At 43.5% G+C, this 123,726-nt stretch overlaps 44 non-coding genes across 44 annotated transcripts; all 44 read right to left on the reverse strand.

Moving 5' to 3' along the window:
* Positions 1 to 8,333: 8,333 nt before the first annotated feature.
* trnas-gga lies at positions 8,334 to 8,415 on the reverse strand. Its single transcript has one exon. It is a non-coding gene; the product is annotated as a tRNA-Ser (tRNA).
* A 1,912-nt stretch (positions 8,416 to 10,327) lies between these two features.
* trnas-gga lies at positions 10,328 to 10,409 on the reverse strand. Its single transcript has one exon. It is a non-coding gene; the product is annotated as a tRNA-Ser (tRNA).
* Positions 10,410 to 12,306: 1,897 nt separating this feature from the next.
* On the reverse strand, positions 12,307 to 12,388 carry trnas-aga. The gene has a single exon. It is a non-coding gene; the product is annotated as a tRNA-Ser (tRNA).
* A 1,897-nt stretch (positions 12,389 to 14,285) lies between these two features.
* On the reverse strand, positions 14,286 to 14,367 carry trnas-aga. Its single transcript has one exon. It is a non-coding gene; the product is annotated as a tRNA-Ser (tRNA).
* Positions 14,368 to 15,512: 1,145 nt separating this feature from the next.
* On the reverse strand, positions 15,513 to 15,594 carry trnas-aga. Its single transcript has one exon. It is a non-coding gene; the product is annotated as a tRNA-Ser (tRNA).
* A 5,547-nt stretch (positions 15,595 to 21,141) lies between these two features.
* trnaf-aaa lies at positions 21,142 to 21,223 on the reverse strand. The gene has a single exon. It is a non-coding gene; the product is annotated as a tRNA-Phe (tRNA).
* A 1,903-nt stretch (positions 21,224 to 23,126) lies between these two features.
* Positions 23,127 to 23,208, reverse strand: trnas-aga. Its single transcript has one exon. It is a non-coding gene; the product is annotated as a tRNA-Ser (tRNA).
* Positions 23,209 to 26,798: 3,590 nt separating this feature from the next.
* trnaf-aaa lies at positions 26,799 to 26,880 on the reverse strand. The gene has a single exon. It is a non-coding gene; the product is annotated as a tRNA-Phe (tRNA).
* Positions 26,881 to 28,783: 1,903 nt separating this feature from the next.
* On the reverse strand, positions 28,784 to 28,865 carry trnas-aga. The gene has a single exon. It is a non-coding gene; the product is annotated as a tRNA-Ser (tRNA).
* Positions 28,866 to 30,767: 1,902 nt separating this feature from the next.
* trnas-aga lies at positions 30,768 to 30,849 on the reverse strand. The gene has a single exon. It is a non-coding gene; the product is annotated as a tRNA-Ser (tRNA).
* A 1,903-nt stretch (positions 30,850 to 32,752) lies between these two features.
* On the reverse strand, positions 32,753 to 32,834 carry trnas-aga. Its single transcript has one exon. It is a non-coding gene; the product is annotated as a tRNA-Ser (tRNA).
* A 1,903-nt stretch (positions 32,835 to 34,737) lies between these two features.
* Positions 34,738 to 34,819, reverse strand: trnas-aga. Its single transcript has one exon. It is a non-coding gene; the product is annotated as a tRNA-Ser (tRNA).
* Positions 34,820 to 36,722: 1,903 nt separating this feature from the next.
* On the reverse strand, positions 36,723 to 36,804 carry trnas-aga. The gene has a single exon. It is a non-coding gene; the product is annotated as a tRNA-Ser (tRNA).
* Positions 36,805 to 38,707: 1,903 nt separating this feature from the next.
* On the reverse strand, positions 38,708 to 38,777 carry trnas-aga. Its single transcript has one exon. It is a non-coding gene; the product is annotated as a tRNA-Ser (tRNA).
* Positions 38,778 to 44,146: 5,369 nt separating this feature from the next.
* On the reverse strand, positions 44,147 to 44,227 carry trnas-aga. The gene has a single exon. It is a non-coding gene; the product is annotated as a tRNA-Ser (tRNA).
* Positions 44,228 to 46,146: 1,919 nt separating this feature from the next.
* On the reverse strand, positions 46,147 to 46,228 carry trnas-aga. The gene has a single exon. It is a non-coding gene; the product is annotated as a tRNA-Ser (tRNA).
* Positions 46,229 to 51,769: 5,541 nt separating this feature from the next.
* Positions 51,770 to 51,850, reverse strand: trnas-aga. Its single transcript has one exon. It is a non-coding gene; the product is annotated as a tRNA-Ser (tRNA).
* A 1,903-nt stretch (positions 51,851 to 53,753) lies between these two features.
* Positions 53,754 to 53,835, reverse strand: trnas-aga. The gene has a single exon. It is a non-coding gene; the product is annotated as a tRNA-Ser (tRNA).
* A 1,903-nt stretch (positions 53,836 to 55,738) lies between these two features.
* On the reverse strand, positions 55,739 to 55,820 carry trnas-aga. The gene has a single exon. It is a non-coding gene; the product is annotated as a tRNA-Ser (tRNA).
* A 1,901-nt stretch (positions 55,821 to 57,721) lies between these two features.
* On the reverse strand, positions 57,722 to 57,803 carry trnas-aga. The gene has a single exon. It is a non-coding gene; the product is annotated as a tRNA-Ser (tRNA).
* Positions 57,804 to 59,707: 1,904 nt separating this feature from the next.
* Positions 59,708 to 59,789, reverse strand: trnas-aga. The gene has a single exon. It is a non-coding gene; the product is annotated as a tRNA-Ser (tRNA).
* Positions 59,790 to 61,693: 1,904 nt separating this feature from the next.
* On the reverse strand, positions 61,694 to 61,763 carry trnas-aga. Its single transcript has one exon. It is a non-coding gene; the product is annotated as a tRNA-Ser (tRNA).
* Positions 61,764 to 67,146: 5,383 nt separating this feature from the next.
* On the reverse strand, positions 67,147 to 67,227 carry trnas-aga. The gene has a single exon. It is a non-coding gene; the product is annotated as a tRNA-Ser (tRNA).
* Positions 67,228 to 69,151: 1,924 nt separating this feature from the next.
* trnas-aga lies at positions 69,152 to 69,233 on the reverse strand. The gene has a single exon. It is a non-coding gene; the product is annotated as a tRNA-Ser (tRNA).
* A 3,575-nt stretch (positions 69,234 to 72,808) lies between these two features.
* Positions 72,809 to 72,890, reverse strand: trnaf-aaa. Its single transcript has one exon. It is a non-coding gene; the product is annotated as a tRNA-Phe (tRNA).
* Positions 72,891 to 74,793: 1,903 nt separating this feature from the next.
* trnas-aga lies at positions 74,794 to 74,875 on the reverse strand. Its single transcript has one exon. It is a non-coding gene; the product is annotated as a tRNA-Ser (tRNA).
* Positions 74,876 to 76,777: 1,902 nt separating this feature from the next.
* trnas-aga lies at positions 76,778 to 76,859 on the reverse strand. Its single transcript has one exon. It is a non-coding gene; the product is annotated as a tRNA-Ser (tRNA).
* Positions 76,860 to 78,761: 1,902 nt separating this feature from the next.
* trnas-cga lies at positions 78,762 to 78,843 on the reverse strand. Its single transcript has one exon. It is a non-coding gene; the product is annotated as a tRNA-Ser (tRNA).
* Positions 78,844 to 80,747: 1,904 nt separating this feature from the next.
* On the reverse strand, positions 80,748 to 80,829 carry trnas-aga. Its single transcript has one exon. It is a non-coding gene; the product is annotated as a tRNA-Ser (tRNA).
* A 1,902-nt stretch (positions 80,830 to 82,731) lies between these two features.
* On the reverse strand, positions 82,732 to 82,813 carry trnas-aga. Its single transcript has one exon. It is a non-coding gene; the product is annotated as a tRNA-Ser (tRNA).
* A 1,900-nt stretch (positions 82,814 to 84,713) lies between these two features.
* trnas-aga lies at positions 84,714 to 84,795 on the reverse strand. The gene has a single exon. It is a non-coding gene; the product is annotated as a tRNA-Ser (tRNA).
* A 5,389-nt stretch (positions 84,796 to 90,184) lies between these two features.
* Positions 90,185 to 90,265, reverse strand: trnas-aga. Its single transcript has one exon. It is a non-coding gene; the product is annotated as a tRNA-Ser (tRNA).
* A 1,922-nt stretch (positions 90,266 to 92,187) lies between these two features.
* On the reverse strand, positions 92,188 to 92,269 carry trnas-aga. Its single transcript has one exon. It is a non-coding gene; the product is annotated as a tRNA-Ser (tRNA).
* A 3,600-nt stretch (positions 92,270 to 95,869) lies between these two features.
* trnaf-aaa lies at positions 95,870 to 95,951 on the reverse strand. The gene has a single exon. It is a non-coding gene; the product is annotated as a tRNA-Phe (tRNA).
* A 1,903-nt stretch (positions 95,952 to 97,854) lies between these two features.
* trnas-aga lies at positions 97,855 to 97,936 on the reverse strand. The gene has a single exon. It is a non-coding gene; the product is annotated as a tRNA-Ser (tRNA).
* Positions 97,937 to 99,839: 1,903 nt separating this feature from the next.
* Positions 99,840 to 99,921, reverse strand: trnaf-aaa. Its single transcript has one exon. It is a non-coding gene; the product is annotated as a tRNA-Phe (tRNA).
* A 1,902-nt stretch (positions 99,922 to 101,823) lies between these two features.
* Positions 101,824 to 101,905, reverse strand: trnas-aga. Its single transcript has one exon. It is a non-coding gene; the product is annotated as a tRNA-Ser (tRNA).
* Positions 101,906 to 103,809: 1,904 nt separating this feature from the next.
* Positions 103,810 to 103,891, reverse strand: trnas-aga. The gene has a single exon. It is a non-coding gene; the product is annotated as a tRNA-Ser (tRNA).
* Positions 103,892 to 105,791: 1,900 nt separating this feature from the next.
* trnas-aga lies at positions 105,792 to 105,873 on the reverse strand. Its single transcript has one exon. It is a non-coding gene; the product is annotated as a tRNA-Ser (tRNA).
* Positions 105,874 to 107,777: 1,904 nt separating this feature from the next.
* Positions 107,778 to 107,859, reverse strand: trnas-aga. Its single transcript has one exon. It is a non-coding gene; the product is annotated as a tRNA-Ser (tRNA).
* Positions 107,860 to 109,762: 1,903 nt separating this feature from the next.
* On the reverse strand, positions 109,763 to 109,844 carry trnas-aga. The gene has a single exon. It is a non-coding gene; the product is annotated as a tRNA-Ser (tRNA).
* Positions 109,845 to 111,746: 1,902 nt separating this feature from the next.
* trnas-aga lies at positions 111,747 to 111,828 on the reverse strand. The gene has a single exon. It is a non-coding gene; the product is annotated as a tRNA-Ser (tRNA).
* A 1,904-nt stretch (positions 111,829 to 113,732) lies between these two features.
* On the reverse strand, positions 113,733 to 113,814 carry trnas-aga. Its single transcript has one exon. It is a non-coding gene; the product is annotated as a tRNA-Ser (tRNA).
* Positions 113,815 to 115,717: 1,903 nt separating this feature from the next.
* Positions 115,718 to 115,799, reverse strand: trnas-aga. The gene has a single exon. It is a non-coding gene; the product is annotated as a tRNA-Ser (tRNA).
* Between the last annotated feature and the right edge of the window lie 7,927 nt (positions 115,800 to 123,726).

The following is a 123,726-nucleotide window of genomic DNA, read 5'->3' on the forward strand; positions in this document are numbered from 1 at the left end:
CAGCTCTGGTGATAATATCATTGAATATCTCATATGGTATTTGAGTGTAATTCCTGACTGCATGACCCTGCAGCGAAGAGTCAGATCTGCACCAGCTTATAAATTGTGTATTTACACCTCCTATATAATACCTCGGAAATAATGCAACTCGTTTCAGTAAGTAGCTCCACGTTCATTTCAATCAGACGATGATATATTATTTACCTTATCTCTCTCTCTTGCAGCAAACTTAATGACAATTTTGATCCTTTCTCGAGGAAACTGCGGCCTTTCCAAATGCATTACTACATACATGGTGGCTATGGCGATAGCAGACCTACTGCTCGTCATCATCAATGTAATGGTATATTACATTTTCAGCTATCACTTTCCACTTTCATTCTTGTCCCACACTCCTGTGTGCAGGACCATTCTCTATGTGACTGCTGTCACCCTTGATAGCTCTGTTTGGTTCACCGTCTCCTTCACATTTGATCGATTTGTAGCAATCTGTTGCCAGAAGTTAAAAACACGGCTATGTACCAAAAGAGTTGCAATCGCGATTATAACAACCGCCTCAATCGTGATCTTGTTAAGGGACATCCCGGTTTGGTTATCATACGAACCTCTGCACATCATTAATAAGGTGCACTGGGGCTGCCAGTCGAGTGTGGCTTTTTATTCTTCACCTCCAGGTATTGCATACGTCTGGTGTTACAGCGCCTGGGTGGTTTGGCTTCCTTTTACTCTAATATTCATGTTTAACATTTTAACTGTCCGGCGTATTTTAATCGCTAATAGAGCCCGCACAGGACTCCGGGGTCACAGGAGCGAGAATCACAGCGATTCGGAGTCGGAGAACCGAAGGAAATCCATCATTCTATTGTTCACGATATCGATCAGTTTTATATTGCTGTGGTTAACATATGCCGTGACTTTAGTAACGACCAGACTGACAAACAGCGTTTATTACAGAGCCGATCGCACAAACCCTGCATATATCGCCACTGAAACCGGGGCTTTTCTGAAGTTGTTGAGTTGCTTTCAAAACCCATGTATTTATACAGCGACCCAGAGCAAATTCAGACAGGAGTTGAAAGATGTGGTGAAATCTCCATGGAGACTAATGCTGAAATTAGTTGAAAAACCGCCTATATAACGAATCAAATTTATTAAAGCTTCCTTGTAAATTTCAACTTCGTCCCATTGTGGTCATGTGAAATGGGTGTGGGTTGCGCGTAAATATTTTCGATTTTCTACTGCTCGTATGATACACCCATCATGTTCCGCCATCCAGATATTATCTGTAATTTTGCTGAGTAAAAGTTATATATTACTGAAAATGTTGCACATGTCAAACTCATGTTTCAAAAATAACGTGACGTTGGCCAAACAGCACTTCACTTCCTGGGAGCAAACATGCCAGGTTAAAATCATGGGTAACGTTTAATCTGGTGATCAGTTGTTTTGTGGTCGCCGATCTTGGCTTTTGCAGGAGCAGCGCTCATTATAAAACAGCACTCTCCTGTACGATTAGATGGGACGCATGCCACCTGATTCGTGTTCAAGTTGAGGAAACAGTCCTTATTCTGTCCATCCACGCCATATTTCATTTCTGCCGTCCTAGCTATTTTGCATTTGTCGCGATTTGATATTTGCTCGTATCTCTCGCTCATTAATGGATGGAGTGCACTACCTACAGTGCTAACGTGGGTGATGTTGGTATTATTTTGTCTCAATACGTCGCCCATGAAAGGAATGCAAAGATTAATGGTTTTGCATAAACTTATTGAGTCGTACGTTTGTTATTTAAAGAAAACACGATCCGGAACTCTGTTGAAACCAAAACAGATCTTTAAAGTTTGTGTTCAACTGAATATGTGGATGCTGGAGGAGGGGGGGGGGGGGGGGGGGGAGATGGCATTGCAGCTATCATTTGCAGAAGTGCTTGACCATTCCACAAAATACTGAAAACACGTTTTTCTATCAATCATCTCTCATTAATCAGCCATGAACGTCCAAGAATGGGAACAATGAACAATGAACAACTCCACCGCACACTGCTCATAGAATTCTGGCGGAAAACTATCCGGGTCCTTTCTCAACTGCATTCCCCTGGTACTATCTATCACCTCCCTCAGACCCAGCCGCTCCTCCAATGCCCGTCTATTCCCCTCCTTCAGCTTTGGGAACTGCTACCCATTCAGAAAGTGTCCCAAATCCCCCACCTGTACCCCCGGTTCAGCCATATTCAACTTCTCATAGTACCCGCTGAATATCGCATTTATACTTTCTGGCTCCGTACCTACCTGCCCCTTCTCCTAACTTACCTTTCAAATTTCTCTAAACGCTGCGTGCCGCTGTAATTGCTTGGCCACCATGTGACTCGCCTCATCTCCATACTCATACTGCTGCCCCCTCGCCCTCTGCATCTGTCCCACCGCCTAGCTCGTTGTCAGCCTATCAAGTGCCCCTGCACCCTCTTCCTGTCTGCCAGCAACTCCTTCATGGGAGGCTAGTAGTTTAGTGGTATTGTCACTGGACCAGTAATCCTGAGACCCAGAGGCATGCTCTTAGGACACGGGTCCGAATCACGCCATTGAATTCAATAGAAATCTGGAATTTAAAGTTTAAACGTGATGAAGAAACCATTGTCGATCGTGCGGAAAACCCACCTCGTTCACTAATGTCCTTTAGGGAAGGAAATCAGTCGTCCTTAAATGTTTTGGCCGAGATGCGACTCCAGATTCATAGTCATGTGTTTGACTCTGAAATGCCCGAGGGTATGGGCAATAAATACAGGCACAGCTAGCGATGCCCACATCCCATGAACCAACAAATAAAAATTAGTATCTTCTATCCACCTCCACTATCATCTTCACATATGCCTGTGATCCTCCCTCCTCCTCCTCCTATGTCTATGAGCCTTAAACAAAATTATCTTACTTCAGACCACTACGTTAAAAGCTTCCCAAAACAAGGCCGCCGACACCTCCCCATTCTGATTAATTCCCACGTAATTCCCAGTCACCACTCTTACCTTCCCACAAAACGCCTTGTCCGCCAGAAGTCCCGAATCACCCCGGCCTCCACACCTACCCGGAACTAAACCTCACATTTAGCCAATGTGGCCTGTGGTCCTAAATTACAATTGCTGCATACTCCGCCTGTACCATCCCCATCAGTGGCACCCGTCTCACCACAAACTGAAGGAATACTCCCTCACCACCACCCTTTCACCCCCGCTCCCCATCCGCTTTCTAAACCTCCACAGATCCAACAACCCTATGCTCTCGATAAACCCTCCCAGCTCCTTCACCATCCTTGACCTTCCCATCGACTTGAGTTCGAACTGTCCACCCTCGGCTCCATTACACAGTTAAACACCCCTCCCATGATCAACTGGTGCGTGACTAAGTCCAGAGACGCCCCTAGTAGATTCTCTACAAACTCCGTATCGTCTCAGTTAGGTGCATATCCGTTGACTAACATTACAGGCGTCCCCTCTAACACCCTACTCGCTATCGCAAACCTCGCCCACACCCGCCGCCACCCGCCCGATCACACATCTCCCTGACCCTCACAAACCCCGTTTCCTTGCAGAACAAAATGGACATCCCCTCGACTTCGAATCAAACCCCAAGTGAAATAGTTTCCCCACTGTTCCCTTTCTCCGCCTAACCTGATCCCCTGCAAGAAAATCACCTCCACTCGCAAACCCCTCAGGTGTGCGAAAATACGGGATATTTTGACTGGTTCATTCAACCCAAGGCTGTGCCACGTCAGAGCACTCACCGGAGGCTTGCGCCTCCATCCCTCTCTAGAATCTGACATCATCCCACTTCGATTCTACCTTGCCCAATCTCACTCTGAACCGGCCCGATGCCCCCCGCCCCCCCCCCCCCCACTGCACCATGCTCAACTTCCAAAGTGCCACGTGACATTCCTCACTCCCCAGCCCCCCCCCCCCCCCCCCCCCGCCGCTCAGCAGAGCCTCTCCTGTACTCTCGGCTTCTGCCTCAAGGACCTATGTTCCTGCTCCACCTCTGGGGTCTTTTACAGCACCTTCTCCTCCACCATCCTGGCCAATATCCTCGAAACATACTTTGTGATGCTGGTTCCTCTCCACACTCTCCGGCAGACACACAGTCCACAAATTCTATCGTCTGGATCAGTTATCCTGCTCCTCCGCCTTCCGACAGCAGTGACTTTTCCCAGGATCCGGACCCCCAAAGACACAATCCAGTCGCTCTAGTCAGACACCACCTTAACCACCTCATAGAATGTCGTCCTCTGTGCTTCGAGGCACTTTTCCACCCGACCGGTTGATCCGGGAAGAGGTACCACTGTCCCCTCAATCAGCCCCGCCCAGTCACTGTGCATCTCCTTCCTCTGCTGTCGAAATTCATCCTTGATGAATTTCAGCAATTTCTCCATCTGAGTCTTTCCCACCGACGACGACCCTTGCCCGTCCGCCATTTTCACAATTGGTTCTGCGCCACAGAACTCGAAACTGTTAGCCAGACCTTTCACTGTCTTCTACCGCGTCTGATAGCCAGTAGACATACCAATCCAGGGAGAACTTCTTCTCGTCCACTTTCCGCTCTACTTTTCTGCTGAAACTAACGAAATAAAGGGTAAAACATGCCAAAACCAATGCCTTCCAGCCGGAACTGCACTGTGTGCGTCCACTCACTCCATGGCCACCACTGGAAGTCCCCTCAACCTACAAACCTGATTAATATAATGATTGTGCAGCCAAGGGCCAATGATTTCGGGAAATGTTATAAGAATTATTGGTCAATTCACTTGTGTTGTTACTCGGAGAAGAGTGGGGCTGGAATTGACCGCCACTTGCACAGAGTGTCGTAAGCACAGTCCATTAAAAGTATTCCCATTCTCATATTATGATGGAGAGAAGTTTATTTATGAAGACGTTGAAGATTTGTGGGTACGGAGCAAGACCTTGAGAAATTCAGAGCGATGTTCTTGTTTATGTTCTAATTTACCTCCACGAATCACAACTCTAATCAGCGTCGGGGTTTCCCCACTTGCTCACTGTTTTACCAGGGGCTCCATTATGCTAATCCCAGTGAAGTATTGCCTTGATGTCAAGTTCAATCACTCTCACTGCATCTTTGGAGTGAAGCATTTTGGTAATCTTTTGGAGTAAGGCTTTAGTGAGGCGGAAATCAAGGGGCCTCGGTGGAACCCACATTGAGCAACAGTTTGCATGTTGATGCACAGAAAGTACCACTTGATAGCACTTTCTGAGATACCTTATGTCACGCTGTTGACGATCGAGAGTAGTTTGCCTGGATAAATAATTTCCAGATTTGATTTTGTCCTGATGTTTCTGGACAGGATATATCTGTACAATTGTCCAGATTGCCCGTTAGATGACAGTGCTGAAATGGAACCATCAGGTGAATAGTGCAACTAATTATGGAGCACAAGCTGCAGCGGAAATGTTGTCAGGATGTTTAGACTTTGAATTATCTCGAGCTATAACGGCCGCTACGTGACATTCTTTAATGACTTTGGTTATCGATATCTGTCAATCTCAAATTTAAAATGAACTGTTTGCCGAACATTAAACACATCTGCGTGAGCTCCAAAACAGAAGCATCGTTTGTGCACAGAAATATTTCTTCACATCGCTGTTGTCCACTGCTGGTTCCCTTTTCCTTCTACGTTTAAAACTGACCTCAGTGCCGCACGGTCTGATGGTGGGGATAGTAATCTGCTCTCATTATGATTTCTTCATCCACTTTACGTCCTAATCTAGGCTACGTGAGCTATACATTGCTCTGGCATTGCCTTTCCTTATGATTCAGACTGCTGTTTTAATGTAAGATGTCACGGTCAAGTTATTTCTCAGTTTGTTGCAGGATTCTTATATGGTAGAGTATGAGGATTCACTCTTAGCCTGACTCTCTTCATTGTGGAAGTCATATTCATAATCTGATTACCCAGAGAAAGTACAGAATTATCAGCGGTCGAGAAATCTTTGCAGCCGCTATACAAATTCAAGCTACTGGCTAGAATTTTAAATAAAAAGTACCTGGAAAATAACAGAAATAAGATCATAAATTAATCAAGTTACTTTCTGTCTCAATTACTTTAATATTGATTGGTGCTTATTCATACATCTATATCCCGGGCGGGTGGAATTCATAGGATTGAGAGAGGCCACCGATGACCTAGACCCTTTCCTGCCATTGGCTAAGATAATTCCTGGTATATTTCATGACTCCAAATACAAACCTTTCCCCAATACCTTCAATTTTCTGCAGAAACATCTGATAATCTCAGTTTTAAAGTTAACATTTGATTTAACTCCAGCGGCTATTTGCAGAAGATAGTTTAGCACTTAAACTACCCGTTCTGCGTTCTGAGTATCCTTCAGAACATAAGAGGGGCCTCACGGTAGCATGGTGGTTAGCATCAATGCTTCACAGCTCCAGGGTCCCAGGTTCAATTCCCGGCTGGGTCACTGTCAGTGTGGAGTCTGCACGTCCTCCCCGTGTGTGCGTGGGTTTCCTCCGGGTGCTCCGGTTTCCTCCCACAGTCCAAAGATGTGCGGGTTAGGTGGGTTGGCCATGCTAAATTGCCCGTAGTGTAAGGTTAATGGGGGGATTGTTGGGTTACGGGTATACGGGTTACGTGGGTTTAAGTAGGGTGATCATTGCTCGGCACAACATTGAGGGCCGAAGGGCCTGTACTGTTCTATTCTATAAAAATTCTATAAGAAGATAAGAACTAGGCTCATGAGTAGGCCATCTGGCCCTTCGAGCCTGCTCCGCCATTCAATGAGATCATGGCTGATATTTTGTGGACTCAGCTCCAAATTGCGGCCCGAACACCACTTTCTGCACTCTGGCCCTCTCCCTCTCTGTCTGAAGAATTCTCTAACTAATTATGTCTCTCATTGGGGCCCCGGGATCTGCATCTCTCCACATAATTTTGAAACAACCTTCCTGCCGTTTCCTGCCAAATCTGGGCTCCCTGACCTGAAAGGTGTCCTGTGATATCTCTCCCTCTGCTGTGAACCGTTGGACACATTGCACTAATTTAGTTTGTCATGTGTGGAATAGAACGATATGTCACTGTAAGTCTATTTCTGTCAAAGTTAATAATCAATAGCATTGGTCACATGTGATCTAATTATGGTAATATTAACTTCCAGTTGTTTCTCCAATGTATATGAATTCATTTCGCTTACAGTGTCAGCTGCTACATCCGGTTCACGGCCGCAGTAACTGCAACTGGGGATAAAACTTAACTCCAGGTGACTTCACAAAGGGGTGATGTGGAGATGCCGACTTTGGACTGGGGTGGGCACAATAAGAAGAATTGCAACACCAGGTTAAAGTTCTGGTGTTAACGTCCAACAGGTTTGTTTCGAATCCCGATTATGTGGAAATTAACCAAAATGGGAGCTTCCCGCCGTCCGTGGTTTGGGAGGCATTGAGGGCGGTAGTGAGATGGGAGGTCATTTCATTCAGGAAAGAGGTGATGAGAGAGGAGCGGGAGGAAGGACAGCGGTTGGTCGGGGAGAGTTTGGCGGGCGATGGAATATATGTGGTACACCCGGAACCGGGACATTGAATGAGGTGGAAGGAGCTGAAGGTGAAGTTTGATCTTCTATCCAAAGGGAGGCTGGTTCAGCAATGCTCCGGAATCGAACAAGGACCCAGCGCCTGGGAAACAGCCAACATTCCTGACTGACGAATCAGTGAGGAACATTTCTCTAGATGCTGGTCTTGACATGTGCCGTCTTATGTTCTAGTATTTATTCAACCATCTGCAATAAATTAGCGATATACAATATCCGAAAAGCATTCACATTGTCTTTGTTTGAAGATGGCCATGATGTGGAGTTGCCGGTGTTGGACAGGGTGAGCACAGTAAGAAGTCTTGCAACATCAGTTAAAGTCTAACAGGTTTGTTTCGAATCACTAGCTTTCCTGCATTCACCATAGCCAATCCCTGGACAAAAGGGAAAGTTGGAATTGTTGCTCACAAGATTTAGACTTTTACGTATCCCCTCCCTGATCAATAACGCATGCCCCGTGATCTCACTCTTAATCAGAAAGTTGTCTGTACATCTCCGTTCACTAAATAATAGCATATGTTCCATTGTGAAATTCTTATTCAGAAAGCTCAGTGTACATCCCCAATCACTGAATAATAACATATGCAACAGTGTCCCGACGTTTTCAAATAGAGCGCACTCTGTTGGGGAAAAACAACTGGTCTTTTTGAAAAGTGTGGAATACCATTTCGCATCAGACTCGATTTGACCCAAAGGAAAGTGGTGAAACTGGAAACTGAATGAGAAAAATAATATTCGTAGTCGGCAGGATTCGAACCTGCGCGGGGAAACCCCAATGGATTTCCAGTCCATCACCTTAACCACTCGGCCACGACTACAAAAACACCGTGGCCGATACGGAATTAATTGACCGTTGGGTAATTTTTAATCAGTTAGTCGCAGACAGACACACAGAATCCAATTTTGAACATTATTGTGTTCATAATAAATATATTCTTTCATTCACAACCTGACGAAATCCAAACCCGCGATGCCACAATAGCTCCGTTAAGGTTGCTATAGGAAAGCTTCGATAGCATCCCTTTGTTGAATTAGGGAATGTCATTTGATTTGATTAATATTCACAATTTGCTGTTGGACTCGGTACATTATTCTTCTGTATTTGTTGACAGGGCGATATTGCACCGACACAAATCACAATATAAACTGTAGTCAGTGCTGGATTCTGAAAGTGCTGGAATAATGGTCAGGATCCAGAAACATCTTATATAAAACAATCCCATTAAGCTTCAGGACACAAAAACAGAAACTCAGGAGAAACGCAGCGGGTCTGGCAGCATCAATAGAGACAGAAACGGAATTAACGTTTCCGTTTCCATTCCGCATCAACTAAAGAGTATATTTTACATTTATTTTCGATTATCAGTCCGATACTCCCCTCCCATCAGAACAGAAATGCCCAAATATCCCCAAAATATTCTCAACATTCTTCCAAATCGACAAACCACTTCACATTCAGATGCAGAAATACCTGTTTCCACCTCCCACGCTGCTGCCTGCCGATGGAGCTCACCCGCGAGCAATCCAATGGCTTTCTCAACATAATTCAAGGCAACCACCCATGCTCGCCTCTATTGCTGATCCACCCTCCCTTTCGATAGAAGATCAAACTTCACGGGCAATTCCTCACTCAGTGCCTCGATTCCAGATGCACCACATCTCTTCCATCGTCCGCCATAATCTCCCCGATCAACCGACCCCCTTCCTCCCCTGCCTCTCTAATCACCTCTGTCTTGAATGAAATGTCCTCCCCCTCATTACCACCTTCAATGCCTCCCAAATCACGGACGGCGAGACGTTCCCATTTTGATTAATTTCCACATACTCACTCCTCAATCACTTTCCCCATCTTAACGCAAAAAATCGGGAGTGCCATCAAACCCACAATGGTCAGTCATTATTAACAATAAAGAAAAAATCTGAGTTCAATGGGAGATTGATGGAGTTTGAAAGTATGGTTATTTGAATTACATCCGTGGATGTCTTCAGATTCACAAAGCAACGTTCGTGACTTGCGAGTCCTCATTTGATCGCCAGAAGGTTAAATTGGCAATGCTCCGTAATGGAACCCAAACCCGTGCTTGGGAAACAGCCAACATTCCTGACTGACGAGTGAGTGAGGAACATTTCTCGAGATGCTGGTCTTGACATGTGCCGTCTTATTTTCTGGTATTTATTCAACCATCTACAATAAATTAGCGATATACAATATCCGAAAAGCATTCACATTGTCTTTGTTTGAAGATGGCCATGATGTGGAGATGCCGGTGTTGGACAGCGGTGAGCACAGTACGAAGTCTTGCAACATCAGTTAATGTCCAACAGGTTTGTTTCGAATCACTAGCTTTCCTGCATTCACTATAGCCAATCGCTGGACAAAAAGGAAAGTTGGATTTGTTGCTCACAAGATTCAGGCTTTTATGTATCCCCTCCCTGATCAATAACGCATGCCCCGTGATATGACTCTTAATCAGAAAGGTGTCTGTACATCTCCGTTCACTAAATAATAGCATATGTTCCATTGTGAAATTCTTCTTCAGAAAGCCCAGTGTATATCCCCAATCATTGAATAATAACATGTGCAACAGTGTCCCGACGTTTCAAATAGAGCGCACTCTGTTGGGAAAACAACTGGTCTCTTTGAAAAGTGTGGGATACCATTTCGCATCAGACACGATTCGATCCAAAGGAACGTGGTGAAACTGGAAACTGAATGAGAAAAATAATATTTGTAGTCGGCAGGATTCGAACCTGCGCTGGGAAACCCCAATGGATTTCCAGACCATCACCTTAACCACTCGGCCACGACTACACAAACGCAAGAGCCGATACGGAATTAATTGACCGTTGGGTAATTTTTCATCAGTTAGTCGCAGACAGACACACAGAATCCAATTCTGAACATTATTGTGTTCATAATAAATATTCTTTCATTCACAACCTGACGAAATCCAAACCCGCGATGCCACAATAGCTCCGTCAAGGTTGCTATAGGAAAGCTTCGATAGCATCCCTTTGTTGAATTAGAAAATGTCATTTGATTTGATTAATATTCGCAATTTGCTGTTGGACTCGGTACATTATTCTTCCGTATTTGTTGACAGGGCGATAATGCACCGACACAAATCACAATACAAACTGGAGTTAGTGCTGGATTCTGAAAGTGCTGGAATAATGGTCAGGATCCAGAAACATCTGGGTTAAAGCAAACCCATTAAGCTTCAGGACACAAAAACATAAACTTCAGGAGAAACTCAGCGGGTCTGGCAGCATCAATAGAGATAGAAACGGAATTAACGTTTCCATTCCGCATCAAATAAAGAGTATATTTTACATTTATTTTCGATTATCAGTCCGATACTCCCCTCCCATCAGAACAGAAATGCCCAAATATCCCCAAAATATTCTCAACATTCTTCCAAATCGACAAACACTTCACATTCAGATGCAGAAATACCTGTTTCCACCTCCCACGCTGCTGCCTGCCGATGGAGCTCACCCGCGAGCAATCCAATGGCTTTCTCACCATAATTCAAGGCAACCACCCATGCTCCCCTCCATTGCTGATCCACCCTCCCTTTCTATAGAAGATTAAACTTCACGGGCAACTCCTCACTCAATGCCTCGGTTCCAGATGCACCACATCTCTTCCATCGTCCGCCATAATCTCCCCGATCAACCGACCCCCTTCCTCCCCTGCCTCTCTAATCACCTCTGTCTTGAATGAAATGTCCTCCCCCTCATTACCACCTTCAATGCCTCCCAAACCACGGACGGCGAGACGTTCCCATTTTGATTAATTTCCACGTTCTCCTCAATCACTTTCCCCAGCTTAACGCAAAAATCGGGTGTACCATCAAACCCACAATGGTCAGTCATTATTAACAATAAAGAAGAAATCTGAGTTCAATGGGAGATTGATGGAGTTTGAAAGTATGGTTATTTGAATTACGCCCGTAGATGTCTTCAGAGTCACAAAGCAACGTTCGTGACTTGCGAGTCCTCATTTGATCGCCATAAGGTTAGATTGGCTATGCTCCGTAATCGAACCCAAACCCGTGCTTGGGAAACAGCCAACATTCCTGACTGACGAGTGAGTAACATTTCTCTAGATGCTGGTCTTGACATGTGCCGTCTTATTTTCTAGTATTTATTCAACCATCTACAATAAATTAGCGATATACAAGAACCGAAAAGCATTCACATTGTCTTTGTTTGAAGATGGCCATGATGTGGAGATGCCGGTGTTGGACAGCGGTGAGCACAGTAAGAAGTCTTGCAACATCAGTTAAAGTGCAATAGGTTTGTTTCGAATCACTAGCTTTCCTGCATACACCATAGCCAATCCCTGGACAAAAGGGAAATTTGGAATTGTTGCTCACAAGATTCAGGCTTTTACGTCTCCCCTCACTGATCAATAACGCATGCCCCGTGATCTCACTCTTAATCAGAAAGTTGTCTGTACATCTCTGTTCACTAAATAATAGCATATGTTCCATTGTGAAATTCTTCTTCAGAAAGCCCAGTGTACATCCCCAATCACTGAATAATAACATGTGCAACAGTGTCCCGACGTTTCAAATAGAGCGCACTCTGTTGGGGAAAAACAACTGGTCTTTTTGAAAAGTGTGGGATACCATTTCGCATCAGACACGATTCGATCCAAAGGAAAGTGGTGAAACTGCAAACTGAATGAGAAAAATGATATTCGTAGTCGGCAGGATTCGAACCTGCGCGGAGAAACCCCAATGGATTTCTAGTCCATCGCCTTAACCACTCGGCCACGACTACACAACCGCAGAGGCCGATATGGAATTAATTGACCGTTGGGTAATTTTTAATCAGTTCGTCGCAGACAGACACACAGAATCCAATTCTGAACATTATTGTGTTCATAATAAATATTCTTTCATTCACAACCTGACGAAATCCAAACCCGCGATGCCACAATAGCTCCGTCAAGGTTGCTATAGGAAAGCTTCGATAGCATCCCTTTGTTGAATTAGAAAATGTCATTTGATTTGATTAATATTCGCAATTTGCTGTTGGACTCGGTACATTATTCTTCCGTATTTGTTGACAGGGCGATAATGCACCGACACAAATCACAATACAAACTGGAGTTAGTGCTGGATTCTGAAAGTGCTGGAATAATGGTCAGGATCCAGAAACATCTGGGTTAAAGCAAACCCATTAAGCTTCAGGACACAAAAACAGAAACTTCAGGAGAAACTCAGCGGGTCTGGCAGCATCAATAGAGATAGAAACGGAATTAACGTTTCCATTCCGCATCAAATAAAGAGTATATTTTACATTTATTTTCGATTATCAGTCCGATACTCCCCTCCCATCAGAACAGAAATGCCCAAATATCCCCAAAATATTCTCAACATTCTTCCAAATCGACAAACCACTTCACATTCAGATGCAGAAATACCTGTTTCCACCTCCCACGCTGCTGCCTGCCGATGGAGCTCACCCGCGAGCAATCCAATGGCTTTCTCACCATAATTCAAGGCAACCACCCATGCTCCCCTCCATTGCTGATCCACCCTCCCTTTCGATAGAAGATTAAACTTCACGGGCAACTCCTCACTCAATGCCTCGGTTCCAGATGCACCACATCTCTTCCATCGTCCGCCATAATCTCCCCATCAACCGACACCCTTCCTCCCCTGCCTCTCTAATCACCTCTGTCTTGAATGAAATGTCTTCCCCCTCATTACCACCTTCAATGCCTCCCAAACCACGGACGGCGAGACGTTCCCATTTTGATTAATTTCCACATTCTCCTCAATCACTTTCCCCATCTTAACGCAAAAATCGGGTGTACCATCAAACCCACAATGGTCAGTCATTATTAACAATAAAGAAGAAATCTGAGTTCAATGGGAGATTGATGGAGTTTGAAAGTATGGTTATTTGAATTCCGCCCGTAGATGTCTTCAGAGTCACAAAGCAACGTTCGTGACTTGCGAGTCCTCATTTGATCGCCATAAGGTTAGATTGGCTATGCTCCGTAATCGAACCCAAACCCGTGCTTGGGAAACAGCCAACATTCCTGACTGACGAGTGAGTAACATTTCTCTAGATGCTGGTCTTGACATGTGCCGTCTTATTTTCTAGTATTTATTCAACCACCTACAATAAATTAGCGATATACAAGAACCGAAAAGCATTCACATTGTCTTTGTTTGAAGATGGCCATGATGTGGAGATGCCGGTGTTGGACAGCGGTGAGCACAGTAAGAAGTCTTGCAACATCAGTTAAAGTGCAATAGGTTTGTTTCGAATCACTAGCTTTCCTGCATACACCATAGCCAATCGCTGGACAAAAAGGTAAGTTGGAATTGTTGCTCACAAGATTCAGGCTTTTATGTATCCCCTCCCTGATCAATAACGCATGCCCCGTGATCTGACTCGTAATCAGAAAGGTGTCTGTACATCTCACGTTCACTAAATAATAGCATATGTTCCATTGTAAAATTCTTATTCAGAAAGCCCAGTGTACATCCACAATCACTGAATAATAACATGTGCAACAGTGTCCCGACGTTTCAAATAGAGCGCACTCTGTTGGGAAAAACAACTGGTCTTTTTGAAAAGTGTGGGATACCATTTCGGATCAGACACGATTCGATCCAAAGGAACATGGTGAAACTGGAAACTGATTGAGAAAAATAATATTCGTAGTCGGCAGGACTCAAACCTGCGCGGGGAAACCCCAATGGATTTCTAGTCCATCGCCTTAACCACTCGGCCACGACTAAACAAACGCAGAGGCCTATACGGAATTAATTGACCGTGGGGTAATTTTTAATCAGTTAATCGCAGACAGACACACAGAATCCAATTCTGAACATTATTGTGTTCATAATAAATATTCTTTCCTCCCCTGCCTCTCTAATCACCTCTGTCTTGAATGAAATGTCCTCCCCCCTCATTACCTCCTTCAATGCCTCCCAAATCAAGGACGGCGAGACGTTCCCATTTTGATTAATTTCCACATACTCCACAATCACTTTCCCCATCTTAATGCAAAAAATCGGGTGTGCCATCAAACCCACAATGGTCAATCATTATTAACAATAAAGAAGAAATCTGAGTTCAATGGGAGATTGATGGAGTTTGAATGTATGGTTATTTGAATTGCACCCGTGGACGTCTTTATAGTCACAAAGCAACGTTCGCGACTTGGGAGTCCTCAATTGATCGCCAGAAGGTTACATTGGCAATGCTCCGTAATCGAACAAGGACCCAGCGCCGGGGACACAGTCAACATTCCTGACTGACGAATCAGTGAGGAACATTTCTCTAGATGCTGGTCTTGACATGTGCCGTCTTATGTTCTAGTATTTATTCAACTATCTACAATAAATTAGCGATATACAATATCCGAAAAGCATTCACATTGTCTTTGTTTGAAGATGGCCATGATGTGGAGATGCCGGTGTTGGACAGTCGTGAGCACAGTAAGAAGTCTTGCAACATCAGTTAAAGTCCAACAGGTTTGTTTCGAATCACTAGCTTTCCTGCATTCACCATAGCCAATCCCTGGACAAAAGGGAAAGTTGGAATTGTTGCTCACAAGATTTAGGCTTTTCCGTATCCCCTCCCTGATCAATAACGCATGCCCCGTGATCTCACTCTTAATCAGAAAGTTGTCTGTACATCTCCGTTCACTAAATAATAGCATATGTTCCATTGTGAAATTCTTATTCAGAAAGCTCAGTGCACATCCCCAATCACTGAATAATAACATGTGCAACAGTGTCCCGACGTTTCAAATAGAGCGCACTCTGTTGGGGAAAAACAACAGGTCTTTTTGAAAAGTGTAGGCTACCATTTCGCATCACACACGATTCGATCCAAAAGAAAGTGGTGAAACTGGAAACTGAATGAGAAAAATAATAATCGTAGTCGGCAGGATTCGAACCTGCGCGGGAAAACCCCAACGAATTTCTACTCCATCACCTTAACCACTCGGCCACGACTACACAGACGCACAAGCCGCTACGGAATTAATTGACCGTTGGGTAATTTTTAAGCAGTTATTCGCAGACAGACACACAGAATCCAATTCTGAACATTATTGTGTTCATAATAAATATTCTTTCCTTCACAACCTGACGAAATCCAAACCCGCGATGCCACAATAGTTCCGTTAATGTTGCTATAGGAAACTTCGATAGCATCCCTTTGTTGAATTAGGAAATGTCATTTGATTTGATTGGTATTCGCAATTTGCTGTTGGACTCGGTACAATATTCTTTTGTATTTGTTGACAGGGCGATAATGCACAAACACAAATCACAATACAAACTGGAGTTAGTGCTGGATTCTGAAAGTGCTGGAATAATGGTCAGGATCCAGAAACATCTGGGTTAAAACAAACCCTTCAGGACACAAAAACAGAAACTCAGGAGAAACTCAGCAAAGCATCAATAGAGATAGAAACGGAATTAACGTTTCCATTCCGCATTAACTAAAGAGTATATTTCACATTTATTTTTGATTATCAGTCCGATACTCCCCTCCCATCAGAACCGAAATGCCCAAATATCCCCAAAATATTCTCAACATTCTTCCAAATCGACAAACCACTTCACATTCAGATGCAGAAATACCTCTTTCCATCTCCCACGCTGCTGCCTGCCGATGGAGCTGACCTGCGAGCAATCCAATAGCTTTCTCACCATAATCATAGCCAACCCCCCTTGCTCGCCTCCATTGCTGATCCACCCTCCCTTTCGATAGAAGATCAAACTTCACGGGCAACTCCTCACTCAATGCCTCGGTTCCAGATGCACCACATCTCTTCCATCACCCGCCATAATCTCCCCGATCAACTGACACCCGTCCTCCCCTGCCTCTCTAATCACCTCTGTCTTGAATGAAATGTCCTCCCCCCTCATTACCTCTTTCAATGCCTCCCAAATCACGGACGGCGAGACGTTCCCATTTTGATTAATTTCCACATACTCCTCAATCACTTTCCCCATCTTAATGCAAAAAATCGGGTGTGCCATCCAACCCACAATGGTCAATCATTATTAACAATAAAGAAGAAATCTGAGTTCAATGGGAGATTGATGGAGTTTGAAAGTATGGTTATTTGAATTGCACCCGTGGACGTCTTTATAATCACAAAGCAACGTTCGCGACTTGGGAGACCTCAATTGATCGCCAGAAGGTTACATTGGCAATGCTGCGTAATCGAACAAGGACCCAGCGCCTGGGACACAGCCAACATTCCTGACTGACGAGTGAGTGAGGAACATTTCTCTAGATGCTGGTCTTGACTTGTTCCTTCTTAATTTCTAATATTTATTCAACGATCTGCAATAAATTAGTGATATACAATATCCAAAAAGCATTCACATTGTCTTAGTTTGAAGATGGCCATGATGTGGAGAGGCCTGCGTTGGACAGGGGTGAGCACAGTCAGAAGTCTCGCAACACCAGTTAAAGTCCAACAGGTTTGTTTCGAATCATGAGCTTTCCTGCATTCACCATAGCCAATCCCAGGACAAAAAGTAAAATTGTAATTGTTGCTCACAAGATTCAGGCTTTTACGTATGCCCCATGATCTCAATCTTAATCAGAAAGCTGTCTGTGCACCACCGTTCACTAAATAATAGCATGTGTTCCGTTGTTAAATTCTTATTCAGAAAGCCCTGTGTACTTCCCAATCACTGAATAATAACACATGTGCAACAGTGTTCCGACTTTTCAAATAGAGCGCACTATGTTGGGAAAAATAACTCGTCTTTTTGAAACATGTGGGACACCATTTCGCATCAGACACTATTCGTTGCAAAGGAACGTGGTGAAACTTGAAACTGAATGAGAAAAAGTATATTCGTAGTCAGCAGGATTCGAACCTTTGAGGGATATCCTAATGGATTTCTAGTCCAATGCCTTAACCACTCGGCCACCACTACACGCATTAAAATGCTGCTTCGGCGTCATTTGACGGGAAGGTAATTTTTAAACGGAAGTCGCAGACAGACACACAGAATACATTTCTGAACATTATTGTGTTCATAATAAATATTCCTTCATTAAGAACTGACGAAATCCAAACCCGCGATGCCACAATATCTCCGTTAAGGTTGCTATAGGAATGTTTGACAGCATCTCTTTGTTGAATTAGGAAATGTCATTTGATTTGATTAAAATTCGCAATTTGCTGTTGGACTCCGTACATTTTCCTTCTGTGTTTGTTGACAAGACGATAATGCACCGACAAAAATCACAATACAAACTGGAGTTAGTGCTGAAAATGCTGCAATTATGCTCAGTGTCCAGAAACATCTGGGTTAAAGCAAACCCATTAAGCTTCAGGACACAAAAACAGAAACTTCAGGGAAAACTCAGTGTGTCTGACAGCATCAGTGGACAGAGAAAGGGAATTAATGTTTCCATTCCGCATCAACTAAAGAGTATATTTTACATTTATTTTCGATTATCAGTCCGATACTCCACTCCCTTCAGAACTGAAATGCCCAAATATCCCAAAAGTATTCTGAATATTCTTCCAAATCCACGAACCACTTCACATTTAGATGCAGAAATACCTCTTCCCACCTTCCACGCTGCTGCCTGCAATGCAGCTGAGCCACCAGTAATCCAATGGCTTTCTCACCATACTCACAGCCAACCCCCCTTTCGCGCCTCATTGCTGAACCAGCCTGCCTTTGGATAGAAGATCAAACTTCACCTTCAGCTCCTTCCTCCTCATTCAACGTCCCGGTTCCGGGTGCACCACATATATTCCATCACCCGCCAAACTCTCCCCGATCAAAGGCTGTCCTTCCTCCCGCGCCTCTCTAATCACCTCTTTCTTCAATGAAATGACCTCCCACCTCACTACCGCCTTCAATGCCTCCCAAACCACGGACGGCGGGAAGCTCCCATTTTAGTTAATTTCCACATAATCCTCAATAAATTTCCCCATCTTAACGCAAAAAAATCCGGTGTGTCATCAAACCTACAATGGTCAGTCATGTTAACAATAAAGAGGAAACCTGATTTCAATGGAAGATTGATGGAGTTTGAAAGTATGGTTATTTGAAATGCTCCCGTGGACGTCTTTAGAGTCACAAAGCAACGTTCGCGACTTGCGAGTCCTCATTTGATCGCCAGAAGGTTACATTGGCAATGCTCCGTAATCGAACCCAAACCCGTGTGTTCTTGAAAATACAGAAAAATGTGTCATTTGAAACATGGAAGTCTGGCAATATCTGGTCTGAGAGGATACAGGGAAAGATCCCACAAAAGGTTAATAGCAGCTGCAAAGAGCAGGGTTGTAAAATGCAGATTCTTGCTCACAAGCAGGCTTATCAAACACGCAGGTTTCATGTGGTAATCTAAAACAATGGCTCACACCTTCATGGAATGTAACTATCTCTGGAAGTATCTGTAAAGGCATGGATGAGAGTTTCAATTGACGAATGTTTAAAACAGGCAGGTCTTTCAAGTCATAACCAAGTTAAATTTTAGCATACAGCTCAAAGCAAAGTCTCACACCTTAATTGAAATAAACTCTTAGTAAACAGCTGGAAAGGATGGAAGATGCTCAGTCGAATTTGGTGTCAATTCTAAAGTGTAAAATTCTACGAACATCAAGTCAATTAAAAGAAAGGCAGCACAGTGGCGCAGTGGGTTAGCCCTGTAGCCTCACGGCGCTGAGAACCTGCGTTCGAATCCCGGCCCTGGGACACTGTCCGTGTGGAGTTTGCACATTCACCCTGTGTCTGCGTGGGTTTCACCCCCACAACGCAAAAATATGCAGGGAAGGTATATTGACCACTCTAAATTGCCCCTTAATTGGTAAAATGATTGAGTAAAGTCAATTAAAAAAGTCAATTAAAAGAAAATTGGAGACGAACTGCCTACCGGAGATATAATTTCAAGTCAAAATCAAAGGCACAGTTATGAGCTGACGACAATTGGAAAATTAAGTGATTCGAAAGCACAGAAGTGGAAGTAACACCTATTAAGACCAAAGGAACTTTGAACATCACAAAGGATAATGTAATCAGATCTGAGGTGTCGTTATGCCCAAAATGAATAATTAGTCGTATTCAAATGTTTACATCAAAGATACTTTTTAACAAGCAAAGGGAAATAAGTTAATTTACAATAAGGCTCTAAAAACGTAATAATTGTTAGAAAGAGAATATAAACCCAGGGAGCAGCAGCAACAAGGACAGAGCACAGAGAAACAGCAACAGGAGAGAAGGGGAGGAGAACTCAGAGAGAGAGAGAGAGAGAGCTCGGTCATGGGAAAGACAAGGCAAGCAGCCGAGTTTAAACAGTTATACATCTAAGGAAGACTAGAATTTAAACAGGAGTCAGAGTCAGCTTAGAAATAGCTATCAGAGTTAGCTCTTATAGCTCAGTACATGGATCAACAAGAAACAGCAACAGAGCTAACCAGCGAATACATCCCAAAATGACAAGAATTTAAAGAAGATTGAGTGTCAAGGTGGGCCTGAAGGTCCCTTCAACCAACAGGAAGGATCCAGAAGCAAGAGCTTTTTACCTTTCTGTAAAGAATGTGTTTGCAGCTTTTAAAAGAAAAAATATAATAATAAAATAACTTAACTTAACCTGAAAAAGTGGTTTATTCCTGAAAGTCTGCGTTACGTACTTAGCAATGCAGGACCCAGGACATCGATGCTACTAAGTGGTAAGTAGATAAAATCTTCGGTGAAGGTATGGGTTCGACTGGGGGATAACTGGAAAATATAGTTTGACCTGAATGGCACCCACCGAAGCCTGCATCGGAGTCGGGGAGTGAGAATCCCTGTTCACCATTTAGAATATTGGACCTTTTTGGTACAGGGGGAATTCTAAGAAGAGTAGAGAGTTTTCAAAAACACGTGCTTGGGAAACAGCCAACATTCCTGACTGACGAGTGAGTGAGTAACATTTCTCTAGATGCTGGTCTTGACATGTGCCATCTTATTTTCTAGTATTTATTCAACCATCTACAATAAATTAGCGATATACAATATCCGAAAAGCATTCACATTGTCTTTGTTTGAAGATGGCCATGATGTGGAGATGCCGGTGTTGGACAACGGTGAGCACAGTAAGAAGTCTTGCAACATCAGTTAAAGTCCAACAGGTTTGTTTCGAATCACTAGCTTTCCTGCATTCACCATAGCCAATCGCTGGACAAAAAGGAAAGTTGGAATTGTTGGTCACAAGATTCAGGCTTTTACGTATCCCCTCCCTGATCAATAACGCATGCCCCGTGATCTGACTCTTAATCAGAAAGGTGTCTGTACAACTCCGTTCACTAAATAATAGCATATGTTCCATTGTGAAATTCTTATTCCGAGAGCCCAATGTACTTCCCCAATCACTGAATAATAACATGTGCAACAGTGTCCCGATGTTTCAAATAGAGCGCACTCTGTTGGGAAAAACAACTGGTCTTTTTGAAAAGTGTGGGATACCATTTCGGATCTCGCACGATTCGATCCAAAGGAACGTGGTGAAACTGGAAACTGAATGAGAAAAATAATATTCGTAGTCGGCAGGATTTGAACCTGCGGGGGGAAACACCAATGGATTTTTAATCCATCACCTTAACCACTCGGCCACAACAACACAAACGCAGAGGCCGATACGAATTAATTGACAGTTGGGTAATTTTTAATCAGTAAGTCGCAGACAGACACACAGAATCCAATTCTGAACATTATTGTGTTCATAATAAATATTCTTTCATTCACAACCTGACGAAATCCAAACCCGCGATGCCATAATAGTTCCGTTAAGGTTGCTATAGGAAAACTTCGATAGCATCCCTTTGTTGAATTAGGAAATGTCATTTGATTTGATTAATATTCGCAACTTGCTGTTGGACTCGGTACAATATTCTTCTGTATTTGTTGACAGGGCGATAATGCACCGACACAAATCACAACACAAACTGGAGTTAGTGCTGGATTCTGAAAGTGCTGGAATAATGGTCAGGATCCAGAAACATCTGGGTTAAAGCAAACCCATTAAGCATCAGGACACAAAAACAGAAACTTCAGGAGAAACTCAGCAGGTCTGGCAGCACCAATACAGATAGAAACGGAATTAACGTTTCCATTACGCATCAACTAAAGAGTATATTTGACATTTATTTTCGATTATCAGTCCGATACACCCCTCCCTTCAGAACTGAAATGCCCAAATATCCCAATAATATTCTCAACTTTCTTCCAAATCGACGAACCACTTCACATTCAGATGCAGAAATACCTCTTTCCATCTCCCACGCTGCTGCCTGCCGATGGAGCTGACCCGCGAGCAATCCAATGGCTTTCTCACCATAATCACAGCCAACCCCCCTTGCTCGCCTCTATTGCTGATCCACCCTCCCTTTCGATAGAAGATCAAACTTCACGGGCAACTCCTCACTCAATGCCTCGGTTCCAGATGCACCACATCTCTTCCATCACCCGCCATAATCTCCCCGATCAACCGACGCCCGTCCTCCCCTGCCTCTCTAATCACCTCTGTCTTGAATGAAATGTCCTCACCCCTCATTACCTGCTTCAATGCCTCCCAAATAACGGACGGCGAGACGTTCCCATTTTGATTAATTTTCACATACTCCACAATCATTTTCCCCATCTTAATGCAAACAATCGGGTGCGCCATCAATCCCACAATGGTCAATCATTATTAACAATAAAGAAGAAATCTGAGTTCAATGGGAGATTGATGGAGTTTGAAAGTATGGTTATTTGAATTGCCCCCTTGGACGTCTTTATAGTCACAAAGCAACGTTCGCGACTTGCGAGTCCTCAACTAATCGCCAGAAGGTTTCATTGGCAATGCTCCGTAATCGAACAAGGACCCAGCGCCTGAGAAACAGCCAACATTCCTGACTTACGAACCAGTGAGGAACATTTCTCTAGATGTTGTTCTTGACATGTGCCGTGTTATGTTCTAGTATTTATTCAACCATCTACAATAAATTAGCGATATACAATATCCGAAAAGTATTCACATTGTCTTTGTTTGAAGATGGCCATGATGTGGAGATGCTGGTGTTGGACAGCGGTGAGCACAGTAAGAAGTCTTGCAACATCAGTTAAAGTCCAACAGGTTTGTTTCGAATCACTAGCTTTCCTGCATTCACCATAGCCAATCCCTGGACAAAAGGGAAAGTTGGAATTGTTGCTCACAAGATTCAGGCTTTTACGTATCCCTTCCCTAATCAATAACGCATGTCCCGTGATCTCACTCTTAATCAGAAAGATGTCTGTACATCTCCGTTCACTAAATAATAGCATATGTTCCATTGTGAAATTCGTATTCAGAAAGCCCAGTGTACATCCCCAATCACTGAATAATAACATGTGCAACAGAGTCCCGACGTTTCAAATAGAGCGCACTCTGTTGGGAAAAACAACTGGTCATTTTGAAAAGTGTGGTATAACATTTCGCATCAGAGGCGATTCGATCCAAAGGAAAGTGGTGACACTGGCAACTGAATGAGAAGAATAATATGCGTAGTCGGCAGGATTCGAACCTGCGGGAGGAAACGCCAATGGATTTCTAGTCCATCGCCTTAACCACTCGGCCACGACTACACAAATGCAGCGGCCCCTACGGAATCAATTGACCGGAAGGTAATTTTTAATCAGTTAGTCCCAGACAGACACACAGAATCCAATTCTGAACATTATTGTGTTCATAATAAATATTCTTGACGAAATCCAAACCCGCGATGGCACAAAAGCTCCGTTAAGGTTGCTATAGGAAAGCTTCGATAGCATCCCTTTGTTGAATTAGGAAATGTCATTTGATTTGATTAAAATTCGCAATTTGCTGTTGGACTCGGTACATTATTCTTCTGTATTTGTTGACAGGGCGATAATGCACCGACACAAATCACAATACAAACTGGAGATAGTGCTGGATTCTTAAAGTGCTGGATTAATGGTCAGGATCCAGAAACATCTGGGTTAAAACAAACCCATTAAGCTTCAGGACACAAAACAGAAACTTCAGGGGAAACTCAGCGGGTCTGGCAGCATCAATATAGATAGAAACGGGATTAACGTTTCCATTCCGCTTCAACTAAAGAGTATATTTTACATTCATTTTCGATTATCAGTCCGATACTGCCCTCCCTTCAGAAACGAAATGCCCAAATATCTCCAAAATATTCTCAATATTCTTCCAAATCGACGAACCACTTCACAATCAGATGCAGAAATACCTCTTTCCAACTCCCATGTTGCTGACTGCCGATGGAGCTGATCCGAGAGCACTCCAATGGCTTTCTCACCATACTCACAGCCAACCCCCCTTTCGCGCCTCATTGCTGAACCAGCCTGCCTTTGGATAGAAGATCAAACTTCACCTTCAGCTCCTTCCTCCTCATTCAATGTCCCGGTTCCGGGTGCACCACATATATTCCATCACCCGCCAAACTCTCCCCGACCAACCGCTGTCTTCCTCCCGCGCCTCTCTAATCACCTCTTTCTTCAATGAAATGACCTCCCACCTCACTACCGCCTTTAATGCCTCCCAAACCACGGACGGCGGGAAGCTCCCATTTTAGTTAATTTCCACTTAATCCTCAATAGATTTCCCCATCTTAACGCAAAAAATCCGGTGTGTCATCAAACCTACAATGGTCAGTCATGTTAACAATAAAGAGGAAACCTGATTTCAATGGAAGATTGATGGTGTTTGAAATTATGGTTATTTGAAATCCTCCCGTGGACGTCTTTAGAGTCACAAAGCAACGTTTGCGACTTGCGAGTCCTCATTTGATCGCCAGAAGGTTACATTGGCAATGCTCCGTTACCGAACCCAAACCCGTGTGTTCTTGAAAATACAGAAAAATGTGTCATTTGAAACATGGAAGTCTGGCAATATCTGGTCTGAGAGGATACAGGGAAAGATCCCACAAAAGGTTAATAGCAGCTGCAAAGAGCAGGATTGTAAAATGCAGATTCTTGCTCACAAGCAGGCTTATCAAACACGCAGGTTTCATGTGGTAATCTAAAACAATGGCTCACACCTTCATGGAATGTAACTATCTCAGGAAGTATCTGTAAAGGCATGGATGAGAGTTTCAATTGACGAATGTTTAAAGCAGGCAGGTCTTTCAAGTCATAACCAAGTTAAATTTTAGCATACAGCTCAAAGCAAAGTCTCACACCTTAATTGAAATTAACTCTTAGTAAACAGCTGGAAAGGGTGGAAGATGCTCAGTCGAATTTGGTGTCAATTCTAAAGTGTAAAATTCTACGAACATCAAGTCAATTAAAAGAAAGGCAGCACGGTGGCGCAGTGGGTTAGCCCTGCAGCCTCACGGCGCTGAGGACCTGGGTTCGAATCCTGGCCCTGGGTCACTGTCCGTGTGGAGTTTGCACATTCTCCCCATGTCTGCGTGGGTTTCACCCCCACAACCCAAAGATGTGCAGGGTAGGTAGATTGACCACTCTAAATTGCCCCTTAATTGGTAAAAATGATTGAGTAAAGTCAAGTAATAGAAAATTGGAGACGAACTGCCTACCGGAGATACAATTTCAAGTCAAAATCAAAGGCACAGTTATGAGCTGACGACAATTGGAAAATTAAGTGATTCGAAAGCACAGAAGTGGAAGTAACACCTATTAAGACCAAAGGAACTTTGAACATCACAAAGGATAATGTAATCAGATCTGAGGTGCCGTTATGCCCAAAATGAATAATTAGTCGTATTCAAATGTTTACATCAAAGATACTTTTTAACAAGCAAAGGGAAATAAGTTAATTTACAATAAGGCTCTAAAAACTTAATAATTGTTAGAAAGAGAATATAAACCCAGGGAGCAGCAGCAACAAGGACAGAGCACAGAGAAACAGCAACAGGAGAGAAGGGGAGGAGAACTCAGAGAGAGAGAGAGAGAGAGAGAGAGAGCTCGGTCATGGGAAAGACAAGGCAAGCAGCCGAGTTTAAACAATTATACATCTAAGGAAGACTAGAATTTAAACAGGAGTCAGAGTCAGCTTAGAAATAGCTATCAGAGTTAGCTCTTATAGCTCAGTACATGGATCAACAAGAAACAGCAACAGAGCTAACCAGCGAATACATCCCAAAATGACAAGAATTAAAGAAGATTGAGTGTCAAGGTGGGCCTGAAGGTCCCTTCAACCAACAGGAAGGATCCAGAAGCAAGAGCTTTTTACCTTTCTGTAAAGAATGTGTTTGCAGCTTTTAAAAGAAAAAATATAATAATAAAATAACTTAACTTAACCTGAAAAAGTGGTTTATTCCTGAAAGTCTGCGTTACTTACTTAGCAATGCAGGACCCAGGACATCGATGCTACTAAGTGGTAAGTAGATAAAATCTTCGGTGAAGGTATGGGTTCGACTGGGGGATAACTGGAAAATATAGTTTGACCTGAATGGCACCCACCGAAGCCTGCATCGGAGTCAGGGAGTGAGAATCCCTGTTCACCATTTAGAATATTGGACCTTTTTGGTACAGGGGGAATTCTAAGAAGAGTAGAGAGTTTTCAAAAACACGTGCTTGGGAAACAGCCAACATTCCTGACTGACGAGTGAGTGAGTAACATTTCTCTAGATGCTGGTCTTGACATGTGCCATCTTATTTTCTAGTATTTATTCAACCATCTACAATAAATTAGCGATATACAATATCCGAAAAGCATTCACATTGTCTTTGTTTGAAGATGGCCATGATGTGGAGATGCCGGTGTTGGACAACGGTGAGCACAGTAAGAAGTCTTGCAACATCAGTTAAAGTCCAACAGGTTTGTTTCGAATCACTAGCTTTCCTGCATTCACCATAGCCAATCGCAGGACAAAAAGGAAAGTTGGAATTGTTGGTCACAAGATTCAGGCTTTTACGTATCCCCTCCCTGATCAATAACGCATGCCCCGTGATCTGACTCTTAATCAGAAAGGTGTCTGTACAACTCCGTTCACTAAATAATAGCATATGTTCCATTGTGAAATTCTTATTCCGAGAGCCCAGTGTACTTCCCCAATCACTGAATAATAACATGTGCAACAGTGTCCCGACGTTTCAAATAGAGCGCACTCTGTTGGGAAAAACAACTGGTCTTTTTGAAAAGTGTGGGATACCATTTCGGATCTCGCACGATTCGATCCAAAGGAACGTGGTGAAACTGGAAACTGAATGAGAAGAATAATATTCGTAGTCGGCAGGATTTGAACCTGCGGGGGGAAACGCCAATGGATTTTTAATCCATCACCTTAACCACTCGGCCACGACTACACAAACGCACATGCCGCTACGGAATTAATTGACCGTTGGGTAATTTTTAATCAGTTAGTCGCAGACAGACACACAGAATCCAATTCTGAACATTATTGTGTTCATAATAAATATTCTTTCATTCACAACCTGACGAAATCCAAACCTGCGATGCCACAATAGTTCCGTTAAGGTTGCTATAGGAAACTTTGATAGCATGCCTTTGTTGAATTAGGAAATGTCATTTGATTTGATTAATATTCGCAATTTGCTGTTGGACTCGGTACATTATTCTTCTGTATTTGTTGAGAGGGCGATAATGCACCGACACAAATCACAATACAAACTGGAGTTAGTGCTGGATTCTGAAAGTGCTGGAATAATGGTCAGGATCCAGAAACATCTGGGTTAAAGCAAACCCATTAAGCTTCAGGACACAAAAACAGAAACTTCAGGGAAAACTAAGCGTGTCTGGCAGCATCAGTGGGCAGAGAAACGGAATTAATGTTTCCATTCCGCATCAACTAAAGAGTATATTTTACATTTATTTTCGATTATCAGTCCGATACTACACTCCCTTCAGAACTGAAATGCCCAAATATCCCAATAATATTCTCAGCATTCTTCCAAATCTACGAACCACTTCACATTCAGATGCAGAAATACCTCTTTCTATCTCCCACACTGCTGCCTTCTGATGGAGCTGACCCGCGAGCAATCCAATGGCTTTCTCACCATAATCAGAGCCAACCCCCCTTGCTCGCCTCCATTGCTGATCCACCCTCCCTTTCGATAGAAGATCAATCTTCACGGGCAACTCCTCACTCAATGCCTCGGTTCCAGATGCACCACATCTCTTCCATCACACGCCATAATCTCCCCGATCAACCGACGCCCGTCCTCCCCTGCCTCTCTAATCACCTCTGTCTTGAATGAAATGTCCTCCCCCTCATTTCCTCCTTCAATGCCTCCCAAATAACGGACAGCGAGACGTTCCCATTTTGATTAATTTCCACATACTCCACAATCACTTTCTCCATCTTAACAAAAAAAATCGGGTGTGCCATCAAACCCTGAATGGTCAATCATTATTGACAATAATGAAGAAACCTGAGTTCAGTGGGAGATTGATGGAGTTTGAAAGTATGGTTATTTGAATTGCACCCGTGGACGTCTTTATAGTCACAAAGCAACGTTCGCGACTTGGGAGTCCTCAATTGATCGCCAGAAGGTTACATTGGCAATGCTCCGTAATCGAACAAGGACCCAGCGCCTGGGAAGCAGCCAACATTCCTGACTGACGAATCAGTGAGGAACATTTCTCTGGATGCTGGTCTTGACATGTGCCGCCTTATTTTCTGGTATTTATTCAACCATCTACAATAAATTAGCGATATACAATATCCGAAAAGCATTCACATTGTCTTTGTTTGAAGATGGCCATGATGTGGAGATGCTGGTGTTGGACAGCGGTTAGCACAGTAAGAAGTCTTGCAACATCAGTTAAAGTCCAACAGGTTTGTTTCGAATCACTAGCTTTCCTGCATTCACCATAGCCAATCCCTGGACAAAAGGGAAAGTTGGAATTGTTGCTCACAAGATTCAGGCTTTTACGTCTCCCCTCACTGATCAATAACGCATGCCCCGTGATCTCACTCTTAATCAGAAAGTTGTCTGTAAATCTCCGTTCACTAAATAATAGCATATGTTCCATTGTGAAATTCTTCTTCAGAAAGCCCAGTGTACATCCCCAATCACTGAATAATAACATGTGCAACAGTGTCCCGACGTTTCAAATAGAGCGCACTCTGTTGGGGAAAAACAACTGGTCTTTTTGAAAAGTGTGGGATACCATTTCGCATCAGACACGATTCGATCCAAAGGAAAGTGGTGAAACTGCAAACTAAATGAGAAAAATAATATTCGTAGTCGGCAGGATTCGAACCTGCGCGGGGAAACCCCAATTGATTTCTAGTCCATCGCCTTAACCACTCGGCCACGACTACACAAATTCTGAGGCCGATACGGAATTAATTGACCGTTGGGTAATTTTTAATCAGTTAGTCGCAGACAGACACACAGAATCCAATTCTGAACATTATTGTGTTCATAATAAATATTCTTTCATTCACAACCTGACGAAATCCAAACCCGCGATGCCACAATAGCTCCGTTAAGGTTGCTATAGGAAAGCTTCGATAGCATCCCTTTGTTGAATTAGGAAATGTCATTTGATTTGATTAATATTCGCAATTTGCTGTTGGACTCGGTACATTATTCTTCTGTATTTGTTGACAGGGCGATAATGCACCGACACAAATCACAATACAAACTGGAGTTAGTGCTGGATTCTGAAAGTGCTGGAATAATGGTCAGGATCCAGAAACATCTGGGTTAAAGCAAACCCATTAAGCTTCAGGACACAAAAACAGAAACTTCAGGAGAAACTCAGCGGGTCTGGCAGCATCAATAGAGACAGAAACGGAATTAACGTTTCCATTCCGCATCAAATAAAGAGTATATTTTACATTTATTTTCGATTATCAGTCCCATACTCCCCTCCCTTCAGAACTGAAATGCCCAAATATCTCAATAATATTCTCAGCATTCTTCCAAATCGACGAACCACTTCACATTCAGATGCAGAAATACCTCTTTCCATCTCCCACGCTGCTGCCTGCCGATGGAGCTGACCCGCGAGCAATCCAATGGCTTTCTCACCATAATCAGAGCCAACCCCCCTTGCTCGCCTCCATTGCTGATCCACCCTCCCTTTCGATAGAAGATCAATCTTCACGGGCAACTCCTCACTCAATGCCTCGGTTCCAGATGCACCACATCTCCTCCATCACCCGCCATAATCTCCCCGAACAACCGACGCCCGTCCTCCCCTGCCTCTCTAATCACCTCTGTCTTGAATGAAATGTCCTCCCCCTCATTACCTCCTTCAATGCCTCCCAAATCACGGACGGCGAGACGTTCCCATTTTGATTAATTTCCACATACTCCACAATCACTTTCCCCATCTTAACAAAAAAATCGGGTGTGCCATCAAACCCTGAATGGTCAATCATTATTAACAATATAGAAGAAATCTGAGTTCAGTGGGAGATTGATGGAGTTTGAAAGTATGGTTATTTGAATTGCACCCGTGGACGTCTTTATAGTCACAAAGCAACGTTCGCGACTTGGGAGTCCTCAATTGATCGCCAGAAGGTTACATTGGCAATGCTCCGTAATCGAACAAGGACCCAGCGCCTGGGAAACAGCCAACATTCCTGACTTACGAATCAGTGAGGAACATTTCTCTAGATGCTGGTCTTGACATGTGCCGTCTTATGTTCTAGTATTTATTCAACCATCTACAATAAGTTAGCGATATACAATATCCGAAAAGCATTCACATTGTCTTTGTTTGAAGATGGCCATGATGTGAAGATGCTGGTGTTGGACAGCGGTGAGCACAGTAAGAAGTCTTGCAACATCAGTTAAAGTCCAACAGGTTTGTTTCGAATCACTAGCTTTCCTGCATTCACCATAGCCAATCCCTGGGCAAAAGGGAAAGTTGGAATTGTTGCTCACAAGATTCAGGCTTTTACGTCTCCCCTCACTGATCAATAACGCATGCCCCGTGATCTCACTCTTAATCAGAAAGTTGTCTGTGCATCTCCGTTCACTAAATAATAGCATATGTTCCATTGTGAAATTCTTCTTCAGAAAGCCCAGTGTACATCCCCAATCACTGAATAATAACATGTGCAACAGTGTCCCGACGTTTCAAATAGAGCGCACTCTGTTGGGGAAAACAACTGGTCTTTTTGAAAAGTGTGGGATACCATTTCGCATCAGACACGATTCGTTCCAAAGGAAAGTGGTGAAACTGCAAACTGAATGAGAAAAATGATATTCGTAGACGGCAGGATTCGAACCTGCGCGGAGAAACCCCAATGAATTTCTAGTCCATCGCCTTAACCACTCGGCCACGACTACACAAACGCAGAGGCCGATACGGAATTAATTGACCGTTGGGTAATTTTTAATCAGTTAGTCGCTGACAGACACACAGAATCCAATTCTGAACATTATTGTGTTCATAATAAATATTCTTTCATTCACAACCTGACGAAATCCAAACCCGCGATGCCACAATAGCTCCGTTAAGGTTGCTATAGGAAAGCTTCGATAGCATCCCTTTGTTGAATTAGGAAATGTCATTTGATTTGATTAATATTCGCAATTTGCTGTTGGACTCGGTACATTATTCTTCTGTATTTGTTGACAGGGCGATAATGCACCGACACAAATCACAATACAAACTGGAGTTAGTGCTGGATTCTGAAAGTGCTGGAATAATGGTCAGGATCCAGAAACATCTGGGTTAAAGCAAACCCATTAAGCTTCAGGACACAAAAACAGAAACTTCAGGGAAAACTAAGCGTGTCTGGCAGCATCAGTGGGCAGAGAAACGGAATTAACGTTTCCATTCCGCATCAACTAAAGAGTATATTTTACATTAATTTTCGATTATCAGTCCGATACTCCCCTCCCTTCAGAACTGAAATGCCCAAATATCCCAATAATATTCTCAGAATTCTTCCAAATCTACGAGCCATTTCACATTCAGATGCAGAAATACCTCTTTCCATCTCCCACGCTGCTGCCTGCCGATGGAGCTGACCCGCGAGCAATCCAATGGCTTTCTCCCCATAATCAGAGCCAACCCCCCTTGCTCGCCTCCATTGCTGATCCACCCTCCCTTTCGATAGAAGATCAATCTTCACGGGCAACGCCTCACTCAATGCCTCGGTTCCAGATGCACCACATCTCTTCCATCACACGCCATAATCTCCCCGATCAACCGACGCCCGTCCTCCCCTGCCTCTCTAATCACCTCTGTCTTGAATGAAATGTCCTCCCCCTCATTACCTCCTTCAATGCCTCCCAAAGCACGGACAGCGAGACGTTCCCATTTTGATTAATTTCCACATACTCCACAATCACTTTCCCCATCTTAACAAAAAAAATCGGGTGTGCCATCAAACCCTGAATGGTGAATCATTATTAACAATAAAGAAGAAATCTGAGTTCAGTGGGAGATTGATGGAGTTTGAAAGTATGGTTATTTGAATTGCACCCGTGGACGTCTTTATAGTCACAAAGCAACGTTCGCGACTTGGGAGTCCTCAATTGATCGCCAGAAGGTTACATTGGCAATGCTCCGTAATCGAACAAGGACCCAGCGCCTGGGAAACAGCCAACATTCCTGACTTACGAATCAGTGAGGAACATTTCTCTAGATGCTGGTCTTGACATGTGCCGTCTTATGTTCTAGTATTTATTCAACCATCTACAATAAATTAGCGATATACAATATCCGAAAAGCATTCACATTGTCTTTGTTTGAAGATGGCCATGATGTGAAGATGCTGATGTTGGACAGCGGTGAGCACAGTAAGAAGTCTTGCAACATCAGTTAAAGTCCAACAGGTTTGTTTCGAATCACTAGCTTTCCTGCATTCACCATAGCCAATCCCTGGACAAAAGGGAAAGTTGGAATGTTGCTCACAAGATTCAGGCTTTTACGTCTCCCCTCACTGATCAATAACGCATGCCCCGTGATCTCACTCTTAATCAGAAAGTTGTCTGTAAATCTCCGTTCACTAAATAATAGCATATGTTCCATTGTGAAATTCTTCTTCAGAAAGCCCAGTGTACATCCCCAATCACTGAATAATAACATGTGCAACAGTGTCCCGACGTTTCAAATAGAGCGCACTCTGTTGGGGAAAAACAACTGGTCTTTTTGAAAAGTGTGGGATACCATTTCGCATCAGACACGATTCGATCCAAAGGAAAGTGGTGAAACTGCAAACTGAATGAGAAAACTAATATTCGTAGTCGGCAGGATTCGAACCTGCGCGGGCAAACCCTAATGGATTTCTAGTCCATCGCCTTAACCACCCGGCCACGACTACACAAATTCTGAGGCCGATACGGAATTAATTGACCGTTGGGTAATTTTTAATCAGTTAGTCGCAGACAGACACACAGAATCCAATTCTGAACATTATTGTGTTCATAATAAATATTCTTTCATTCACAACCTGACGAAATCCAAACCCGCGATGCCACAATAGCTCCGTTAAGGTTGCTATAGGAAAGCTTCGATAGCATCCCTTTGTTGAATTAGGAAATGTCATTTGATTTGATTAATATTCGCAATTTGCTGTTGGACTCGGTACATTATTCTTCTGAATTTGTTGACAGGGCGATAATGCACCGACACAAATCACAATACAAACTGGAGTTAGTGCTGGATTCTGAAAGTGCTGGAATAATGGTCAGGATACAGAAACATCTGGGTTAAAGCAAACCCATTAAGCTTCAGGACACAAAAACAGAAACTTCAGGAGAAACTCAGCGGGTCTGGCAGCATCAATAGAGACAGAAACGGAATTAACGTTTCCATTCCGCATCAAATAATGAGTATATTTTACATTTATTTTCGATTATCAGTCCGATACTCCCCTCCCTTCAGAACTGAAATGCCCAAATATCTCAATAATATTCTCAGCATTCTTCCAAATCGACGAACCACTTCACATTCAGATGCAGAAATACCTCTTTCCATCTCCCACGCTGCTGCCTGCCAATGGAGCTGACCCGCGAGCAATCCAATGGCTTTCTCACCATAATCAGAGCCAACCCCCCTTGCTCGCCTCCATTGCTGATCCACCCTCCCTTTCGATAGAAGATCAATCTTCACGGGCAACGCCTCACTCAATGCCTCGGTTCCAGATGCACCACATCTCTTCCATCACACGCCATAATCTCCCCGATCAACCGACGCCCGTCCTCCCCTGCCTCTCTAATCACCTCTGTCTTGAATGAAATGTCCTCCCCCTCATTACCTCCTTCAATGCCTCCCAAAGCACGGACAGCGAGACGTTCCCATTTTGATTAATTTCCACATACTCCACAATCACTTTCCCCATCTTAACAAAAAAAATCGGGTGTGCCATCAAACCCTGAATGGTGAATCATTATTAACAATAAAGAAGAAATCTGAGTTCAGTGGGAGATTGATGGAGTTTGAAAGTATGGTTATTTGAATTGCACCCGTGGACGTCTTTATAGTCACAAAGCAACGTTCGCGACTTGGGAGTCCTCAATTGATCGCCAGAAGGTTACATTGGCAATGCTCCGTAATCGAACAAGGACCCAGCGCCTGGGAAACAGCCAACATTCCTGACTTACGAATCAGTGAGGAACATTTCTCTAGATGCTGGTCTTGACATGTGCCGTCTTATGTTCTAGTATTTATTCAACCATCTACAATAAATTAGCGATATACAATATCCGAAAAGCATTCACATTGTCTTTGTTTGAAGATGGCCATGATGTGAAGATGCTGATGTTGGACAGCGGTGAGCACAGTAAGAAGTCTTGCAACATCAGTTAAAGTCCAACAGGTTTGTTTCGAATCACTAGCTTTCCTGCATTCACCATAGCCAATCCCTGGACAAAAGGGAAAGTTGGAATGTTGCTCACAAGATTCAGGCTTTTACGTCTCCCCTCACTGATCAATAACGCATGCCCCGTGATCTCACTCTTAATCAGAAAGTTGTCTGTAAATCTCCGTTCACTAAATAATAGCATATGTTCCATTGTGAAATTCTTCTTCAGAAAGCCCAGTGTACATCCCCAATCACTGAATAATAACATGTGCAACAGTGTCCCGACGTTTCAAATAGAGCGCACTCTGTTGGGGAAAAACAACTGGTCTTTTTGAAAAGTGTGGGATACCATTTCGCATCAGACACGATTCGATCCAAAGGAAAGTGGTGAAACTGCAAACTGAATGAGAAAAATAATATTCGTAGTCGGCAGGATTCGAACCTGCGCGGGCAAACCCTAATGGATTTCTAGTCCATCGCCTTAACCACCCGGCCACGACTACACAAATTCTGAGGCCGATACGGAATTAATTGACCGTTGGGTAATTTTTAATCAGTTAGTCGCAGACAGACACACAGAATCCAATTCTGAACATTATTGTGTTCATAATAAATATTCTTTCATTCACAACCTGACGAAATCCAAACCCGCGATGCCACAATAGCTCCGTTAAGGTTGCTATAGGAAAGCTTCGATAGCATCCCTTTGTTGAATTAGGAAATGTCATTTGATTTGATTAATATTCGCAATTTGCTGTTGGACTCGGTACATTATTCTTCTGAATTTGTTGACAGGGCGATAATGCACCGACACAAATCACAATACAAACTGGAGTTAGTGCTGGATTCTGAAAGTGCTGGAATAATGGTCAGGATACAGAAACATCTGGGTTAAAGCAAACCCATTAAGCTTCAGGACACAAAAACAGAAACTTCAGGAGAAACTCAGCGGGTCTGGCAGCATCAATAGAGACAGAAACGGAATTAACGTTTCCATTCCGCATCAAATAAAGAGTATATTTTACATTTATTTTCGATTATCAGTCCGATACTCCCCTCCCTTCAGAACTGAAATGCCCAAATATCTCAATAATATTCTCAGCATTCTTCCAAATCGACGAACCACTTCACATTCAGATGCAGAAATACCTCTTTCCATCTCCCACGCTGCTGCCTGCCAATGGAGCTGACCCGCGAGCAATCCAATGGCTTTCTCACCATAATCAGAGCCAACCCCCCTTGCTCGCCTCCATTGCTGATCCACCCTCCCTTTCGATAGAAGATCAATCTTCACGGGCAACTCCTCACTCAATGCCTCGGTTCCAGATGCACCACATCTCTTCCATCACCCGCCATAATCTCCCCGATCAACCGACGCCCGTCCTCCCCTGCCTCTCTAATCACCTCTGTCTTGAATGAAATGTCCTCCCCCTCATTACCTCCTTCAATGCCTCCCAAATCACGGACGGCGAGACGTTCCCATTTTGATTAATTTCCACATACTCCACAATCACTTTCCCCATCTTAACAAAAAAAATCGGGTGTGCCATCAAACCCTGAATGGTCAATCATTATTAACAATATAGAAGAAATCTGAGTTCAGTGGGAGATTGATGGAGTTTGAAAGTATGGTTATTTGAATTGCACCCGTGGACGTCTTTATAGTCACAAAGCAACGTTCGCGACTTGGGAGTCCTCAATTGATCGCCAGAAGGTTACATTGGCAATGCTCCGTAATCGAACAAGGACCCAGCGCCTGGGAAACAGCCAACATTCCTGACTTACGAATCAGTGAGGAACATTTCTCTAGATGCTGGTCTTGACATGTGCCGTCTTATGTTCTAGTATTTATTCAACCATCTACAATAAGTTAGCGATATACAATATCCGAAAAGTATTCACATTGTCTTTGTTTGAAGATGGCCATGATGTGAAGATGCTGGTGTTGGACAGCGGTGAGCACAGTAAGAAGTCTTGCAACATCAGTTAAAGTCCAACAGGTTTGTTTCGAATCACTAGCTTTCCTGCACACACCATAGCCAATCCCTGGGCAAAAGGGAAAGTTGGAATTGTTGCTCACAACATTCAGGCTTTTACGTCTCCCCTCACTGATCAATAACGCATGCCCCGTGATCTCACTCTTAATCAGAAAGTTGTCTGTACATCTCCGTTCACTAAATAATAGCATATGTTCCATTGTGAAATTCTTCTTCAGAAAGCCCAGTGTACATCCCCAATCACTGAATAATAACATGTGCAACAGTGTCCCGACGTTTCAAATAGAGCGCACTCTGTTGGGAAAAACAACTGGTCTTTTTGAAAAGTGTGGGATACCATTTCGCATCAGACACGATTCGATCCAAAGGAAAGTGGTGAAACTGCAAACTGAATGAGAAAAATGATATTCGTAGTCGGCAGGATTCGAACCTGCGCGGAGAAACCCCAATGGATTTCTAGTCCATCACCTTAACCACTCGGCCACAACTACAGAAACGCAGAGGCCGATACGGAATTAATTGACCGTTGGGTAATTTTTAATCAGTTAGTCGCAGACAGACACACAGAATCCAATTCTGAACATTATTGTGTTCATAATAAATATTCTTTCATTCACAACCTGACGAAATCCAAACCCGCGATGCCACAATAGCTCCGTTAAGGTTGCTATAGGAAAGCTTCGATAGCATCCCTTTGTTGAATTAGGAAATGTCATTTGATTTGATTAATATTCGCAATTTGCTGTTGGACTCGGTACATTATTCTTCTGTATTTGTTGACAGGGCGATAATGCACCGACACAAATCACAATACAAACTGGAGTTAGTGCTGGATTCTGAAAGTGCTGGAATAATGGTCAGGATCCAGAAACATCTGGGTTAAAGCAAACCCATTAAGCTTCAGGACACAAAAACAGAAACTTCAGGGAAAACTAAGCGTGTCTGGCAGCATCAGTGGGCAGAGAAACGGAATTAACGTTTCCATTCCGCATCAACTAAAGAGTATATTTTACATTAATTTTCGATTATCAGTCCGATACTCCCCTCCCTTCAGAACTGAAATGCCCAAATATCCCAATAATATTCTCAGCATTCTTCCAAATCTACGAGCCATTTCACATTCAGATGCAGAAATACCTCTTTCCATCTCCCACGCTGCTGCCTGCCGATGGAGCTGACCCGCGAGCAATCCAATGGCTTTCTCACCATAATCAGAGCCAACCCCCCTTGCTCGCCTCCATTGCTGATCCACCCTCCCTTTCGATAGAAGATCAATCTTCACGGGCAACGCCTCACTCAATGCCTCGGTTCCAGATGCACCACATCTCTTCCATCACACGCCATAATCTCCCCGATCAACCGACGCCCGTCCTCCCCTGCCTCTCTAATCACCTCTGTCTTGAATGAAATGTCCTCCCCCTCATTACCTCTTCAATGCCTCCCAAAGCACGGACAGCGAGACGTTCCCATTTTGATTAATTTCCACATACTCCACAATCACTTTCCCCATCTTAACAAAAAAAATCGGGTGTGCCATCAAACCCTGAATGGTGAATCATTATTAACAATAAAGAAGAAATCTGAGTTCAGTGGGAGATTGATGGAGTTTGAAAGTATGGTTATTTGAATTGCACCCGTGGACGTCTTTATAGTCACAAAGCAACGTTCGCGTCTTGGGAGTCCTCAATTGATCGCCAGAAGGTTACATTGGCAATGCTCCGTAATCGAACAAGGACCCAGCGCCTGGGAAACAGCCAACATTCCTGACTTACGAATCAGTGAGGAACATTTCTCGAGATGCTGGTCTTGACATGTGCCGTCTTATGTTCTAGTATTTATTCAACCATCTACAATAAATTAGCGATATACAATATCCGAAAAGCATTCACATTGTCTTTGTTTGAAGATGGCCATGATGTGAAGATGCTGGTGTTGGACAGCGGTGAGCACAGTAAGAAGTCTTGCAACATCAGTTAAAGTCCAACAGGTTTGTTTCGAATCACTAGCTTTCCTGCATTCACCATAGCCAATCCCTGGACAAAAGGGAAAGTTGGAATTGTTGCTCACAAGATTCAGGCTTTTACGTCTCCCCTCACTGATCAATAACGCATGCCCCGTGATCTCACTCTTAATCAGAAAGTTGTCTGTAAATCTCCGTTCACTAAATAACAGCATATGTTCCATTGTGAAATTCTTCTTCAGAAAGCCCAGTGTACATCCCCAATCACTGAATAATAACATGTGCAACAGTGTCCCGACGTTTCAAATAGAGCGCACTCTGTTGGGGAAAAACAACTGGTCTTTTTGAAAAGTGTGGGATACCATTTCGCATCAGACACGATTCGATCCAAAGGAAAGTGGTGAAACTGGAAACTGAATGAGAAAAATGATATTCGTAGTCGGCAGGATTCGAACCTGCGCGGGGATTTCTAGTCCATCGCCTTAACCACTCGGCCACGACTACACAAACGCAGTGGCCGATACGGAATTAATTGACCATTGGGTAATTTTTAATCAGTTAGTCGCAGACAGACACACAGTATCCAATTCTGAACATTATTGTGTTCATAATAAATATTCTTCATTCACAACCTGACGAAATCCAAACCCGCGATGCCACAATAGCTCCGTTAAGGTTGCTATAGGAAAGCTTCGATTGCATCCCTTTGTTGAATTAGAAAATGTCATTTGATTTGATTAATATTCGCAATTTGCTGTTGGACTCGGTACATTATTCTTCTGTATTTGTTGACAGGGCGATAATGCACCGACACAAATCACAATACAACTGGAGTTAGTGCTGGATTCTGAAAGTGCTGGAATAATGGTCAGGATCCAGAAACATCTGGGTTAAAGCAAACCCATTAAGCTTGAGGACACAAAAACAGAAACTTCAGGGAAAACTAAACGTGTCTGGCAGCATCAGTGGGCAGAGAAACGGAATTAACGTTTCCATTCCGCATCAACTAAAGAGTATATTTTACATTAATTTTCGATTATCAGTCCGATACTCCCCTCCCTTCAGAACTGAAATGCCCAAATATCCCAATAATATTCTCAGCATTCTTCCAAATCTACGAACCACTTCACATTCAGATGCAGAAATACCTCTTTCCATCTCCCACGCTGCTGCCTGCCGATGGAGCTGACCCGCGAGCAATCCAATGGCTTTCTCACCATAATCAGAGCCAACCCCCCTTGCTCGCCTCCATTGCTGATCCACCCTCCCTTTCGATAGAAGATCAATCTTCACGGGCAACTCCTCACTCAATGTCTCGGTTCCAGATGCACCACATCTCTTCCATCACCCGCCATAATCTCCCCGGTCAACCGACGCCCGTCCTCCCCTGCCTCTCTAATCACCTCTGTCTTGAATGAAATGTCCTCCCCCTCATTACCTCCTTCAATGCCTCCCAAATCACGGACGGCGAGACGTTCCCATTTTGATTAATTTCCACATACTCCACAATCACTTTCCCCATCTTAATGCAAAAATCGGGTGCGCCATCAAGCCCACAATGGTCAATCATTATTAACAATAAAGATGAAATCTGAGTTCAATGGGAGATTGATGGAATTTGAAAGTATGGCTATTTGAATTACACCCGTGGATGACTTTAGAGTCACAAAGCAACGTTCGCGACGTGCGAATCCTCATTTGATCGCCATAAGGTTACATTGGCAATGCTCCGTAATCGAACCCATCCGGTGCTTGGGAAACAGCCAACATTCCTGACTGACGAGTGAGTGAGGAACATTTCCCTTCGATGCTGGTCTTGACATGAGCCGTCTTATTTTCTAGTATTTATTCAACCAGCTACAATAAATTTGCGATATACAATATCCGAAAAGCATTCACATTGTCTTTGTTTGAAGATGGCCATGATGTGGAGATGTCGGTGTTGGACAGCGGTGAGCACAGTAAGAAGTCTTGCAACATCAGTTAAAGTCCAACAGGTTTGTTTCGAATCACTAGCTTTCCTGCATTCTTCATAGCCAATCGCTGGACAAATAGAAATGTTGGAATTGTTGCTCACAAGGTTCACGCTTTTACGTATCCCCTCCCTGATCAATAACGCATGCCCCGTGATCTCACTCTTAACCAGAAAGGTGTCTGTACATCTCCGTTCACTAAATAATAGCATATGTTCCATTGTGAAATTCTTATTCAGAAAGCCCAGTGCACATCCCCAATCACTGAATAATAACATGTGCAACAGTGTCCAGACGTTTCAAATAGAGCGCACTCTGTTGGGAAAAACAACTGGTCTTTTTGAAAAGTGTGGGTTACCATTTCGCATCAGACAAGATTCGATCCAAAGGAACGTGGTGAAACTTGAAACTTAATGAGAAAAATGATATTCGTCGTCGGCAGGATTCTAAACTGAGCGGGGAAACCCCAATGGATATCTAGTTCATCGCCTTAACCACTCGGCCACGACTACACAGACGCAGAGGCCGCTACGGAATTAATTGACAGTTGGGTAATTTTTAATCAGTTAGTCGCAGGACAGACACACAGAATCCAATTCTGAACATTATTGTGTTCATAATAAATATCCTTTCATTCACAACCTGACGAAATCCAAACTCGTGATCACAAATAGCTCCATTCAGGTTGCTGTAGGAAAGCTTTGATAGCATCCCTTTGTTAAATTAGGAAATCTCATTTGATTTGATTAAAAGTCGCAATTTGCTGTTGAACACAGTACATTTTCTTTCGTATTTGTTGACAGGGCGATAATGCACCGACACAATTCACAATACCACCTGGAGTTGTTGCTGGATTCTGAAAATGCTGCAATTATGCTCAGGGTCCAGAAACATCTGGGTTAAAGCAACCCCATTAATCTTCAGGACACATAACCAGAAACTTCAGGCAAAACACAGCGAGTTTGACAGCATCAGTGGACAGAGAAACGGAATTAACGTTACCATTCCGCATCAACTAAAGATAGTATTTTACATTTATTTTCGATTATCAGTCCGATACGCCCCTTCCTTCAGAACCTATATGCCCAAATATCCCTCAAAACATTCTGAACATTCTTCCAAATCCACGAACCACTTCACATTCAGATGCAGAAATACCTCTTCCCACATTCCACGCTGCTGCCTGCAATGTAGCTGACCCACCAGCAATTCAATGGCTTTCTCACCATACTCATAGCAATCCACCTCGCACGTGTAATGGACAATGTTAATACTTATTATTGAATAACTGCTTAATAGTGTGATTAACTAAAGCTGCAGGCGTTTGTGTGTGTGTCCAAGGTTAGAGAGAGAGAGAGCAAAACTGATATGCCAGCTGTATGAAGGCCGAAATAGTAAAACCAGGAGAAAAGCAACTCCTTATATGGAATGGAGAATTATAGTATCTTTTGTATGTATAAGACTGAAGGTTGCGGCACTCGGCGCGCTTTCCTCTCTTTCCTGTAGAAAGAGGAAGGTGTCCTCTGCAGAGTTAAGACATAAACTAACTTGTTCTTATTCATGACTGTTTGTTTCTGAGTTTTCCTTTTTCCCACCACAGTTCTTGGCGACGAGGATGGGACCCCGTGCTTGAGATAGACACAGGGAGATTCTGGGGAGGCATTAGCGCTGATGCCTTGAGGGTTTTTCACCTCATCTCAAAAGCTTCAATTGGCCATCAGCGTGAGAGGACCAGGAATTACCGTGTCACCGCAGCACCGGGATCCGGACTGAAATCTATGGTAAGGAATTGCTCTATTATTAATTATAGACAGTGGTGAACAGTCTCACAGTGACGGGTGGATTTAGACTTGGATCTATCAAACAGGTTGGACCTGTAAAAATACCTAAACGATAGGTATTGGTGTTGCTGGTTTATGAAAATCAAACCACCTAAGCGGACGCGCTTACGTGCGGGAGCCTCCGGAGGAAAATCCAGTCACAAGGGATAAGGTCACTGTGAGTCTGGGCCACAAGTAAGAGACCAGTCATGGGGAATAGCAATGGAAAAAACAAACAAATGCTGCAAGTTTAAATAGCCCTAATATACGATACATGGTACTAATTATGGACAAGACTCGGCGAGTCAAGTTAAAATGTGGGGTGAAGGAGTGTGGTTTCCTGAATGAGGAAATTTTAGTGTAAGACAATTGGAATTATTAAAAACTCAGTTAGAACAGAGGGCAAAAGAATGTGGAAAGAAAAGCAAAAGTAAAAGAGAACAATAAATTGGGCGGCTTATGGTCTGTGGAAAACAGAGGCAGAAATAAGAAATAGACGATCACAGGCGAAACCCAAAGAAACATGCAAATAAAACCAACTCCTCTTCAGTGTGTTAAGTCTATTTCAGGTCACCCCATTCCGGATGATCCCGACCTGGATGGCTACCTCACGCGCCCAACGGCTTCTCCTCAAGTGGCCCCCACGAACCCAGGCCCACAGCCGCCACGGAGCCCTCCACCATATAGTGAACCCCCTCGGGGAGCGCCTGACACGTCCATGGGATCTTTACCGTCAAGAGCTGACCGTCACCCCCTTTACTCAGATATCAGTACATGACTACATCTGACTCCCCAGTAGCTCACCATCCCCGGAGTAAGGGGTCGTGCAGACCTAAATCTGCCCTTCCAGATGCACCAGAACCGTTTAATTATCTCAAAGGCGACGGAGAAAGGGAAGGACACAGTAAATGTCTCGGCAGTGTCCTCAATGCTCCAATGATAGACGTGGCGGGACGGGGAAGGACAACCGATACTTGTCCACAGATCGTGGACAATGAAGACAATTGAATGTGCCTATGAACAACTCCCAGATCCCAGAGAAGCGGAAGGCCAGAAATTTGCAGGCGAGGTACGCAAGTTCTGCCTCGAGTTTCGCCCCATGTCTCATGAGATGCGGCGATTATTGGGGAGGAAATTGAACGCAGACATCTCCGAGATCCGACACAATTGGCCAGATGATAATCTACGAGCTCGCCAAGTTCAACCAGACCATGCAGATAATGTGCCTTATAAAGCCTTTGTTACAGGTCCTGGTGGACACCTGTCAAACTGCCTTTCCGGTTAGAATGGATATGCCAAAAATTGCCATATGTAAGCAGCGTGACTATGAACCTGTGTCCCAGTACCTGATCCGGCTCCCAGAAGTCCATAACGCTCATAGTGGACTTACACCACCAGCTGACATGAATACAGCTGAAGTGATCGAGCCTTGGGAAACAGCCAACATTCCTGACTGACGAGCGACGTGAGAAACATTTCTCTAGATGCTGGTCTTGACTTGTTCCCTCTTAGTTTCTAGTATTTATTCAACCATCTACAATAAATTAGCGATATACAATATCCAAAAAGCATTCACATTGTCTTAGTTTAAAGATGGCCTTGATGTGGAGATGCCGGTGTTGGATACCGGTGAGCACAGTCAGAAGTCTTGCAACACCAGTTAAGTCCAACAGGTTGTTTCGGAATCACAAGCTTTCCTGCATTCACCCTAGCCAATCCCTGGAAAAAAGGGAAATTGGAATTGTTGCTCACAAGATTCAGGGTTTTACTTCTCCCCTCCCTAATCAATAACGCATTCCCCATGATCTCAATGTTAATCAGAAATGTGTCTGTACATCTCCGTTCACGAAATAATAGCATGTGTTCTGTTGTTAAATTCTTATTCAGAAAGCCCTGTGTACTTCCCCAATCACTGAATAATAACATGTGCAATGCAAGTGTTCTGACTTTTCAAATAGAGCGCACTCCGTTGGGAAAATGAACTCTTCTTTTTGAAAGTGTGGGATACCATTTCGCATCAGACACGATTCGTTCCAAAGAAACGTGGTGAAACTTGAAACTGAATGAGAAAAAGTATATTCGTAGTCGGCAGGATTCGAACTTGCGCGGGAGACCCCAAAGGATTTCTAGCCCATCGCCTTAACCACTCGGCCACGACTACACGAACCTATGTGCTGCTTCGGTTGTCATTTGACGGGAAAGTAATTTTTAATCAGTTCGTCGCAGAGAGACACACAAAATCCAATTCTGAACATTACTGTGTTCATAATGAATATTCTTTCATTCAAACCTGACGAAATCCAAACCCGCGATGCCGCAATAGCTCCCTTAAGGTTGCTATAGGAAAGCTTTGATAGCATCCCTTTCTTGAATTATGAACGTCATTTGATTTGGTTAATATTCGCAATTTGCTGTTGGGCTCCGTACATTTACTTCTGTATTTGTTGACAGGGCGATAATGCACCGACACAAATCACAATTCAAACTGGAGTTAGTGCTGAAAATGCTGCAATTATGCTCAGGGTCCAGAAACATCTGGGTTAAAGGAAACCCATTAAGCTTCAGGACACAAAAACAGAAACTTCAGGGAAAACTCAGTGTGGTCTGACAGCATCAGTGGACAGAGAAACGGAATTAACGTTTCCATTCCGCATCAACTAAAGAGAGTATTTGACATTTATTTTCGATTATCAGTCCGATTCTCCCTCCCTTCAGAACCGAAATGCCCAAATATCCCCAACTATTCTGAACATTCTTCCACATCCACGAACCACTTCATATTCAGATGCAGAATACCTCTTCCCACCTTCTAAGCTGCTGCCTGCAGATGTAGCTGACCCGCCAGCAATCCAATGGCTTTCTCACCATACTCATAGCCAACCCCACCCCCTCCCACCCCCCCCACCCCCCAACCTTGCGCCGCCTCCATTGCTGAACCGCCCTCCCTTTCGATTGAAGATCAAACTTCACCAGCAGCTCCTTCAACCTCTTTAAATGTCCCGGATGCACCACCATATATTCCATCGCCCGCCAAATTCTCCCCGATCAACCGCTGTCCTCCCCTCCCGCGCATCTCTATCACCTCTGCCTTGAATGAAATGACCCCCTCCCTCACTACCGCCTTCAATGCCTCCCAAACCACGGACGGCGAGACGTTCCCCATTTCGGTTAATTTACACGTACCCTCAATCACTATCCCCATCTTAATGCAAAAAAATCGGATGTGGCCTCAAACCCACAATGGCCATTCATTATTAACAATAAAGAAGAACCTGAGTTCAATGGGAGATAGATGGAGTTTGAAAGTATGGGTTGTTTAAATCCACATGTGGACGTCTTAGAGTCACAAAGCAACTTTCGCGACTTGGGAGTCCTCATTTGATCACCATAACGTTACATTGGCAATGTCCTGTAATCGAACACGGATACATCGCTTGGGAAACTGAAATTCCTGACTACGAATGAATGAGAAACATTTCTCTATTGCTGGTCTTGACTTGTTCCCTTTAGTTTCTAGTATTATTCAACCATCTGCAAAAATTAGCGATATACAATATCCGAAACGTTTTCACCTTGTCTTTGTTTGAAGACGTCCATGATGTGAAGATGCCTGGTGTTGGACAGCGGTGAGCACAGTAAAAGTCTTGCAACATCAGTTAAAGTCCAACATGTTTGTTTCGAATCACTAGCTTTCCTGCATTCACCATAGCCAATCCCTGGACAAAAACGAAAGTTGGAATTGTTGCTCACAAGATTCAGGCTTTTACGTGTCCCCCTCCCTGATCAATAACGCATGCCCCGTGATCTCACTCTTAATCAGAGAGGTGTCTGTACATCTCCGTTCATTAAATAATAGCATGTATTCCGTTGTTAAATTCTTATTCAGAAAGCCCTGTGTACTTCCCCAAATCACTGATTAATAACACATGTGCAACCGTGTTCCGACTTTTCAAATAGAGCGCACTCTGTTTTTGAAAAATAACTCGTCATTCTGAAAGTGTGGGATACCATTTCGCATCAGACACGATTCGATCCAAAGGAACGTGGTGAAACTTGAAACTGAATGAGAAAAAGTAAATTCGTAGTCGGCAGGATTCGAACCTGCGCGGGGAAACCCCAATGGATTTCTAGTCCATCACCTTAACCACTCGGCCACGACTACACAAATGCAGAGGCCCCTACGGAATCAATTGACCGGAAGGGTAATTTTTAATCAGTTAGTCCCAGACAGACCACAGAATCCAATTCGAACATTATTGTGTTCATAATAAATATTCTTGACGAATCCAAACCCGCGATGGCACAAAAGCTCCGTTAAGGTTGCTATAGGAAGCTTCGATAGCATCCCTTTGTTGAATTAGGAAATGTCATTTGATTTGATTAAAATTCGCAATTTGCTGTTGGACTCGGTACATTATTCTCTGTATTTGTTGACAGGGCGATAATGCACCGACACAAATCACAATACAAACTGGAGTTAGTGCTGGATTCTTAAAGTGCTGGATTAATGGTCAGGATCCAGAAACATCTGGGTTAAAACAAACCCATTAAGCTTCAGGACACAAAAACAGAAACTTCAGGGGAAACTCAGCGGGTCTGGCAGCATCAATATAGATAGAAACGGGATTAACGTTCCATTCCGCTTCAAACTAAACAAGTATATTTTACATTCATTTTCGATTATCAGTCCGATACTGCCCTCCCTTCAGAAACGAAATGCCCAAATATCTCCAAAATATTCTCAATATTCTTCCAAATCGACGAACCCACTTCACAATCAGATGCAGAAATACCTCTTTCCAACTCCCATGTTGCTGACTGCCGATGGAGCTGATCCGAGAGCACTCCAATGGCTTTCTCACCATACTCACAGCCAACCCCCCTTTCGCGCCTCATTGCTGAACCAGCCTGCCTTTGGATAGAAGATCAAACTTCACCTTCAGCTCCTTCCTCCTCATTCCATCACCCGCCAAACTCTCCCCGACCAACCGCTGTCCTTCCTCCCGCGCCTCTCTAATCACCTCTTTCTTCAATGAAATGACCTCCCACCTCACTACCGCCTTAATGCCTCCCAAACCACGGACGGCGGGAAGCTCCCATTTAGTTAATTTCCACATTAATCCTCAATAAATTTCCCCATCTTAACGCAAAAAATCCGTGTGTCATCAAACCTACAATGGTCAGTCATGTTAACAATAAAGAGGAAACCTGATTTCAATGTAAGATTGATGGAGTTTGAAATTATGGTTATTTGAAATCCTCCCGTGGACGTCTTTAGAGTCACAAAGCAACGTTTTGCGACTTGCGAGTCCTCATTTGATCGCCATAAGGTTACATTGGCAATGCTCCGTAATCCGAACCCAAACCCGTGTGTTCTTGAAAATACAGAAAAATGTGTCATTTGAAACATGGAAGTCTGGCAATATCTGGTCTGAGAGGATACAGGGAAAGATCCCACAAAAGGTTAATAGCAGCTGCAAAGAGCAGGATTGTAAAATGCAGATTCTTGCTCACAAGCAGGCTTATCAAACACGCAGGTTTCATGTGGTAATCTAAACAATGGCTCACACCTTCATGGAATGTAACTATCTCAGGAAGTATCTGTAAAGGCATGGATGAGAGTTTCAATTGACGAATGTTTAAAGCAGGCAGGTCTTTCAAGTCATAACCAAGTTAAATTTTAGCATACAGCTCAAAGCAAAGTCTCACACCTTAATTGAAATAACTCTTAGTAAACAGCTGGAAAGGGTGGAAAGATGCTCAGGTCGAATTTGGTGTCAATTCTAAAGTGTAAAATTCTACGAACATCAAGTCAATTAAAAGAAAGGCAGCACGGTGGCGCAGTGGGTTAGCCCTGCAGCCTCACGGCGCTGAGGACCTGGGTTCGAATCCTGGCCCTGGGTCACTGTCCGTGTGGAGTTTTGCACATTCTCCCCATGTCTGCGTGGGTTTCACCCCCACAACCAAAGATGTGCAGGGTAGGTAGATTGACCACTCTAAATTGCCCCTTAATTGGTAAAAATGATTGAGTAAAGTCATTAGTAATAGAAAAATTGGAGACGAACTGCCTACCGGAGATACAATTTCAAGTCAAAATCAAAGGCACAGTTATGAAGCTGACGGACAATTGGAAAATTAAGTGATTCGAAAGCACAGAAGTGGAAGTAACACCTATTAGACCAAGGAACTTTGGAACATCACAAAGGATAATGTAATCAGATCTGAGGTGACGTTATGCCCAAAATGAATAATTAGTCGTATTCAAATGTTTACATCAAAGATACTTTTTAACAAGCAAAGGGAAATAAGTTAATTTACAATAAGGCTCTAAAAACTTAATAATTGTTAGAAAGAGAATATAAACCCAGGGAGCAGCAGCAACAAGGACAGAGCACAGAGAAACAGCAACAGAGAGAAGGGGAGGAGAACTCAGAGAGAGAGAGAGAGAGAGAGAGAGAGCTCGGTCATGGGAAAGACAAGGCAAGCAGCCGAGTTTAAACAGTTATACATCTAAGGAAGACTAGAATTTAAACAGGAGTCAGAGTCAGCTTAGAAATAGCTATCAGAGTTAGCCTCTTATAGCTCAGTACATGGATCAACAAGAAACAGCAACAGAGCTAACCAGCGAATACATCCCAAAATGACAAGAATTTAAAGAAGATTGAGTGTCAGGTGGGCCTGAAGGTCCCTTCAACCACAGGAAGGATCCAGAAGCAAGAGCTTTTTACCTTTCTGTAAAGAATGTGTTTGCAGCTTTTAAAAGAAAAAATATAATAATAAAATAACTTAACTTAACCTGAAAAAGTGGTTTATTCCTGAAAGTCTGCGTTACTTACTTAGCAATGCAGGACCCAGGACATCGATGCTACTAAGTGGTAAGTAGATAAAATCTTCGGTGAAGGTATGGGTTCGACTGGGGGATAACTGGAAAATATAGTTTGACCTGAATGGCACCCACCGAAGCCTGCATCGGAGTCAGGGAGTGAGAATCCCTGTTCACCATTTAGAATATTGGACCTTTTTGGTACAGGGGGAATTCTAAGAAGAGTAGAGAGTTTTCAAACAACACGTGCTTGGAAACAGCCAACATTCCTGACTGACGAGTGAGTGAGTAACATTTCTCTAGATGCTGGTCTTGACATGTGCCCTCTTATTTTCTAGTATTTATTCAACCATCTACAATAAATTAGCGATATACATATCCGAAAAGCATTCACATTGTCTTTGTTTGAAGATGGCCATGATGTGGAGATAGGCCGGTGTTGGACAACGGTGAGCACAGTAAGAAGTCTTGCAACATCAGTTAAAGTCCAACGGTTTGTTTCGAATCACTAGCTTTCCTGCATTCACCATAGCCAATCGCTGGACAAAAAGGAAAGTTGGAATTGTTGGTCACAAGATTCAGGCTTTTACGTATCCCCTCCCTGATCATAAACGCATGCCCCGTGATCTGACTCTTAATCAGAAAGGTGTCTGTACAACTCCGTTCACTAAATAATAGCATATGTTCCATTGTGAAATTCTTATTCCGAGAGCCAGTGTACTTCCCCAATCACTGAATAATAACATGTGCAACAGTGTCCCGACGTTTCAAATAGAGCGCACTCTGTTGGGAAAAACAACTGGTCTTTTTGAAAAGTGTGGGATACCATTTCGGATCTCGCACGATTCGATCCAAAGGAACGTTGGTGAAACTGGAAACTGAATGAGAAGAATAATATTCGTAGTCGGCAGGATTTGAACCTGCGGGGGGAAACGCCAATGGATTTTAATCCATCACCTTAACCACTCGGCCACGACTACACAAACGCACAGTGCCGCTACGGAATTAATTGACCGTTGGGTAATTTTTAATCAGTTAGTCGCAGACAGACACACAGAATCCAATTCTGAACATTATTGTGTTCATAATAATATTCTTTCATTCACAACCTGACGAAATCCAAACCTGCGATGCCACAATAGTTCCGTTAAGGTTGCTATAGGAAACTTGATAGCATGCCTTTGTTGATTTAGGAAATGTCCATTTGATTTGATTAATATTCGCAATTTGCTGTTGGACTCGGTACATTATTCTTCTGTATTGTTGAGCAGGGCGATAATGCACCGACACAAATCACAATACAAACTGGAGTTAGTGCTGGATTCTGAAAGTGCTGGAATAATGGTCAGGATCCAGAAACATCTGGGTTAAAGCAACCCATTAAGCTTCAGGACACAAAAACAGAAACTTCAGGGAAAACTAAGCGTGTCTGGCAGCATCAGTGGCAGAGAAACGGAATTAACTGTTTCCATTCCGCATCAACTAAAGAGTATATTTTACATTTATTTTCGATTATCAGTCCGATACTACACTCCCTTCAGAACTGAAATGCCCAAATATCCAATAATATTCTCAGCATTCTTCCAAATCTACGAACCACTTCACATTCAGATGCAGAAATACCTCTTTCCTATCTCCCACATCTGCTGCCTGCCGATGGAGCTGGACCCGCGAGCAATCCAATGGCTTTCTCACCATAATCAGAGCCAACCCCCATTGCTCGCCTCCATTGCTGATCCACCCTCCCTTTCGATAGAAGATCAATCTTCACGGGCAACTCCTCACTCAATGCCTCGGTTCCAGATGCACCACATCTCTTCCATCACACGCCATAATCTCCCCGATCAACCGACGCCCGTCCTCCCCTGCCTCTCTAATCACCTCTGTCTTGAATGAAATGTCCTCCCCCTCATTTCCTCCTTCAATGCCTCCCAAATCACGGACGAGCGAGACGTTCCCATTTTGATTAATTTCCACATACTCCACAATCACTTTCCTCCATCTTAACGCAAAAAAATCGGGTGTGCCATCAACCCTGAATGGTCATCATATTGACAATAAGGAAGAAACCTGAGTTCAGTGGAGATTGATGGAGTTTGAAAGTATGGTTATTTGAATTGCACCCGTGGACGTCTTTATAGTCACAAAGCAACGTTCGCGACTTGGGAGTCCTCAATTGATCGCCAGAAGGTTACATTGGCAATGCTCCGTAATCGAACAAGGACCCAGCGCCTGGGAAGCAGCCAACATTCCTGACTGACGAATCAGTGAGGAACATTTCTCTGGATGCTGGTCTTGACATGTGCCGCCTTATTTTCTGGTATTTATTCAACCATCTACAATAAATTAGCGATATACAATATCCGAAAAGCATTCACATTGTCTTTGTTTGAAGATGGCCATGATGTGGAAGATGCTGGTGTTGGACAGCGGTTAGCACAGTAAGAAGTCTTGCAACATCAGTTAAAGTCCAACAGGTTGTTTCGAATCACTAGCTTTCCTGCATTCACCATAGCCAATCCCTGGACAAAAGGGAAGTTGGAATTGTTGCTCACAAGATTCAGGCTTTTACGTCTCCCCTCACTGATCAATAACGCATGCCCCGTGATCTCACTCTTAATCAGAAGTTGTCTGTAAATCTCCGTTCACTAAATAATAGCATATGTTCCATTGTGAAATTCTTCTTCAGAAAGCCCAGTGTACATCCCCAATCACTGAATAATAACATGTGCAACAGTGTCCCGACGTTTCAAATAGAGCGCACTCTGTTGGGGAAAAACAACTGGTCTTTTGAAAAGTGTGGGATACCATTTCGCATCAGACACGATTCGATCCAAAGGAAAGTGGTGAAACTGCAAACTAAATGAGAAAAATAATATTCGTAGTCGGCAGGATTCGAACCTGCGCGGGGAACCCCAATTGATTTCTAGTCCATCGCCTTAACCACTCGGCCACGACTACACAAATTCTGAGGCCGATACGGAATTAATTGACCGTTGGGTAATTTTTAATCAGTTAGTCGCAGACAGACACACAGAATCCAATTCTGAACATTATTGTGTTCATAATAAATATTCTTCATTCACAACCTGACGAAATCCAAACCCGCGATGCCACAATAGCTCCGTTAAGGTTGCTATAGGAAAGCTTCGATAGCATCCCTGTTGTTGAATTAGGAAATGTCATTTGATTTGATTAATATTCGCAATTTGCTGTTGGACTCGGTACATTATTCTTCTGTATTTGTTGACAGGGCGATAATGCACCGACACAAATCACAATACAAACTGGAGTTAGTGCTGGATTCTGAAAGTGCTGGAATAATGGTCAGGATCCAGAAACATCTGGGTTAAAGCAAACCCATTAAGCTTCAGGACACAAAAACAGAAACTTCAGGAGAAACTCAGCGGGTCTGGCAGCATCAATAGAGACAGAAACGGAATTAACGTTTCCATTCCGCATCAAATAAAGAGTATATTTTACATTTATTTTCGATTATCAGTCCGATACTCCCCTCCCTTCAGAACTGAAATGCCCAAATATCTCAATAATATTCTCAGCATTCTTCCAAATCGACGAACCACTTCACATTCAGATGCAGAAATACCTCTTTCCATCTCCCACGCTGCTGCCTGCCGATGGAGCTGACCCGCGAGCAATCCAATGGCTTTCTCACCATAATCAGAGCCAACCCCCCTTGCTCGCCTCCATTGCTGATCCACCCTCCCTTTCGATAGAAGATCAATCTTCACGGGCAACTCCTCACTCAATGCCTCGGTTCCAGATGCACCACATCTCCTCCATCACCCGCCATAATCTCCCCGAACAACCGACGCCCGTCCTCCCCTGCCTCTCTAATCACCTCTGTCTTGAATGAAATGTCCTCCCCCTCATTACCTCCTTCAATGCCTCCCAAATCACGGACGGCGGGACGTTCCCATTTTGATTAATTTCCACATACTCCACAATCACTTTCCCCATCTTAACAAAAAAAATCGGGTGTGCCATCAAACCCTGAATGGTCAATCATTATTAACAATATAGAAGAAATCTGAGTTCAGTGGGAGATTGATGGAGTTTGAAAGTATGGTTATTTGAATTGCACCCGTGGACGTCTTTATAGTCACAAAGCAACGTTCGCGACTTGGGAGTCCTCAATTGATCGCCAGAAGGTTACATTGGCAATGCTCCGTAATCGAACAAGGACCCAGCGCCTGGGAAACAGCCAACATTCCTGACTTACGAATCAGTGAGGAACATTTCTCTAGATGCTGGTCTTGACATGTGCCGTCTTATGTTCTAGTATTTATTCAACCATCTACAATAAGTTAGCGATATACAATATCCGAAAAGCATTCACATTGTCTTTGTTTGAAGATGGCCATGATGTGAAGATGCTGGTGTTGGACAGCGGTGAGCACAGTAAGAAGTCTTGCAACATCAGTTAAAGTCCAACAGGTTTGTTTCGAATCACTAGCTTTCCTGCATTCACCATAGCCAATCCCTGGGCAAAAGGGAAAGTTGGAATTGTTGCTCACAAGATTCAGGCTTTTACGTCTCCCCTCACTGATCAATAACGCATGCCCCGTGATCTCACTCTTAATCAGAAAGTTGTCTGTGCATCTCCGTTCACTAAATAATAGCATATGTTCCATTGTGAAATTCTTCTTCAGAAAGCCCAGTGTACATCCCCAATCACTGAATAATAACATGTGCAACAGTGTCCCGACGTTTCAAATAGAGCGCACTCTGTTGGGGAAAACAACTGGTCTTTTTGAAAAGTGTGGGATACCATTTCGCATCAGACACGATTCGTTCCAAAGGAAAGTGGTGAAACTGCAAACTGAATGAGAAAAATGATATTCGTAGACGGCAGGATTCGAACCTGCGCGGAGAAACCCCAATGAATTTCTAGTCCATCGCCTTAACCACTCGGCCACGACTACACAAACGCAGAGGCCGATACGGAATTAATTGACCGTTGGGTAATTTTTAATCAGTTAGTCGCTGACAGACACACAGAATCCAATTCTGAACATTATTGTGTTCATAATAAATATTCTTTCATTCACAACCTGACGAAATCCAAACCCGCGATGCCACAATAGCTCCGTTAAGGTTGCTATAGGAAAGCTTCGATAGCATCCCTTTGTTGAATTAGGAAATGTCATTTGATTTGATTAATATTCGCAATTTGCTGTTGGACTCGGTACATTATTCTTCTGTATTTGTTGACAGGGCGATAATGCACCGACACAAATCACAATACAAACTGGAGTTAGTGCTGGATTCTGAAAGTGCTGGAATAATGGTCAGGATCCAGAAACATCTGGGTTAAAGCAAACCCATTAAGCTTCAGGACACAAAAACAGAAACTTCAGGGAAAACTAAGCGTGTCTGGCAGCATCAGTGGGCAGAGAAACGGAATTAACGTTTCCATTCCGCATCAACTAAAGAGTATATTTTACATTAATTTTCGATTATCAGTCCGATACTCCCCTCCCTTCAGAACTGAAATGCCCAAATATCCCAATAATATTCTCAGAATTCTTCCAAATCTACGAGCCATTTCACATTCAGATGCAGAAATACCTCTTTCCATCTCCCACGCTGCTGCCTGCCGATGGAGCTGACCCGCGAGCAATCCAATGGCTTTCTCCCCATAATCAGAGCCAACCCCCCTTGCTCGCCTCCATTGCTGATCCACCCTCCCTTTCGATAGAAGATCAATCTTCACGGGCAACGCCTCACTCAATGCCTCGGTTCCAGATGCACCACATCTCTTCCATCACACGCCATAATCTCCCCGATCAACCGACGCCCGTCCTCCCCTGCCTCTCTAATCACCTCTGTCTTGAATGAAATGTCCTCCCCCTCATTACCTCCTTCAATGCCTCCCAAAGCACGGACAGCGAGACGTTCCCATTTTGATTAATTTCCACATACTCCACAATCACTTTCCCCATCTTAACAAAAAAAATCGGGTGTGCCATCAAACCCTGAATGGTGAATCATTATTAACAATAAAGAAGAAATCTGAGTTCAGTGGGAGATTGATGGAGTTTGAAAGTATGGTTATTTGAATTGCACCCGTGGACGTCTTTATAGTCACAAAGCAACGTTCGCGACTTGGGAGTCCTCAATTGATCGCCAGAAGGTTACATTGGCAATGCTCCGTAATCGAACAAGGACCCAGCGCCTGGGAAACAGCCAACATTCCTGACTTACGAATCAGTGAGGAACATTTCTCTAGATGCTGGTCTTGACATGTGCCGTCTTATGTTCTAGTATTTATTCAACCATCTACAATAAATTAGCGATATACAATATCCGAAAAGCATTCACATTGTCTTTGTTTGAAGATGGCCATGATGTGAAGATGCTGATGTTGGACAGCGGTGAGCACAGTAAGAAGTCTTGCAACATCAGTTAAAGTCCAACAGGTTTGTTTCGAATCACTAGCTTTCCTGCATTCACCATAGCCAATCCCTGGACAAAAGGGAAAGTTGGAATGTTGCTCACAAGATTCAGGCTTTTACGTCTCCCCTCACTGATCAATAACGCATGCCCCGTGATCTCACTCTTAATCAGAAAGTTGTCTGTAAATCTCCGTTCACTAAATAATAGCATATGTTCCATTGTGAAATTCTTCTTCAGAAAGCCCAGTGTACATCCCCAATCACTGAATAATAACATGTGCAACAGTGTCCCGACGTTTCAAATAGAGCGCACTCTGTTGGGGAAAAACAACTGGTCTTTTTGAAAAGTGTGGGATACCATTTCGCATCAGACACGATTCGATCCAAAGGAAAGTGGTGAAACTGCAAACTGAATGAGAAAAATAATATTCGTAGTCGGCAGGATTCGAACCTGCGCGGGCAAACCCTAATGGATTTCTAGTCCATCGCCTTAACCACCCGGCCACGACTACACAAATTCTGAGGCCGATACGGAATTAATTGACCGTTGGGTAATTTTTAATCAGTTAGTCGCAGACAGACACACAGAATCCAATTCTGAACATTATTGTGTTCATAATAAATATTCTTTCATTCACAACCTGACGAAATCCAAACCCGCGATGCCACAATAGCTCCGTTAAGGTGCTATAGGAAAGCTTCGATAGCATCCCTTTGTTGAATTAGGAAATGTCATTTGATTTGATTAATATTCGCAATTTGCTGTTGGACTCGGTACATTATTCTTCTGAATTGTTGACAGGGCGATAATGCACCGACACAAATCACAATACAAACTGGAGTTAGTGCTGGATTCTGAAAGTGCTGGAATAATGGTCAGGATACAGAAACATCTGGGTTAAAGCAAACCCATTAAGCTTCAGGACACAAAAACAGAAACTTCAGGAGAAACTCAGCGGGTCTGGCAGCATCAATAGAGACAGAAACGGAATTAACGTTTCCATTCCGCATCAAATAATGAGTATATTTTACATTTATTTTCGATTATCAGTCCGATACTCCCCTCCCTTCAGAACTGAAATGCCCAAATATCTCAATAATATTCTCAGCATTCTTCCAAATCGACGAACCACTTCACATTCAGATGCAGAAATACCTCTTTCCATCTCCCACGCTGCTGCCTGCCAATGGAGCTGACCCGCGAGCAATCCAATGGCTTTCTCACCATAATCAGAGCCAACCCCCCTTGCTCGCCTCCATTGCTGATCCACCCTCCCTTTCGATAGAAGATCAATCTTCACGGGCAACGCCTCACTCAATGCCTCGGTTCCAGATGCACCACATCTCTTCCATCACACGCCATAATCTCCCCGATCAACCGACGCCCGTCCTCCCCTGCCTCTCTAATCACCTCTGTCTTGAATGAAATGTCCTCCCCCTCATTACCTCCTTCAATGCCTCCCAAAGCACGGACAGCGAGACGTTCCCATTTTGATTAATTTCCACATACTCCACAATCACTTTCCCCATCTTAACAAAAAAAATCGGGTGTGCCATCAAACCCTGAATGGTGAATCATTATTAACAATAAAGAAGAAATCTGAGTTCAGTGGGAGATTGATGGAGTTTGAAAGTATGGTTATTTGAATTGCACCCGTGGACGTCTTTATAGTCACAAAGCAACGTTCGCGACTTGGGAGTCCTCAATTGATCGCCAGAAGGTTACATTGGCAATGCTCCGTAATCGAACAAGGACCCAGCGCCTGGGAAACAGCCAACATTCCTGACTTACGAATCAGTGAGGAACATTTCTCTAGATGCTGGTCTTGACATGTGCCGTCTTATGTTCTAGTATTTATTCAACCATCTACAATAAATTAGCGATATACAATATCCGAAAAGCATTCACATTGTCTTTGTTTGAAGATGGCCATGATGTGAAGATGCTGATGTTGGACAGCGGTGAGCACAGTAAGAAGTCTTGCAACATCAGTTAAAGTCCAACAGGTTTGTTTCGAATCACTAGCTTTCCTGCATTCACCATAGCCAATCCCTGGACAAAAGGGAAAGTTGGAATGTTGCTCACAAGATTCAGGCTTTTACGTCTCCCCTCACTGATCAATAACGCATGCCCCGTGATCTCACTCTTAATCAGAAAGTTGTCTGTAAATCTCCGTTCACTAAATAATAGCATATGTTCCATTGTGAAATTCTTCTTCAGAAAGCCCAGTGTACATCCCCAATCACTGAATAATAACATGTGCAACAGTGTCCCGACGTTTCAAATAGAGCGCACTCTGTTGGGGAAAAACAACTGGTCTTTTTGAAAAGTGTGGGATACCATTTCGCATCAGACACGATTCGATCCAAAGGAAAGTGGTGAAACTGCAAACTGAATGAGAAAAATAATATTCGTAGTCGGCAGGATTCGAACCTGCGCGGGCAAACCCTAATGGATTTCTAGTCCATCGCCTTAACCACCCGGCCACGACTACACAAATTCTGAGGCCGATACGGAATTAATTGACCGTTGGGTAATTTTTAATCAGTTAGTCGCAGACAGACACACAGAATCCAATTCTGAACATTATTGTGTTCATAATAAATATTCTTTCATTCACAACCTGACGAAATCCAAACCCGCGATGCCACAATAGCTCCGTTAAGGTTGCTATAGGAAAGCTTCGATAGCATCCCTTTGTTGAATTAGGAAATGTCATTTGATTTGATTAATATTCGCAATTTGCTGTTGGACTCGGTACATTATTCTTCTGAATTTGTTGACAGGGCGATAATGCACCGACACAAATCACAATACAAACTGGAGTTAGTGCTGGATTCTGAAAGTGCTGGAATAATGGTCAGGATACAGAAACATCTGGGTTAAAGCAAACCCATTAAGCTTCAGGACACAAAAACAGAAACTTCAGGAGAAACTCAGCGGGTCTGGCAGCATCAATAGAGACAGAAACGGAATTAACGTTTCCATTCCGCATCAAATAAAGAGTATATTTTACATTTATTTTCGATTATCAGTCCGATACTCCCCTCCCTTCAGAACTGAAATGCCCAAATATCTCAATAATATTCTCAGCATTCTTCCAAATCGACGAACCACTTCACATTCAGATGCAGAAATACCTCTTTCCATCTCCCACGCTGCTGCCTGCCAATGGAGCTGACCCGCGAGCAATCCAATGGCTTTCTCACCATAATCAGAGCCAACCCCCCTTGCTCGCCTCCATTGCTGATCCACCCTCCCTTTCGATAGAAGATCAATCTTCACGGGCAACTCCTCACTCAATGCCTCGGTTCCAGATGCACCACATCTCTTCCATCACCCGCCATAATCTCCCCGATCAACCGACGCCCGTCCTCCCCTGCCTCTCTAATCACCTCTGTCTTGAATGAAATGTCCTCCCCCTCATTACCTCCTTCAATGCCTCCCAAATCACGGACGGCGAGACGTTCCCATTTTGATTAATTTCCACATACTCCACAATCACTTTCCCCATCTTAACAAAAAAAATCGGGTGTGCCATCAAACCCTGAATGGTCAATCATTATTAACAATATAGAAGAAATCTGAGTTCAGTGGGAGATTGATGGAGTTTGAAAGTATGGTTATTTGAATTGCACCCGTGGACGTCTTTATAGTCACAAAGCAACGTTCGCGACTTGGGAGTCCTCAATTGATCGCCAGAAGGTTACATTGGCAATGCTCCGTAATCGAACAAGGACCCAGCGCCTGGGAAACAGCCAACATTCCTGACTTACGAATCAGTGAGGAACATTTCTCTAGATGCTGGTCTTGACATGTGCCGTCTTATGTTCTAGTATTTATTCAACCATCTACAATAAGTTAGCGATATACAATATCCGAAAAGTATTCACATTGTCTTTGTTTGAAGATGGCCATGATGTGAAGATGCTGGTGTTGGACAGCGGTGAGCACAGTAAGAAGTCTTGCAACATCAGTTAAAGTCCAACAGGTTTGTTTCGAATCACTAGCTTTCCTGCACACACCATAGCCAATCCCTGGGCAAAAGGGAAAGTTGGAATTGTTGCTCACAACATTCAGGCTTTTACGTCTCCCCTCACTGATCAATAACGCATGCCCCGTGATCTCACTCTTAATCAGAAAGTTGTCTGTACATCTCCGTTCACTAAATAATAGCATATGTTCCATTGTGAAATTCTTCTTCAGAAAGCCCAGTGTACATCCCCAATCACTGAATAATAACATGTGCAACAGTGTCCCGACGTTTCAAATAGAGCGCACTCTGTTGGGGAAAAACAACTGGTCTTTTTGAAAAGTGTGGGATACCATTTCGCATCAGACACGATTCGTTCCAAAGGAAAGTGGTGAAACTGCAAACTGAATGAGAAAAATGATATTCGTAGTCGGCAGGATTCGAACCTGCGCGGAGAAACCCCAATGGATTTCTAGTCCATCGCCTTAACCACTCGGCCACGACTACACAAACGCAGAGGCCGGTACGGAATTAATTGACCGTTGGGTAATTTTTAATCAGTTAGTCGCAGACAGACACACAGAATCCAATTCTGAACATTATTGTGTTCATAATAAATATTCTTTCATTCACAACCTGACGAAATCCAAACCCGCGATGCCACAATAGCTCCGTTAAGGTTGCTATAGGAAAGCTTCGATAGCATCCCTTTGTTGAATTAGGAAATGTCATTTGATTTGATTAATATTCGCAATTTGCTGTTGGACTCGGTACATTATTCTTCTGTATTTGTTGACAGGGCGATAATGCACCGACACAAATCACAATACAAACTGGAGTTAGTGCTGGATTCTGAAAGTGCTGGAATAATGGTCAGGATCCAGAAACATCTGGGTTAAAGCAAACCCATTAAGCTTCAGGACACAAAAACAGAAACTTCAGGGAAAACTAAGCGTGTCTGGCAGCATCAGTGGGCAGAGAAACGGAATTAACGTTTCCATTCCGCATCAACTAAAGAGTATATTTTACATTAATTTTCGATTATCAGTCCGATACTCCCCTCCCTTCAGAACTGAAATGCCCAAATATCCCAATAATATTCTCAGCATTCTTCCAAATCTACGAGCCATTTCACATTCAGATGCAGAAATACCTCTTTCCATCTCCCACGCTGCTGCCTGCCGATGGAGCTGACCCGCGAGCAATCCAATGGCTTTCTCACCATAATCAGAGCCAACCCCCCTTGCTCGCCTCCATTGCTGATCCACCCTCCCTTTCGATAGAAGATCAATCTTCACGGGCAACGCCTCACTCAATGCCTCGGTTCCAGATGCACCACATCTCTTCCATCACACGCCATAATCTCCCCGATCAACCGACGCCCGTCCTCCCCTGCCTCTCTAATCACCTCTGTCTTGAATGAAATGTCCTCCCCCTCATTACCTCTTTCAATGCCTCCCAAAGCACGGACAGCGAGACGTTCCCATTTTGATTAATTTCCACATACTCCACAATCACTTTCCCCATCTTAACAAAAAAAATCGGGTGTGCCATCAAACCCTGAATGGTGAATCATTATTAACAATAAAGAAGAAATCTGAGTTCAGTGGGAGATTGATGGAGTTTGAAAGTATGGTTATTTGAATTGCACCCGTGGACGTCTTTATAGTCACAAAGCAACGTTCGCGTCTTGGGAGTCCTCAATTGATCGCCAGAAGGTTACATTGGCAATGCTCCGTAATCGAACAAGGACCCAGCGCCTGGGAAACAGCCAACATTCCTGACTTACGAATCAGTGAGGAACATTTCTCGAGATGCTGGTCTTGACATGTGCCGTCTTATGTTCTAGTATTTATTCAACCATCTACAATAAATTAGCGATATACAATATCCGAAAAGCATTCACATTGTCTTTGTTTGAAGATGGCCATGATGTGAAGATGCTGGTGTTGGACAGCGGTGAGCACAGTAAGAAGTCTTGCAACATCAGTTAAAGTCCAACAGGTTTGTTTCGAATCACTAGCTTTCCTGCATTCACCATAGCCAATCCCTGGACAAAAGGGAAAGTTGGAATTGTTGCTCACAAGATTCAGGCTTTTACGTCTCCCCTCACTGATCAATAACGCATGCCCCGTGATCTCACTCTTAATCAGAAAGTTGTCTGTAAATCTCCGTTCACTAAATAACAGCATATGTTCCATTGTGAAATTCTTCTTCAGAAAGCCCAGTGTACATCCCCAATCACTGAATAATAACATGTGCAACAGTGTCCCGACGTTTCAAATAGAGCGCACTCTGTTGGGGAAAAACAACTGGTCTTTTTGAAAAGTGTGGGATACCATTTCGCATCAGACACGATTCGATCCAAAGGAAAGTGGTGAAACTGGAAACTGAATGAGAAAAATGATATTCGTAGTCGGCAGGATTCGAACCTGCGCGGGGATTTCTAGTCCATCGCCTTAACCACTCGGCCACGACTACACAAACGCAGTGGCCGATACGGAATTAATTGACCATTGGGTAATTTTTAATCAGTTAGTCGCAGACAGACACACAGTATCCAATTCTGAACATTATTGTGTTCATAATAAATATTCTTTCATTCACAACCTGACGAAATCCAAACCCGCGATGCCACAATAGCTCCGTTAAGGTTGCTATAGGAAAGCTTCGATTGCATCCCTTTGTTGAATTAGAAAATGTCATTTGATTTGATTAATATTCGCAATTTGCTGTTGGACTCGGTACATTATTCTTCTGTATTTGTTGACAGGGCGATAATGCACCGACACAAATCACAATACAAACTGGAGTTAGTGCTGGATTCTGAAAGTGCTGGAATAATGGTCAGGATCCAGAAACATCTGGGTTAAAGCAAACCCATTAAGCTTGAGGACACAAAAACAGAAACTTCAGGGAAAACTAAACGTGTCTGGCAGCATCAGTGGGCAGAGAAACGGAATTAACGTTTCCATTCCGCATCAACTAAAGAGTATATTTTACATTAATTTTCGATTATCAGTCCGATACTCCCCTCCCTTCAGAACTGAAATGCCCAAATATCCCAATAATATTCTCAGCATTCTTCCAAATCTACGAACCACTTCACATTCAGATGCAGAAATACCTCTTTCCATCTCCCACGCTGCTGCCTGCCGATGGAGCTGACCCGCGAGCAATCCAATGGCTTTCTCACCATAATCAGAGCCAACCCCCCTTGCTCGCCTCCATTGCTGATCCACCCTCCCTTTCGATAGAAGATCAATCTTCACGGGCAACTCCTCACTCAATGTCTCGGTTCCAGATGCACCACATCTCTTCCATCACCCGCCATAATCTCCCCGGTCAACCGACGCCCGTCCTCCCCTGCCTCTCTAATCACCTCTGTCTTGAATGAAATGTCCTCCCCCTCATTACCTCCTTCAATGCCTCCCAAATCACGGACGGCGAGACGTTCCCATTTTGATTAATTTCCACATACTCCACAATCACTTTCCCCATCTTAATGCAAAAAATCGGGTGCGCCATCAAGCCCACAATGGTCAATCATTATTAACAATAAAGATGAAATCTGAGTTCAATGGGAGATTGATGGAATTTGAAAGTATGGCTATTTGAATTACACCCGTGGATGACTTTAGAGTCACAAAGCAACGTTCGCGACGTGCGAATCCTCATTTGATCGCCATAAGGTTACATTGGCAATGCTCCGTAATCGAACCCATCCGGTGCTTGGGAAACAGCCAACATTCCTGACTGACGAGTGAGTGAGGAACATTTCCCTTCGATGCTGGTCTTGACATGAGCCGTCTTATTTTCTAGTATTTATTCAACCAGCTACAATAAATTTGCGATATACAATATCCGAAAAGCATTCACATTGTCTTTGTTTGAAGATGGCCATGATGTGGAGATGTCGGTGTTGGACAGCGGTGAGCACAGTAAGAAGTCTTGCAACATCAGTTAAAGTCCAACAGGTTTGTTTCGAATCACTAGCTTTCCTGCATTCTTCATAGCCAATCGCTGGACAAATAGAAATGTTGGAATTGTTGCTCACAAGGTTCACGCTTTTACGTATCCCCTCCCTGATCAATAACGCATGCCCCGTGATCTCACTCTTAACCAGAAAGGTGTCTGTACATCTCCGTTCACTAAATAATAGCATATGTTCCATTGTGAAATTCTTATTCAGAAAGCCCAGTGCACATCCCCAATCACTGAATAATAACATGTGCAACAGTGTCCAGACGTTTCAAATAGAGCGCACTCTGTTGGGAAAAACAACTGGTCTTTTTGAAAAGTGTGGGTTACCATTTCGCATCAGACAAGATTCGATCCAAAGGAACGTGGTGAAACTTGAAACTTAATGAGAAAAATGATATTCGTCGTCGGCAGGATTCTAAACTGAGCGGGGAAACCCCAATGGATATCTAGTTCATCGCCTTAACCACTCGGCCACGACTACACAGACGCAGAGGCCGCTACGGAATTAATTGACAGTTGGGTAATTTTTAATCAGTTAGTCGCAGACAGACACACAGAATCCAATTCTGAACATTATTGTGTTCATAATAAATATCCTTTCATTCACAACCTGACGAAATCCAAACTCGTGATCACAAAATAGCTCCATTCAGGTTGCTGTAGGAAAGCTTTGATAGCATCCCTTTGTTAAATTAGGAAATCTCATTTGATTTGATTAAAAGTCGCAATTTGCTGTTGAACACAGTACATTTTCTTTCTGTATTTGTTGACAGGGCGATAATGCACCGACACAATTCACAATACCACCTGGAGTTGTTGCTGGATTCTGAAAATGCTGCAATTATGCTCAGGGTCCAGAAACATCTGGGTTAAAGCAACCCCATTAATCTTCAGGACACATAACCAGAAACTTCAGGCAAAACACAGCGAGTTTGACAGCATCAGTGGACAGAGAAACGGAATTAACGTTACCATTCCGCATCAACTAAAGATAGTATTTTACATTTATTTTCGATTATCAGTCCGATACGCCCCTTCCTTCAGAACCTATATGCCCAAATATCCCTCAAAACATTCTGAACATTCTTCCAAATCCACGAACCACTTCACATTCAGATGCAGAAATACCTCTTCCCACATTCCACGCTGCTGCCTGCAATGTAGCTGACCCACCAGCAATTCAATGGCTTTCTCACCATACTCATAGCCAATCCACCTCGCACGTGTAATGGACAATGTTAATACTTATTATTGAATAACTGCTTAATAGTGTGATTAACTAAAGCTGCAGGCGTTTGTGTGTGTGTGTGTGTGTGTCCAAGGTTAGAGAGAGAGAGAGCAAAACTGACATGCCAGCTGTCTGAAGGTCGAGATAGTAAAGCCAGGAGAAAAACAACTCCTTATATGGAATGGAGAAATTATAGTATCTTTTGTATGTATAAAGACTGAAGGTTGCGGCACTCGGCGCGCTTTCCTCTCTTTCCTGTAGAAAGAGGAAGGTGTCCTCTGCAGAGTTAACAAATAAACTAACACGCTCTTATTCATGACTGTTTGTTTCTGAGTTTTCCTTTTTCCCACCACAGTTCTTGGCGACGAGGATGGGACCCCGTGCTTGAGATAGACACCGGGAGATTCCGGGGAGGCATTAGCGCTTACGCCTTGAGGGCTTTTCACCTCATCTCATACGCTTCAATTGGCCATCAGCGTGAGAGGACCAGGAATTACCGTGTCACCGCAGCACCGGGATCCGGACTGAAATCTATAGTAAGGAATTGCTCTATTATTAATTATAGACAGTGGTGAACAGTCTCACAGTGACGGGTGGATTTAGACTTGGATCTATCAAACAGGTTGGACCTGTAAAAATACCTAAACGATAGGTATTGGTTTGCTGGTTTATGAAAATCAAACCACCTAAGCGGACGCGCTTACGTGCGGGAGCCTCCGGAGGAAAATCCAGTCACAAGGGATAAGGTCACTGTGAGTCTGGGCCACAAGTAAGAGACCAGTCATGGGGAATAGCAATGGAAAAAACAAACAAATGCTGCAAGTTTAAATAGCCCTAATATACGATACATGGTTACTAATTATGGACAAGACTCGGCGAGTCAAGTTAAAATGTGGGTGAAGGAGTGTGGTTTCCTGAATGAGGAAATTTTAGTGTAAGACAATTGGAATTATTAAAAACTCAGTTAGAACAGAGGGCAAAAGAATGTGGAAAGAAAAGCAAAAGTAAAAGAGAACCAATAAATTGGGCGGCTTATGGTCTGTGGAAAACAGAGGCAGAAATAAGAAATAGACGATCACAGGCGAAACCCAAAGAAACTGCAAATAAAACCAACTCTCTTCAGTGTGTTAAGTCTATTTCAGGTCACCCCATTCCGGATGATCCCGACCTGGATGGCTACCTCACGCGCCCAACGGCTTCTCCTCAAGTGGCCCCCACGAACCCAGGCCCACAGCCGCCACGGAGCCCTCCACCATATAGTGAACCCCCTCGGGGAGCGCCTGACACGTCCATGGGATCTTTACCGTCAAGAGCTGACCGTCACCCCCTTTACTCAGATATCAGTACCATGACTACATCTGACTCCCCAGTAGCTCACCATCCCCGGAGTAAGGGGTCGTGCAGACCTAAATCTGCCCTTCCAGATGCACCAGAACCGTTTAATTATCTCAAAGGCGACGGAGAAAGGGAAGGACACAGTAAATGTCTCGGCAGTGTCCTCAATGCTCCAATGATAGACGTGGCGGGACGGAAGGACAACCGATACTTGTCCACAGATCGTGGACAATGAAAGACATTGAATGTGCCTATGAACAACTCCCAGATCCCAGAGAAGCGGAAGGCCAGAAATTTGCAGGCGAGGTACGCAAGTTCTGCCTCGAGTTTCGCCCCATGTCTCATGAGATGCGGCGATTATTGGGGAGGAAATTGAACGCAGACATCTCCGAGATCCGACACAATTGGCCAGATGATAATCTACGAGCTCGCCAAGTTCAACCAGACCATGCAGATAATGTGCCTTATAAAGCCTTTGTTACAGGTCTGGTGGACACCTGTCAAACTGCCTTTCCGGTTAGAATGGATATGCCAAAAATTGCCATATGTAAGCAGCGTGACTATGAACCTGTGTCCCAGTACCTGATCCGGCTCCCAGAAGTCCATAACGCTCATAGTGGACTTACACCACCAGCTGACATGAATACAGCTGAAGTGATCGAGCCTTGGGAAACAGCCAACATTCCTGACTGACGAGCGAGTGAGAAACATTTCTCTAGATGCTGGTCTTGACTTGTTCCCTCTTAGTTTCTAGTATTTATTCAACCATCTACAATAAATTAGCGATATACAATATCCAAAAAGCATTCACATTGTCTTAGTTTAAAGATGGCCTTGATGTGGAGATGCCGGTGTTGGATACCGGTGAGCACAGTCAGAAGTCTTGCAACACCAGTTAAAGTCCAACAGGTTTGTTTCGAATCACAAGCTTTCCTGCATTCACCCTAGCCAATCCCTGGAAAAAAGGGAAATTGGAATTGTTGCTCACAAGATTCAGGGTTTTACTTCTCCCCTCCCTAATCAATAACGCATTCCCCATGATCTCAATGTTAATCAGAAATGTGTCTGTACATCTCCGTTCACGAAATAATAGCATGTGTTCTGTTGTTAAATTCTTATTCAGAAAGCCCTGTGTACTTCCCCAATCACTGAATAATAACATGTGCAATGCAAGTGTTCTGACTTTTCAAATAGAGCGCACTCCGTTGGGAAAATGAACTCTTCTTTTTGAAAAGTGTGGGATACCATTTCGCATCAGACACGATTCGTTCCAAAGAAACGTGGTGAAACTTGAAACTGAATGAGAAAAAGTATATTCGTAGTCGGCAGGATTCGAACTTGCGCGGGAGACCCCAAAGGATTTCTAGCCCATCGCCTTAACCACTCGGCCACGACTACACGAACCTATGTGCTGCTTCGGTGTCATTTGACGGGAAAGTAATTTTTAATCAGTTCGTCGCAGACAGACACACAAAATCCAATTCTGAACATTACTGTGTTCATAATGAATATTCTTTCATTCAAACCTGACGAAATCCAAACCCGCGATGCCGCAATAGCTCCGTTAAGGTTGCTATAGGAAAGCTTTGATAGCATCCCTTTCTTGAATTATGAAACGTTATTTGATTTGATTAATATTCGCAATTTGCTGTTGGGCTCCGTACATTTTACTTCTGTATTTGTTGACAGGGCGATAATGCACCGACACAAATCTCAATTCAAACTGGAGTTAGTGCTGAAAATGCTGCAATTATGCTCAGGGTCCAGAAACATCTGGGTTAAAGTAAACCCATTAAGCTTCAGGACACAAAAACTGAAACTTCAGGGAAAACTCAGTGTGTCTGACAGCATCAGTGGACAGAGAAACGGAATTAACGTTTCCATTCCGCATCAACTAAAGAGAGTATTTGACATTTATTTTCGATTATCAGTCCGATTCTCCCTCCCTTCAGAACCGAAATGCCCAAATATCCCCAAACTATTCTGAACATTCTTCCACATCCACGAACCACTTCATATTCAGATGCAGAAATACCTCTTCCCACCTTCTAAGCTGCTGCCTGCAGATGTAGCTGACCCGCCAGCAATCCAATGGCTTTCTCACCATACTCATAGCCAACCCCACCCCCCTCCCACCCCCCCACCCCCCAACCTTGCGCGCCTCCATTGCTGAACCGCCCTCCCTTTCGATTGAAGATCAAACTTCACCAGCAGCTCCTTCAACCTCTTTAAATGTCCCGGATGCACCACATATATTCCATCGCCCGCCAAATTCTCCCCGATCAACCGCTGTCCTCCCTCCCGCGCATCTCTAATCACCTCTGCCTTGAATGAAATGACCCCCTCCCTCACTACCGCCTTCAATGCCTCCCAAACCACGGACGGCGAGACGTTCCCATTTCGGTTAATTTACACGTACCCCTCAATCACTATCCCCATCTTAATGCAAAAAATCGGATGTGCCATCAAACCCACAATGGCCATTCATTATTAACAATAAAGAAGAAACCTGAGTTCAATGGGAGATAGATGGAGTTTGAAAGTATGGTTGTTTAAATTCCACATGTGGACGTCTTTAGAGTCACAAAGCAACTTTCGCGACTTGGGAGTCCTCATTTGATCACCATAACGTTACATTGGCAATGTCCTGTAATCGAACACGGATACATCGCTTGGGAAACTGAAATTCCTGACTGACGAATGAATGAGAAACATTTCTCTAGTTGCTGGTCTTGACTTGTTCCCTTTAGTTTCTAGTATTTATTCAACCATCTGCAAAAAATTAGCGATATACAATATCCGAAACGTTTTCACCTTGTCTTTGTTTGAAGACGTCCATGATGTGAAGATGCTGGTGTTGGACAGCGGTGAGCACAGTAAAAAGTCTTGCAACATCAGTTAAAGTCCAACATGTTTGTTTCGAATCACTAGCTTTCCTGCATTCACCATAGCCAATCCCTGGACAAAAACGAAAGTTGGAATTGTTGCTCACAAGATTCAGGCTTTTACGTGTCCCCTCCCTGATCAATAACGCATGCCCCGTGATCTCACTCTTAATCAGAGAGGTGTCTGTACATCTCCGTTCATTAAATAATAGCATGTATTCCGTTGTTAAATTCTTATTCAGAAAGCCCTGTGTACTTCCCCAAATCACTGATTAATAACACATGTGCAACCGTGTTCCGACTTTTCAAATAGAGCGCACTCTGTTTTTGAAAAATAACTCGTCATTCTGAAAAGTGTGGGATACCATTTCGCATCAGACACGATTCGATCCAAAGGAACGTGGTGAAACTTGAAACTGAATGAGAAAAAGTAAATTCGTAGTCGGCAGGATTCGAACCTGCGCGGGGAAACCCCAATGGATTTCTAGTCCATCACCTTAACCACTCGGCCACGACTACACAAATGCAGAGGCCCCTACGGAATCAATTGACCGGAAGGTAATTTTTAATCAGTTAGTCCCAGACAGACACACAGAATCCAATTCTGAACATTATTGTGTTCATAATAAATATTCTTGACGAAATCCAAACCCGCGATGGCACAAAAGCTCCGTTAAGGTTGCTATAGGAAAGCTTCGATAGCATCCCTTTGTTGAATTAGGAAATGTCATTTGATTTGATTAAAATTCGCAATTTGCTGTTGGACTCGGTACATTATTCTTCTGTATTTGTTGACAGGGCGATAATGCACCGACACAAATCACAATACAAACTGGAGTTAGTGCTGGATTCTTAAAGTGCTGGATTAATGGTCAGGATCCAGAAACATCTGGGTTAAAACAAACCCATTAAGCTTCAGGACACAAAAACAGAAACTTCAGGGGAAACTCAGCGGGTCTGGCAGCATCAATATAGATAGAAACGGGATTAACGTTTCCATTCCGCTTCAACTAAAAAGTATATTTTACATTCATTTTCGATTATCAGTCCGATACTGCCCTCCCTTCAGAAACGAAATGCCCAAATATCTCCAAAATATTCTCAATATTCTTCCAAATCGACGAACCACTTCACAATCAGATGCAGAAATACCTCTTTCCAACTCCCATGTTGCTGACTGCCGATGGAGCTGATCCGAGAGCACTCCAATGGCTTTCTCACCATACTCACAGCCAACCCCCCTTTCGCGCCTCATTGCTGAACCAGCCTGCCTTTGGATAGAAGATCAAACTTCACCTTCAGCTCCTTCCTCCTCATTCCATCACCCGCCAAACTCTCCCCGACCAACCGCTGTCCTTCCTCCCGCGCCTCTCTAATCACCTCTTTCTTCAATGAAATGACCTCCCACCTCACTACCGCCTTCAATGCTTCCCAAACCACGGACGGCGGGAAGCTCCCATTTTAGTTAATTTCCACATAATCCTCAATAAATTTCCCCATCTTAACGCAAAAAATCCGGTGTGTCATCAAATCTACAATGGTCAGTCATGTTAACAATAAAGAGGAAACCTGATTTCAATGTAAGATTGATGGAGTTTGAAATTATGGTTATTTGAAATCCTCCCGTGGACGTCTTTAGAGTCACAAAGCAACGTTTGCGACTTGCGAGTCCTCATTTGATCGCCATAAGGTTACATTGGCAATGCTCCGTAATCGAACCCAAACCCGTGTGTTCTTGAAAATACAGAAAAATGTGTCATTTGAAACATGGAAGTCTGGCAATATCTGGTCTGAGAGGATACAGGGAAAGATCCCACAAAAGGTTAATAGCAGCTGCAAAGAGCAGGATTGTAAAATGCAGATTCTTGCTCACAAGCAGGCTTATCAAACACGCAGGTTTCATGTGGTAATCTGAAACAATGGCTCACACCTTCATGGAATGTAACTATCTCAGGAAGTATGTGTAAAGGCATGGATGAGAGTTTCAATTGACGAATGTTTAAAGCAGGCAGGTCTTTCAAGTCATAACCAAGTTAAATTTTAGCATACAGCTCAAAGCAAAGTCTCACACCTTAATTGAAATTAACTCTTAGTAAACAGCTGGAAAGGGTGGAAGATGCTCAGTCGAATTTGGTGTCAATTCTAAAGTGTAAAATTCTACGAACATCAAGTCAATTAAAAGAAAGGCAGCACGGTGGCGCAGTGGGTTAGCCCTGCAGCCTCACGGCGCTGAGGACCTGGGTTCGAATCCCGGCACTGGGTCACTGTCCGTGTGGAGTTTGCACATTCTCCCCATGTCTGCGTGGGTTTCACCCCCACAACCCAAAGATGTGCAGGGTAGGTAGATTGACCACTCTAAATTGCCCCTTAATTGGTAAAAATGATTGAGTAAAGTCAATTTAAAAAGTCAATTAAAAGAAAATTGGAGACGAGCTGCCTACCGGAGATACAATTTCAAGTCAAAATCAAAGGCACAGTTATGAGCTGACGACAATTGGAAAATTAAGTGATGCGAAAGCACAGAAGTGGAAGTAACACCTATCAAGACCAAAGGAACTTTGAACATCACAAAGGATAATGTAATCAGATCTGAGGTGTCGTTATGCCCAAAATGAATAATTAGTCGTATTCAAATGTTTACATCAAAGATACTTTTTAACAAGCAAAGGGAAATAAGTTAATCTACAATAAGGCTCTAAAAACTTAATAATTGTTAGAAAGAGAATATAAACCCAGGGAGCAGCAGCAACAAGGACAGAGCACAGAGAAACAGCAACAGGAGAGAAGGGGAGGAGAACTCAGAGAGAGAGAGAGAGAGAGAGAGAGAGAGCTCGGTCATGGGAAAGACAAGGCAAGCAGCCGAGTTTAAACAGTTATACATCTAAGGAAGACTAGAATTTAAACAGGAGTCAGAGTCAGCTTAGAAATAGCTATCAGAGTTACCTCTTATAGCTCAGTACATGGATCAACAAGAAACAGCAACAGAGCTAACCAGCGAATACATCCCAAAATGACAAGAATTTAAAGAAGATTGAGTGTCAAGGTGGGCCTGAAGGTCCCTTCAACCAACAGGAAGGATCCAGAAGCAAGAGCTTTTTACCTTTCTGTAAAGAATGTGTTTGCAGCTTTTAAAAGAAAAAATATAATAATAAAATAACTTAACTTAACCTGAAAAAGTGGTTTATTCCTGAAAGTCTGCGTTACTTACTTAGCAATGCAGGACCCAGGACATCGATGCTACTAAGTGGTAAGTAGATAAAATCTTCGGTGAAGGTATGGGTTCGACTGGGGGATAACTGGAAAATATAGTTTGACCTGAATGGCACCCACCGAAGCCTGCATCGGAGTCAGGGAGTGAGAATCCCTGTTCACCATTTAGAATATTGGACCTTTTTGGTACAGGGGGAATTCTAAGAAGAGTAGAGAGTTTTCAAAAACACGTGCTTGGGAAACAGCCAACATTCCTGACTGACGAGTGAGTGAGTAACATTTCTCTAGATGCTGGTCTTGACATGTGCCATCTTATTTTCTAGTATTTATTCAACCATCTACAATAAATTAGCGATATACAATATCCGAAAAGCATTCACATTGTCTTTGTTTGAAGATGGCCATGATGTGGAGATGCCAGTGTTGGACAACGGTGAGCACAGTAAGAAGTATTGCAACATCAGTTAAAGTCCAACAGGTTTGTTTCGAATCACTAGCTTTCCTGCATTCACCATAGCCAATCGCTGGACAAAAAGGAAAGTTGGAATTGTTGGTCACAAGATTCAGGCTTTTACGTATCCCCTCCCTGATCAATAACGCATGCCCCGTGATCTGACTCTTAATCAGAAAGGTGTCTGTACAACTCCGTTCACTAAATAATAGCATATGTTCCATTGTGAAATTCTTATTCCGAGAGCCCAGTGTACTTCCCCAATCACTGAATAATAACATGTGCAACAGTGTCCCGACGTTTCAAATAGAGCGCACTCTGTTGGGAAAAACAACTGGTCTTTTTGAAAAGTGTGGGATACCATTTCGGATCTCGCACGATTCGATCCAAAGGAACGTGGTGAAACTGGAAACTGAATGAGAAAAATAATATTCGTCGTCGGCAGGATTTGAACCTGCGGGGGGAAACGCCAATGGATTTTTAATCCATCACCTTAACCACTCGGCCACAACAACACAAACGCAGAGGCCGATACGAATTAATTGACCGTTGGGTAATTTTTAATCAGTAAGTCGCAGACAGACACACAGAATCCAATTCTGAACATTATTGTGTTCATAATAAATATTCTTTCATTCACAACCTGACGAAATCTAAACCCGCGATGCCATAATAGTTCCGTTAAGGTTGCTATAGGAAAACTTCGATAGCATCCCTTTGTTGAATTAGGAAATGTCATTTGATTTGATTAATATTCGCAACTTGCTGTTGGACTCGGTACAATATTCTTCTGTATTTGTTGACAGGGCGATAATGCACCGACACAAATCACAACACAAACTGGAGTTAGTGCTGGATTCTGAAAGTGCTGGAATAATGGTCAGGATCCAGAAACATCTGGGTTAAAGCAAACCCATTAAGTATCAGGACACAAAAACAGAAACTTCAGGAGAAACTCAGCAGGTCTGGCAGCACCAATACAGATAGAAACGGAATTAACGTTTCCATTACGCATCAACTAAAGAGTATATTTGACATTTATTTTCGATTATCAGTCCGATACACCCCTCCCTTCAGAACGGAAATGCCCAAATATCCCAATAATATTTTCAACTTTCTTCCAAATCGACGAACCACTTCACATTCAGATGCAGAAATACCTCTTTCCATCTCCCACGCTGCTGCCTGCCGATGGAGCTGACCCGCGAGCAATCCAATGGCTTTCTCACCATAATCACAGCCAACCCCCCTTGCTCGCCTCTATTGCTGATCCACCCTCCCTTTCGATAGAAGATCAAACTTCACGGGCAACTCCTCACTCAATGCCTCGGTTCCACATGCACCACATCTCTTCCATCACCCGCCATAATCTCCCCGATCAACCGACGCCCGTCCTCCCCTGCCTCTCTAATCACCTCTGTCTTGAATGAAATGTCCTCACCCCTCATTACCTGCTTCAATGCCTCCCAAATAACGGACGGCGAGACGTTCCCATTTTGATTAATTTCCACATACTCCACAATCATTTTCCCCATCTTAATGCAAACAATCGGGTGTGCCATCAAACCCAGAATGGTGAATCATTATTGACAATAATGAAGAAATCTGAGTTCAATGGGAGATTGATGGAGTTTGAAAGTATGGTTATTTGAATTGCCCCCTTGGACGTCTTTATAGTCACAAAGCAACGTTCGCGACTAGCGAGTCCTCAACTAATCGCCAGAAGGTTTCATTGGCAATGCTCCGTAATCGAACAAGGACCCAGCGCCTGGGAAACAGCCAACATTCCTGACTGACGAATCAGTGAGGAACATTTCTCTAGATGTTGGTCTTGACATGTGCCGTCTTATGTTCTAGTATTTATTCAACCATCTACAATAAATTAGCGATATACAATATCCGAAAAGTATTCACATTGTCTTTGTTTGAAGATGGCCATGATGTGGAGATGCTGGTGTTGGACAGCGGTGAGCACAGTAAGAAGTCTTGCAACATCAGTTAAAGTCCAACAGGTTTGTTTCGAATCACTAGCTTTCCTGCATTCACCATAGCCAATCCCTGGACAAAAGGGAAAGTTGGAATTGTTGCTCACAATATTCAGGCTTTTACGTATCCCTTCCCTAATCAATAACGCATGTCCCGTGATCTCACTCTTAATCAGAAAGATGTCTGTACATCTCCGTTCACTAAATAATAGCATATGTTCCATTGTGAAATTCGTATTCAGAAAGCCCAGTGTACATCCCCAATCACTGAATAATAACATGTGCAACAGAGTCCCGACGTTTCAAATAGAGCGCACTCTGTTGGGAAAAACAACTGGTCATTTTGAAAAGTGTGGTATAACATTTCGCATCAGATGCGATTCGATCCAAAGGAAAGTGGTGACACTGGAAACTGAATGAGAAGAATAATATGCGTAGTCGGCAGAATTCGAACCTGCGGGAAGAAACGCCAATGGATTTCTAGTCCATCACCTTAACCACTCGGCCACGACTACACAAACGCACAGGCCGCTACGGAATTAATTGACCGTTGGGTAATTTTTAATCAGTTAGACGCAGACAGACACACAGAATCCAATTCTGAACATTATTGTGTTCATAATAAATATTCTTTCATTCACAACCTGACGAAATCCAAACCCGCGATGCCACAATAGTTCCGTTAAGGTTGCTATAGGAAACTTCGATAGCATGCCTTTGTTGAATTAGGAAATGTCATTTGATTTGATTAATATTCGCAATTTGCTGTTGGACTCGGTACATTATTCTTCTGTATTTGTTGACAGGGCGATAATGCACCGACACAAATCACAATACAAACTGGAGTTAGTGCTGGATTCTGAAAGTGCTGGAATAATGGTCAGGATCCAGAAACATCTGGGTTAAAGCAAACCCATTAAGCTTCAGGACACAAAAACAGAAACTTCAGGGAAAACTAAGCGTGTCTGGCAGCATCAGTGGGCAGAGAAACGGAATTAATGTTTCCATTCCGCATCAACTAAAGAGTATATTTTACATTAATTTTCGATTATCAGTCCGATACTCCCCTCCCTTCAGAACTGAAATGCCCAAATATCCCAATAATATTCTCAGCATTCTTCCAAATCTACGAGCCACTTCACATTCAGATGCAGAAATACCTCTTTCCATCTCCCACACTGCTGCCTTCCGATGGAGCTGACCCGCGAGCAATCCAATGGCTTTCTCACCATAATCAGAGCCAACCCCCCTTGCTCGCCTCCATTGCTGATCCACCCTCCCCTTCGATAGAAGATCAATCTTCACGGGCAACTCCTCACTCAATGCCTCGGTTCCAGATGCACCACATCTCTTCCATCACACGCCATAATCTCCCCGATCAACCGACGCCCGTCCTCCCCTGCCTCTCTAATCACCTCTGTCTTGAATGAAATGTCCTCCCCCTCATTACCTCCTTCAATGCCTCCCAAATCACGGACGGCGAGACGTACCATTTTGATTAATTTCCACATACTCCACAATCACTTTCCCCATCTTAACAAAAAAAATCGGGTTTGCCATCAAACCCAGAATGGTGAATCATTATTGACAATAATGAAGAAATCTGAGTTCAGTGGGAGATTGATGGAGTTTGAAAGTATGGTTATTTGAATTGCACCCGTGGACGTCTTTATAGTCACAAAGCAACGTTCGCGACTTGGGAGTCCTGAATTGATCGCCAGAAGGTTACATTGGCAATGCTCCGTAATCGAACAAGGACCCAGCGCCTGGGAAACAGCCAACATTCCTGACTGACGAATCAGTGAGGAACATTTCTCTAGATGCTGGTCTTGACATGTGCCGTCTTATGTTCTAGTATTTATTCAACCATCTACAATAAATTAGCGATATACAATATCCGAAAAGCATTCACATTGTCTTTGTTTGAAGATGGCCATGATGTGGAGATGCTGGTGTTGGACAGCGGTGAGGACAGTAAGAAGTCTTGCAACATCAGTTAAAGTCCAACAGGTTTGTTTCGAAAAACTAGCTTTCCTGCATTCACCATAGCCAATCCTTGGACAAAAGGGAAAGTTGGAAATGTTGCTCACAAGATTCAGGCTTTTACGTCTCCCCTCACTGATCAATAACGCATGCCCCGTGATCTCACTCTTAATCAGAAAGTTGTCTGTAAATCTCCGTTCACTAAATAATAGCATATGTTCCATTGTGAAATTCTTCTTCAGAAAGCCCAGTGTACATCCCCAATCACTGAATAATAACATGTGCAACAGTGTCCCGACGTTTCAAATAGAGCGCACTCTGTTGGGGAAAAACAACTGGTCTTTTTGAAAAGTGTGGGATACCATTTCGCATCAGACACGATTCGATCCAAAGGAAAGTGGTGAAACTGCAAACTGAATGAGAAAAATAATATTCGTAGTCGGCAGGATTCGAACCTGCGCGGGGAAACCCCAATGGACTTCTAGTCCATCGCCTTAACCACTCGGCCACGACTACACAAATGCAGAGGCCGATACGGAATTAATTGACCGTTGGGTAATTTTTAATCAGTGAGTCGCAGACAGACACACAGAATCCAATTCTGAACATTATTGTGTTCATAATAAATATTCTTTCATTCACAACCTGACGAAATCCAAACCCGCGATGCCACAATAGCTCCGTTAAGGTTGCTATAGGAAAGCTTCGATAGCATCCCTTTGTTGAATTAGGAAATGTCATTTGATTTGATTAATATTCGCAATTTGCTGTTGGACTCGGTACATTATTCTTCTGTATTTGTTGACAGGGCGATAATGCACCGACACAAATCACAATACAAACTGGAGTTAGTGCTGGATTCTGAAAGTGCTGGAATAATGGTCAGGATGCAGAAACATCTGGGTTAAAGCAAACCCATTAAGCTTCAGGACACAAAAACAGAAACTTCAGGAGAAACCCAGCGGGTCTGGCAGCATCAATAGAGACAGAAACGGAATTAACATTTCCATTCCGCATCAACTAAAGAGTATATTTTACATTTATTTTCGATTATCAGTCCGATACTCCCCTCCCTTCAGAACTGAAATGCCCAAATATCTCAATAATATTCTCAGCATTCTTCCAAATCGACGAACCACTTCACATTCAGGTGCAGAAATACCTCTTTCCATCTCCCACGCTGCTGCCTGCCGATGGAGCTGACCCGCGAGCAATCCAATGGCTTTCTCACCATAATTCAAGGCAACCACCCATGCTCGCCTCCATTGCTGATCCAACCTTCCTTTCGATAGAAGATCAAACTTCACGGGCAACTGCTCACTCAATGCCTCAGTTCCAGATGCACCACATCTCTTCCATCGCCCGCCATAATCTCCCCATCAACCGACACCCTTCCTCCCCTGCCTCTCTAATCACCTCTGTCTTGAATGAAATGTCTTCCCCCTCATTACCACCTTCAATGCCTCCCAAACCACGGACGGCGAGACGTTCCCATTTTGATTAATTTCCACATACTCCACAATCACTTTCCCCATCTTAACGCAAAAAATCGAGTGTGCCATCAAACCCACAATGGACAGTCATTATTAACAATAAAGAAGTAATCTGAGTCCAATGGGAGATTGATGGAGTTTGAAAGTATGGTTATTTGAATTACACCCGTGGATGTCTTCAGAGCCACAAAGCAACGTTCGTGACTTGCGAGTCCTCATTTGATCGCCACAAGGTTACATTGGCAATGCTCCGCAATCGAACCCAAACCCGTGCTTGGGAAACAGCCAACATTCCTGACTGACGAGTGAGTGAGTAACATTTCTCTAGATGCTGGTCTTCACATGTGCCGTCTTATTTTCTAGTATTTATTCAACCATCTACAATAAATTAGCGATATACAATATCCGAAAAGCATTCACATTGTCTTTGTTTGAAGATGGCCATGATGTGGAGATGCCGGTGTTGGTCAGCGGTGAGCACAGTAAGAAGTCTTGCAACATCAGTTAATGTCCAACAGGTTTGTTTCGAATCACTAGCTTTCCTGCATTCTCCATTGCCAATCGCTGGACAAAAAGGAAAGTTGGAATTGTTGCTCACAAGATTCAGGCTTTTATGTATCCCCTCCCTGATCAATAACGCATGCCACGTGATATGACTCTTAATCAGAAAGGTGTCTGTACATCTCCGTTCACTAAATAATAGCATATGTTCCATTGCGAACTTCTTCTTCAGAAAGCCCAGTGTACATCCCCAATCACTGAATAATAACATGTGCAACAGTGTCCCGACGATTCAAGTAGAGCGCACTCTGTTGGGGAAAAACAATTGGTCTTTTTGAAAAGTGTGGGATACCATTTCGCATCAGACACGATTCGATCCAAAGGAGAGTGGTGAAACTGGAAACTGAATGAGAAAAATAATATTCGTAGTCGGCAGGATTCGAACCTGCGCGGAGAAACCCCAATGGATTTCGAGTCCATCGCCTTAACCACTCGGCCACGACTACACAAACGCAGCGGCCGATACGGAATTAATTGACCGTTGGGTAATTTTTAATCAGTTAGTCGCAGACAGACACACAGAATCCAATTCTGAACATTATTGTGTTCATAATAAATATTCTTTCATTCACAACCTGACAAAATCCAAACCCGCGATGCCACAATAGCTCCGTTAAGGTTGCTATAGGAAATCTTCGATAGCATCCCTTTGTTGAATTAGGAAATGTCATTTGATTTGATTAATATTCGCAATTTGCTGTTGGACTCGGTACATTATTCTTCTGTATTTGTTGACAGGGCGATAATGCACCGACACAAATCACAATACAAACTGGAGTTAGTGCTGGATTCTGAAAGTGCTGGAATAATGGTCAGGATCCAGAAACATCTGGGTTAAAGCAAACCCATTAAGCTTCAGGACACAAAAACAGAAACTTCAGGGAAAACTAAGCGTGTCTGGCAGCATCAGTGGGCAGAGAAACGGAATTAACGTTTCCATTCCGCATCAACTAAAGAGTATATTTTACATTAATTTTCGATTATCAGTCCGATACTCCCCTCCCTTCAGAACTGAAATGCCCAAATATCTCAATAATATTCTCAGCATTCTTCCAAATCGACGAACCACTTCACATTCAGATGCAGAAATACCTCTTTCCATCTCCCACGCTGCTGCCTGCCGATGGAGCTGACCCGCGAGCAATCCAATGGCTTTCTCACTATAATTCAAGGCAACCACCCATGCTCGCCTCCATTGCTGATCCACCCTCCCTTTCGATAGAAGATCAATCTTCCCGGGCAACTCCTCACTCAATGCCTCGGTTCCAGATGCACCACATCTCTTCCATCACACGCCATAATCTCCCCGATCAACCGACGCCCGTCCTCCCCTGCCTCTCTAATCACCTCTGTCTTGAATGAAATGTCCTCCCCCTCATTACGTCCTTCAATGCCTCCCAAAGCACGGACAGCGAGACGTTCCCATTTTGATTAATTTCCACATACTCCACAATCACTTTCCCCATCTTAACAAAAAAAATCGGGTGTGCCATCAAACCCTGAATGGTCAATCATTATTAACAATATAGAAGAAATCTGAGTTCAGTGGGAGATTGATGCAGTTTGAAAGTATGGTTATTTGAATTGCACCCGTGGACGTCTTTATAGTCACAAAGCAACGTTCGCGACTTGGGAGTCCTCAATTGATCGCCAGAAGGTTACATTGGCAATGCTCCGTAATCGAACAAGGACCCAGCGCCTGGGAAACAGCCAACATTCCTGACTTACGAATCAGTGAGGAACATTTCTCTAGATGCTGGTCTTGACATGTGCCGTCTTATGTTCTAGTATTTATTCAACCATCTACAATAAATTAGCGATATACAATATCCGAAAAGCATTCACATTGTCTTTGTTTGAAGATGGCCATGATGTGAAGATGCTGGTGTTGGACAGCGGTGAGCACAGTAAGAAGTCTTGCAACATCAGTTAAAGTCCAACAGGTTTGTTTCGAATCACTAGCTTTCCTGCATTCACCATTGCCAATCCCTGGACAAAAGGGAAAGTTGGAATTCTTGCTCACAAGATTCAGGCTTTTACGTCTCCCCTCACTGATCAATAACGCATGCCCCGTGATCTCACTCTTAATCAGAAAGTTGTCTGTACATCTCCGTTCACTAAATAATAGCATATGTTCCATTGTGAAATTCTTCTTCAGAAAGCCCAGTGTACATCCCCAATCACTGAATAATAACATGTGCAACAGTGTCCCGACGATTCAAGTAGAGCGCACTCTGTTGGGGAAAAACAATTGGTCTTTTTGAAAAGTGTGGGATACCATTTCGCATCAGACACGATTCGATCCAAAGGAGAGTGGTGAATCTGGAAACTGAATGAGAAAAATAATATTCGTAGTCGGCAGGATTCGAACCTGCGCGGAGAAACCCCAATGGATTTCTAGTCCACCGCCTTAACCACTCGGCCACGACTACACAAACGCAGAGGCCGATACGGAATTAATTGACCGTTGGGTAATTTTTAATCAGTTAGTCGCAGACAGACACACAGAATCCAATTCTGAACATTATTGTGTTCATAATAAATATTCTTTCATTCACAACCTGACGAAATCCAAACCCGCGATGCCACAATAGCTCCGTTAAGGTTGCTATAGGAAAGCTTCGATAGCATCCCTTTGTTGAATTAGGAAATGTCATTTGATTTGATTAATATTCGCAATTTGCTGTTGGACTCGGTACATTATTCTTCTGTATTTGTTGACAGGGCGATAATGCACCGACACAAATCACAATACAAACTGGAGTTAGTGCTGGATTCTGAAAGTGCTGGAATAATGGTCAGGATCCAGAAACATCTGGGTTAAAGCAAACCCATTAAGCTTCAGGACACAAAAACAGAAACTTCAGGGAAAACTAAGCGTGTCTGGCAGCATCAGTGGGCAGAGAAACGGAATTAACGTTTCCATTCCGCATCAACTAAAGAGTATATTTTACATTAATTTTCGATTATCAGTCCGATACTCCCCTCCCTTCAGAACTGAAATGCCCAAATATCCCAATAATATTCTCAGCATTCTTCCAAATCTACGAACCACTTCACATTCAGATGCAGAAATACCTCATTCCATCTCCCACGCTGCTGCCTGCCGATGGAGCTGACCCGCGAGCAATCCAATGGCTTTCTCACCATAATCAGAGCCAACCCCCCTTGCTCGCCTCCATTGCTGATCCACCCTCCCTTTCGATAGAAGATCAATCTTCACGGGCAACTCCTCACTCAATGCCTCGGTTCCAGATGCACCACATCTCTTCCATCACCCGCCATAATCTCCCCGATCAACCGACGCCCGTCCTCCCCTGCCTCTCTAATCACCTCTGTCTTGAATGAAATGTCCTCCCCCTCATTACCTCCTTCAATGCCTCCCAAATCACGGATGGCGAGACGTTCCCATTTTGATTAATTTCCACATACTCCACAATCACTTTCCCCATCTTAACAAAAAAAATCGGGTGTGGCATCAAACCCTGAATGGTCAATCATTATTAACAATATAGAAGAAATCTGAGTTCAGTGGGAGATTGATGGAGTTTGAAAGTATGGTTATTTGAATTGCACCCGTGGACGTCTTTATAGTCACAAAGCAACGGTCGCGACTTGGGAGTCCTCAATTTATCGACAGAAGGTTACATTGGCAATGCTCCGGAATCGAACAAGGACCCAGCGCCTGGGAAACAGCCAACATACCTGACTTACGAATCAGTGAGGAACATTTCTCTAGATGCTGGTCTTGACATGTGCCGTCTTATGTTCTAGTATTTATTCAACCCTCTACAATAAATTAGCGATATACAATATCCGAAAAGCATTCACATTGTCTTTTTAAAGATGGCCATGATGTGAAGATGCTGGTGTTGGACAGCGGTGAGCACAGTAAGAAGTCTTGCAGCATCAGTTAAAGTCCAACAGGTTTATTTCGAATCACTAGCTTTCCTGCATTCACCATAGCCAATCCCTGGACAAAAGGGAAAGTTGGAATTGTTGCTCACAAGATTCAGGCTTTTACGTCTCCCCTCACTGATCAATAACGAATGCCCCGTGATCTCACTCTTAATCAGAAAGTTGTCTGTACATCTCCGTTCACTAAATAATAGCATATGTTCCATTGTGAAATTCTTCTTCAGAAAGCCCAGTGTACATCCCCAATCACTGAATAATAACATGTGCAACAGTGTCCCGACGTTTCAAATAGAGCGCACTCTGTTGGGGAAAAACAACTGGTCTTTTTGAAAAGTGTGGGATACCATTTCGCATCAGACACGATTCGATCCAAAGGAAAGTGGTGAAACTGCAAACTGAATGAGAAAAATGATATTCGTAGTCGGCAGGATTCGAACCTGCGCGGGGAAACCCCAAGGGATTTCTAGTGTATCGCCTTAACCACTCGGCCACGACTACACAAACGAGCCGATACGGAATTAATTGAACGTTGGGTAATTTTTAATCAGTTAGCCGCAGACAGACACACAGAATCCAATTCTGAACATTATTGTGTTCATAATAAATATTCTTTCATTCACAACCTGACGAAATCCAAACCCGCGATGCCACAATAGCTCCGTTAAGGTTGCTATAGGAAAGCTTCGATAGCATCCCTTTGTTGAATTAGGAAATGTCATTTGATTTGATTAATATTCGCAATTTGCTGTTGGACTCGGTACATTATTCTTCTGTATTTGTTGACAGGGCGATAATGCACCGACACAAATCACAATACAAACTGGAGTTAGTGCTGGATTCTGAAAGTGCTGAAATAATGGTCAGGATCCAGAAACATCTGGGTTAAAGCAAACCCATTAAGCTTCAGGACACAAAAACAGAAACTTCAGGGAAAACTAAGCGTGTCTGGCAGCATCAGTGGGCAGAGAAACGGAATTAACGTTTCCATTCCGCATCAACTAAAGAGTATATTTTACATTAATTTTCGATTATCAGTCCGATACTCCCCTCCCTTCAGAACTGAAATGCCCAAATATCCCAATAATATTCTCAGCATTCTTCCAAATCTACGAACCACTTCACATTCAGATGCAGAAATACCTCTTTCCATCTCCCACGCTCCTGCCTGCTGATGGAGCTGACCCGCGAGCAATCCAATGGCTTTCTCACCATAATCAGAGCCAACCCCCCTTGCTCGCCTCCATTGCTGATCCACCCTCCCTTTCGATAGAAGATCAATCTTCACGGGCAACTCCTCACTCAATGCCTCGGTTCCAGATGCACCACATCTCTTCCATCACCCGCCATAATCTCCCCGATCAACCGACGCCCGTCCTCCCCTGCCTCTCTAATCACCTCTGTCTTGAATGAAATGTCCTCCCCCTCATTACCTCCTTCAATGCCTCCCAAATCACGGACGGCGAGACGTTCCCATTTTGATTAATTTCCACATACTCCACAATCACTTTCCCCATCTTAACGCAAAAAATCGGGTGTGCCATCAAACCCTGAATGGTCAATCATTATTAACAATATAGAAGAAATCTGAGTTCAGTGGGAGATTGATGGAGTTTGAAAGTATGGTTATTTGAATTGCACCCGTGGACGTCTTTATAGTCACAAAGCAACGTTCGCGACTTGGGAGTCCTCAATTGATCGCCAGAAGGTTACATTGGCAATGCTCCGTAATCGAACAAGGACCCAGCGCCTGGGAAACAGCCAACATTCCTGACTTACGAATCAGTGAGGAACATTTCTCTAGATGCTGGCCTTGACATGTGCCGTCTTATGTTCTAGTATTTATTCAACCATCTACAATAAATTAGCGATATACAATATCCGAAAAGCATTCACATTGTCTTTGTTTGAAGATAGCCATGATGTGAAGATGCTGGTGTTGGACAGCGGTGAGCACAGTAAGAAGTCTTGCAACATCAGTTGAAGACCAACAGGTTTGTTTAGAATCACTAGCTTTCCTGCATTCACCATAGACAATCCCTGGGCAAAAGGGAAAGTTGAAATTGTTGGTCACAAGATTCAGGCTTTTACGTCTCCCCTCACTGATCAATAACGCATGCCCCGTGATCTCACTCTTAATCAAAAAGTTGTCTGTACATCTCCGTTCACTAAGTAATAGCATATGTTCCATTGTGAAATTCTTCTTCAGAAAGCCCAGTGTACATCCCCAGTCACTGAATAATAACATGTGCAACAGCGTCCCGACGTTTCAAATAGAGCGCACTCTGTTGGGGAAAAACAACTGGTCTTTTTGAAAAGTGTGGGATACCATTTCGCATCAGACACGATTCGATCCAAAGGAAAGTGGTGAATCTGCAAACTGAATGAGAAAAATAATATTCGTAGTCGGCAGGATTCGAACATGTGCGGGGAAACCCCAATGGCTTTCTAGTCCATCGCCTTAACCACTCGGCCACGACTACACAAACGCAGAGGCCGATACGGAATTAATTGACCGTTGGGTAATTTTTAATCAGTTAGTCGCAGACAGACACACAGAATCCAATTCTGAACATTATTGTGTTCATAATAAATATTCTTTCATTCACAACCTGACGAAATCCAAACCCGCGATGCCACAATAGCTCCGTTAAGGTTGCTATAGGAAATCTTCGATAGCATCCCTTTGTTGAATTAGGAAATGTCATTTGATTTGATTAATATTCGCAATTTGCTGTTGGACTCGGTACATTATTCTTCTGTATTTGTTGACAGGGCGATAATGCACCGACACAAATCACAATACAAACTGGAGTTAGTGCTGGATTCTGAAAGTGCTGGAAGAATGGTCAGGATCCAGAAACATCTGGGTTAAAGCAAACCCATTAAGCTTCAGGACACAAAAACAGAAACTTCAGGGAAAACTAAGCGTGTCTGGCAGCATCAGTGGGCAGAGAAACGGAATTAACGTTTCCATTCCGCATCAACTAAAGAGTTTTTTACATTTATTTTCGATTATCAGTCCGTTACTCCCCTCCCTTCCGAACCGAAATGCCCAAATATAACATAAATATTCTGAACATTCTTCCAAATCCACGAACCACTACACATTCAGATGCAGAAATACCTCTTCCCACCTTCCACGCTGCTGCCTGCAGATGTAGCTGATCCACCAGCAATCCAATTGCTTTCTCACCACACTCACAGCCAACCCCCCCTTGCGCGCCTTCACCCACCATTGCTGACCCAGCCTCCCTTTTGATAGAAGATCAAACTTCACCTTCAGCTCCTTCCTCCTCGTTCAATTTCCCGATGTACCACATATATTCCATCGCCCGCAAAACTCTCCCCGACCCACCTCTGTCCTTCCTCCCGCGCCTCTCTAATCACCTCTTTCTTGAATGAAATGACCTCCCACCTCACTACCGCCTTCAATGCCTCCCAAACCAAGGACGGCGGGAAGCTCCCATTTTGGTTAATTTCCACGTAATCCTCAATGAATTTCCCCATCTTCACGCAAAAAATCGGGTGTGTCATCAAATCTACAATGGTCAGTCATGTTAACGATAAAGAGGAAACCTGATTTCAATGGGAGATTGGTAAGTTTGAAAGTATTTTTATTTGAAATGCTCCCGTGGACGTCTTCAGAATCACAAAGCAACGTTGGCGACTTGCGAGTCTTCATTTGATCGCCATAAGGTTACATTGGCAATGCTCCGTAATAGAACCCAAACCCGTGCTTGGGAAACAGCCAACATTCCTGACTGACGAGTGAGTGAGGAACATTTCCCTAGATGCTGGTCTTGACATGTGCCGTCTTATGTTCTAGTATTTATTCAACCATCTATAATAAATTAGCGATATACAATATCCGAAAAGCATTCACATTGTCTTTGTTTGAAGGTGGCCATGATGTGGAGATGCCGTTGTTGGACAGCGGTGAGCACAGTAACAAGTCTTGCAACATCAGTTAAAGTCCAACAGGTTTGTTTCGAATCACTAGCTTTCCTGCATTCACCATAGCCAATCTCTGGACAAAAAGGAAAGTTGGAATTGTTGCTCACAAGATTCAGGCCTTTACGTATCCACTCCCTGATCAATAACGCATGCCCCGTGATCTCACTCTTGATCAGAAAGGTGTCTGTACATCCCCGTTCACTAAATAATGGCATATGTTCCATTGTGAAATTCTAATTCAGAAAGCCCTGTGTACTTCCCCAATCACTGAATGATAAGACATGTACAACAGTGTCCAGAATTTTCAAATAGAGCGCACTCTGTTGGGAAAAACAATTGGTCTTTTTGAAATGTGTGGGATACGATTTCGGATCCGACACGATTCGATCCAAAGGAACGTGGTGAAACATGAAAATGAATGAGAAAAAAAATATTCGTAGTCGACAGGATTCGAATCTGTGCGGGGAAACCCCAATGGATTTCTTGTCCATCACCTTAACCACTCGTCCGCAACTACACAAACGCAAAGGGCGCTTCGGTATCATTTGAGCGGAAGATAATTTTAAATCAATACTCGCAGACAGACGCAGAGAATATTATTCTGAACATGATTGTGTTCATAATAAATATGCTTTCATTCACAACCTGACGAAATCCAAACTCGCGATGACGCAATAGCTCCATTAAGGTTGCTATATGAAAGCTTTGATAGCATCCCTTTGTTAAATTATGAAATGTCATTTGATTTGATTAAAATTCGCAATTTGCTGTTGAACACAGTACATTTTCTTTCTGTATTTGTTGACATGGGCGATAATGCACCGACACAAATCACAATACCAACTGGAGTTGGTGCTGGATTCTGAAAATGCTGCAATTATGCTCAGGGTCCAGATACATCCGGGTTAAAGCAAACCCATTAAGCTTCAGGACACATAAACAGAAACTTCAGGGAAAACTCAGCGAGTTTGGCAGCATCAGTGGACAGAGAAACGGAATTAACGTTACCATTCCGCATCAACTAACGATAGTATTTTACATTTATTTTCGATTATCAGTCCGATACGCCCCTTCCTTCAGAACCTATATGCCCAAATATCCCTCAAAATATTCTGAACATTCTTCCAAATCCACGAACCACTGCACATTCAGATGCAGAAATACCTCTTCCCACCTTCCACGCTGCTGCCTGCAATGTAGCTGACCCACCAGCAATCCAATGGCTTTCTCACCATACTCATAGCCAATCGACCTCGCACGTGTAATGGACAATTGTAATACTTATTATTGAATAACTGCTTACTAGTGTGATTAACTAAAGCTGCAGGCGTTTGTGTGTGTGTGTGTGTCCAAGGTTAGAGAGAGAGAGACCAAAACTGATATGCCGGCTGTCTGAAGGTCGAGATAGTAAAGCCAGGAGAAAAACAACTCCTTATATGGAATGGAGAAATAATAGTATCTTTTGAATGTGTAAAGACTGAAGGTTGCGGCACTCGGCGCACTTTCCTCTCTCTCATGTAGAAAGAGGAAGGTGTCCTCTGCAGAGGTAAGAAATATACTAACTTGCTCTTATTCATGACTGTTTGTTTCTGAGTTTTCCTTTTTCCCACCACAGTTCTTGGCGACGAGGATGGGACCCCGTTCTTGAGATAGACACTGCTAGATTCCGGGGAGGCATTAGCGCTGACGCCTTGAGGGCTTTTCACCTCATCTCAAAGGCTTCAATTGGCCATCAGCGTGAGAGGACCAGGAATTACCGTGTCACCCCAGCACCGGGATCCGGACTGAAATTTATGGTAAGGAATTGCTCTATTATCAATTATAGACAGTGGTGAACAGTCTCACAGTGACGGGTGGATTTAGACTTGGATCTATCAAACAGGTTGGACCTGTAAAAATACCTAAACGATAGGTATTGGTTTGCTGGTTTAGGAAAATGAAACCACCTAACCGGACGCACTTCCGTGCGGGAGCCTCCCAGAGGAAAATCCAGTCACAAGGGATAAGGTCACTGTGAGTCTGGGCCACAAGTAAGAGACCAGTCATGGGGAATAGCAATGGGAAAAAACAAACAAATGCTGCAAGTTTAAATAGCCCTAATATACGATACATGGTTACTAATTATGGACAAGACTCGGCGAGTCAAGTTAAAATGTGGGTGAAGGAGTGTGGTTTCCTGAATGAGGAAATTTTAGTGTAAGACAATTGGAATTATTAAAAACTCAGTTAGAACAGAGGGCAAAAGAATGTGGAAAGAAAAGCAAAAGGAAAAGAGAACCAATAAATTGGGCGGCTTATGGTCTGTGGAAAACAGAGGCAGAAATAAGAAATAGACGATCACAGGCGAAACCCAAAGAAACTGCAAATAAAACCAACTCTCTTCAGTGTGTTAAGTCTATTTCAGGTCACCCCATTCCGGATGATCCCGACCTGGATGGCTACCTCCCGCGCCCAACGGCTCCTCCACTAGTGGCCCCCACGAACCCAGGCCAACAGCCGCGACCGAGCCCTACACCACATAGTGAACCCCCTCGGGGGGCGCCTGACACGTCCATGGGAACTCTACCGTCAAGAGCTGACCGTCACCCTCTTTACTCAGATATCAGAACCATGACTACATCTGACTCCCCAGTAGCTCACCATCCCCGGAGTAAGGCGTCGTGCAGGCCTAAATCTGCCCTTCCAGATGCACCAGAACCGTTTAATTATCTCAAAGGCGACGAAGAAAGGGAAGGACACAGTCAATTTCTCGGCAGTGTCCTCAATGCTCCAATGATTGACGTGGCGGGCCCGGAAGGACAACCGATACTTGTCCACAGATCGTGGACAATGAAAGACATTGAATGTGCCTATGAACAACTCCCAGATCCCAGAGAAGCGGAAGGCCAGAAATTTGCAGGCGAGGTACGCAAGTTCTGCCTCGAGTTTCGCCCCATGTCTCATGAGATGCGGCGATTATTGGGGAGGAAATTGGGCGCAGACATCTCCGAGATCCGACACAATTGGCCAGATGATAATCTACGAGCTCGCCAAGTTCAACCAGACCATGCAGATAATGTGCCTTATAAAGCCTTTGTTACAGGTCTGGTGGACACCTGTCAAACTGCCTTTCCGGTTAGAATGGATATGCCAAAAATTGCCATATGTAAGCAGCGTGACTATGAACCTGTGTCCCAGTACCTGATCCGGCTCCCAGAAGTCCATAACGCTCATAGTGGACTTACACCACCAGCTGACATGAATACAGCTGAAGTGATCGAGCCTTGGGAAACAGCCAACATTCCTGACTGACGAGCGAGTGAGAAACATTTCTCTAGATGCTGGTCTTGACTTGTTCCCTCTTAGTTTCTAGTATTTATTCAACCATCTACAATAAATTAGCGATATACAATATCCAAAAAGCATTCACATTGTCTTAGTTTAAAGATGGCCTTGATGTGGAGATGCCGGTGTTGGACACCGGTGAGCACAGTCAGAAGTCTTGCAACACCAGTTAAAGTCCAACAGGTTTGTTTCGAATCACAAGCTTTCCTGCATTCACCCTAGCCAATCCCTGGAAAAAAGGGAAATTGGAATTGTTGCTCACAAGATTCAGGGTTTTACTTCTCCCCTCCCTAATCAATAACGCATTCCCCATGATCTCAATGTTAATCAGAAATGTGTCTGTACATCTCCGTTCACGAAATAATAGCATGTGTTCTGTTGTTAAATTCTTATTCAGAAAGCCCTGTGTACTTCCCCAATCACTGAATAATAACATGTGCAATGCAAGTGTTCTGACTTTTCAAATAGAGCGCACTCTGTTGGGAAAATGAACTCTTCTTTTTGAAAAGTGTGGGATACCATTTCGCATCAGACACGATTCGTTCCAAAGAAACGTGGTGAAACTTGAAACTGAATGAGAAAAAGTATATTCGTAGTCGGCAGGATTCGAACTTGCGCGGGAGACCCCAAAGGATTTCTAGCCCATCGCCTTAACCACTCGGCCACGACTACACGAACCTATGTGCTGCTTCGGTGTCATTTGACGGGAAAGTAATTTTTAATCAGTTCGTCGCAGACAGACACACAAAATCCAATTCTGAACATTACTGTGTTCATAATGAATATTCTTTCATTCAAACCTGACGAAATCCAAACCCGCGATGCCGCAATAGCTCCGTTAAGGTTGTTATAGGAAAGCTTTGATAGCATCCCTTTCTTGAATTATGAAATGTCATTTGATTTGATTAATATTCGCAATTTGCTGTTGGGCTCCGTACATTTTACTTCTGCATTTGTTGACAGGGCGATAATGCACCGACACAAATCTCAATTCAAACTGGAGTTAGTGCTGAAAATGCTGCAATTATCCTCAGGGTCCAGAAACATCTGGGTTAAAGTAAACCCATTAAGCTTCAGGACACAAAAACTGAAACTTCAGGGAAAACTCAGTGTGTCTGACAGCATCAGTGGACAGAGAAACGGAATTAACGTTTCCATTCCGCATCAACTAAAGAGAGTGTTTGACATTTATTTTCGATTATCAGTCCGATTCTCCCTCCCTTCAGAACCGAAATGCCCAAATATCCCCAAACTATTCTGAACATTCTTCCACATCCACGAACCACTTCATATTCAGATGCAGAAATACCTCTTCCCACCTTCTAAGCTGCTGCCTGCAGATGTAGCTGACCCGCCAGCAATCCAATGGCTTTCTCACCATACTCATATCCAACCCCACCCCCCTCCCACCCCCCCACCCCCCAACCTTGCGCGCCTCCATTGCTGAACCGCCCTCCCTTTCGATTGAAGATCAAACTTCACCAGCAGCTCCTTCAACCTCTTTAAATGTCCCGGATGCACCACATATATTCCATCGCCCGCCAAATTCTCCCCGATCAACCGCTGTCCTCCCTCCCGCGCATCTCTAATCACCTCTGCCTTGAATGAAATGACCCCCTCCCTCACTACCGCCTTCAATGCCTCCCAAACCACGGACGGCGAGACGTTCCCATTTCGGTTAATTTACACGTACCCCTCAATCACTATCCCCATCTTAATGCAAAAAATCGGGTGTGCCATCAAACCCACAATGGCCATTCATTATTAACAATAAAGAAGAAACCTGAGTTCAATGGGAGATAGATGGAGTTTGAAAGTATGGTTGTTTAAATTCCACACGTGGACGTCTTAAGAGTCACAAAGCAACTTTCGCGACTTGGGAGTCCTCATTTGATCACCATAACGTTACATTGGCAATGTCCTGTAATCGAACACGGATACATCGCTTGGGAAACTGAAATTCCTGACTGACGAATGAATGAGAAACATTTCTCTAGGTGCTGGTCTTGACTTGTTCCCTTTAGTTTCTAGTATTTATTCAACCATCTGCAAAAAATTAGCGATATACAATATCCGAAAAGCTTTCACCTTGTCTTTGTTTGAAGACGTCCATGATGTGGAGATGCCGGTGTTGGACAGCGGTGAGCACAGTAAAAAGTCTTGCAACATCAGTTAAAGTCCAACATGTTTGTTTCGAATCACTAGCTTTCCTGCATTCACCATAGCCAATCCCTGGACAAAAACGAAAGTTGGAATTGTTGCTCACAAGATTCAGGCTTTTACGTGTCCCCTCCCTGATCAATAACGCATGCCCCGTGATCTCACTCTTAATCAGAGAGGTGTCTGTACATCTCCGTTCATTAAATAATAGCATGTATTCCGTTGTTAAATTATTATTCAGAAAGCCCTGTGTACTTCCCCAATCACTGATTAATAACACATGTGCAACCGTGTTCCGACTTTTCAAATAGAGCGCACTCTGTTGGGAAAAATAACTCGTCATTCTGAAAAGTGTGGGATACCATTTCGCATCAGACACGATTCGATCCAAAGGAACGTGGTGAAACTTGAAACTGAATGAGAAAAAGTAAATTCGTAGTCGGCAGGATTCGAACCTGCGCGGGGAAACCCCAATGGATTTCTAGTCCATCGCCTTAACCACTCGGCCACGACTACACAAATGCAGAGGCCCCTACGGAATCAATTGACCGGAAGGTAATTTTTAATCAGTTAGTCCCAGACAGACACACAGAATCCAATTCTGAACATTATTGTGTTCATAATAAATATTCTTGACGAAATCCAAACCCGCGATGGCACAAAAGCTCCGTTAAGGTTGCTATAGGAAAGCTTCGATAGCATCCCTTTGTTGAATTAGGAAATGTCATTTGATTTGATTAAAATTCGCAATTTGCTGTTGGACTCGGTACATTATTCTTCTGTATTTGTTGACAGGGCGATAATGCACCGACACAAATCACAATACAAACTGGAGTTAGTGCTGGATTCTTAAAGTGCTGGATTAATGGTCAGGATCCAGAAACATCTGGGTTAAAACAAACCCATTAAGCTTCAGGACACAAAAACAGAAACTTCAGGGGAAACTCAGCGGGTCTGGCAGCATCAATATAGATAGAAACGGGATTAACGTTTCCATTCCGCTTCAACTAAAAAGTATATTTTACATTCATTTTCGATTATCAGTCCGATACTGCCCTCCCTTCAGAAACGAAATGCCCAAATATCTCCAAAATATTCTCAATATTCTTCCAAATCGACGAACCACTTCACAATCAGATGCAGAAATACCTCTTTCCAACTCCCATGTTGCTGACTGCCGATGGAGCTGATCCGAGAGCACTCCAATGGCTTTCTCACCACACTCACAGCCAACCCCCCTTTCGCGCCTCATTGCTGAACCAGCCTGCCTTTGGATAGAAGATCAAACTTCACCTTCAGCTCCTTCCTCCTCATTCAATGTCCCGGTTCCGGGTGCACCACATATATTCCATCACCCGCCAAACTCTCCCCGACCAACCGCTGTCCTTCCTCCCGCGCCTCTCTAATCACCTCTTTCTTCAATGAAATGACCTCCCACCTCACTACCGCCTTCAATGCCTCCCAAACCACGGACGGCGGGAAGCTCCCATTTTAGTTAATTTCCACATAATCCTCAATAAATTTCCCCATCTTAACGCAAAAAATCCGGTGTGTCATCAAATCTACAATGGTCAGTCATGTTAACAATAAAGAGGAAACCTGATTTCAATGTAAGATTGATGGAGTTTGAAATTATGGTTATTTGAAATCCTCCCGTGGACGTCTTTAGAGTCACAAAGCAACGTTTGCGACTTGCGAGTCCTCATTTGATCGCCATAAGGTTACATTGGCAATGCTCCGTAATCGAACCCAAACCCGTGTGTTCTTGAAAATACAGAAAAATGTGTCATTTGAAACATGGAAGTCTGGCAATATCTGGTCTGAGAGGATACAGGGAAAGATCCCACAAAAGGTTAATAGCAGCTGCAAAGAGCAGGATTGTAAAATGCAGATTCTTGCTCACAAGCAGGCTTATCAAACACGCAGGTTTCATGTGGTAATCTAAAACAATGGCTCACACCTTCATGGAATGTAACTATCTCAGGAAGTATCTGTAAAGGCATGGATGAGAGTTTCAATTGACGAATGTTTAAAGCAGGCAGGTCTTTCAAGTCATAACCAAGTTAAATTTTAGCATACAGCTCAAAGCAAAGTCTCACACCTTAATTGAAATTAACTCTTAGTAAACAGCTGGAAAGGGTGGAAGATGCTCAGTCGAATTTGGTGTCAATTCTAAAGTGTAAAATTCTACGAACATCAAGGCAATTAAAAGAAAGGCAGCACGGTGGCGCAGTGGGTTAGCCCTGCAGCCTCACGGCGGTGAGGACCTGGGTTCGAATCCCAGCCCTGGGTCACTGTCCGTGTGGAGTTTGCACATTCTCCCCATGTCTGCGTGGGTTTCACCCCCACAACCCAAAGATGTGCAGCGTAGGTAGATTGACCACTCTAAATTGCCCCTTAATTGGTAAAAATGATTGAGTAAAGTCAATTAAAAAAGTCAATTAAAAGAAAATTGGAGACGAACTGCCTACCGGAGATACAATTGCAAGACAAAATCAAAGGCACAGTTATGAGCTGACGACAATTGGAAAATTAAGTGATTCGAAAGCACAGAAGTGGAAGTAACACCTGTTAAGACCAAAGGAACTTTGAACATCACAAAGGATAATGTAATCAGATCTGAGGTGTCGTTATGCCCAAAATGAATAATTAGTCGTATTCAAATGTTTACATCAAAGATACTTTTTAACAAGCAAAGGGAAATAAGTTAATTTACAATAAGGCTCTAAAAACTTAATAATTGTTAGAAAGAGAATATAAACCCAGGGAGCAGCAGCAACAAGGACAGAGCACAGAGAAACAGCAACAGGAGAGAAGGGGAGGAGAACTCAGAGAGAGAGAGAGAGAGAGAGCTCGGTCATGGGAACGACAAGGCAAGCAGCCGAGTTTAAACAGTTATACATCTAAGGAAGACTAGAATTTAAACAGGAGTCAGAGTCAGCTTAGAAATAGCTATCAGAGTTAGCTCTTATAGCTCAGTACATGGATCAACAAGAAACAGCAACAGAGCTAACCAGCGAATACATCCCAAAATGACAAGAATTTAAAGAAGATTGAGTGTCAAGGTGGGCCTGAAGGTCCCTTCAACCAACAGGAAGGATCCAGAAGCAAGAGCTTTTTACCTTTCTGTAAAGAATGTGTTTGCAGCTTTTAAAAGAAAAAATATAATAATAAAATAACTTAACTTAACCTGAAAAAGTGGTTTATTCCTGAAAGTCTGCGTTACTTACTTAGCAATGCAGGACCCAGGACATCGATGCTACTAAGTGGTAAGTAGATAAAATCTTCGGTGAAGGTATGGGTTCGACTGGGGGATAACTGGAAAATATAGTTTGACCTGAATGGCACCCACCGAAGCCTGCATCGGAGTCAGGGAGTGAGAATCCCTGTTCACCATTTAGAATATTGGACCTTTTTGGAACAGGGGGAATTCTAAGAAGAGTAGAGAGTTTTCAAAAACACGTGCTTGAGAAACAGCCAACATTCCTGACTGACGAGTGAGTGAGTAACATTTCTCTAGATGCTGGCCTTGACATGTGCCATCTTATTTTCTAGTATTTATTCAACCATCTACAATAAATTAGCGATATACAATATCCGAAAAGCATTCACATTGTCTTTGTTTGAAGATGGCCATGATGTGGAGATGCCAGTGTTGGACAACGGTGAGCACAGTAAGAAGTCTTGCAACATCAGTTAAAGTCCAACAGGTTTGTTTCGAATCACTAGCTTTCCTGCATTCACCATAGCCAATCGCTGGACAAAAAGGAAAGTTGGAATTGTTGGTCACAAGATTCAGGCTTTTACGTATCCCCTCCCTGATCAATAACGCATGCCCTGTGATCTGACTCTTAATCAGAAAGGTGTCTGTACAACTCCGTTCACTAAATAATAGCATATGTTCCATTGTGAAATTCTTATTCCGAGAGCCCAGTGTACTTCCCCAATCACTGAATAATAACATGTGCAACAGTGTCCCGACGTTTCAAATAGAGCGCACTCTGTTGGGAAAAACAACTGGTCTTTTTGAAAAGTGTGGGATACCATTTCGGATCTCGCACGATTCGATCCAAAGGAACGTGGTGAAACTGGAAACTGAATGAGAAAAATAATATTCGTAGTCGGCAGGATTTGAACCTGCGGGGGGAAACGCCAATGGATTTTTAATCCATCACCTTAACCACTCGGCCACAACAACACAAACGCAGAGGCCGATACGAATTAATTGACCGTTGGGTAATTTTTAATCAGTAAGTCGCAGACAGACACACAGAATCCAATTCTGAACATTATTGTGTTCATAATAAATATTCTTTCATTCACAACCTGACGAAATCCAAACCCGCGATGCCATAATAGTTCCGTTAAGGTTGCTATAGGAAAACTTCGATAGCATCCCTTTGTTGAATTAGGAAATGTCATTTGATTTGATTAATATTCGCAACTTGCTGTTGGACTCGGTACAATATTCTTCTGTATTTGTTGACAGGGCGATAATGCACCGACACAAATCACAACACAAACTGGAGTTAGTGCTGGATTCTGAAAGTGCTGGAATAATGGTCAGGATCCAGAAACATCTGGGTTAAAGCAAACCCATTAAGCATCAGGACACAAAAACAGAAACTTCAGGAGAAACTCAGCAGGTCTGGCAGCACCAATACAGATAGAAACGGAATTAACGTTTCCATTACGCATCAACTAAAGAGTATATTTTACACTTATTTTCGATTATCAGTCCGATACTCCCCTCCCTTCAGAACGGAAATGCCCAAATATCCCAATAATATTCTCAACTTTCTTCCAAATCGACGAACCACTTCACATTCAGATGCAGAAATACCTCTTTCCATCTCCCACGCTGCTGCCTGCCGATGGAGCTGACCCGCGAGCAATCCAATGGCTTTCTCACCATAATCAGAGCCAACCCCCCTTGCTCGCCTCCATTGCTGATCCACCCTCCCTTTCGATAGAAGATCAAACTTCACGGGCAACTCCTCACTCAATGCCTCGGTTGCACATGCACCACATCTCTTCCATCACCCGCCATAATCTCCCCGATCAACCGACGCCCGTCCTCCCCTGCCTCTCTAATCACCTCTGTCTTGAATGAAATGTCCTCACCCCTCATTACCTGCTTCAATGCCTCCCAAATAACGGACGGCGAGACGTTCCCATTTTGATTAATTTCCACATACTCCACAATCATTTTCCCCATCTTAATGCAAACAATCGGGTGCGCCATCAAGCCCACAATGGTCAATCATTATTAACAATAAAGAAGAAATCTGAGTTCAATGGGAGATTGATGGAGTTTGAAAGTATGGTTATTTGAATTGCCCCCTTGGACGTCTTTATAGTCACAAAGCAACGTTCGCGACTTGCGAGTCCTCAACTAATCGCCAGAAGGTTTCATTGGCAATGCTCCGTAATCGAACAAGGACCCAGCGCCTGGGAAGCAGCCAACATTCCTGACTTACGAATCAGTGAGGAACATTTCTCTAGATGCTGGTCTTGACATGTGCCGTGTTATGTTCTAGTATTTATTCAACCATCTACAATAAATTAGCGATATACAATATCCGAAAAGTATTCACATTGTCTTTGTTTGAAGATGGCCATGATGTGGAGATGCTGGTGTTGGACAGCGGTGAGCACAGTAAGAAGTCTTGCAACATCAGTTAAAGTCCAACAGGTTTGTTTCGAATCACTAGCTTTCCTGCATTCACCATAGCCAATCCCTGGACAAAAGGGAAAGTTGGAATTGTTGCTCACAAGATTCAGGCTTTTACGTATCCCTTCCCTAATCAATAACGCATGTCCCGTGATCTCACTCTTAATCAGAAAGATGTCTGTACATCTCCGTTCACTAAATAATAGCATATGTTCCATTGTGAAATTCTTCTTCAGAAAGCCCAGTGTACATCCCCAATCACTGAATAATAACATATGCAACAGTGTCCCGACGTTTCAAATAGAGCGCACTCTGTTGGGAAAAACAACTGGTCATTTTGAAAAGTGTGGTATAACATTTCGCATCAGAAGCGATTCGATCCAAAGGAAAGTGGTGACACTGGAAACTGAATGAGAAGAATAATATGCGTAGTCGGCAGAATTCGAACCTGCGGGAGGAAACGCCAATGGATTTCTAGCCCATCACCTTAACCACTCGGCCACGACTACACAAACGCACAGGCCGCTACGGAATTAATTGACCGTTGGGTAATTTTTAATCAGTTAGACGCAGACAGACACACAGAATCCAATTCTGAACATTATTGTGTTCATAATAAATATTCTTTCATTCACAACCTGACGAAATCCAAACCCGCGATGCCACAATAGTTCCGTTAAGGTTGCTATAGGAAACTTCGATAGCATGCCTTTGTTGAATTAGGAAATGTCATTTTATTTGATTAATATTCGCAATTTGCTGTTGGACTCGGTACATTATTCTTCTGTATTTGTTGACAGGGCGATAATGCACCGACACAAATCACAATACAAACTGGAGTTAGTGCTGGATTCTGAAAGTGCTGGAATAATGGTCAGGATCCAGAAACATCTGGGTTAAAGCAAACCCATTAAGCTTCAGGACACAAAAACAGAAACTTCAGGGAAAACTAAGCGTGTCTGGCAGCATCAGTGGGCAGAGAAACGGAATTAATGTTTCCATTCCGCATCAACTAAAGAGTATATTTTACATAAATTTTCGATTATCAGTCCGATACTCCCCTCCCTTCAGAACTGAAATGCCCAAATATCCCAATAATATTCTCAGCATTCTTCCAAATCTACGAGCCACTTCACATTCAGATGCAGAAATACCTCTTTCCATCTCCCACACTGCTGCCTTCCGATGGAGCTGACCCGCGAGCAATCCAATGGCTTTCTCACCATAATCAGAGCCAACCCCCCTTGCTCGCCTCCATTGCTGATCCACCCTCCCCTTCGATAGAAGATCAATCTTCACGGGCAACTCCTCACTCAATGCCTCGGTTCCAGATGCACCACATCTCTTCCATCACCCGCCATAATCTCCCCGATCAACCGACGCCCGTCCTCCCCTGCCTCTCTAATCACCTCTGTCTTGAATGAAATGTCCTCCCCCTCATTACCTCCTTCAATGCCTCCCAAATCACGGACGGCGAGACGTTCCCATTTTGATTAATTTCCACATACTCCACAATCACTTTCCCCATCTTAACGCAAAAAATCGGGTGTGCCATCAAACCCAGAATGGTGAATCATTATTGACAATAATGAAGAAATCTGAGTTCAGTGGGAGATTGATGGAGTTTGAAAGTATGGTTATTTGAATTGCACCCGTGGACGTCTTTATAGTCACAAAGCAACGTTCGCGACTTGGGAGTCCTCAATTGATCGCCAGAAGGTTACATTGGCAATGCTCCGTAATCGAACAAGGACCCAGCGCCTGGGAAACAGCCAACATTCCTGACTGACGAATCAGTGAGGAACATTTCTCTAGATGCTGGTCTTGACATGTGCCGTCTTATGTTCTAGTATTTATTCAACCATCTACAATAAATTAGCGATATACAATATCCGAAAAGCATTCACATTGTCTTTGTTTGAAGATGGCCATGATGTGGAGATGCTGGTGTTGGACAGCGGTGAGCACAGTAAGAAGTCTTGCAACATCAGTTAAAGTACAACAGGTTTGTTTCGAATCACTAGCTTTCCTGCATTCACCATAGCCAATCCCTGGACAAAAGGGAAAGTTGGAATTGTTGCTCACAAGATTCAGGCTTTTACGTCTCCCCTCACTGATCAATAACGCATGCCCCGTGATCTCACTCTTAATCAGAAAGTTGTCTGTAAATCTCCGTTCACTAAATAATAGCATATGTTCCATTGTGAAATTCTTCTTCAGAAAGCCCAGTATACATCCCCAGTCACTGAATAATAACATGTGCAACAGTGTCCCGACGTTTCAAATAGAGCGCACTCTGTTGGGGAAAAACAACTGGTCTTTTTGAAAAGTGTGGGATACCATTTCGCATCAGACACGATTCGATCCAAAGGAACGTGGTGAAATTTGAAACTGAATGAGAAAAAGTAAATTCGTAGTCGGCAGGATTCGAACCTGCGCGGGGAAACCCCAATGGATTTTTAGTCCATCGCCTTAACCACTCGGCCACGACTACACAAATGCAGAGGCCGATACGGAATTAATTGACCGTTGGGTAATTTTTAATCAGTGAGTCGCAGACAAACACACTGAATCCAATTCTGAACATTATTGTGTTCATAATAAATATTCTTTCATTCACAACCTGACGAAATCCAAACCCGCGATGCCACAATAGCTCCGTTAAGGTTGCTATAGGAAAGCTTCGATAGCATCCCTTTGTTGAATTAGGAAATGTCATTTGATTAGATTAATATTCGCAATTTGCTGTTGGACTCGGTACATTATTCTTCTGTATTTGTTGACAGGGCGATAATGCACCGACACAAATCACAATACAAACTGGAGTTAGTGCTGGATTCTGAAAGTGCTGGAATAATGGTCAGGATACAGAAACATCTGGGTTAAAGCAAACCCATTAAGCTTCAGGACACAAAAACAGAAACTTCAGGAGAAACTCAGCGGGTCTGGCAGCATCAATAGAGACAGAAACGGAATTAACATTTCCATTCCGCATCAACTAAAGAGTATATTTTACATTTATTTTCGATTATCAGTCCGATACTCCCCTCCCTTCAGAACTGAAATGCCCAAATATCTCAATAATATTCTCAGCATTCTTCCAAATCGACGAACCACTTCACATTCAGATGCAGAAATACCTCTTCCCATCTCCCACGCTGCTGCCTGCCGATGGAGCTGACCCGCGAGCAATCCAATGGCTTTCTCACCATAATTCAAGGCAACCACCCATGCTCGCCTCCATTGCTGATCCAACCTTCCTTTCGATAGAAGATCAAACTTCACGGGCAACTGCTCACTCAATGCCTCATTTCCAGATGCACCATATCTCTTCCATCGCCCGCCATAATCTCCCCATCAACCGACACCCTTCCTCCCCTGCCTCTCTAATCACCTCTGTCTTGAATGAAATGTCTTCCCCCTCATTACCACCTTCAATGCCTCCCAAACCACGGACGGCGAGACGTTCCCATTTTGATTAATTTCCACATACTCCACAATCACTTTCCCCATCTTAACGCAAAAAATCGAGTGTGCCATCAAACCCACAATGGACAGTCATTATTAACAATAAAGAAGAAATCTGAGTCCAATGGGAGATTGATGGAGTTTGAAAGTATGGTTATTTGAATTACACCCGTGGATGTCTTCAGAGCCACAAAGCAACGTTCGTGACTTGCGAGTCCTCATTTGATCGCCACAAGGTTACATTGGCAATGCTCCGCAATCGAACCCAAACCCGTGCTTGGGAAACAGCCAACATTCCTGACTGACGAGTGAGTGAGTAACATTTCTCTAGATGCTGGTCTTCACATGTGCCGTCTTATTTTCTAGTATTTATTCAACCATCTACAATAAATTAGCGATATACAATATCCGAAAAGCATTCACATTGTCTTTGTTTGAAGATGGCCATGATGTGGAGATGCCGGTGTTGGTCAGTGGTGAGCACAGTAAGAAGTCTTGCAACATCAGTTAATGTCCAACAGGTTTGTTTCGAATCACTAGCTTTCCTGCATTCACCATTGCCAATCGCTTTACAAAAAGGAAAGTTGGAATTGTTGCTCACAAGATTCAGGCTTTTATGTCTCCCCTCACTGATCAATAACGCATGCCCCGTTATCTCACTCTTAATCAGAAAGTTGTCTGTACATCTCCGTTCACTAAATAATAGCATATGTTCCATTGTGAAATTCTTCTTCAGAAAGCCCAGTGTACATCCCCAATCACTGAATAATAACATGTGCAACAGTGTCCCGACGATTCAAGTAGAGCGCACTCTGTTGGGGAAAAACAATTGGTCTTTTTGAAAAGTGTGGGATACCATTTCGCATCAGACACGATTCGATCCAAAGGAGAGTGGTGAAACTGGAAACTGAATGAGAAAAATAATATTCGTAGTTGGCAGGATTCGAACCTGCCCGGGGAAACCCCAATGGATTTCTAGTCCATCACCTTAACCACTCGGCCACGACTACACAAACGCAGAGGCCGATACGGAATTAATTGACCGTTGGGTAATTTTTAATCAGTTCGTCGCAGACAGACACACAGAATCCAATTCTGAACATTATTGTGTTCATAATAAATATTTTTTCATTCACAACCTGACGAAATCCAAACCCGCGAGGCCGCAATAGCTCCGTTAATGTTGCTATAGGAAAGCTTCGATAGCATCCCTTTGTTGATTTAGGAAATGCCATTTGATTTGATTAATATTCGCAATTTGCTGTTGGACTCGGTACATTATTCTTCTGTATTTGTTGACAGGGCGATAATGCACCGACACAAATCACAATACAAACTGGAGTTAGTGCTGGATTCTGAAAGTGCTGGAATAATGGTCAGGATCCAGAAACATCTGGGTTAAAGCAAACCCATTAAGCTTCAGGACACAAAAACAGAAACTTCAGGGAAAACTAAGCGTGTCTGGCAGCATCAGTGGGCAGAGAAACGGAATTAACGTTTCCATTCCGCATCAACTAAAGAGTATATTTAACATTAATTTTCGATTATCAGTCCGATACTCCCCTCCCTTCAGAACTGAAATGCCCAAATATCCCAATAATATTCTCAGCATTCTTCCAAACCTACGAACCACTTCACATTCAGATGCAGAAATACCTCTTTCCATCTCCCACGCTGCTGCCTGCCGATGGAGCTGACCCGCGAGCAATCCAATGGCTTTCTCACCATAATCAGACCCAACCCCCCTTGCTCGCCTCCATTGCTGATCCACCCTCCCTTTCGATAGAAGATCAATCTTCACGGGCAACTCCTCACTCAATGCCTCGGTTCCAGATGCACCACATCTCCTCCATCACCCGCCATAATCTCCCCGATCAACCGACGCCCGTCCTCCCCTGCCTCTCTAATCACCTCTGTCTTGAATGAAATGTCCTCCCCCTCATTACCTCCTTCAATGCCTCCCAAATCACGGACGGCGAGACGTTCCCATTTTGATTAATTTCCACATACTCCACAATCACTTTCCCCATCTTAACAAAATAAATCGGGTGTGCCATCAAACCCTGAATGGTCAATCATTATTAACAATATAGAAGAAATCTGAGTTCAGTGGGAGATTGATGGAGTTTGAAAGTATGGTTATTTGAATTGCACCCGTGGACGTCTTTATAGTCTCAAAGCAACGTTCGCGACTTGGGAGTCCTCAATTGATCGCCAGAAGGTTACATTGGCAATGCTCCGTAATCGAACAAGGACCCAGCGCCTGGGAAACAGCCAACATTCCTGACTTACGAATCAGTGAGGAACATTTCTCTAGATGCTGGTCTTGACATGTGCCGTCTTATCTTCTAGTATTTATTCAACCATCTACAATAAATTAGCGATATACAATATCCGAAAAGCATTCACATTGTCTTTGTGTGAAGATGGCCATGATGTGAAGATGCTGGTGTTGGACAGCGGTGAGCACAGTAAGAAGTCTTGCAACATCAGTTAAAGTCCAACAGGTTTGTTTCGAATCACTAGCTTTCCTGCATTCACCATAGCAAATCCCTGGACAAAAGGGAAAGTTGGAATTGTTGCTCACAAGATTCAGGCTTTTACGTCTCCCCTCACTGATCAATAACGCATGCCCCGTGATCTCACTCTTAATCAGAAAGTTGTCTGTACATCTCCGTTCACTAAATAATAGCATATGTTCCATTGTGAAATTTTTCTTCAGAAAGCCCAGTGTACATCCCCAATCACTGAATAATAACATGTGCAACAGTGTCCCGACGTTTCAAATAGAGCGCACTCTGTTGGGGAAAAACAACTGGTCTTTTTGAAAAGTGTGGGATACCATTTCGCATCAGACACGATTCGATCCAAAGGAAAGTGGTGAAACTGCAAACTGAATGAGAAAAATGATATTCGTAGTCGGCAGGATTCGAACCTGCGCGGGGAAACCCCAAGGGATTTCTAGTCTATCGCCTTAACCACTCGGCCACGACTACACAAACGAGCCGATACGGAATTAATTGAACGTTGGGTAATTTTTAATCAGTTAGTCGCAGACAGACACACAGAATCCAATTCTGAGCATTATTGTGTTCATAATCAATATTTTTTCATTCACAACCTGACGAAATCCAAACCCGCGAGGCCACCATAGCTCCGTTAATGTTGCTATAGGAAAGCTTCGATAGCATCCCTTTGTTGATTTAGGAAATGCCATTTGATTTGATTAATATTCGCAATTTGCTGTTGGACTCGGTACATTATTCTTCTGTATTTGTTGACAGGGCGATGATGCACCGACACAAATCACAATACAAACTGGAGTTAGTGCTGGATTCTGAAAGTGCTGGAATAATGGTCAGGATCCAGAAACATCTGGGTTAAAGCAAACCCATTAAGCTTCAGGACACAAAAACAGAAACTTCAGGGAAAACTAAGCGTGTCTGGCAGCATCAGTGGGCAGAGAAACGGAATTAACGTTTCCATTCCGCATCAACTAAAGAGTATATTTAACATTAATTTTCGATTATCAGTCCGATACTCCCCTCCCTTCAGAACTGAAATGCCCAAATATCCCAATAATATTCTCAGAATTCTTCCAAACCTACGAACCACTTCACATTCAGATGCAGAAATACCTCTTTCCATCTCCCACGCTGCTGCCTGCCGATGGAGCTGACCCGCGAGCAATCCAATGGCTTTCTCACCATAATCAGACCCAACCCCCCTTGCTCGCCTCCATTGCTGATCCACCCTCCCTTTCGATAGAAGATCAATCTTCACGGGCAACTCCTCACTCAATGCCTCGGTTCCAGATGCACCACATCTCCTCCATCACCCGCCATAATCTCCCCGATCAACCGACGCCCGTCCTCCCCTGCCTCTCTAATCACCTCTGTCTTGAATGAAATGTCCTCCCCCTCATTACCTCCTTCAATGCCTCCCAAATCACGGACGGCGAGACGTTCCCATTTTGATTAATTTCCACATACTCCACAATCACTTTCCCCATCTTAACAAAATAAATCGGGTGTGCCATCAAACCCTGAATGGTCAATCATTATTAACAATATAGAAGAAATCTGAGTTCAGTGGGAGATTGATGGAGTTTGAAAGTATGGTTATTTGAATTGCACCCGTGGACGTCTTTATAGTCACAAAGCAACGTTCGCGACTTGGGAGTCCTCAATTGATCGCCAGAAGGTTACATTGGCAATGCTCCGTAATCGAACAAGGACCCAGCGCCTGGGAAACAGCCAACATTCCTGACTTACGATTCAGTAAGGAACATTTCTCTAGATGCTGGTCTTGACATGTGCCGTCTTATGTTCTAGTATTTATTCAACCATCTACAATAAATTAGCGATATACAATATCCGAAAAGCATTCACATTGTCTTTGTGTGAAGATGGCCATGATGTGAAGATGCTGGTGTTGGACAGCGGTGAGCACAGTAAGAAGTCTTGCAACATCAGTTAAAGTCCAACAGGTTTGTTTCGAATCACTAGCTTTCCTGCATTCACCATAGCCAATCCCTGGACAAAAGGGAAAGTTGGAATTGTTGCTCACAAGATTCAGGCTTTTACGTCTCCCCTCACTGATCAATAACGCATGCCCCGTGATCTCACTCTTAATCAGAAAGTTGTCTGTACATCTCTGTTCACTAAATAATAGCATATGTTCCATTGTGAAATTCTTCTTCAGAAAGCCCAGTGTACATCCCCAATCACTGAATAATAACATGTGCAACAGTGTCCCGACGTTTCAAATAGAGCGCACTCTGTTGGGGAAAAACAACTGGTCTTTTTGAAAAGTGTGGGATACCATTTCGCATCAGACACGATTCGATCCAAAGGAAAGTGGTGAAACTGCAAACTGAATGAGAAAAATGATATTCGTAGTCGGCAGGATTCGAACCTGCGCAGAGAAACCCCACTGGATTTCTAGTCCATCGCCTTAACCACTCGGCCACGACTACACAAACGCAGAGGCCGATATGGAATTAATTGACCGTTGGGTAATTTTTAATCAGTTAGTCGCAGACAGACACACAGAATCCAATTCTGAACATTATTGTGTTCATAATAAATATTCTTTCATTCACAACCTGACGAAATCCAAACCCGCGATGCCACAATAGCTCCGTTAAGGTTGCTATAGGAAAGCTTCGATAGCATCCCTTTGTTGAATTAGGAAATGTCATTTGATTTGATTAATATTCGCAATTTGCTGTTGGACTCGGTACATTATTCTTCTGTATTTGTTGACAGGGGGATAATGCACCGACACAAATCACAATACAAACTGGAGTTAGTGCTGGATTCTGAAAGTGCTGGAATAATGGTCAGGATCCAGAAACATCTGGGTTAAAGCAAACCCATTAAGCTTCAGGACACAAAAACAGAAACTTCAGGGAAAACTAAGCGTGTCTGGCAGCATCAGTGGGCAGAGAAACGGAATTAACGTTTCCATTCCGCATCAACTAAAGAGTATATTTTACATAAATTTTCGATTATCAGTCCGATACTCCCCTCCCTTCAGAACTGAAATGCCCAAATATCCCAATAATATTCTCAGCGTTCTTCCAAATCTACGAACCATTTCACATTCAGATGCAGAAATACCTCTTTCCATCTCCCACGCTGCTGCCTGCCGATGGAGCTGACCCGCGAGCAATCCAATGGCTTTCTCACCATAATCAGAGCCAACCCCCCTTGCTCGCCTCCATTGCTGATCCACCCTCCCTTTCGATAGAAGATCAATCTTCACGGGCAACTCCTCACTCAATGCCTCGGTTCCAGATGCACCACATCTCTTCCATCACACGCCATAATCTCCCAGATCAACCGACGCCCGTCCTCCCATGCCTCTCTAATCACCTCTGTCTTGAATGAAATGTCCTCCCCCTCATTACCTCCTTCAATGCCTCCCAAAGCACGGACAGCGAGACGTTCCCATTTTGATTAATTTCCACATACTCCACAATCACTTTCCCCATCTTAACAAAAAAAATCGGGTGTGCCATCAAACCCTGAATGGTCAATCATTATTAACAATATAGAAGAAATCTGAGTTCAGTGGGAGATTGATGGAGTTTGAAAGTATGGTTATTTGAATTGCACCCGTGGACGTCTTTATAGTCACAAAGCAACGTTCGCGACTTGGGAGTCCTCAATTGATCGCCAGAAGGTTACATTGGCAATGCTCCGTAATCGAACAAGGACCCAGCGCCTGGGAAACAGCCAACATTCCTTACTTACGAATCAGTGAGGAACATTTCTCTAGATGCTGGTCTTGACATGTGCCGTCTTATGTTCTAGTATTTATTCAACCATCTACAATAAATTAGCGATATACAATATCCGAAAAGCATTCACATTGTCTTTGTTTGAAGATGGCCATGATGTGAAGATGCTGGTGTTGGACAGCGGTGAGCACAGTAAGAAGTCTTGCGACATCAGTTAAAGTCCAACAGGTTTGATTCGAATCACTAGCTTTCCTGCATTCACCATAGCCAATCCCTGGACAAAAGGGAAAGTTGGAATTGTTGCTCACAATATTCAGGCTTTTACGTCTCCCCTCACTGATCAATAACGCATGCCCCGTGATCTCACTCTTAATCAGAAAGTTGTCTGTACATCTCCGTTCACTAAATAATAGCATATGTTCCATTGTGAAATTCTTCTTCAGAAAGCCCAGTGTACATCCCCAATCACTGAATAATAACATGTGCAACAGTTTCCCGACGTTTCAAATAGAGCGCACTCTGTTGGGGAAAAACAACTGGTCTTTTTGAAAAGTGTGGGATACCATTTCGCATCAGACACGATTCGATCCAAAGGAAAATGGTGAAACTGCAAACTGAATGAGAAAAATGATATGCGTAGTCGGCAGGATTCGAACCTGCGCGGGGAAACCCCAATAGATTTCTAGTCCATCGCCTTAACCACTCGGCCACGACTACACAAACGCACAGGCCGCTACGGAATTAATTGACCGTTGGGTAATTTTTAATCAGTTAGTCGCAGACAGACACACAGAATCCAATTCTCAACATTATTGTGTTCATAATAAATATTCTTTCATTCACAACCTGACGAAATCCAAACCCGCGATGCCACAATAGTTCCGTTAAGGTTGCTATTGGAAACTTCGATAGCATGCCTTTGTTGAATTAGGAAATGTCATTTGATTTGATTAATATTCGCAATTTGCTGTTGGACTCGGTACATTATTCTTCTGTATTTGTTGACAGGGCGATAATGCACCGACACAAATCACAATACAAACTGGAGTTAGTGCTGGATTCTGAAAGTGCTGGAATAATGGTCAGGATCCAGAAACATCTGGGTTAAAACAAACCCATTAAGCTTCAGGACACAAACACAGAAACTTCAGGGAAAACTAAGCGTGTCTGGCAGCATCAGTGGGCAGAGAAACGGAATTAATGTTTCCATTCCGCATCAACTAAAGAGTATATTTTACATTAATTTTCGATTATCAGTCCGATACTCCCCTCCCTTCAGAACTGAAATGCCCAAATATCCCAATAATATTCTCAGCATTCTTCCAAATCTACGAGCCACTTCACATTCAGATGCAGAAATACCTCTTTCTATCTCCCACACTGCTGCCTTCTGATGGAGCTGACCCGCGAGCAATCCAATGGCTTTCTCACCATAATCAGAGCCAACCCCCCTTGCTCGCCTCCATTGCTGATCCACCCTCCCTTTCGATAGAAGATCAATCTTCACGGGCAACTCCTCACTCAATGCCTCGGTTCCAGATGCACCACATCTCTTCCATCACCCGCCATAATCTCCCCGATCAACCGACGCCCGTCCTCCCCTGCCTCTCTAATCACCTCTGTCTTGAATGAAATGTCCTCCCCCTCATTACCTCCTTCAATGCCTCCCAAATCACGGACGGCGAGACGTTCCCATTTTGATTAATTTCCACATACTCCACAATCACTTTCCCCATCTTAACGCAAAAAATCGGGTGTGCCATCAAACCCACAATGGTGAATCATTATTAACAATAAAGAAGAAATCTGAGTTCAGTGGGAGATTGATGGAGTTTGAAAGTATGGTTATTTGAATTGCACCCGTGGACGTCTTTATAGTCACAAAGCAACGTTCGCGACTTGGGAGTCCTCAATTGATCGCCAGAAGGTTACATTGGCAATGCTCCGGAATCGAACAAGGACCCAGCGCCTGGGAAACAGCCAACATTCCTGACTGACGAATCAGTGAGGAACATTTCTCTAGATGCTGGTCTTGACATGTGCCGTCTTATGTTCTAGTATTTATTCAACCATCTACAATAAATTAGAGATATACAATATCCGAAAAGCATTCACATTGTCTTTGTTTGAAGATGGCCATGATGTGGAGATGCCGGTGTTGGACAGCGGTGAGCACAGTAAGAAGTCTTGCAACATCAGTTAAAGTCCAACAGGTTTGTTTCGAATCACTAGCTTTCCTGCATTCACCATAGCCAATCCCTGGACAAAAGGGAAAGTTGGAAATGTTGCTCACAAGATTCAGGCTTTTACGTCTCCCCTCACTGATCAATAACGCATGCCCCGTGATCTCACTCTTAATCAGAAAGTTGTCTGTAAATCTCCGTTCACTAAATAATAGCATATGTTCCATTGTGAAATTCTTCTTCAGAAAGCCCAGTGTACATCCCCAATCACTGAATAATAACATGTGCAACAGTGTCCCGACGTTTCAAATAGAGCGCACTCTGTTGGGGAAAAACAACTGGTCTTTTTGAAAAGTGTGGGATACCATTTCGCATCAGACACGATTCGATCCAAAGGAAAGTGGTGAAACTGCAAACTGAATGAGAAAAATAATATTCGTAGTCGGCAGGATTCGAACCTGCGCAGGGAAACCCCAATGGATTTCTAGTCCATCGCCTTAACCACTCGGACACGACTACACAAATGCAGAGGCCGATACGGAATTAATTGACCGTTGGGTAATTTTTAATCAGTGAGTCGCAGACAGACACACAGAATCCAATTCTGAACATTATTGTGTTCATAATAAATATTCTTTCATTCACAACCTGACGAAATCCAAACCCGCGATGCCACAATAGCTCCGTTAAGGTTGCTATAGGAAAGCTTCGATAGCATCCCTTTGTTGAATTAGGAAATGTCATTTGATTTGATTAATATTCGCAATTAGCTGTTGGACTCGGTACATTATTCTTCTGTATTTGTTGACAGGGCGATAATGCACCGACACAAATCACAATACAAACTGGAGTTAGTGCTGGATTCTGAAAGTGCTGGAATAATGGTCAGGATACAGAAACATCTGGGTTAAAGCAAACCCATTAAGCTTCAGGACACAAAAACAGAAACTTCAGGAGAAACCCAGCGGGTCTGGCAGCATCAATAGAGACAGAAACGGAATTAACATTTCCATTCCGCATCAACTAAAGAGTATGTTTTACATTTATTTTCGATTATCAGTCCGATACTCCCCTCCCTTCAGAACTGAAATGCCCAAATATCTCAATAATATTCTCAGCATTCTTCCAAATCGACGAACCACTTCACATTCAGATGCAGAAATACCTCTTTCCATCTCCCACGCTGCTGCCTGCCGATGGAGCTGACCCGCGAGCAATCCAATGGCTTTCTCACCATAATTCAAGGCAACCACCCATGCTCGCCTCCATTGCTGATCCAACCTTCCTTTCGATAGAAGATCAAACTTCACGGGCAACTGCTCACTCAATGCCTCAGTTCCAGATGCACCACATCTCTTCCATCGCCCGCCATAATCTCCCCATCAACCAAAACCCTTCCTCCCCTGCCTCTCTAATCACCTCTGTCTTGAATGAAATGTCTTCCCCCTCATTACCACCTTCAATGCCTCCCAAACCACGGACGGCGAGACGTTCCCATTTTGATTAATTTCCACATACTCCACAATCACTTTCCCCATCTTAACGCAAAAAATCGAGTGTGCCATCAAACCCACAATGGACAGTCATTATTAACAATAAAAAAGAAATCTGAGTCCAATGGGAGATTGATGGAGTTTGAAAGTATGGTTATTTGAATTACACCCGTGGATGTCTTCAGAGCCACAAAGCAACGTTCGTGACTTGCGAGTCCTCATTTGATCGCCACAAGGTTACATTGGCAATGCTCCGCAATCGAACCCAAACCCGTGCTTGGGAAACAGCCAACATTCCTGACTGACGAGTGAGTGAGTAACATTTCTCTAGATGCTGGTCTTCACATGTGCCGTCTTATTTTCTAGTATTTATTCAACCATCTACAATAAATTAGCGATATACAATATCCGAAAAGCATTCACATTGTCTTTGTTTGAAGATGGCCATGATGTGGAGATGCCGGTGTTGGTCAGCGGTGAGCACAGTAAGAAGTCTTGCAACATCAGTTAATGTCCAACAGGTTTGTTTCAAATCACTAGCTTTCCTGCATTCTCCATTGCCAATCGCTGGACAAAAAGGAAAGTTGGAATTGTTGCTCACAAGTTTCAGGCTTTTATGTATCCCCTCCCTGATCAATAACGCATGCCCCGTGATATGACTCTTAATCAGAAAGGTGTCTGTACATCTCCGTTCACTAAATAATAGCATATGTTCCATTGCGAACTTCTTCTTCAGAAAGCCCAGTGTACATCCCCAATCACTGAATAATAACATGTGCAACAGTGTACCGACGATTCAAGTAGAGCGCACTCTGTTGGGGAAAAACAATTGGTCTTTTTGAAAAGTGTGGGATACCATTTCGCATCAGACACGATTCGATCCAAAGGAGAGTGGTGAAACTGGAAACTGAATGAGAAAAATAATATTCGTAGTCGGCAGGATTTGAACCTGCGCGGAGAAACCCCAATGGATTTCTAGTCCATCGCCTTAACCACTCGGCCACGACTACACAAACGCAGCCGCCGATACGGAATTAATTGACCGTTGGGTAATTTTTAATCAGTTAGTCGCAGACAGACACACAGAATCCAATTCTGAACATTATTGTGTTCATAATAAATATTCTTTCATTCACAACCTGACAAAATCCAAACCCGCGATGCCACAATAGCTCCGTTAAGGTTGCTATAGGAAAGCTTCGATAGCATCCCTTTGTTGAATTAGGAAATGTCATTTGATTTGATTAATATTCGCAATTTGCTGTTGGACTCGGTACATTATTCTTCTGTATTTGTTGACAGGGGGATAATGCACCGACACAAATCACAATACAAACTGGAGTTAGTGCTGGATTCTGAAAGTGCTGGAATAATGGTCAGGATCCAGAAACATCTGGGTTAAAGCAAACCCATTAAGCTTCAGGACACAAAAACAGAAACTTCAGGGAAAACAAAGCGTGTCTGGCAGCATCAGTGGGCAGAGAAACGGAATTAACTTTTCCATTCCGCATCAACTAAAGAGTATATTTTACATTAATTTTCGATTATCAGTCCGATACTCCCCTCCCTTCAGAACTGAAATGCCCAAATACCTCAATAATATTCTCAGCATTCTTCCAAATCGACGAACCACTTCACATTCAGATGCAGAAATACCTCTTTCCATCTCCCACGCTGCTGCCTGCCGATGGAGCTGACCCGCGAGCAATCCAATGGCTTTCTCACCATAATTCAAGGCAACCACCCATGCTCGCCTCCATTGCTGATCCACCCTCCCTTTCGATAGAAGATCAATCTTCCCGGGCAACTCCTCACTCAATGCCTCGGTTCCAGATGCACCACATCTCTTCCATCACACGCCATAATCTCCCCGATCAACCGACGCCCGTCCTCCCCTGCCTCTCTAATCACCTCTGTCTTGAATGAAATGTCCTCCCCCTCATTACGTCCTTCAATGCCTCCCAAAGCACGGACAGCGAGACGTTCCCATTTTGATTAATTTCCACATACTCCACAATCACTTTCCCCATCTTAACAAAAAAAATCGGGTGTGCCATCAAACCCTGAATGGTCAATCATTATTAACAATATAGAAGAAATCTGAGTTCAGTGGGAGATTGATGCAGTTTGAAAGTATGGTTATTTGAATTGCACCCGTGGACGTCTTTATAGTCACAAAGCAACGTTCGCGACTTGGGAGTCCTCAATTGATCGCCAGAAGGTTACATTGGCAATGCTCCGTAATCGAACAAGGACCCAGCGCCTGGGAAACAGCCAACATTCCTGACTTACGAATCAGTGAGGAACATTTCTCTAGATGCTGGTCTTGACATGTGCCGTCTTATGTTCTAGTATTTATTCAACCATCTACAATAAATTAGCGATATACAATATCCGAAAAGCATTCACATTGTCTTTGTTTGAAGATGGCCATGATGTGAAGATGCTGGTGTTGGACAGCGGTGAGCACAGTAAGAAGTCTTGCAACATCAGTTAAAGTCCAACAGGTTTGTTTCGAATCACTAGCTTTCCTGCATTCACCATAGCCAATCCCTGGACAAAAGGGAAAGTTGGAATTGTTGCTCACAAGATTCAGGCTTTTACGTCTCCCCTCACTGATCAATAACGCATGCCCCGTGATCTCACTCTTAATCAGAAAGTTGTCTGTAAATCTCCGTTCACTAAATAATAGCATATGTTCCATTGTGAAATTCTTATTCAGAAAGTCCAGTGTACATCCCCAATCACTGAATAATAACATGTGCAACAGTGTCCCGACGTTTCAAATAGAGCGCACTCTGTTGGGGAAAAACAACTGGTCTTTTTGAAAAGTGTGGGATACCATTTCGCATCAGACACGATTCGATCCAAAGGAAAGTGGTGAAACTGCAAACTGAATGAGAAAAATAATATTCGTAGTCGGCAGGATTCGAACCTGCGCGGGGAAACCCCAATGGATTTCTAGTCCATCGCCTTAACCACTCGGCCACGACTACACAAATTCTGAGGCCGATACGGAATTAATTGACCGTTGGGTAATTTTTAATCAGTTAGTCGCAGACAGACACACAGAATCCAATTCTGAACATTATTGTGTTCATAATAAATATTCTTTCATTCACAACCTGACGAAATCCAAACCCGCGATGCCACAATAGCTCCGTTAAGGTTGCTACAGGAAAGCTTCGATAGCATCCCTTTGTTGAATTAGGAAATGTCATTTGATTTGATTAATATTCGCAATTTGCTGTTGGACTCGGTACATTATTCTTCTGTATTTGTTGACAGGGCGATAATGCACCGACACAAATCACAATACAAACTGGAGTTAGTGCTGGATTCTGAAAGTGCTGGAATAATGGTCAGGATACAGAAACATCTGGGTTAAAGCAAACCCATTAAGCTTCAGGACACAAAAACAGAAACTTCAGGAGAAACTCAGCGGGTCTGGCAGCATCAATAGAGACAGAAACGGAATTAACGTTTCCATTCCGCATCAAATAAAGAGTATATTTTACATTAATTTTCGATTATCAGTCCGATACTCCCCTCCCTTCAGAACTGAAATGCCCAAATATCTCAATAATATTCTCAGCATTCTTCCAAATCGACGAACCACTTCACATTCAGATGCAGAAATACCTCTTTCCATCTCCCACGCTGCTGCCTGCCGATGGAGCTGACCCGCGAGCAATCCAATGGCTTTCTCACCATAATTCAAGGCAACCACCCATGCTCGCCTCCATTGCTGATCCACCCTCCCTTTCGATAGAAGATCAATCTTCCCGGGCAACTCCTCACTCAATGCCTCGGTTCCAGATGCACCACATCTCTTCCATCACACGCCATAATCTCCCCGATCAACCGACGCCCGTCCTCCCCTGCCTCTCTAATCACCTCTGTCTTGAATGAAATGTTCTCCCCCTCATTACGTCCTTCAATGCCTCCCAAAGCACGGACAGCGAGACGTTCCCATTTTGATTAATTTCCACATACTCCACAATCACTTTCCCCATCTTAACAAAAAAAATCGGGTGTGCCATCAAACCCTGAATGGTCAATCATTATTAACAATATAGAAGAAATCTGAGTTCAGTGGGAGATTGATGGAGTTTGAAAGTATGGTTATTTGAATTGCACCCGTGGACGTCTTTATAGTCACAAAGCAACGTTCGCGACTTGGGAGTTCTCAATTGATCGCCAGAAGGTTACATTGGCAATGCTCAGTAATCGAACAAGGACCCACGCCTGGGAAACAGCCAACATTCCTGACTTACGAATCAGTGAGGAACATTTCTCTAGATGCTGGTCTTGACATGTGCCGTCTTATGTTCTAGTATTTATTCAACCATCTACAATAAGTTAGCGATATACAATATCCGAAAAGCATTCACATTGTCTTTGTTTGAAGATGGCCATGATGTGAAGATGCTGGTGTTGGACAGCGGTGAGCACAGTAAGAAGTCTTGCAACATCAGTTAAAGTCCAACAGGTTTGTTTCGAATCACTAGCTTTCCTGCATTCACCATAGCCAATCCCTGGACAAAAGGGAAAGTTGGAATTGTTGCTCACAAGATTCAGGCTTTTACGTCTCCCCTCACTGATCAATAACGCATGCCCCGTGATCTCACTCTTAATCAGAAAGTTGTCTGTAAATCTCCGTTCACTAAATAATAGCATATGTTCCATTGTGAAATTCATCTTCAGAAAGCCCAGTGTACATCCCCAATCACTGAATAATAACATGTGCAACAGTGTCCCGACGTTTCAAATAGAGCGCACTCTGTTGGGGAAAAACAACTGGTCTTTTTGAAAAGTGTGGGATACCATTTCGCATCAGACACGATTCGATCCAAAGGAAAGTGGTGAAACTGCAAACTGAATGAGAAAAATAACATTCGTAGTCGGCAGGATTCGAACCTGCGCGGGGAAACCCCAATGGATTTCTAGTCCATCGCCTTAACCACTCGGCCACGACTACACAAATTCTGAGGCCGATACGGAATTAATTGACCGTTGGGTAATTTTTAATCAGTTAGTCGCAGACAGACACACAGAATCCATTTCTGAACATTATTGTGTTCATAATAAATATTCTTTCATTCACAACCTGACGAAATCCAAACCCGCGATGCCACAATAGCTCCGTTAAGGTTGCTACAGGAAAGCTTCGATAGCATCCCTTTGTTGAATTAGGAAATGTCATTTGATTTGATTAATATTCGCAATTTGCTGTTGGACTCGGTACATTATTCTTCTGTATTTGTTGACAGGGCGATAATGCACCGACACAAATCACAATACAAACTGGAGTTAGTGCTGGATTCTGAAAGTGCTGGAATAATGGTCAGGATACAGAAACATCTGGGTTAAAGCAAACCCATTAAGCTTCAGGACACAAAAACAGAAACTTCAGGAGAAACTCAGCGGGTCTGGCAGCATCAATAGAGACAGAAACGGAATTAACGTTTCCATTCCGCATCAACTAAAGAGTATATTTTACATTAATTTTCGATTATCAGTCCGATACTCCCCTCCCTTCAGAACTGAAATGCCCAAATATCCCAATAATATTCTCAGCATTCTTCCAAATCTACGAACCACTTCACATTCAGATGCAGAAATACCTCTTTCCATCTCCCACGCTGCTGCCTGCCGATGGAGCTGACCCGCGAGCAATCCAATGGCTTTCTCACCATAATCAGAGCCAACCCCCCTTGCTCGCCTCCATTGCTGATCCACCCTTTCGATAGAAGATCAATCTTCACGGGCAACTCCTCACTCAATGCCTCGGTTCCAGATGCACCACATCTCTTCCATCACCCGCCATAATCTCCCCGGTCAACCGACGCCCGTCCTCCCCTGCCTCTCTAATCACCTCTGTCTTGAATGAAATGTCCTCCCCCTCATTACCTCCTTCAATGCCTCCCAAATCACGGACAGCGAGACGTTCCCATTTTGATTAATTTCCACATACTCCACAATCACTTTCCCCATCTTAATGCAAAAAATCGGGTGCGCCATCAAGCCCACAATGGTCAATCATTATTAACAATAAAGATGAAATCTGAGTTCAATGGGAGATTGATGGAATTTGAAAGTATGGCTATTTGAATTACACCCGTGGATGACTTTAGAGTCACAAAGCAACGTTCGCGACGTGCGAATCCTCATTTGATCGCCATAAGGTTACATTGGCAATGCTCCGTAATCGAACCCATCCCGTGCTTGGGAAACAGCCAACATTCCTGACTGACGAGTGAGTGAGGAACATTTCCCTAGATGCTGGTCTTGACATGAGCCGTCTTATTTTCTAGTATTTATTCAACCAGCTACAATAAATTTGCGATATACAATATCCGAAAAGCATTCACATTGTCTTTGTTTGAAGATGGCCATGATGTGGAGATGTCGGTGTTGGACAGCGGTGAGCACAGTAAGAAGTTTTGCAACATCAGTTAAAGTCCAACAGGTTTGTTTCGAATCACTAGCTTTCCTGCATTCTTCATAGCCAATCGCTGGACAAATAGAAACGTTGGAATTGTTGCTCACAAGGTTCACGCTTTTACGTATCCCCTCCCTGATCAATAACGCATGCCCCGTGATCTCACTCTTAACCAGAAAGGTGTCTGTACATCTCCGTTCACTAAATAATAGCATATGTTCCATTGTGAAATTCTTATTCAGAAAGCCCAGTGCACATCCCCAATCACTGAATAATAACATGTGCAACAGTGTCCAGACGTTTCAAATAGAGCGCACTCTGTTGGGAAAAACAACTGGTCTTTTTGAAAAGTGTGGGTTACCATTTCGCATCAGACAAGATTCGATCCAAAGGAACGTGGTGAAACTTGAAACTTAATGAGAAAAATGATATTCGTCGTCGGCAGGATTCTAAACTGAGCGGGGAAACCCCAATGGATATCTAGTCCATCGCCTTAACCACTCGGCCACGACTACACAGACGCAGAGGCCGCTACGGAATTAATTGACAGTTGGGTAATTTTTAATCAGTTAGTCGCAGACAGACACACAGAATCCAATTCTGAACATTATTGTGTTCATAATAAATATCCTTTCATTCACAACCTGACGAAATCCAAACTCGTGATCACAATATAGCTCCATTCAGGTTGCTGTAGGAAAGCTTTGATAGCATCCCTTTGTTAAATTAGGAAATCTCATTTGATTTGATTAAAATTCGCAATTTGCTGTTGAACACAGTACATTTTCTTTCTGTATTTGTTGACAGGGCGATAATGCACCGACACAATTCACAATACCACCTGGAGTTGTTGCTGGATTCTGAAAATGCTGCAATTATGCTCAGGGTCCAGAAACATCTGGGTTAAAGCAACCCCATTAATCTTCAGGACACATAACCAGAAACTTCAGGCAAAACACAGCGAGTTTGACAGCATCAGTGGACAGAGAAACGGAATTAACGTTACCATTCCGCATCAACTAAAGATAGTATTTTACATTTATTTTCGATTATCAGTCCGATACGCCCCTTCCTTCAGAACCTATATGCCCAAATATCCCTCAAAACATTCTGAACATTCTTCCAAATCCACGAATCACTTCACATTCAGATGCAGAAATACCTCTTCCCACATTCCACGCTGCTGCCTGCAATGCAGCTGACCCACCAGCAATTCAATGGCTTTCTCACCATACTCATAGCCAATCCACCTCGCACGTGTAATGGACAATGTTAATACTTATTATTGAATAACTGCTTAATAGTGTGATTAACTAAAGCTGCAGGCGTTTGTGTGTGTGTGTGTGTGTCCAAGGTTAGAGAGAGAGAGAGCAAAACTGACATGCCAGCTGTCTGAAGGTCGAGATTGTAAAGCCAGGAGAAAAACAACTCTTTATATGGAATGGAGAAATTATAGTATCTTTTGTATGTATAAAGACTGAAGGTTGCGGCACTCGGCGCGCTTTCCTCTCTTTCCTGTAGAAAGAGGAAGGTGTCCTCTGCAGAGTTAACAAATAAACTAACTTGCTCTTATTCATGACTGTTTGTTTCTGAGTTTTCCTTTTTCCCACCACAGTTCTTGGCGACGAGGATGGGACCCCGTCCTTGAGATAGACACCGGGAGATTCCGGGGAGGCATTAGCGCTTACGCCTTGAGGGCTTTTCACCTCATCTCATACGCTTCAATTGGCCATCAGCGTGAGAGGACCAGGAATTACCGTGTCACCGCAGCACCGGGATCCGGACTGAAATTTATGGTAAGGAATTGCTCTATTATCAATTATAGACAGTGGTGAACAGTCTCACAGTGACGGGTGGATTTAGACTTGGATCTATCAAACAGGTTGGACCTGTAAAAATACCTAAACGATAGGTATCGGTGTGCTGGTTTATGAAAATCAAACCACCTAAGCGGACGCGCTTACGTGCGGGAGCCTCCGGAGGAAAATCAAGTCACAAGGGATAAGGTCAATGTGAGTCTGGGTCACAAGTAAGAGACCAGTCATGGGTAATAGCAATGGGAAAAAACAAACAAATGCTGCAAGTTTAAATAGCCCTAATATACGATACATGGTTACTAATTATGGACATGACTCGGCGAGTCAAGTTAAAATGTGGGTGAAGGAGTGTGGTTTCCTGAAGGAGGAAATTTTAGTTTAAGACATTGAAATTATTAAAAACTCAGTTAGAACAGAGGGCAAAAGAATGTGGAAAGAAAAGCAAAAGGAAAAGAGAACCAATAAATTGGGCGGCTTATGGTCTGTGGAAAACAGAGGCAGAAATAAGAAATAGACGATCACAGGCGAAACCCAAAGAAACTGCAAATAAAACCAACTCTCTTCAGTGTGTTAAGTCTATTTCAGGTCACCCCATTCCGGATGATCCCGACCTGGATGGCTACCTCCCGCGCCCAACGGCTCCTCCACTAGTGGCCCCCACGAACCCAGGCCCACAGCCGCCACGGAGCCCTCCACCATATAGTGAACCCCCTCGGGGAGCGCCTGACACGTCCATGGGAACTCTACCGTCAAGAGCTGACCGTCACCCCCTTTACCCAGATATCAGTACCATGACTACATCTGACTCCCCAGTAGCTCACCATCCCCGGAGTAAGGCGTCGTGCAGACCTAAATCTGCCCTTCCAGATGCACCAGAACCGTTTAATTATCTCAAAGGCGACGAAGAAAGGGAAGGAGACAGTAAATGTCTCGGCAGTGTCCTCAATGCTCCAATGATAGACGTGGCGGGCCCGGAAGGACAACCGATACTTGTCCACAGATCGTGGACAATGAAAGACATTGAATGTGCCTATGAACAACTCCCAGATCCCAGAGAAGCGGAAGGCCAGAAATGTGCAGGCAAGGTACGCAAGTTCTGCCTCGAGTTTCGCCCCATGTCTCATGAGATGCGGCGATTATTGGGGAGGAAATTGGGCGCAGACATCTCCAAGATCCGACACAATTGGCCAGATGATAATGTACGAGATCGCCAAGTTCAACCAGACCATGCAGGCAATGTGCCTTATAACGCCTTTGTTACAGGTCTGGTAGACACCTGTCAAACTGCCTTTCCGGTAAGAATGGATATTATGCCAAAAATTTTCATATGTAAGCAGCGTGACGGTGAAACTGTGTCCCAGTACCTGACCCGGCTCCCAGAAGTCCATAACGCTCATAGTGGGCTTACACCACCAGCTGACATGAATACAGCTGCGGAACAGTTTTATGAATGGATTAAGTGAGGACATCGCTAAGAAGGTGAAAAATACATGTATTACATGGGGCACAGGGAAACTCAACTTAATTGAAGAACACGCCATACACGCTGAAAAGCTGCTGACACAAGAAAAGGCGAAGCGGAACAAAAGGAGGGAGGATCAGAGTCACCAAGCACAGCTAACTATGATGCAGATGGTGACACAGGTTGCAGAAGGTCAGCAACGAGGAAGAGGTAGAGAACGGACAAGAGGAAGAGGCAGGGGAGGTCGAGGGCAAGGACGCGGTAAGACGGATGGGTGTTTCACGTCCGGAAGCAAGGACCACGAGGCAAGAGACTGCCCAACAAAGAGACAAGAAGGGCCAAGAGACGATGATGACAATGGTAATTGACAAAGGGGAGGAGAGGACGATGGAGGTATGCCTGAAGGAGAGGGTGAGTCCAAAACCTTGATGCTTTGCAATGAAGAACCACTTAAGCTAACCTCTTGTACTAACGTTCTTGAAAACTTTACACAGACTATAGAGAGTGTGATGCACGAATCTAAACCGCGAGGCACTTATGTTAAGTATAATGAAGAATTCTATCGACGAATGCCAGTGTACGTATTAACTGTGGTAGGGGAAAGGCTTACGTTTTTAGCTGACTCCGGTGCTGGAAACTCTTTGATACAGATTAGTCAATTAAAGGCACCGATTAAGACGAGTGGGAGGTACCTGAACTCCATCGGTGCATCTGGCGTCGTTGTACAAGCACAATTTACTGCACCCTTAAGGTGTGAGACTAATTATGGAGAAAGGTTTAAATTTGCATTTTTACTCTCTGGGTGTTGCCCGATTAATCTCATGCGATGGGATTTGATAGGAAAATTGGGACTTAGCCTGATCAGCACCCCAGAGGACTAAGGGTTACGGAAGGAGAGGAAACAGCATTCCAAGGAGTTAAATTTGACGCCAGACCACTGATGTATATTTATGAATGGAGATTGACTCCAGCAGCAGTGAGTTCAGTAAACCGAGCACTCATGGGAGAAGCACGCAAACACGTTAACCCTATTAACACTGACTTTATGTCCGAGGAGAATCTGCACTGCACCGCACACATTCACTTGGGGGGGACCAGATAATCGATATGAGAATGAATGGCTAGGGAAGTTGCAAAAGTCTGAGGTGCTGCTGATACGGGAGTTATATTGGGATGAGCATAGGTGCGCTGCAAGTATAGATCTGTCTAGAATACGTCTGAGATCGGGAGTACCACACACCTTTACAATAGAAGGGTCACACCCCCATGTATCGTTAGCGAAAGGGCGCAATAGACAATGGAAAGATTTGGGACCGTGGGTCCTCAAAAATCTCAAAGTCAATGATTGGACACTGCTTTCAGACACAACTGTGTGGTTCAGTACGAGTATGCGAGCTTATAAAAAGAATCTTAACTGACTATCTCAGGCAGAGAGAGTGGTGGAAATAGTCCCCGCCTCGGACCAGAGCCATAGGGGAACAACCTGGAGTTTTGTACAAATTACTGCCGATGACCCGCGACCGCAGACAGTTCCGGGGAAACTTTGAGCAAAGGGAAAACATGATGTGGGTCTAATACGTGATTGTGAGCCCGTAAAGATTACACCAAAGTCTGATTATAGACCATGCAGAACACAGTATCCGCTAAAACCCGAAGCGGTAGAAGGGATAACCCCGGTATTCAATTCACTATTGAAAGCGGGAGTCATAGTACCCTGCGAAAACTCACCAGTGCGTACACCGATTTTCCCTGTAAAAAAGGCGCCTCTCCCGGGAGAACTCGAGGGATGGAGGTTTGTACAGGACTTGCCGGCAGTCAGTGATGCTGTTATGGCCAGAGCCCCTAATGTTCTGAATCCATATACCATTTTGGCACAGATCCCACCCGGGAGCAGGTGGTTCTCCGTAGTAGACCTCGCTAATGCATTCTTTAGCATTCCTGTTCACCCAGACAGTCAGTACTAGTTTGCTTTTCATTTAAGGGAAGTTCTTATACATTTACAAGGTTATGTCAGGGATATTGTGAATCGCCCACCATCTCCAACGAAACGTTAAAAAAGAGTTAGGAGGCACTAATCCTGTCCCCGGGATCAGCCCTCCTACAGTATGTAGACGATTGTCTAATCACAGCTCCAACCAAGGAGCAGTGTGAGCAAGACACATTGGCACTATTATGCCACCCAGCTGAGGAAGGACACAAGGCAAGCCTTTCAAAATTGCAGTTCGTGCAAGAACAAGTAAAGTTTCTGGGACATTTAATATCGGCCCAGGGTAAGACCTTAGAACAAAGCAGAGCGAAAGCAATGCAATAAATCCATAAACCCAGGACTAAAAAACAGTTAATGTCCTTCTTGGGGGTGCGCTCATGCTGTAGGATGTTTATTCCCAACTATGCCGTCCTCGAAGCCCCTCTGAGTGACATAGCCCACGGGAAGGGCTTGCAAGCACACAGTACACTCAGCTGGACCCCAGAAGCTGAAAAGGCGTTCAGCGACTTGAAATTGGCTTTGCCGTCTACACCGACCCTAGGAATTCCCAACCCAGATAAACCTTTTATCCAAACGGTAGATGAAAAACGAGGCTGCATGACATCCGTGCTGTTACAAGAGCAGAGAGGGAAACTTCGACCAATGGCATATTTCTCTGCTAAATTGGACCCAGTAGCAACGGGGCTGCCTGCTTGCCTGAGAGCAGTCGCAGCTGCCGAAAAAGCAATAGCAGTCTCTAGAGATATCGTGGGATACAGTGAATTAACTTTGTTCGTACCACATGCAGTCTCACTACTTCTCCTAGAGCAAAAAACAGCTCATATGTCTGCGGCAAGGTGGTTAAGATATAACACGATCCTGCTGGAAATGCCAAACATTACAGTGAAAAGGTGTACCATACTTAACCCCGCCACTCTTCTTTCCACCGCAGGTGATGGGGAACCACATGATTGTGTTGCTCTAACTAATGAAGTGCGTAGTCCGCGACCTGACTTGCAGGATACCCCCTACAAAATCCCGACATGGAACTGTTTGTGGATGGGTCCGCGTTCAGAGATCGAGAAGTGGGCCAGAACTGTGTGGGGTATGCCATCGTCACATCACACAACATACTAAAAGCAGAGCCGCTTCCTAGACACCTCTCCGCACAAGCTGCGGAACTGATAGCCCTTACAGAAGCATGTAAACTTGCAGAAG

This window comes from Scyliorhinus canicula, chromosome 6 (genome assembly GCF_902713615.1).
Source record: "Scyliorhinus canicula chromosome 6, sScyCan1.1, whole genome shotgun sequence".
NCBI lineage: Eukaryota > Metazoa > Chordata > Chondrichthyes > Carcharhiniformes > Scyliorhinidae > Scyliorhinus > Scyliorhinus canicula.